Genomic DNA, 144,179 nt, shown 5'->3' on the forward strand with positions numbered 1-144,179 from the left:
TACTTTTAGTCATGGTGGCCATGAAACCGTCATTGATTGTTGTAAATACCCATCTGGTTCACCAACATCCGTTAAAGAAGGAAATCTGCCTACATGTGACTCCAGACCCACAGCAAAGAGGTCGTCTCTTAATGCTCTCTGAAATGGCTGAGTGAGCCATTCAGTTACTGGGCAATTAAGGGGAACAAATACAGGCCTTACCTGAGATGCATACCTCCCACTACTAAGAGTAAAGGGGAGGAAGCCCCTGCCCACACCTCAGAACCTAAACAAGATCACTTCCTGTTGTTCTAAACTGCACACCGTTTCAGTTAATGCTACTACAACCTCACTTGCAGTGCTATCCATTCAGGAAACAAGGCAACAAGCTATGATTGCAATGCCTCTAAAGTAGTCCTATGGGATAGTGACAGAAACTGCAGGCACTGTTCCAAGGGTGGCATCCTGGATGATTCAATGAAGACATCTTCGCTCCTGGGCTCTACCCATCCAGCACTATCCTTGAGTTTCCTGGCCTGAAGGTCAATTTCCATGCTGTGCAACCCTGTCATCCAAACATTAAAAACATTGCTGTTTATCCTTGTTTTTGAACATTTCTCATCTCTGGATCATGACCTTGTGAAAATGGGATAAATAGCCGGTAAAGCATCATCCAGTTGGATAATGAGTCCTTCTGCTTTCTCATTGGTGTAGGAAGACATGTATCACAAAGATGGAGGTGTTGTCCAATGAAATGGCTGGAAGTTGGGAAGGACGAGGCAGCAAATGGAGTCATAAAAGCCTCCAGGAATAGATTTAATCACAGCAGGCAACCCTACTTCCAAAAAAATGACAATATTCTACTTGCTTTTCTGGCAATAGACAATTGAAGAACAATTCACCAGGGCATATCCCTTCTGTTTTTATCTTTTTAGCCATAAGATGATAAGATGCAGGAGCTAAAACAGGCCATTCGGCCCAATGGGTCTGCTCCGCCATTCGATGAGATTGTGGCTGATCTGATATTCCTCATCTCCAATTTTTACTCGCAATTTCCAATGATCTTTGATTCCATTGCTGATTAAAAACCTAACTTATCTGTGAGTATACTTCACAGTGTAACCTCGCAGCCCTCTGTGCTAAAGAATTCCATAGATTCACTCTATTAATGAGCAGACTGCCTTATTAGGAAAGGATAGACAAGCTCCTTGTATCTTTCCGGGGCACATAGTGGCTCAGTGGTTAGCACTGCTGCCTCACAATGCCAAGGACCTAGGTTCAATTCCCTTCACCCCTGGATGACTGGCTCTGTGGAGTTTACATGTTCTCCCCGTGTCTGTGTGGGTTTCTTTTCACAGTCCCAAAGATATGCAGGTAGGGTGGACTGGCCATGCTACATTGTCCTGCAGTATCCACAGATATACAGCCTGGGTGAATAATGTATGGGGATTATGTGGTCCAAGTGGGATGCCCTTCAGAGGAGTTGGTGTGGACTCGACGGGCCAAATGGCCTGCTTCCCATGCTGCAGGGGATTTAGCAGAGTCAGAGATTACTTAATTGGAGTTCCTGAGGGAATTTGAGCAGGTGGATGTGGAAAGGATGTTCCTGCTTGAAGGAGAATCTAGAACAAAGATTCATAGTTTAGAAAAAGGGGAAACCCATTTAAAGCAGAGAATGGGGAAAATAATGTTCTCTCAGAGGGCTGTGAGTCTTTGGAATTCCCTTCCTCAAAAGGCTGGATGTTTAAATATTTTAAAGGCAGAGGTAGATAGATTCCTGATGAGCGAGGTGGGGTGGTGGGGGTAAAAGATTATCAGGACATGCAAGAATATAGAGTTAGGATTAAAATCTGATCAGCGATGATCTTATTGAATGGGAGAGCAGGCTTGAGGGGCCATGTGGCCTCCTCTTGTTCCTTGCTTGTACATTCGTCTTGGTCAGACTGGCCACTTGCTGCATCTAATAAGGTCAGGGTCAATTAAGCACATGCTTATCTTCCTGAGCCTTAGGATAAGCCAAGCCTCTAACTCAAAGTGTAGAGCTGGGCTCTACACCTTGTTATCTCTGATTCTCCAACATCAGCAGTTCCTACTATCTCCAACTCAAAGTTGTGTATTGAGACCATAGCGAATCCCATTCAAGAACATCCTTACTTCTGATATAGCAGTTTGCATTTATTAATTACTTGTGATTTCAAATGACAGCTCAGCGATCCCCTCACAACATCAAAGGGCAATATACGGTCGCACGTTTGCAAGAGGTTAAAAGCATGGTGTAAAACTAAACCCAGCGGTTGTCCCACAGATCCCGAGCAAATGTTCTGCAGTCCTTCACAGGGAAACTGAAGTGAATGCTCAGACGTAGGTTGGTAGGAACAACTCAATTGTTTAAAAAAAAGTTTGCTTTTCAATCATAAATACACATATCTTAGAATGACTTCTCTCATTGACTGACGTGTGGTAATCCTTCCATGGCACATCAACACACTAACAAGAAGCACTTTTTGATAGTTTTAGATTCTTTTCAACACTGACTTAACATTAACATAAGTTAACGAGACGTCTTTACACAGTTGCCAACGTGTGGAGGGTGGCACTCTGACCCACCTTGGCTCACTCCCTACCTGCTGTGCCAACTGCCCAGGCTTGTAAAGTGCTACTCTGAAAACAGACAGCAGCTTTCCGATCATTCCCGCTCTCCGCTCCCCCTTCCCAGCCTTCCCTCACCCCCTTTACAAAAAGACACCGACCACACCGTGCCCCAGACACCACCCCCCACCCCACTCCAACCCCACCCCTCACCCCCACCACCCCTAATCCAAGTCTATGGAGATACAACGACAATCCTTCACCAATTGAATCCTCCTGCGCTTTGATGAAGGCCGGAGGCTGGGGCAGTTGAAGGTGACGGTGACACTGTTGAACTTCTTGGGCTTGCAGAAGGAGCATGAGCGGAAGGGCTCACCGCCATGTTCATGGCTGGGGATGTAGAACGAGTTACACTGGCCGTAGCAGAATCGGTTGATCACTGTGCGACTGATGCAGCCCTCCTCCTTCAGCGTCTGGATGAGCGGGTGGGATTTGCACCAATCCCGGCGCACGTTGCGGCGCTCCGTGACAATCAGCGCTTGGTTGGAATCCAAGATGTCTTCCTTTTCCTTCACCTTGCGTGGTCGGCCCACGTCGCCGCGGTGTCCTTTCCCCGGAGATGGAACTGCACCAGGAGTCCTACCACGTTCCAGGGTCTCTTCAGCGCATGAAAGGCCAGAAATGATTAATAACATCAGAATACTGCAAAACATCCTGCAGGGAGGGAAGAATAAAACAAAAGGAGCATATTAAAAATGCTACAGAGATAGTAGGAACTGCAGATGCTGGAGAATCTGAGATAACAAGGTGTGGAGCTGGACGAACACAGCAGGCCAAGCAGCATCAGAGGGGCAGGAAAGCTGACATTTCAGGCCTAGACCCTTCTTCAGAATATTAAATATGACATGTTACATCCCACAGTTAGTACACAACGTAGCTTTAGAATTCCTACAGTGTGGAAGCAGGCCATTTGGCCCAACTGTTCACACCTACCCTCCAAAAACCATCCCACTCAGAACCACATCCCTATCCTATAATCCTGCATTCCTCATTGTTAACTGACCTAGCCTATACATCCCTGTTAAGCTATGGACAATTTAGCATTGCCATTCATCCTGACCTGCACATCTTTGGACTGTGGGTGGAAACCCACGCAGACATGAGGACAATGTGCAAACTCCACATAGACAGTCGCCTGAGGCTGGAATTGAACCCAGGTCCCTGGTGCTGTGAGGCAGCCGTGCTAACCACTGAGCCACCATTTTCCCCACGGTGGGGGAATCCAAAACTAGAGGGGCATAGGTTTAAAGTGAGAGGAGAAAGATTTAAAAGGGACCTGAGGGGTAACTTTTTCACACAGAGGGTGGTGCATGTAAGGAACGAGCTGCCAGAGGAAGTGGTGGGGGCTGGTACAGTTACAGCATTTAAATTACACCATCTGGATGGGTACATAAACAGAAAGGGTCTGACCAGTCTATAGGACTGCTCTCTCATGAGACAGAAGCAACTGGTGGTAGTTTAACCTGAGGGTCACCATACCTCAGGCAAGGGGAGAGGTTATGTAGGAGAGACTTTTGTGACAGGATCAGACAGTGCAGGAATTGAACCCACATTGCTGGTGTTATTGCTGTACTGCAAACCAGTTATCCAGTGAACTAACCAAGCCCATCAGATGGACTTACTGGTGGATAATCACTTGCATCTTCTGTGGCCATTGAGCGTTGATAGTTGAGTTGAACCCAGAGTTCCATGCATGCTGTGTGACATGACCACCTCTTTCTCTTTATTCACTCTATCAAAATGGATGTGAATTTGCTCGCTGAGCTGGAAGGATCGTTTTCAGACATTTCGTCACCATTCTACGGAACATCATCAGTGAGCCTCCAGTGAAGCGTTGGTGTTATGTCCTGCTTTCTATTTATCTGTTTTGGTTTCCTTGGGTTGGTGACATCACCAACGCAGGAAATGACATCACCAACCCAAGGAAACCGAAACAAATAAATAGAAAGCGGGACAGAACATCAGCGCTTCACCAGAGGCTCACTGATGATGTTACCTGGGATGGTGACGAAACGTCTGAAAACGAACCTTCCAGCGCAGCGATCAAACTCACATCCAGAACCTCAACCTGAGGTCTTCTCAAAACTCGCTAGCACTCTATCAAAATGATTTCGGATTTTCCTCATCTCAGTCAAACCTACTCTTAACTGTATGTTCTGAGGAAAACAAACCCAGGTCTTCAATACCACCATTTAATGTATTCCTACATGCCTGGTCATCTTGTTAACAAATCTCCTTACATTCCCCTCCATGGCCTTGAGATCCTTCTGAATGTGAATTGTATATGGATTGTGTCTCATCCTCTGCAGTCCAAAGCGACTAACTGGAGGCTTCTGGGCCACGTGGGGCAGTGGTAGCGTCCCTTCCTCGGGGTCAGCAGGACTGGGTTTATGTCACACACCTGTCAGGAGGTAGGTCATGATGTCTTTGAGTAGGTTGGTTAAAACTAATGCTTTATCAAGAGAAACGTACTGAAACGGTGCCACAGTGGAATTAGGAGCTCCCTGCTTATAATATTTAACTCTGTAAATAAATATAAGACTGAGTTAAGACCATGCCTAACACCAAAAGGCTTTCTGGAGAATAACAGTGTGCAGTATTGGATATTTTATTCCAGCTGGTGACTAGTAATGCTCAGTGTAATTGCCTTGCTTCTGAAGGAAATGCCTCTGTTTATAAAGACAAGGATCCCACATATGCATTTAACTGACTGCTCAACTTTTCTTACCCCATTCAAACATGTATGCTTACACCTACTGTTGTTTCATGTAATATTTCTGAAAGGGTTAGTGTCGGAGGCTGAGCTGAGCTCCACCCAGTCTGATGCTGCTTTGAGTGGGTTAATGGCAAGATTGGCTCAGTATCTCAAAGGAAGAGAATGTGTCATCTCTGTCTCCCAATAATCTTTGTAACAATTAGCTTGGATATACCTCGTACCTAACCGCTTTTATTCAATAAAGTACACCTTGTTAAGAGAAGAGTGTTAAATTTAGATTTAGATTTTGTCGTCATGTGTATTCAGGTACAGGGTACAGGAGTACGGGTGAAAAGTGTATAATGTCGCAACACATGGCATCATCTTAGGTACAAAGTAGTTTCTGAGATAGTAGGAACTGCAGATGCTGGAGAATCTGAGATAACAAGGCGTAGAGCTGGATGAACACAGCAGGCCAAGCAGCATCTGAGGGACAGGAAAGCTGACGTTTCGGGCCTGGACCTTTCTTCAGAAATGGCCCCATTTCTGAAGAAGGGCCTCGACCCAAAACGTGTCTTCCTGCTCCTCTGATGCTGCTTGGCCTGCTGTGTTCATCCAGCTCTACACCTTGTTATCTTCGGTACAAAGTACCTAGCTACAGAATCTTAGCCACAGAAATGGAAAAATAAATAAATAAGTTGAAAAGCTCAGCACTTCAGGCTTCTTAGCATAAAAGTAGGACTTCTTTTAAAAAAAAATCTGTGTCACACATTACAGTCTTTTCTTGAACCATGGGCCTGCAGATGCTTCAAACTGGGCGTCCCTAAGAAGGCTTGCTCTCTCCCGTGCTGGGCTAAGGCCCACATGGGCATGCCAGGCTTCACTGCCATGCGCAAGGGTTCGGCTCTGACTGCTGCATTCCCACTGACCACCACTGAGGCTGTTCCCTATTATTGTCAGCCAAATAGGCCCTTAGGACCATTCAAGGAAACAGCAGTAAATGGCTGCATCTGTCTCCTCACCTGTAAGTCTCTATTTTGTTGCAAACCCTTTAAAACTGCGGTCCAGTTTACAGTTTACACCTTGTTTATTTTCACCTTCCATTTCTCTGCTTTAAGCTGCAGCCATCTGTTTCCACAGTTTTCTCCTCCTGAGGTCTGTTACTCTCCCCTTCAATGTTAAGTACATTTTGAGTTTCACACCATTTGCAAACTTTAACACTATTTCTTGTCTACTCAAGCCTGAGGTTATTTGTATGAATGGCAGAACCTGCCTGGTAGAAAACAACACCATATTTACGAATGCAAATGGTGAAACGGACATAACGATACTGGAAACAGCTTAAATAATTGGAGACCCACTGAACTGATACAATATTTATTCATGAATTAGGACATTTTTAGGTGTCACCCCTGGTGCTTTTCACTGTACTCTTGCCCCTGCATCCTATAGTGTCATGTCCCACCTTGTATCAAGTTTCCATTTAACACTCCAGGGTATTAGAGACGGAGTTAGTTGTGGAGAGATAGCATCACTGGATCTATAGATGAATCTATTCACCAATGCTGCCTGCTCAGGATCCTGTGAATCTGCTGGGAAGATAGACATACTGACACCAATGTCCTCGGCCAGGCTAATATCCCAGCATCGAGGCACTAACCGCTCTCAATTGGGCTGGGTACATCGTCTGTGTGTCCGATGCAAGACTCCCCGAGCAGCTGCTGTATTCCCAGTTCTGAAACAGCAGGGGAGCCCCAGGCGGACAGAGGAAATGCTTCAGTGACACCCTCAAGGCCTCACTGGGGGAGTGTGGCATTCCCATAGACACCTGGGAATCACTGGCCCTGGCACTGTCCTAAGTGGAGGAGCAGTGCCTAGAGGCTTATCATCGGGAAAATGTGGAAATCGGGCGAAAACAGCGAAAGGAACGCGCTTCCACACACACCTCTTCCCGTGCCCACCTTCTGCCCCAAGTGTAACAGAGCCTGTGATAGCTCCATCAGTTTGTACAGCCTCCTACGGACTCACCCTGAGAGGGGAAGGGAGTCACTCTCGTCTGTGAGGGACCATCAGTGATGATGATAGATCCATAGATCTAAGCCAAAGCACTAGGGATATGGGGTCAAATCCATTTATTTTTGTAAAACCAGACCGAAAGTTAATTTCAGTTGTGATAAAGCATGACAACAATCATCGATCATTGGGAAAACTCTAGTTCACTTTAGGGAGGGCGATCTGCTATCCTTACCCGGTCTGGCCTACATGTGACTCCAGACCCACAGTGACATAGTTGACTCTTAACTGCCCTCTGAAATGACTGAGTGTGGCACTCAGCTCAAGGGCAATGAGAGTTGAACAACAAATGCTGGCCTCTCCCACATCACGTGAAGGAACAAATGATGAAAGACACCACATCAACACCAAAAACTACAAAGCATTAAAAATTGTAATCAAGATCAGAAGCTGCTGGAAGAACTCAGCAGGTTAGGCAGCATCAATGAAGAGAAAGCAGAGTTAGTGCTTTGCGTCCACTGACCCTTCTTCAGAACAAATACAATGCAGATCTTGTCAAAATAAAATTATTTTAAAATCCCTCAAGACATTGGCAAAATATAAAAGGAAAAAACTTTCTTCACTGCTGTCCAAATTTAAATTTTACACTATTTAAAATGAGTGTGAATCATAGAATCCCTACAGTGTGGAAACAGGCCATTTGGCCCATCAAGTCCACATCAATCATCTGAAGAGCATTCCATCTAGACCAACCCCCTACCCTATTCTTGTAACCCTGCATGCCCCATGGCTAACCACCTAACCTGCACATCTCTGAACACTATGGGAAATTTAGCACGACCAATCCACCCTAACCTGCACATCTTTGGACTTTGGGTGAAAACTGGAGCACCTGGAGGAAAACCACACAGACACAGGGAGAATGTGCAAACTCCACACAGATAGTTGCTGGAGGGTGGAATCGAACCCAGGTCCTTGGCGCTGTGAGGTAGCAGTGCTAACTAATCAGCCACCCTTCGTGGTTGTCGGAAATTCATTCTGCTCCAGAACTTGGGGGCAGAGATGGGTTTACTTTGCTGTTGGGGAGGCAAATTGATAGAGAGGCATGAGAGAGAGAAGGAAACTGGGGTGTCACATAACTGCAGTGTAACATGCTTCCCCTTGAAGTTTAATCCATTGATACTCTGACCACACATGTCTCAGACTATACGGTCACGACATCCAAGCTGTCTTTTGTTCTTTTGAAATGAGGTCCCTGGAATTTAATTTGAAAGACCTTCAATGAAACAGATGGTTAGTTCTCTTTGCTTATTTGTAATTTGTCCTACCTCCAGCCATCTTTGGTCTTTGCCATTAATCAGGATAGTTCTAAGTCAAATAAAACATCCTCTTTGATTGTAATTTATGTTGGAATGAAAATAAGGAAACCCATTATTTGTTCAACATGGACACGCTCCGGAGCCACACGACCTTGTACATTTACTTGAATCCTTTCCTCCTGATGGAAGCCAACTAGCAAGTACAGTCCTGACTGCCTCTTGAGACTCCAGCCAACACATTAACATTCCAATTCCTCATTCATTAAACCCTGAACTCATCCACACTTTCGGTCAATGATGCCAAGCTCAAAGTTTCAGATATAATGAGCTGTTAAGTTCAACCAAGCTCAGGACTTCTAAATCAGGTTGATGACTTAGGTTTAGATTTCGGTTTTAATGTCGTGTGTGCTCAAGTATGGGATACAGGAGGACTGTGAAAAGTATACAATGTGGCCGCACACACAGCACCCAGGTGCAAAATCTTAATTATGGAATTAAAGAAATAAGTTAAAAAGTTCCTTGCTACAGTCGTCTTCGCATAAAAGAGGAAAAATAAAGAAATAGAGTTAAGATGTCAAACATTACAGTCCTTTCTTAAGACATAGCCCTACAAAAATGAATTCATGGAGCCACAAACTACAAAGGCAAATAAAATAACCTCAGAGAAGGCAGGAACTGCAGATGCTGGAATTCTGAAGAAGCATTTCTGAAGAAGGGCTTAGACCCAAAAAGTCAGCTTTCCTGCTCCTCTGATGCTGCTTGGACTGCTGTGTTCATCCAGCTTCACACCTTGTTATCTCAAATAAAATAGTCTCATGTCTTTAAAAAAGGTATTCGACTAACCCCAGGCATTCAAGCATACTTCATTTTTCTTAATTCATTCACGTAGGTGACCTGGATAGGGCAGAATTTGTTAAACATCCCCAATTGACTTTCAGGAGGTGGTGGTGAGCTGCTGAAGTCTGTAGGCCTCGAGGACACCTTCAGTGTTCTTAGGGAAAGAGTTCCAGGATTTTGACCCAGTGGCAATGAAGGAATTGCTGATTTAATTACAGGTCAGGGTGGAGGAGATGTACCTTCAAGTGTCTGCTGATGTAATGGTGCTGAATGAGGTAATGATAAAGATTGTGTTTAGCACCCCCCAGCCTGATGCTGACTTTGGTCAGGGATGGCAGAACAGCTTCAGATCTTGAGCAAGACGCAGCATCCACATTTCTTCATACACATAGTAGCAACGTCTAACTTATTAATGTCTAACTTGGACCTGATTGTTATCATACAATAAGAAACATCTTGCTCAGCTTCTCATTAGACTACCATATGTCTCTCCCCCACCATTTTCGACCAAGTTGGCCTTGTAGACCTAGTCAAGAACAGGGATGGTGGCAGCCATCCACCTAATCACTTTGTTGTCAGTGGTTGGCATCACAGAGAACTGGTGTTGAGAGGGGAATTGCCTGAAGATTTGTTGAGCACACTATTGTGACAGGTGATAATGGGAACTTCAGATGCTGGAGAATCCAAGATAACGAAATGTGAGGCTGGATGAAGACAGCAGACGCAGCAGCATCTCAGGAGCACAAAAGCTGACGTTTCGGGCCTAGACCCTTCATCAGAGAGGGGGATGGGGTGAGGGTTCTGGAATAAATAGGGAGAGAGGGGGAGGCAGACTGAAGATGGAGAGAAAAGAAGATAGGTGGAGAGAGTATAGGTGGGGAGGTAGGGAGGGGATAGGTCAGTCCAGGGAAGACGGACAGGTCAAGGAGGTGGGATGAGGTTAGTAGGTAGGAGATGGAGGTGCGGCTTGGGGTGGGAGGAAGGGATGGGCGAGAGGAAGAACAGGTTAGGGAAGTAGAGACAGGTTGGACTGGTTTTGGGATGCACTGGGTGGAGGGGAAGAGCTGGGCTGGTTGTGTGGTGCAGTGGGGGGAGGGGATGAACTGGGCTGGTTTTGGGATGCAGTGGGGGAAGGGGAGATTTTGAAACTGGTGAAGTCCACATTGATACCATTAGGCTGCAGGGTTCCCAGGCGGAATATGAGTTGCTGTTCCTGCAATCTTCGGGTGGCATCATTGTGGCAGTGCAGGAGGCCCACGATGGACATGTCATCTAACGAATGGGAGGGGGAGTGGAAATGGTTTGCGACTGGGAGGTGCAGTTGTTTATTGCGAACCAAGCAGAGGTGTTCTGCAAAGCGGTCCCCAAGCCTCCGCATGGTTTCCCCAATGTAGAGGAAGCCACACCGGGTACAGTGGATGCGGTATACCACATTGGCATCTGTGCAGGTGAACCTCTGCTTAATGTGGACTGTCATCTTGGGGCCTGGGATAGGGGTGAGGGAGGAGGTGTGGGGGCAAGTGTAGCATTTCCTGCGGTTGCAGGGGAAGGTGCTGGGTGTGGTGGGGTTGGAGGGCAGTGTGGAGCAAACAAGGGAGTCACTCCGACACTTCCGCCATCTACAATCCGACCCCACCACCCAAGACATTTTTCCATCCCCACCCCTGTCTGCTTTCCGGATAGACCGCACTCTCCGTGACTCCCTTGTTCGCTCCACACAGCCCTCCAACACCACCACACCCGGCACCTTCCCCTGCAACCGCAGGAAGTGCTACACTTGCCCCCACACCTCCTCCCTCACCCCTATCCCAGGCCCCAAGATGACTTTCCACATTAAGCAGAAGTTCACCTGCACATCTGCCAATGTGGTATACTGCATCCACTGTACCCGGTGTGGCTTCCTCTACATTGGGGAAACCAAGCGGAGGCTTGGGGACCGCTTTGCAGAACACCTCCGCTCGGTTCACAATAAACAACTGCACCTCCCAGTCGCAAACCATTTCCACTCTCCCTCCCATTCTTTAGATGACATGTCCATCATGGGCCTCCTGCAGTGCCACAATGATGCCACCCGAAGGTTGCAGGAACAGCAACTCATATTCAGCTTGGGAACCCTGCAGCCCAATGGTATCAATGTGGACTTCACCAGTTTCAAAATCTCCTCTTCCCCCACTGCATCCCAAAACCAGCCCAGTTCGTCCCCTCCCCCCACTGCACCACACAACCAGCCCAGCTCTTCCCCTCCACCCACTGCATCCCAAAACTAGTCCAACCTGTCTCTGCTTCCCTAACCTGTTCTTCCTCTCACCCATCCCTTCCTCCCACCCCAAGCCGCACCTCCATCTCCTACCTACTAACCTCATCCCACCTCCTTGACCTGTCCGTCTTCCCTGGACTGACCTATCGTCTCCCTATCTCCCCACCTATACACTCCTCTCCACGTATCTTCTTTTCTCTCCGTCTTCAATCTGCCTCCCCCTCTCTCCCTATTTATTCCAGAACCCTCACCCCATCCCCCTCTCTGATGAAGGGTCTAGGCCCGAAACGTCAGCTTTTGTGCTCCTGAGATGCTGCTGGGCCTGCTGTCTTCATCCAGCCTCACATTTTATTATTGCGACAGGTGGTAGAGGTTGTGCATTTAGAAAGTGCTGTTGAAGGAGCCTTGATGAATTTCTCTGGCGCATCTTGTAGATGACACACACTGCTGCTATTGTGCACTGGTGGCAGAGGGAGTAGATGTTGAAGGTGGTGGATGTGGTGCCAATCAAGCGGATGCTGCTTTGCCTTGGATGGTGTCGAGCTTCCTGAGTGTTTTTGGAGCTGCCCCTATCCAGGGCAAGTGGGGAGTATTCCATCACACTCCTGACTTGTGGAAATAGATGATAGCTGAAAATTATTCACTTGCTGACTTGCTCTCAATTACACTATTAATGTGACTGGTCTAGTTAACCTTGCACTAAAGGTAACCCTGAAGATGTTGATAGTGGCGGATTTAGTGTTGGTGTTGACTGTCAAGGGGTGATGGTCAGAATCTCTTTTATTGGAGATGGTCACTGCCTGGTATTTGTGTGGCATGAATATTACTTGCCAATTTTTCCTGAAAGCTCCCATCCAGGTGGATAGAGTTGTTAAGAAGGCGTACTGTGTATTAGCTTTCATTAAAAGAGGGATTGAGTTCAAGAGCTGTGAAGTTATGCTCCAGTTATACAAAAGCCTGGTTCAGCAACACCTGGAGTATTGTGTCCAGTTCTGGTCACCTCATTACAGGAAGGATGTGGATGCATTGGAAAAGGTGCAGAGGAGATTTACCAGGCTGTTGCCTGGAATGGAGGGGAGGTCTTATGAGGAAAGGTTGAGAGAGCTCGGGCTTTTCTTTTTAGAACGACGAAGGATGAGAGGTGACTTGATAGAGGTGTACAAAATGATCCGAGGTATTGATGGAGTGGACAGCCAGAGACTTTTTCCTTGGGTGGAGGCAGCTAATATAAGGAGACATAGTTTTAAAGTGAGTGGAGGTAGATATAGGGGAGACGTCAGAGATAGGTTCTTTACTCAGACAGTGGTAGGGGCGTGGAATGTATTGTCAGAGAGGGTAGTGGGATCGGCCTCATTAGGGGCATTTAAGCGGCTATTAGATAGACATATGGATGATTGTATAAGTTAGGGATGGAGGTTAGATAGACCTGAGGATTAGGGTAAAAGTTTGGCACAATATCGTGGGCCGAAGGGCCTGTACTGTGCTGTACTGTTCCACGTTCTATTTGTTAGCCCAGGCTGATTGCTGTCCCGGTCTTGCTGCGTGCAAACTCTTCCCCATTTTGTGACCTTGTGGTGGAGGGATCATCATTGATAACACAGCTGAAGATGGCTGGGACTGGGCCACTGTATCAAGAAACACTGACAGCAAACAAAGTGTAGGCAAATGGCCCTCTCTCCAATGCATTCACACCTTTCCTATAATGTGGCACAAACAACTGTATGCAATAATCCAGGGGATTATTACTGAGAAAAAGCCACATGAAAGCACTACTGGGCACTCACTACCATTTTGGTTATGGTGAAGAATAGCCTGGTGCCACATTAATTGGCTGGATTAGGTTTGTGGACAGTTCAATAAATGGGAATTTTACATATTTGCCAGGATGTTGCCTGGTCTGGGGGACTTTAGATTAGATTAAATTAGATTCCCTACAGTGTGGAAACAGGCCCTTCGGCCCAACAAGTCCACACCGCCCCTTGCAGCATCCCACGCAGACTTAGCCAGGAACAAACAAGATCTGCAATGACAGGATACTGCACTGTGTGGTAAACCTGTTTTTTCCTAATCAACCCGTTCAGGCATGTTATTACACACCTTCTGAAGGAGATGGGATTTGAACCTAGGTCCCGGGGTAGGGACACTACAGGAGCCCAACAGGAGGCCTTCCCCCAGATGACCAAATATGTAGTTAGAATGGGTTGCCAATGGCTGATTGAGGCCATTTGAATTTCAGCGTGCATAAAGGGTAGGAAAGTGGGGCTGGTGGAGGTAGCAGCGTATTTTTCGCAGTACAATCTGAATGGTCCTTTTCTGTACTGTATCACATTATGATTCTAAGAATGTCGACTCACAAAGTGGGTAGCAACTTATCTGAGTGAAAAGATGTCAACTGCTTAATTCTGGATGTTTGGTACTCCACAGATGTGCAGGTTAGGTGGATTGGCCATGCTAAATTGCCCATTGTGTGCAGGGATGTGCAGGTTAGGTGGGTTAGCCATGGGGAATGCAGGATTACAGGGAGCAGTTAGGGGGTGGGTCTGGGTGGGATGCTCTTCCGTGGGTTGGTGTGGACTCAATGGGCTGAATGGCCTCCTTCCCGACTGTCGGAATTCTATGATTTAATGAAGTGAGAGCATTTGAAGGGCAGAGGTACTGAATGGTCTTTAACATGCATGAGTTATCCAAGAAACTAGAGTTCCTAAGAACCAAGAATTGAAGTTCAAAGGCATTAATTGAATGAGCTGGTGAATTTAATTTTTATTTTCTGTCTCTTCAAACTGGTGCAGCTGTTTAAACTGGAATTAGGGAGGTTTACAAATTGAAACCTAATTAGTTAACTGAAAGAAAATAAAGGAGGCAATTGATGCTTAGCAGCTGTAGTATGTGGGAGCTGCTGTGTAAACCACATCTACAGTAAGAACATGAAGCTTTGAGGAATGTTAGCCCTGAGGTGATGAGCTGGAGTCTGAGCTACAGGCACTGCAGGGTACCAGGGCTGGAGAAAGTTACTGGGCTACATGATTTCAAGACACAATCACACATCTCAGGCTAGGTACATCAGAATTGGCATGTAGTCAAGGACACGGTATGTGACTGGGAGAGAGAATAATGTGGGGATATCCCTATAACCAGTGCTGTTCCACAGGAATTGTTGCTGGCTTCATTTTAGTTTGTCATCTACATTAATGATTTAGATGAGAATATGGCAATGATGGTAAGTAAGTTTGCAATGTCAGCAAGATTGGTAGTATAGCGGACAACGATGAAGGTTATCTAAAATTACAAAGGGATCTTGACTGATTGGGTGATTCGGTTAAGCAGCTAGAAAGCTTGATTAGTAAGTTTATGGATGACACTAAAGTCAGTGGTGTAGTGGACAGTGAAGAAAGTTATCTAAGGGTAAAAAGAGGTTTTGATCAGTTGGGTCAATGGGCTGAAAAGTAGCAGATGGCGTTTAATTTGGATAAATGTGAGGTATTATATTTTGGTAAAACAAAGGACAGATGTAAACAATTCAAAGTAAGGCCTTGGGTAGTGTTGTAAAACAGAGACTTAGGAGTTCAGTTATGTAATTCTTTGAAATTTGCGTCACAGACAGGGTGTTTCAGAAGGTATTTAGCGCACTTGCTTTCAATGCTCAGATCTTTGAGTTTAAGAGTTGGGACGTTATGTTGAGGTTATACGAGACAGTGATGAAGCCTGTTCTGGGGTACTGTGTCCAGTTCTAGTTGCCCTGCTTGAGGAAGGATATTATTAAACTGGAGAGAGTTCAGAAAAGATTTACCAGGATGTTGCCAGGAATGGAGGGTTTGAAATAAAACAGAAAGGTTTGATTGGCTGGGATTGTTTTCACTGGAGCACAGGAGGTTGGGGGATGACCTTATAGAGGTCTATGAAATCATGAGGGGCATAGATAAGGTGAATGGCAGATGTCTTCTCCCTCAGGTGTGGGCTTTCAAGACGGGGGGGTGGCATATTTTTAAGGTGCGAGGAGAGAGATTTTAAAAAGATATGAGGGGTAATTTTTTTTTACACAGTGAGCGGAATGAACTTTCAGAGGAAGTGGTAAATGCAGGTACAGTCTCTAATTTTAACAACATTTAGATAAGTACGTGAAGAGGAAAGGTTTGGAGGGATATGGGCCAAGCCCAGGCAGATGGGACTAGTTTAGTTTGGGATTGTGGTTGGCATGGAATGATTGGACCAAAGCATCTGTTTCTATGCTGTATGACACTAGAATTCCATTGCCTGTCTGATTCCAGGTCATCTCTTTGGGGCTGTGGTGAAACTTGGAATAGGAAGGACAAGGTCCATTTATTGTGATCCATTTGGTACCAAAGATGTAGGTGCAAGACTTAAAGAGGTACTGCTTTGGCAATATGGGCAGCTTGTGGCTAAATTCTAAAGCAGAATTACTCAATACTACCCAAACCACCAGAAAATTACCACTCAGTGGGAAAGTGCTGGATGTGTGACTCAAAGATTGGTACAGGAAAAATGGGTTTCAGTTCACTGGGCATTTGTACATGTATTGAGAAAAGGGGGACCTGTACCAATGGGACAGCCTCCACCTTAACTGTACTCGGCCATTGACTGGTTGAATCATAGTGACAAGGGCTGGACAAAGGCGTTAAACTGAATAGTGGGGGAGCCAGTTCTTGTGAGATTTGGAAAGTTAGCAAGAAAGATCAAAGATGTAGTACAGGATGATGGCCCAGTAACAATTAACAAGACCATGATGTGAGGGGACTGAGCACATGTATGTAGGAATGTAGCAACAAATAAAATCAGCATAGGGAAAAGTCATAACTAGACAGAACCAAAGGATCTGTATCTGACAGCATTCAGGATTTATAATAAACTGGACGGCTCGATATCACAGATAGAAATAACTAAGTGATGTATGAAAACCATTATACAGGCTTGGTTGCAGATTGTCTATGAGTGTAACTTCAATATTCGAGGTTATTTGACATTTTGGAGAAAGGGAAGGGAGGTAGTGTGCATCTGATAATGAAGGAAGATAACAGTATAAGAGTGAGAACTGATCTTGGGTCACTGTAGAAACAGTCAAGATAAGAAATAGTAAAGAGTACTAAATCACAACTGGAAATTATTCATAGGAAGCCTGAGAGTAGAAGTACTTTAAGGCCAATTACACATCGAGAAAGTGTTTGAAATAATTACAATAATGATTTTCATCTTCATATAGTTTGAACAAATCAAATGAGTAAAATTAGCCTGGAGGCTGATTTCAGAGACTACTTTAAGGAGAGTTTCTTAGAACAGTGCATCTGAAACTAACCAGAGAATGGGCTTTCTTACACTTGGTATGCTTGTAAACCTCATAGTAAAGAAATGTCTTGGTGAAATTGGTGATAGAATTTTGCGTTCAATTCGAGGGTGAGAAATGTGGGTCTGAAACTGGAGTTTTTAACATAAAGACAATTGCAGGGGTATGAAAGCAAAGTTGATGGAAATGAAATTACTCAATAGATTAAAAGGAACAATAGTAGCAATATAGTGGCAGGATATGTCATAAATTATAACTAAAGAAATTATCTTGAGAAGGAGTTACAGAGATAGTAGGAACTGCCAATACTGGGGAATCTGAGATAACAAGGTGCAGAGCTGGATGAACACAGCAGGCCAAGCAGCATCAGAGGAGCAGGAAGGTTGACGTTTCAGGTCAAGGCCCTTCCTCAGAAATGTCAGCTTTCCTGCTCCTCTGATGCTGCTTGGCCTGCTGTGTTCATCCAGCTCTACACCTTGTTATCTTGAGAAGGAAATGCCATTTACTAAGGAAAGAAATGTAATGCTGTGAAAATTAATGGTTGCCCAGAAGATTGAGAACATTTGGAAAAACTGGCAAAAGATCATTAGAAACTAATAAAATGGATAAAGTAAAGCTTGAGAGAGAATGAGGAAAAAATGTAAGAGCAGTCAGTTAAAACTTGTATAAAATATAAGGAAAGGGAAAATGAGAGGGTGAGACTCGGAAACATAAAATGGAAACAAGCTTTATAGATCAGACACTTTAAAAAAGTATCTTGCATTAATCTTTATTGGGACAAAAACATTCAAGAATGGTTGAAAATTAACATATAAAGCCGTGACATTACTATGGCTTGAAAAGGTATATTTTGTCCTTTTCTTTACAAAGAGAAGTTTTAAGACAGACGTACTGGGCTATTCATTTGAACCCAATAAAGTGAACTGCTTGTGAGGCCTTGCATTTTTTAGAAGTTGGAACAACAGAAGCAGCTTGAATAGTTGGACAAGCTCCCACAGAACCAGGAATTTTACTTTTATTTTTTTCAGTGGCTGTTGCTGGGGTCTCGAAGCTGGGTTTGAAAAATGCATCCCTCCCTGCTACTCTCTCTCACTCAGAGTTTTCTCTTGATGTTTTTCCTCTGGGACTGGAGAACTGCCTGTGAGAAGTTCTATTTTACTGAATTTGCCTTTGCCAAGGGTGTGTTAATGCGATGTTATTATAATGGAACAGTAACTATTTAGCAGGTAAATAATCTATTATTCTGGTAAGTTTTCCCATGGAGCTAAGTTAGTCCAATTCTTCCTTCTGTTGTATTTTAACTATAGTGTATGAATAAAGGGTATTTTGCTGGTAGTTTGATCAATCCAATTGTATCTGGAATGCAATGCCTGGCACTTGTCTTTTAAATAAGAATATATTAGGGCCTGGCTGATCTTTAAAGTTTTTGAGAAGATTTGTAGTGTGGGTTGTGGATGAGGTTGCTCGCTGAGCGGGTGGGTTTACTACCCTGTGAGGTAATATTGTCAGTGCACCTCTGGTAAAGTGTCAGTGTTCTCTCCTGATTGTTATTTATATGCCTCGGTTTGTTGGGGTGTTTGGTACTACTCTAGTTCTGTTTCTCAGTGGTTTGTACACAGAGGCTAATTGAGAAATCACAGATGTTAGTACCTCTCTTCAAGGACGGACGGTGACAGAAAACCTCGAAAGTGGAGATCATGTCCACTATTGAGAAAAATCCCAGAATCTACTGTTTATCACAGAATTGCTGCAGCACAGCTGGAGGACGTTCATTCCTGCCCCCGTTTAGATAAGAAGGCTTATAAAACAAAAGCAACCTGGTAAAATCAACATGGGTTTATGAAAGGAAGAATCATGTTGACCAATCTATTTTAGTTCTCTGAAGAAATAACAAGCAGTGTAGATACAGGGAAACCTGTAAGTGTAGTTTATTTGGATAATCAAATGGCATTTAAGAAGTTGCTACATAAAAGGCTATTCCACAAGATGAGGTGGTTTGAGGGACAAAACATCAGCATCGATAATGGACAGGCTAACTAACAGGAAGCAGAGAATAAATGATTAATTTTCAGGTTAGCGAACAAGTAGAGCAGCTCAGAGATCACTGCTGGAGCCTCAACTATTGACAATTTATATGAATGACTTGGATGAAGAGATAGTCTGTATTTAGACAAATTTGCTGATGGTAAAAAGATGGCCAGGGAGCATAGGTGTTATAATGGTTAGCACTGCTACCTCATAGCGACGAGGACTCAGTTCAATTCCAACCACGGTGACTCTGTGTGGACTTTGCACATTCTCCCCGTGTCTGCGTGGGTTTCCTCCAGGTGCTCTAGTTTCCTCCTGCAGTTCAAAAATGTGTAGGCTAGGTGGATTGGCCAGGCTAACTTGCCCTGTAGTGCCCAGGGGTTTGTAAGGTAGGTGGATTAGTGATGGAATGTGTGGGCATAAGGTGTTCTTCAGAGGACCAGTCCAAATTTGATGGCAAATGACCTCTAGGAGCACTATTAGCAAATGACCTCTATTAGCAGGGATTCTTTGATTCTAAGCAAATTGTGAGGAGGATACAGGGTATCAGCAAAATGATATGGATGGGTAAACCGGGCTCCCAAAAAATGGCAGATGGAGCATAATGTAGGTAAATGTGAAGTTTTTGACATTTGTGTAAAGAATATAAAAGAAGATTATTATTTAAACGGGGAGAGTCTACAGACTGCTGCAATACAGAGAGATCTGGGTGCCTGGTCCATGAATCATAAAGTATTAATATGTACTTATGGCAAGTAATTAGGAAATCAAATGGAATGTTCCCCTTTACTGCATGGGAAATAGAGTATAAAAGTAGGCAAATCTTATTACAGCTGCACAGGCTTTGGTGAGTCTACATGCTTGGCAGGACCAGATACAGTTTTGGTCTCCTTACGAAAGGAGAGATTTACTTGCATTGGAAGCAATTCAGAGAAGGTTCACTGGATTGATCTCTAGGATGAGGGGGTTGTCTCATGATGAAAGATTGAGGGGGCTGTGCCAATACTCATTGGAATTTAGGAGAATGAGGGGCTAATTCTACTGAAATATATAACATTCTGAGGGGCCTGTCAATGTAGATGTTAGGAAGATACAGTCATTGAGTCATACAGAACAGAAATAGACCCTTTGGTCCAACCAGTCCACACCAACCATGTTCCCAAATTACACCAGTCCCACCTGCCTGCCTTTGGTCCCTGTCCTTCCAAACCTTTCCTGTTCATGAACTTATCCAAATGTTGTTTAAATGTTGTACCTGTACCCACATTGACCACTTCCTCTGGCTGTTCATTTCACACATGAACTACATTCTGTATAAAAAGGTTGCCCTCACATCCTTTTTAAATCCTTGTCCTCTGAACTTAAAAATGTGCCCACTAGTTTTTATCCGCCCATCCTATGCTATTTAACTTCTTTTTGCCCCCGTGCTTTTATAAACCTCTATAAAATCACCACTCAAGCTCCTATGCTCCAGGGAAAGAAGTCCCAGCCTATTTTTATAACTCAAACCCTCCATTCCCAGCAACATGCAGGTAAATCATTTTTTAAACCTGTCCAATTTAATAATATAGTTCCTATAACAGGGAGAGCAGCACTGCACACACTACTCCAGAAGAGGCCTCACCAATGTCCTCTTCAAACTCAACATGACGTCCCAGCTCCTACACTCAAAGATCTGAGCACTGAAGGCAAACGTGCTAAATTCCTTCTTAACCATCCTGTCTGCATGTGACACAAATTTCAAAGAATTATGCGACCGAACCCCAAAGTTACCCTGCTCTCCAACACTATCCAGGGCCCTACCATTAACTGCATCGGTCCCTGCCCTTGTTTCGTTTACCAAAATGCAATATCTCACAATTATTCAATTAAACCCCATTTGCCACTCCTCAACCCATTGACCCAATTGATTAAGAGATAATGGGAACTGCAGATGCTAGAGAATCCAAGATAACAAAGTGTGGAGCTGGATGAACACATCAGGCCAAGCAGCATCTCAGGAGCACAAAAGCTGACGTTTCGGGCCTAGATTCTTCATCAGAGATTAACCCAATTGATTAAGATCTGTTTGTAATCTTAGAGAGCCTTCTTCACTGTCCACTACACTACCAATGTTGGTGTCATCTGCAAACTTACTAACCATGTCTCCTCTATTCTCACCAAATCATTTGGACATCTCATCTCTTGGAAGAGCTGAGAATTAGGAGCTGTTTAAATGAAGTGTCTCCTGCTTAAGACAGAGCTGTGGAGGAATTTATTGTCTCCAAGGATTTTTAGTCTGTTGAATTCTGTTCTATAGAGAACAGTTTGGGTGGATGGCTCATTGAATCATCAAGTCTCAGTTTTACAGGTTTTTGATTGACCGGGTGGTCAATGATGGAAGTTGATAGGATCATGGTCTTATTGATTGGGGGAACAGGCTTCAGAGGACAAATGGCCTACTGCTGCTCTTATTTCTTATATTTTAATGATTTCTTGCCTTTTGCACTCACTATCAGGGCTTCACCATCTTTGAAGATGGGGATGTTCATGGGGCCTAGTCCTGTGGTAATTATCTCATTGTCTGCTGTCACTTACGAGCAAAGTTCTTGCTAAGTTGAAGCAATGTATCATCGTACAGCAGCCTGTAAGATATCGCACAGGTCTGGTTCTGAGATTAGAAGAAAAGCCGCACACAAGATACGCACAGCAAATAATTTTTCGAGGGAACGTTGCTCATGATTGAATGAGGTAAAGCATTGATCTGAACCAGTGGCTCAGTGTTTAGCACTGCTACCTCACAGCATTAGGAACCCAGGTTCGGTTCCAGCCTCAAGGACTGCGTGTGGGTTTCCTCCGGGTGCTCCAGCTTCCTCCTGCAGTCCAAAGATGAAAAGGCCATGCTAAATTGCCCAGGGATGTGCAGGCTAGCCATGGGAAATGCAGGGTTGCAGGGATGGGGGGCTATTTGGAGGGTCACTGTGGACTCGATGGGCTGAATTATGCAAACACTTGCAGGGATTGTATGACTTTGGGATCACTTGGCTCTGTCTCTAGCTTGCTATTTGCACTGTTTAACCTACTTGGCATCCTCTGGTGTAGGTCCTACTGCCTTTGGCTCTCGGTCACGTGTGTAGCCCTTTCTGAGGGTGGTTTAATTTTAAGGTGCCCTCCCACTCACCTCATGGCACGAGCTGCCCCTACTTCTTCCGATGGGGCGGCAAATGTCCAAATGATTGGTCAGGTCTACCTCGGGAACCTGTTGCCAACCTTAAATGGGCATGGAGTATGTTAGACAATGCCCCATGAATAGTTAACCACATCAGTGATCTCTAAAAGAACGAGCCTGGAATAGAAGTGGACAAATGGGACTAATTCAGTTTAGGCAACCTGGTCGGCATGGACGAGTTGGGCCGAAGGACCTATTTCTGTGCTGCATGGCTCCAAGTCAGTGTAAGGGTGTGTTCCCTTCACTGTAAATATGCGGCAACAAAGTTTAAGTGGTGTTGGAGTCTGCAATTTTTGAGCACTATCAAAACCACACTGGTCCATCGACACAACAACATAAGACAGGGCTCCCAAAGGAGCCTCTTATATAGTTCCTCGGAATAATATGCAGATAGGCTGGCTTAAGATGCTGGGGCGGGGTTGACATATATTTTCTAACATGAAAAGTGTCCACTCTCAGCCAACACGTAATTAGGAAATCAAATGGAATGTTTCGCTTTACTGCATGGGGAATGGAGTAGAAAAGTAGGCAAGTCTTATTACAATTGTACAGAGTATTGGTGAATCCACCCTCCTGGGAGTATGTGCAGTTTTGGTCTCTGTACTAAAGGAGAGATACATTTGCAATGGAAGCAATTCAGAAAAGGCCCAAGGCCCACATGGCCTTCTACTCTGCTCCATTATTCTCTGATTCCAAGAGAATAAATGAATCTCATTCATGTTAAATGATAGGGATGATAAAGAATAAATCCTCGACGATATCTTAGTCTCATTCTGTGGGCAAACTAATTAAACTTTCCTGTTGCAGCCGTGATACAATCTGATTCCTTGAACTGGAGCCTGACAATTTTCCAATAAGACCTCATTATCCGTCCTATTCTGGAAGACTGTCATACTCACATAATCATTTCAATGTCCAGATATTAAAATCTGGCACAGTAGAGACCTATGACTATTTACCGTTCATGTTGCTGGTTTTAATTCCAGTGAGCAATTCTTCTGGAGCAGCTTTTTGCCAAATAATAACTTGCATTCCTCTGATTTTTTTTTCATTTTGAATAGCAAATAGACCGTCAGAAGAGCCTTTCATTTTAGGCCAGAGGTGACTCCCTTGTCTGGCACAGTCTGGAGTAATAACTTGTGTGCTAGTAGGTCAATCACATTGTAAAGTGGAGAAAGGCTTTCTTTAATTGCCATCGCAAGATGTCAAGTGTCCTCGTGAAATTCAGTGTGAGATGTGTAATAATCTGCACCAGAGAGCCCTGTCGCTTGCAAATTAGGCATCCCTTGACATATTTGATTGGCACGAGGCGATAAACATTAGTCCACCCTTTCTGAGGGAAACCTTTGAGACCTTTAATCGTACTGCTATCTGTCCAGAGGAATTAATTCAATATTCCAGAGGGCGGCACGGTAGCTCAGTGGTTGGCACTGCAGCCTCACAGCGCCAGGAACTCAGGTTCGATTCTACCCTCAGGTGACTGTCTGTGTGGAGTTTGCACATTCTCCCCGTGTCTGGGTTTAATTTATTACGACGTGCTTCTGAACACCCTGAGAGCACAGAGAGATACAATATAAATGAATTCAAGTTCCTCATCCTATCTGGGAAGGAAGCTTTGAAGAGGACAATGAGGAAACAATGATGGCAAACACATGTTCAGATAGAAGTACTTCCAAATGCATAGACTAAATCAAGTCTTCTCAATTAGACAACATAAACCAGTAGGTTGTCGAATGGATTGATTGGGAAAATGGCTTTTAGAAGCAAATTGGATCGATGGACTCCAAATGATCAGCCATGGTCCATCCAAACGTTAGAACAGACCTGAAGTCTGAATGGCCTCCTTGTGTTCTTATTTTCCTGGAATGATTCCAAGAGGCAATGAGTATGGAAGCAATGGCACTATGGTGAACGTTTATCGCACACTGGTTCAGTCTCAGCTGAGTATTGCACTCAGCTCTGGACACTTCAGGAGGGATGTGAGACAACATAGGGAGGTTCAGGAGAATGATTCCAGAGATGAGGACTTCAGCTAAATGTACAGATTGGAGAAAGCAAGGTTCTTCTGCTTAGAGGAAAAAAAAGCAAGATGGTTAGGATGAGATGTGATTGAGGTGCTCAAAACCTACAAAGTAGATAGAGAGGGTCTGTTCCTGTAGGCAGCTGAGTTGTAAAACAGAAAGAATGCCGATTTAAAATAATTAGCAAAAGGAAAAGCAAGGACCATGTGAGGAATAGCAACAAGTAGTAGGAGCAGGAACCAGGCTATTTGGACCCTCAAGCCTTCTCTGCCATTTGATAAGATCATGACAGATCTGATTAGCTTTATTTCCATCCTGTCTCCCATACTCTTAACTCTCTTATCCATCCATAACCAGTCAGTGATCTAAGATACATGGCTTAACAGCATGCCAGAGGGAGATTCAATCGTGATTTCCAAAAGGGAATTGGATAGACAGTGAATGGAAGAAGTCTGCAGGGCTATGAGGAACTGGTTGGTCAAATGTGATGACTTAAATTCTTCTTGCAAAGAGCTGGAATGGCCTAGATGTACTGCATATAGCCTTCTCTTGGCCTGTAATGATTGTATGATGTTGTGATGAGAGGGCTGGATCTTCATTGGATGAAAGCATGAGATAGCCATGAGGCTGATGTAGTGATAACGTCACTGGGCTAGTAATGCAGAATTAGGAGCTAATATTGTAGGGACATGGGTTCAAATCCCATCCTAGCCGATGGTGGGAGCGGCATCTTTAACAGGTGACCATGGTAGCCACTGCCAATTGTTACGGTATTGTCCTTCAGGGAAGGAAATCTGCCATCCCTACCTGGTAGGGCCTATTTGTGGCTCCAGACCCACAATGATGTGATTGATGTTTAACTGCCCTCTGAAGTGGCCAAGCAAGCGATCCATTCTGGGGTAATTAAGATGGGTAAACCAACAGATGTCTAGCCGGTGATGCTCACAGTCTTTTTTTTTAAGAAATATGGATTGAATAGACTTTCTCATCAGAAAACATGGTTTTGCAGTTTCTCACCTTTGTTATGTGAGTATGCTATTCGACTTGCCTTTATCTGGCCTGAAAACCCAATTAAACTGTTAATGAGACACTTCGTCTATCTTTCCCACTATGTACACATGCACACACGCATACGCACACACAGACACAGACACACACACACACATACACACACACACACACATACTCTCACACACACACACACACACAGACACACACACACACACACAGAAATGTGCGCACGCACACACACACACACACACACACACACACACACACACACACACACACAGAAATGTGCGCGCACACACACACACACACACACACACACACACACAGACACACACATGCACACAGACAGACAGACACAAACACACAATCACTGAAAAATGTGGACACTGTCTCCGGTTGTTAGTGGAAATAGCTAGAATCCATCTCAACCTGTTTTTATTGAAGTTAATCGCTATGTTCTCAACTACTGAAATCATTACATTAAAAAGGTGTCCTGGAGTCAACCTGTTCTGTTCACATTTATGTGCAGATCCAGTCAGCAATTAAAGGGTCTGGGCCTGAAATTTCTAAGCGTCTCAATGGCCTCACCTACTATTTACATTGATAGGTTCCAACAGAAAATGAAGCCTGGACACGTTCCACATGCTCTCTAGCATCTCCCCATCCCATTTGATAAGAATTATAGAATAGAATCCATACAATTCCTGCAGTGTGGAAGCAGGCCATTTGGCCCATCGAGTCCACACCAGCCCTCTGAAGAGCATCCCACCCCCTGACCGTATCCTTGTAACCCCGCATTAGCCTTGTACTAACCACTAAGCCACTGTACCACCCCTGGCAATCCTTTCCTTATGGGTCTCAATGTGTAACAGAAATGATAGCAGCTCCTGGTTGAGAGGTCTACAGTTCATATCCCTTCTATCCCTCTATCGCAAACTCAATGGAGACAACTCATTGACCCCAATACAATGGATTGTGAAGATGGCTATCTAAGATTGCAGAGATCTTCCTCGATTGCATCAATGGGCTGAAGAGTGGCAGATGGAATTTAATTTGGACAAATGTGAGGTATCACATTTTGGTAAAGCAAATAAGGATGGAGCCAATACAATTAAAAGTATGGCCCTGGGTAGTGTTGTAGAGCAGAGAGGCTAAGGGGTTCAGATGCATAATCCTTTGAGGTTAGTGACATGTGTAGATGGGACAGTTAAGAAGGTGTTTAGAACACTTGTCTTCATTGCTCAGACTTTATAGGAGTTGGGAAGGCATGTTGAGATTGTACAGGGTATTGGCCAGGCCTCTTCTGGAATACTGTGTCGAGTTCTGATCATCCTGTTGTAGGAATGATATTTTAAAGTTGGAGAGGGTTCAGAAAAGATTTACCAGGATGTTGCTGGGAATAGAAGGTTTGAGTTATAGGGAGAGCCTGGATAGGCTGGGACATTTCTCACTGGAGATTGAGGGGTAACTTTATAGAGGTTTATAAAATCATGAGGGGCATAGATCTGGTGAATGGCAGGGGGAGGGGATTTCAAGACTTGGGGCCATATTTTTAAGGTGAGAGAGAAAGATTTAAAAAGGACACAAGGGAGTAGTTTTTTCCACAGAGAGTGGTTCATGTGTGGAATGAACATCCTGAGGAAGTGGTGGATTTGGGTACAATTTCAACACTTAAAAGACATTCTGTTAAGCACATGAAAAGGGAAGGTTTGGAGGGATATGGGTAGGCAGGTGGGACTAGTTTAGTTTGGGATTATGTTCGGCATGGATTGGTTGGGCCGAAGGTTCTGCTTCTGTGCTGCATGACTCTATGTCCGACAGGAGACCAAATGCTCCTTGATTCGAACTTGGGAGGGCTTGGCTTAGTGGCTTTGTTTTCCTTTTCCTGTGACTCCTTTTGCATCAGGGGAACGCTGGCAAAGAAAAGGAGTTGGCCGCTTGAGCCAAGTCTTGCCATCAAGCGCAGGGAAGAAGTGATTGCATTTGTTGGCTCTGGATTGAGGTCAGCACACTTGTTTATTTCCAGATGGAATTGACCAGAGGCCATCAATGCACGTTGCGTGCTTGCCTGTTAATGCAAAACATTTCAATTCCTTTCTCCCCAACCAAGTTTCAAAACGCAAGGAGAAAAATAAAATCATCTCCCAGTCGTCCAAGGGTGAAGTAGCCGAGCGGCACAAGCCCGCGTCTAACTTTGAACTGAATGCCTTGGGGATGAACTGGAGTCTGTATTTACACTGGCACCAAGATCTCCCCTTTCTGAACTTTTCACATGTGTGTGCCATTATAGAAATGAAGGACATGTGAAGCAGATAAAACTCAGCACTGATCCTCATCCAGCTTCGCACTGTTATTTACTGTCCAGTAAATAAAAAGGAAAAAAAAACACTGATAGAGAGTTCCTGGTGCCAAACAGTAGACAAGTCTTAATTGATGGAACTCAGTCAATTGTTGAGGCCATTAACCATTTGGCAAAAGAGCCAACAATCCATCATAGCTACTCTAATATTCTTCAGAATACTGACATTTCCACTCCAACTCTTCTCTTCCCCAGTGGAATATGGTCATTTCAATGTTGATTTTTAGGAGTCACTGGGCTTAATTTATGGGTGTCACAGAATATTTTCCCTCCTCCCCCTGTAAAATAATCCCATGACGACCAAAGAGCTGGGAGGCAATCGGTCCCTGAGTGATGGCGGATGGATTGGCCACTGTGTGTCTGCCCACTGTACATCCCACTGAAGGCGTAACTGGATGGTACCCAGTTTAACACTGAGGAACATGGCAGGCAAGCTTGTAGATCTACAGTACATTTAATCAAATTTCTCATCGGAAGATCACATGTTTTCCTGCTTCTGGCTCGAGATACAAACAGAACTGAGGTATGTTTGCTAGTTTAGAATCCAGCGTCTGTTTGAAAATGGCTTGTTGGATTCCAGTGTTCATACTGTACTATTTACACCCTAAAGCTTCTCACACTGTGAGGTTCGGACTCTTAGAGAGCCAACAAAATCTGTGTATTGTGGCATATAATCTTACACAATCATTTTCTTCTTAACACTCCACAATGTAAGAGCAGAAATAGAACTATCAAATCTGCTCTGCCATTCAGGATGATAATCTTCAACTCTGCCTTTTCCCCATTCCCATTGGTTCCCTTGCTGATTGACAATCCATCTCAGCCGTGAATGAATGCAATGATCCAGCCAAGCCCAACCTACTCAAACTCTCCTCCTAAGACATTCTCTCCAAACCTCGCGAACCTTCTGACTGGATTTGATTGTTACAAATACAGCGAAAAGTGCCATCTTAAAACACAGAAAAATAAACCAAAACATACAACGTAAAGGCAGAACAATGGAAAAGTAAAGGAAGTGTCCAACTTTACAGGCCTTCTTGCTAAGTGCTCCGTCATGGGCGATGGGCCTGTAATCAGGCACATGCCCCCTTCACTGTACCACCACCAATAGAAGGCTAGTTGCCCCTCTTTGCTGCTGTCTTGCCTCCTCATCTCTGAAGTACCTCTAGTGCCAGAATATCCTTCCTTAGATAAGGGGTCTAAAACTGTTCTTGGTGTGGTCTAACTAGTGTCTTTTATAGTTTAGTGAGACTACCCTATGTTGCAGTCCATTCCCTTTGAACTAAAACCTAGCATTCCGTTTGCCTTCCCTAATTGTCAAACATGGATGCTAGCATTTTGTGATTCATGCGTGAGGATTCCCAAATCCCACTATGCTGTAGCGTTCAGCAGTCTTTCACCATTTAAATCATATTCAGCTTCTCTTCTCCCTGCCAAGGTGCAGATTTCCCCACTTTATATTCCATCTGCCAAGATTTTACCCACTTGCTTAACTAGTCTATATCCCTCTGCTGACTCCGTGTGACTACTTGAGGACTACCAGGCTAATTTCCCTGAACTATAGTGTCATAGAGCTGTACAGCACAGAAGCAGATCCTTCTGTCCAACTTGTCTATGCTGACCAGATATCCTAAATTAATCTAGTCCCATGTGCCAACATTTGGCCCATATCCCTCTAAACCCTTCTTATTCATGAACCCATCCAGATGCCTTTAAATGTAATTGTACCAGCCTCCACCATTTCCTCTGGCAGCTCATTTCATGCACGCACCACCCACTTGCCCCTTAGATCCATTTTAAATCTTTCCCCATTCACCTTAAACCTATACCCTCTAGTTTGGGCTCCCTGACCCTGGCAAAAAAGATCTTATCTATTTACCCTAACCACAGCACTCATGATTTTACAACCCTCTATAAGTCACCCCTCAGCGTCTGATGCTCCAGGAAAAATAGCCCCAGCCTATTCAGCTTCTTCCTATAGCTCAAACCCTCCCATCCCAGCAGTGTCCTTGCAAATTTATTTTGAACTCCTACAAACTTAACAAAATCTTCTCTGTAGCAGGGAGACCAGAATTGAGTGCAGTATTATAGAAGTGGCCCCACCAATATCCTTTACAGCAGCTCAATGCACTGTCCAATGACAGTCAGCATACCAAATGCCTTCTTCACTACCCTGTCTACCTGTGACTCTACCTTCAGGGACTATGAACTGCACCCGAAGGTCTCTTTGTTTGGAAACACTCCCCAGGACGTTACCATTATTTGTGTAAGAACAAAGAATGAAACAACAACAAATTACACAGCACAGGAACAGGCCATTTGGCCCTCCAAGCCAGCATCGACACATTTTGCCCTTCTGTACTAAAACTATTGTCATGTAAAAGAACAAAGATCAAGCATAATTCTTGCCCTGATTTGCCTTACCAAAATGCAATATCTCACATTTATCTAAATTATGTGCTGCAGATAGACCCACAGTGCCCTTAGGGAGGGAATTCCACAAATCTGATCCAGCAACAGTGAAGGAACAGTGATACATTTCCAAGTCAGGATGGTGAGTGGCTTGGAGGGGAATTTACCAGGTATTTCTATAATATGTCTGCTATCCTTCATCCTTCCATGGAGATAGAGGTTGTCAGTTTTGGAAAGTGCATCAAAGATGTTTTAGTGGCTGTTGATTCGGTCTCATCGTAGGATACACACCACAAATGAGGGGGCCACTCAATCAACTGTGCCTGTGCCAGCTCTCTTTGAGAACTAGTTCCATGCCCCCACCTTTAGCTCATAGCCTTGGCATAGGCTCATTGAGGTCTAGAGCACAGGAAAAGGCCCTTCAGCCTATCAAGTCTGTGCCAGTCAAAAATAGCCCATACCAATCACAACTTGGCCTGTAAGCTTGTGTTTCTTGCCATTACAAGTGTACTTCTAAATACTGAGAATTATAGAATCCCTGTACAGTGCAGACAGAGCCATTCGGCCCATCGAGTCTGCACATCCTTCCACATTTACATGGCCAATCCTTCTAACCTGCACATCTTTGGGAGGAAACCCATGCAGACATGGGTGGAATGTGCAAACTCCATATGGACAGTCACACGAGGGTGGAATCCAACCCAGGTCCCTGGCGCTGTGAGGCAGCAGCGATAACCGCTGAGCTGCCTTAAACGTTATCGGCTTAAGAGCTTCTGAAATCAACACCCCACCACCCAGGGCAGTGGCAAGTTGCTGTCCACTGCCAGGGCCTATATTTGCATCGATCACCATCTCACCCACTGGTTGTGCTTGAGGCCAAGAGCCTGAATCATAGCTGCTGGTCTATCTCCCCAAACAGCAGTCTTAGTGATACAGCCTGGGCACAGGCCTGAAGATGCCAAGCCTTGCTTTGTGTGAACATACTCAGAATGTACTCCCAGGTTGCCAGGGTTGTGAAAAAGGTGTACAGTGTGTTAGGTTTTATTGGCAGCGGGATTGGGTTTCGGAGCCATGAGGTCATGTTGCAGCTGTACAAAACTCTGGAGCGGCCACACTTGGAGTATTGTGTACAGTTCTGGTTGCTGCATTCTAGGAAGAATGTGGAAGCATTGGAAAGGGTACAGAGGAGATTTACCAGGATGTTGCCTGGTATGGAGGGAAGGTCTTATGAGGCAAGGCTGAAGGACTTGAGGCTGTTTTCGTTAGAGAGAAGAAGGTTAAGAGGTGACTTAATAGAGACATACAAGATGATCAGAGGATTAGATAGGGTGGACAGTGAGAGCCTTTTTCCTAGGATGGTGAAGGCTAGCACGAGGGGACACAGCTTTAAATTGAGGGGTGATAGATAAAGGGCAGATGTCAGAGGTAGGTTCTTTACTCAGAGAGTAGTAAGGGCGTGGAATGCCCTGCCTGCAACAGTAGTAGACTCGCCAACTTCAAGAACATTTAAATGGTCATTGGATAAACATATGGATGATAATGGGGTAGTGTAGGTTAGATAGGCTTGAGATCGGTATGACAGGTCAGTACGACATTGAGGGACGAAGGGCCTGTACTGCACTGCAATGTTCTATGTTCGAGAGGAAAGTACCTTCAGTGCTAATGCTGCCTTCATTCCCAGTTGTATTAAGATTTGTGCACATCTTCAGTCAGTAGAAAAGTCAATGAATTTGCCCTGCTTCCCCAACAAGGTTGGAGCAAATTGCTGTTTCCAATCCCATGTCATTCCTCTTCTAAATACCACAGTGAGTGTTTATCTTAAAACGATTTTTATGCCTTGCTTAGACTGTCCCTGTTTTCAATCGTGCGCTGTATATGTTTCAGCAGCTGGAGTCTAGTCATGAAAGTAACACGTTCATTCATCTGGAAAACTCTTGATTGAAAGCCTGAGGATGAAACAGTTTGAAAACATCGGCCTACGGGCAATCGGTGTCACTTTCTGTTTTTCCCTTCAACCTCGTTGCACGCAGACACAATTCGTACTCGGGGGAAAGAACACAGATGAGGGACACTTCCAGAACTAGATGACATTTGCTAATTCCTCAGCCCTCGTCACTCTGAACGGCAACTTTCCTCAATTGTTGCCACAATTCTTGACTCCACAATTAGGGCCTACACTTCAGAATTATTTCATTGGCCGTAAAGCACTTTGGGAATGTTCTCTCTTTTATTCAGTTGTATGACAGGGAGAGGCAATCGCCTAGTGGTGTAATCACTGGACTGTTAATCCGAAAACTGGGCAGCATTCTGGGGATCGGGGTTCAAATCCTACCACAGCAGAGGGTGGAATGTGAATTCAACAAAATATATGGAATTAAGAATCTAATGATGATTGTGAATCTGTTATCAGGGGAAAAGCCCATCTGGTTCACTAATGTCCTTTAGAGAAGGAAACTGCCAGCCTTACCTGGTCTGGCCTACATATAACTCCAGACCCACAGCAATGTGGTTGACTCTGGGCAATCAATTCTGCTTAGACAGGGATTGGAAACAGCAATTTGCTCCATCCTTGTCGGGGAAGCAGGGCAAATTCATTGACTTTTCCACTGACTGAAGATGTGCATAAATCTTAATACAACTGGGAATGAAGGCAGCACTGAAAGTACTCTTCTCTAGGGGTACATGCTGAGTATGTTCACACAAAACAAGGCTGTGCCCAGGCTGTATCACCAAGACTGTGCTGTTTGGGGAGATGGATCAACAGCTATGATTCAGACTTTTGGCCTCAAGCACAACCAGTGTGTGACCCGGCCATCGATGAATAAAGGCAAAATGACAAGGGTCATTTGGATAGGCAGCATTTATTGTCCATCCCTAATTGCCCAGAGGGCAGTTAAGAGTCAGCCACATTGCTGTGTGTTTGGAGTCACATGTAGGCCAGACCAGGTAAGGATGGCAGTTTCCTTCCCTAAAGGATATTATTGATCCTGAACAAAGACAGAAGTTGCTAGAAAAGCTCAGCAGGCCTGGAAGCATCTGTGAAGAGAAAGTCAGAGTTAATGTTTCGGGTCCAGCGACTTTTCCTCAGAATAGGATGGGTCACTGGACCCGAAACATTAACTCTGATTTTTTTCTTCACAGATGCTGCCAGTCCTGCTGAACTTTTCCAGCAACTTCTGTCTTTCTTCCTGATTTACAGCATCTGCTGTTCTTTCGGTTTTTATTGTTGATCCTCAGGTTGTGACAGGTGCTGTACAAGAATAAAAGTTCCATAGCCTGATAATTCTATCCAAGAATTCTCCTCAAAGAAAACCTAAAGGAACAGAGGTTTAATTTTTGCAAAAGAAAGTTTACATTTATAGAATTGTCGTACAGTACAGCACAGAAGAAGCCGTTCAGCCCATTGCATTGGTTGTTGTTTTTTTCATTTGATTTGATTTATTACTGTCACATGTACCGAAGCACAGTGAAAAGTTTTGTTTTGCATGTGGATCATCACAAAGATCATAGAGTGATTGAACAGAGCAAGGAATTCAACGATACGGTTTGCAGACTAGGTGTACAAAAAGCAAGATTGGCATTAGGTTTGAAATTTGAGGGGTCCATTCAGTAGTCTAGTAACAGCAGGGTCTAGGCTGTTTTTGAACCTGTTGGTACATGTATTTAAGCTTTCATATCTACAGTCGGATAGGAGAGGTTGGAAGAGGTTATATGTGGGTTGGGAGGTGCCTTTGATTATATTGGCTGCCTTCCTCCGTGTAGACGGAGTCAATTGCAAAGTGAATCCCAGTCCTGTGCCTCGTATTTTCCCCATATTTTTGCAAGGTTTAATCCTTCAATTATTAATCACATTCCCTTTGGAAAGGTGCTGTTGAATCTGCGCCATCATCCCACCAGCCAGTGCATGCCAGATCTTAACTACCCATTCCCATACCCCTCCCTGGTTCTTCTGCGAATTGCCCTCAGGATACAAACTCATCAGCCATTGGAAAATGTCTCTTTTCATTCTCTTCAGTTTTGCTTTGTGATTTTGGACACTTCTATCAAGTCTTAGCTTTTTCTACCCTAAGGAGGATAGCTCCCAGCTATTCCAATCTCTTCACTTCTCCCTCTAAGCCCTTCTCCCTGAACCACTTGAGTAGATCTCTTCTGTACTCTCTCTAAAGCCTTAATGTCTGTCTGAAAGAGTTGTGTTCCTCTAACTAGGGAATGATATACCGGAATAGGAGGTAATCCAGATAACGTTCACTGGGCTAATCCTAAATACGGAGGGATTTTCTTTTGAGGAGATGTTGAGTAGGTTGGGCCTGTGCTCATTGGAATATAGAACAATGGGAGATAACCTTATTAAATTATGTAAGATTCTTAGGGGACTTGACAGGGGAGATGCTGAGAGGATGCTTCCCCTTGTGGGAGAGTATGGGACCAGAGGGGCATCATCTCAGGGTAAGAGGTCGCCCATTGAGGATGGAGATGAGGAGGAATTTCTTCCATCAGAGGGGAATGAATCTGAGGAATTCTTTACTGCAGGGGGCTCTCGAAGCCAGATCATTAAATACATTCCAAACTGAGATGGATTTTTAATTAACAAGGGAACCACTAGTTATGGTGAAAAGGCAGAGTTCAAGATTATCTCAATGAATGGCAGAACAGACTTGATGGATTACTTCTGCTCTTACATCATATAGTCTCAAAAAAAACAAATTTTTACCAGGAGGCTAATTATTAAATATAATCAAGGCTGAGATATTTAATCAGGAAGGGAGTTGAAGGTTATAGGGAAAAGGCAGGAAAGTGGAGTTGAGGATTATCAGCTCAGTCTTGATCTCATCTACTTACAAAGTGGACTCAATGAGCCAATTAGTCTACTTCTGTTTCTATGCCTTATTGGTGTTTGGTGTGCAGAATTGTGTACAATACTCTATCTGTGGCTCAATTAGTGTCTTGTGTAAGTGTTAGCATGATTTCCTGGCTTATGCAGGCAATGTCTTACAATTTAAATTACAAGGTGATACTCCAAGCATTTGAATAGTCTAGAAACTTCATCACAATGCTGTAACTGCTTCATGTATACTTTTCACTGTACTCCTGTACTAGAGTACACATGACAATAAAGTTAAAATCAAATCAAATAATATGAATATGACTGTCTCACAAGGGAGATATAAAACGAAAGAGTTCAAAACTCAGAACAATGTCAAATCTAAACTTTTTCCTTTTCTTTGGATAAGGACTTTAAGGTCTAGATTTTTTTTCTATTTCTTTCAGATCTGTTCCTTTTATTTCTTCTCATTTAAAAAAAAATTGGCTTCTCATTTTGTATTTTAAGATGGGCACAGACATTGGCTGACTGTGCATTTTTCACTGTACTCCTGCATTCCTGTACTTGTGACAATAAAACTTAATTCTAATTCGAGGCAAGCTGTGCGACAGATCCCATGGTATTTACAGTCTCTGTGACAGTGATTATTCACCCTGTCAAAGATTAACTGCCTTTTAGCATTGGTATTTAAGATTGCCTGAATGGAAATCTCTTCAAGCTCAGTGGTTTCTGGGCCATAACCAGAATGCAAACTCAACCACAAAATGCTATGTTCCGGACAGCCACAAAGTGTCTTCCCTGCCAGGTCTGGTTTTCTCAACTCACATATCCAGCGTTCCAGAAAAACAGAGCACTTCACAGGCACTTCAAATCTCCCCTTTGAATTACAGCATCATTGACATCAATGACCAAAAGAAACTTGCTAGCAAGCATTCAAAACGGCAACAACGCACACAGAGTGCAAACTCCTTACTGATGAATGGCAGCGGAGAAGGAAAGAAAAGGCAGTAAATCCTGCAGTCTGCATCCCACAAGCCATTGGGACGTCCTGCACCATGGATTGGTCACTTCAGTCTCATGATAGAGACTTACGACAATGAGTAGACAATGAGTACTGTTCTGCGGGGACAGTAGGAACTGCAGATGCTGGACAATCTGAGATAACAAGATGTAGAGTTGGGTGAACACAGCAGGCCAGGCAACATCAGAGGAGCAGGAAGGCTGACGTTTCGGGTCTAGACCCTTCTTCAGAAAACCTGTTCTGCGTTGACTTTCTGTTGCCACGTATCCCACTCAGCATCAGCATTTGCAAACAACTTTCTCACCATTTGCTACCTCTCCAGTTTCATACTATCTGTAAGTTTCAAACTTGCGTCTTGTAATCCCAACATCAAAAGATTAAAATCAAAAGTGGCAGCGGTCCTGATAACTGAACTTTGAGCAAAACCATTGTAAACCTCCCTCTGGTCAATAAATTAGCCACAGGCTCACCAGAACTTCCTGCCTTTCAACCCACTCTCTATCCATTTTATTGCTTCCCCTTTCACCATGAGCTTCAGTTTCTCAAATAAGCTAAAATGTGACATTTTATCAAGTGCCTTTTAGAAATTCCTTTGCATAGCATCACCTGCACTTGCCTCACCCACCCTTCTCTGTTGCCTATTCAGCCCAATTCATCAGTTTCCCTTTAAGATCTACTCTGCTTCTCTGAATCCATACTGTTTACACACTGTATGTCAGAAGAAATGAATGGTAACGCGAAATATGAAATGTAACAATCCAGAAGCAACTGATCCCAAGACAAAATCACAAAATTGGAGATTTGGATCGATTGAAACAGCTTTGATCTGGCTTATGTTGCCAATGTAAATATGGTAGCGGTTTCATCTTGGAGAGACATTGCCATCTTAGTAATCACAGATTTATCGACCAGTCACCAATGATGTATGGTTTTCTCTAAAGACTGTCACATTTCTTTCATATCTATATGTTGATTCATAATATAGAAATGATCAGAATTGCATAATTATATGCATGTTATATAGGCATCTGTGAAACAGTGGCACTGTCCCTTTCTCTGAGCCAGAACAACCAGGTTCAGAGGCATATAATATCATCTCTGTACAGGTAGACTAGAAAAATATCTGAGGAAGGGTCACTGAACCTGAAACATTAACTCTGTTTTCTCCTTCACAGGTGTTGCCAGACCTGCTGAGCTTTTTCAGTAACTCTGGTTTTGTTCCTGATTTACAGCATTTGCAGTTCATTTAGTGTTTTTTTTAGAAAAATATCTACCCTGAATGTTGCTTTATTGTTGTTTTGTTATTGTTTGTGTCTGAGGTCATTCTAATTCTCAGCGTTAAAATAGTGCTGTATTGGAAAGTAGTTTGGGAAGTGCTATTCTGGAAATCTTTTATTCTTTCAGAGGATATGGGCATTAATGTCTAGACCAGGATTTATTGCCTGCCCCCAATTGGCTCTTGAGAAAGTGATGGTGAGTTACCTTTTGACCTGCTGCAAATCATATCATGCCTAGAATGTGGCAGTGTAGGAACGGCGCTATATTTCCAAGTCAGGATGGTGAGTGATTTGGAGGGGAATTTGCATGGGCTGGTGTTCCCATGTATCTGCTGCCCTTGTCCTTCCAGGTGCCACAGGTTTGGAAGGTGCTGTCTAAGGAGCCTTGGTGAATTTCTACAGTGTGTCTTGTAGATGGTACACACTGCTGCTACCGAGCGTCGGTGGGAGTGGGGTATTTGTGGATGTGATGCCAATCAAGCGGGGTCTGCTTTGTCCTGGATGAAGTTGAGCTTCCTGAGTATGCTTTCATCGTTGATGTTAAACTCCTGACCTGTAACTGCCAAGATTATTTTTCAGCCTTTGAACAAGGTCGTCACATTTGCAGCCTTTGAGCTCCATGGTGCCACACCTAAACTCAAGGAGGATTGGAAACTAATGGGGAGCAACACTTCAGAGTCAGCCATTCTTCCTCTCAGGAATCTAGGATGCATTGTGTCCAGAGTGGCTCCTTCACTTGCTTTAAATATTGCCACTTTCATTCCTGTTTATTTGCTCTTCAGATGTCAGCAACACTGGCTCAGCGCCCTGGAGAAGGGAAATTATTTATTGATTCGTGAGCTGTGAGGTACCTTGAGGCCCATCTTTAATTGCCCTGGAAAAGGCAGTGGTGAGCATTCTCCATGAGCTGCTGCTGTCTTTGGTGTGTAAGTACACCTACAGTGTTTACAGGGAGGGAGTTCCAGGATTTTGACCCAGCGACAGTGAAGGAAAAGCAATAGAGCTGAGTCAGACTGGTGCATTACTTGGGGACAAATTTGCAATTGTTCCTTTGTATCTGCGTCCTTGTCATTCTAGAAGGTAATGGCCATGGTTTGGAAGGTGCTGTCTAAGAAGCCTTGGTGAGCACCTGCAGTGTATCTTGTAGATGGTACGCACTGCTGCTACTGAGCGTGGGATTGTGGGTGTGGTGCCGATCAAGTGAGCTGCTTTGTCCTGGGTGGTCACAGGGTCAGACAGCAGGGAAACAGATTGTTTGGTCCCACTCATCAATGCCGACCAGGCATCCCCAATCTGACCCAGTCCCCTTTGCCAGCATTTGGCCCATATCCCTTTAAACTTTAGATAACAAAGTGTGGAGCTGGATAAACACAGCAGGCCAAGCAGCATCAGAGGAGCAGGAAGGATGGCGTTTCGAGGGGGTCTAGGCCTGAAATGTCAACCTTCCTGCTCCTCCGATGCTGCTTGGCCTGCTGTGTTCATCCAGCTCCACACCTTGTTACCTCAAATTCTCCAGCATCTGCAGCTCCTGCTATCTCCCTTTAAACCTTTCCTATTCATGTACCCATTAGACATGTTAGGATCTGAAAGCATCAACTGACATCTTGAAATAACAAGGTATGAACACAGCAGGCCAGGCAGCATCAGAGGAGCAGGAAAGCTAATGCAAAGGACCTGGACCCTTCTTTAGGAAATGACTTCAGTAGCTGACATCATGAGTAAGCTCCACCCATCAGGAATATTCCAGTACAGGCATGAGGGGCTGAACAAGCTCCTTCTGCATTACATGAAGGTCTGTGTTTGGGAGGAGCTAACGAGACTTCAGCTCTGCTTATGGTTCTGATTGCTACCAGAGCTCTGCAGGAATATTTTGGTGGCAGCAATGTGCTTCAGCTGAGCCTGATGTCTCACAAGAGACCATCATGTGACTAGCAAGTAACCTGTAATAAACCTATTTGCAGTTCATCGGGATTGAAACTATCCCAAAGCAGCTATCCCTCCCCAACACAACCACTTCAATTAATGCCAGCATTAATGTCCAGCTTCTTAGGTGTTGTTGGAGCTTTATGAATCCAGGGAAAAGGGGAACATTCCCTCATACTCCTGACTTGTGGCTTGTAGACGGTGGATGGGCTTTGGGGGAGGCAGGAGGTGAGTTACTTGCTGCAGTATTCCTACCTCCTGACTCGCTCGTGAAACCCCCAGCTACCTACTAACCTCATCCCACCTCCTTGACCTGTCCGTCTTCCCTGGACTGACCTATCCCCTCCCTACCTCCCCACCTACACCCTCTCCACCTATCTTCTTTACTCTCCATCTTCGGTCCGCCTCCCCCTCTCTCCCTATTTATTCCAGTTCCCTCCCCCCATCCCCCTCTCTGATGAAGGGTCTAGGCCCGAAACGTCAGCTTTTGTGCTCCTGAGATGCTGCTTGGCCTGCTGTGTTCATCCAGCCTCACATTTTATTATCTTGGAATCTCCAGCATCTGCAGTTCCCATTATCTCTGTTTATGTGTGTAGTCCAGTTCAGTTTCTGGTCAATGGTAGCCCCCCCTCCACCCGGCTGCTGATAGCTGGGGATTCAGTGATGGTGATGCTAACTTACCCTCCAGTTTTTGACTCCATTTACCCAAGCCAGATCCTTCCTCACTTCACTGAAATGTAAACAGAAAAGTACAGAGCCTTTGATTCAGACATCAACATATTCTGACAGGACATTTGTGCCTGACTCTCACATTTCTTTCTTTTTAAGATCCTGGCAGTTTGAATTTTCTTTTATCTTAATTGTATTTCTGTGCATATTTTTCAAATCACCATGGACAATCTTGTAAAAGGAGCCACATTGGCACGCTGTCCTTGTTCGATGGTGGCGGAGTTTAAAGGAATGTCCTGATTGGCTGAGGTTTAGTACCAGAGTCTTCTAAAATGTGGACAGCTAATTTTTCCGCAAGTCTTGTCTTTTTTCTTAAAAATTGTTAAATTTAACAGATACCACTTTGTATTTTTTCCCTGAAATACATTACTGTCTGACTGCAGGCTCCCAGAGCTTCACCCATCCAAGTTTATGATCAGTAAATGTTGGCACATTTTCTCTCAGATTTCTTGATAACTGCACAGGAACCCGTTGACATTAATGATACCAAATCGTTGGATAAGCCAATAAACTAAAACTCTAAAGTCAGTCAAAGAATGTGAAATAGCTCCATTAAAGCCAGTATCTCGTCAAGAAGTCACCCTTTGTTTACATGTGGAGAGTCCTTGACACTGACCCAATTCTCTCAGATTCAGCAGAACCTCTAACACTCCTTTTATATCTGTCAGCCAGGGCTCCCTGATTGGACCAGGTTAGCAGCCCCAGTCAGGGAACTCACATTCTATAAGGTCCACCTGGCTGACCTCACTACCATCACCACAGAAAGAAACACAGATCGAGGGGAAAGTTATCAATTATCTTCACTTCCATTCATAGCACTAATCAATTTTTTTTAAAAAAGTCATAGAATCACAGAAAATAGGTGCAGGAGTGGGCCATTCGGCCCTTCAAGCCTGCTCCACCATTCAACATGATCATGGGTGATCATCCAACTCAGTCCCCTCTTCCCACTTTTTCCTCATACTGTTTTATCCCTTCAGCCCTAAGAACTATGTCTGACTTATTCTTTAAAACATTCAATGTTTTGGCCTCAACTGCTTTCTGTGTCAGAGAATTCCACAGCCTCCCCACTCTCTGGGTGGAGACATTTCCCTTCATCTGAGTCCTAAATGGTCGACCTTGTATCCTTAGACTTTGACCCCTAGTTCTGGACTCACCAGTCACTTGGAAAATCCTCCCTGTGTTTACCCCCTGTCCAGTCTTCTTATAATTTTATAGGTTTGTATGTGGGTGATACTGAGGTGTAACCATCCAGAATGGCCCTAAAGTCTTGGGAATCAAATGAGTAATGTCTAAGACACTGCGGGAGGCAAAACGTAATGGGGGAGAAAATAAACCTGCTTCTGATCGTTGCCTTTCAACGTCCTTATCAAACAATAAAACATTGGAGGTAGGAGGACGGGCAGATGATGCCTGATTTTTTGGCCAATCAGATCAGAAGACCAGCCCCGGCCCCAACCCCTTTCTAATCCAATGGGAGCCCTGCAAGGTTTGGCGTGTGAGGTGACCAATGGAAATGGGTGTGGGGGCCAGAGAAGTTGAAAAGAGGGAGGTCAGGTGATCTAACCTCCAGGAGAGACACCAACCACGTTGCCCAATCCAAACGGTGGGGAACAAATTCATCTGACATTCTTGATATGTCATGTTTATTGAAACCACCCGAGGTTGGGTAAGTTCAGTAGCCACCAATTCTTTACAGTGCTAACAGCCTAAATGACTAAGACCATGTCGGGAAGGATGACCACATTACTTCAACAGAAGATGGGCTGAAAGTTGACTTTTTTACATATATATTAAGCCATCACCAAATTGCCAGACAAGTTATTGCCCCCTGGTGGACAACAACCATAAAATTAAGGAAGGGTAAGGCTGGATCCTGATAAACGGAGAAGGCTTATTACATAATATTAAATAGCTACTCATATTGCATCTCAAATACACAACAGTTTTTTTTATGAGTTTACCAAGTTTCTTGCAAGTGGAGCCGTAGGTAGACAGGGCAGTGAAGAAGGTGTCTGGTATGCTGCCTTCATCAATCAGTGCATTGAGTATAGGAGTTGGGACATCATGTTGTGGCTGGAAAGGACACTGGTGAGGCCGCTTTTAGAATACTGCTTTCAATTCTGGTCTCTCTGCCAGAGGGAAGTCGTTAATACCAAAAGAAGTGCGGATGCTGTAAATCAGGAACAAAAACAGAAGTTGTTGGAAAAGCTCAGCAGGTCTGGCAGCATCTGCGAAGGAAAAAATAACAGAGTTAACATTTTGGGTCCGGTGACCCTTCCTCACAGTTCTGAGGTAGGGTCACCAGACCCTAAACGTTAACTCTGATTTTTCCCTTCGCAGACGCTGTCAGACCTGCTGAGCTTTTCCAGCAACTTTGTTTTTGATAGGGAAGACGTGGGTAAATTTAAAAAGCTTAGAAGAGATTTATGAGCATGTTGCTGGGGGTGGAGGGCTTGAGCTACAGGGAGGGGCTGAATAGGCTGGGGCTATTTTCCCTGGAGCGTCGGAGGCTGAGTGGTGACCATATAGAGGTTTCTAAAATCATGACGGGCTTGGATAAGGTGAATAGCCAGGGTCTTTTTCCCAGGGTAGGGGAGTCCAAAATCTGGTTAGCCTTCCTTGCACTCCCTCGATGGTAATAATATCTTCCCTGACAGTAAGAAAACTGTGCACAGTACTCCTGAAGTCGCTCCAAGCTCAGTACAATAAAAGCACGACCTCACTCCTCCTGTACTCAAATCCTCTTCCAATACATTAGCCAACCGAATGGCTTGTTGTTCCCACAGGTTGGACTTCAGTGCCTTATTGACCAGGATACCTCATTCTCTTTGTATATCTACACATCTCTCCTCCTAACAAAATGGATAATCTCACATTTTTCTACATCCCAGCCAGCATGTTTCTGCCATGTCATCAAAACTGTTCAAATGTCCTTAAAGCCTCTTTACATCTTCCTCACCAGGTAAAACACACCACTAGGCAGTGAACATACACAAACCCAAAACAAATAAGGATGTGAGACTGAGATAACAAGGTGTGGAGCTGGAGGAACACAGCAGGCCAAGCAGCATCAGAGGAGCAGGAAGGCTCACGTTTTGGGCCTAGACCCTTCTTCAGAAAGGAAGTGAGAGTGACTTGGTGCTAACCTCTTAATAGCATATTGGGGAGGTGATGGCCTATTGCTCCAAAGACCCAACTAATGCTCTGGCAACAAAGGTTCGAATCCTGCCGTAGAAGAGAGTGAATTTTAGATTCAGGCAGGAAAAGGGCAGTTCGTTTGTCAATAAGAACTGCGGATGCTGTAAATCAGGAACAAAAACAAAGTTGCTGGAAAAGCTCAGCAGGTCTGGCAGTATCTGTGGAGGAAAAAACAGAGTTAACTTCTCAGGTCTGGTGACCCTTCCTCAGAACTGTTATGAAGAACTTTCCAGCAACTTTGTTTTTGTTCCTGTTCTGGGCCCGAAACGTTAACTCTGTTTTATTTCTTCACAGATGCTGCCAGACCTGCCGATCTTTTCCGGCAGCTTCTGTTTTTGTCCATAGTTTGTCAAGCCCGTCCCCACACTCCCAATTGTGAGAATCATCCAGCCGCTATCTTGTTCTCATCATAACTTCCACAGCCTCCATCAGATGCCAAAGGAGAACCAGAAAAACGCAGGAAAGGGAGACGAAAAACAAACATTCTGGAAAATTCCTCCCAGATCCCCTCAGGCAAATCAAAATTGTTCCAGGAGATCAACCTACGATGTAGAATTCTTCATTTCAAATCACTTCAGATTAGAATGCAGAGTGTTCCAGTTCTTTTTACATTGACAACATTTTCCTGCCTCTGTACTCAGGTGAGGAAATCTGAATTTCCAAGGTGAGTCTATAAGGTAGGATGTTATTGTACATTTCATATGCTCTTTGCTACTCTTGCTGCATAGCCATCCCATTCTGCCCCCAAAGCAGGGCTGCTCGGATATAAAGAAGGAAACAAGGGGAGGCCACTCTGCCCTTCAACCCTGCTACCCCTTCAATAACGTTGTGTGCTGACCTGATTTTAACCTCAACTCTACACTCCTGCATTCCCCCCCAGCCCCGTAATCTTTCATCTCTTTGGTCATCAAGAATCTATCTCTATATTAAAAGTATTGGTAAATTACAAAATGTAAAGAAGCATTGTTTAAGATATTTGAAGATTCTGCATCCACTGCCTTTTGAGGAAGAGAATTCCAAAGACTCTCAACCCTCTGAGAGAAAAACAGAGTCATAGTCAAGGAGACTCACAGAGTCACACAGCTCACAAACAGACCCTTTGGTCTATCCAGTCCATGCTGACCATAATCCCAAACTAAACTAGTCCCACCTGCCTGGGCTTGGCCCATACCCCTCCAAACGTTTCTTATTCATGTACTTAACTGTTAAAAATTTGGAAGTTCATCTAGAAATAAGCCTGAATCTCAGGAGTGGCTGCAAGATCCACGCTACTCTCAGTCTACCATTTTAGAATGTTTCCCCATCTCTGTTTTAAACGGGTGCCCTGTATTTTTAAGCAAGACCCTTAGTTCTAGATTCTCCCACAAGAGGAAACATTTTTTCCACACCCACCGGGGTCAAGTCACCTCAGGATCTTATCTGTTTCAATTTAGTCACCTGTGACTCGTCTAAACTCCAGAGGATACATGCCCAGCCTTTCCTCAGAAAACAGTAGACTCATTGCAAAAGTTGGTCTGGAAAACCTTCTCTGAACAGCTTCGAAAGTGTTTCCATCCTTCTGCAACTACAGTGACCAGCATTGTTCTCCATATGTGGTTTCGCCAATAATCTCTATCCCTGAAAATCACACAACATCACTGATGGGTGATCTCAGTAAAATGATTGCCTGGCCCATTCAAATCCTATTCCCTGGAGCGTCGGAGGCTGAGGGGTGGCATACAGTGGTTTATATAAACATGAGGAGCATGGATGGGATGAATAGCCAAGGTCTTTTCCCCAGGGTAGAGGAGTCCAGAACTAGAGGGGAATAGGTTTAAGGTGAGAGGGAAAGATTTAAAAGGGACCCGAGGGGTAAATATTTCACACAGAGGGTGGTGCGTGTATGGAACGAGATGGCAGAGGAAGTGGTGGAGGCTGGTACAATTACAACATTTAAAAGGCACCTGGGTGTATGAATAGGAAGTGTTTAGAGGGATATGGGCCAAATGCTGGCAAATGGGACTAGATTAATTTAGGATAGCTGGTCGGCATGGATGAGTTAGACCATGTTTCCATGATATATGACTCTATGACTTTGCGGGCAGCTTGACTTTCTGTAGACCCAAGACAACTGAAGGTGGGGTTTCATCTCACTAATGTCACTCTATAGACAAACTGACAGAAGGAGCTCTCTTACCAAACTGGCATCTGACGTGGCAAACATCAGATATTTGCCCATTCTGACGTTTACCCTCAGGTCAGCCCTGACTGGGTTTGGGTATGCCACACGAAAGCATGGTTCAAAGAAAGACAGAAAAACGATGAGATCTCCCCAATTAAACAGAGTAATACAATTCAATACAATATGCCACAGGAACAGGCCCTTCGGCCCACCAAGCCTGCGCCGATTCCTAATCCTTTTTGGACCTGCACATATGGTTTCTATCCTTCTGTTCACCTCCTGTTCATATGTCTATTGAGGCATGTCTTAGATGTTGCTAATGTGCCTCTTCCACCCCCACTGGCAGTATGTGTTCCAGGCACCCACCACTCTCTGTGTGAAAGATTTTGTCTGCACTTCTCCCCTAAACCTTCCCTTGCTCCCCTTGCACCTGTGTCCTTATGTAGTTGAGATTTCCACCCTGAGAAGAAGCCTCTGACTATCCACCCTCTCCACGTCTCTCACAATTTTGTAGACCTCTATCAGGTCACCCATCAGCCTCTATTTTTCCAGTGAAAAATATCCAAGTTTATCCAATCTCCCCTCATAACTAAAACCTTGCAGGCCAAGCAACTTCCTGGTAACCTTCTCTGCACCATCTCCAGAGTACTCATGTCCTTCTGCTATTGTTGTGGGCCACAACTGCACACAATATCCCAAATGTGGCCTAAATAAAGTTTTATACACCTGTAATATAATTTGCCAATTTTTATATTCGATGCCCTGGCCAATGAAGGCAAGTGTGCTGTATACCTTCTTGACCACCTTTATCCACCCACTGTTGCCACTTTCAGGGATCTGTGTACCTAGATACACAAGGTCCTCTTATATCTATGCCCATAAGTGTTCTGTCATTTATTGTATAATTCGCACCTGAACTTGAAAAGCCCTTGAGACATAGGAGCAGATATTAGGGCATTCAGCCCATCAAGTCAGCTCTGCCATTCAATCATGGCTGATAAGTTTCTCAACCCATTCTCCTGCTTTCTCACTGTAACCCTTGATCCCCTGGACAATCAAGGACCAATCTATCTCAACCTTAAATGTACTCAATGACCTGGCCTCCACAGCCTCTTGTGGCAGTGAATTCCATAGATTCACCACTCTCTGGCTGAAGAAGTTTCTCCTTATCTCCATCCTAAAAGGTCTTCTCTTTACTCTAAGGCTGTGCCCTCAGATCCTTGACTCTCCTACCAATGGAAGCATCTTCCCAACATCCACCCTGTCCAGGCCATTCAGTGTCCTGTAAGTTTCAATTAGATCCTCCCTCATCCTTCTAAATTCCAATGAGTATAGCCCCAGAGTCCTCAAATGTTCCTCATACTGTAAGCTTTTTATTCCTGGGGCCATTCTCGTAAGCCTCCTGTGAACCCGCCCCAGGGATCTTCCAGAATGAATCACCTTGCATTTGTCTGGATTAAACTCCATCTGCCACTTCTCTGCGCCCATCTGAGACCTATCGATATCCCGCTGTATTCTCTGACAATTCTCCTCACCATCTGCAAACTCTGCCAGTTTTGGTGTCATGAACGTTTCCGCTCCCTCTGCATAAGAAGGAGATGTCTTTCTCTGTTGTGGTGGATTTTTGACTTTGCTAAGTTTCATACCAAGGGAAAGAGGGGTTCCAATAAAGAACGAGTAATGCATGTCTCTATTTCACGGTATAACATTATGTGACATGCAGGAAGCTGTTATATATTCAAAATAATATAGCGCATTATATTTTGTAGACAATGTGTACTTTGTTACATGTTCCCAAGGCACATATTTGGCAAACATCAACCACTTGCTATTAAAACACATTGGCTGCAAAATTGGTTGTGTAACTACCCTTATTTTCAGGGCTCTGGGTATTCTTAATGAGTGCACAGATTTCTGGTGTTGCAGGAGCAGGAGTAGGCCATTCAGCCCTATGAGCCTGCGCCATCATGGCTGGTCATCCAACTCAGTTCCCTGCTCTCAACTTTGTCCCATACTCTTTGGCCCCTTTAGCCCCAAGAATGTCAAAGAGTCATAGAGATCTACAGCAGAGCACAAGATTCCGCAGCCATTTACATCTCAAGCAACCAGCTAACTTTCCTAATCCCATTTTCCAGCACTTGGCCCATAGTCTTGAATGTCTTTGCATCACATGTGTACACCTAAATATATTATCTTTTACATAATCATCCAATTTCAGGGAGGCAACGCCCTACTGGTATTATCACTGCACTATTAATGCAGAGAACCAGGGAATGTTCTGGGTACTCGGGTGTGAATCCCACCATGGCAGATGGTGGAAATTGGATTCAATAAACATCCGGTATTAACAGTCTAATGATGACTGTAAATCCATTGCTGATTGTCAGGAAAACCCATCTGGTTCACTCATGTCCTTTGGGGAAGGAAACTGCCATCCTTACCTGGTCTGGCCTACATGTGACTCCAGGCCCACAGCAATGTGGTTGACTCTTAACTGCCCTCTGGGGCAATTAGAGATGCTGCCTGTCCAGTGACACCCTCATGCAGTGAATGAATCAACAATTTCCATGTTAATGTCTCAGTTGAATGTCTCTCTATTACATTCTTAGCAGTGCATTGCTAAACCCTGAACACTTGTCATTTTAAAATGTGTTCACTGATGTTCCCGTTGCATCTTTAGCTAAGCATTGCTCCTGATCTATTTTGTACAGGTCCCTCATGACTTTGAACATATCTAGCAAGTCTTTTCTCAACTGTCTCTTTTCAGTGGCTTCTCCAGTTCTGTCATTGCAGTTCCCTGTCCCTGGAACTAGGTTTCTAAACGTCTCCTGCACCTCCTCCAACGCCTTTAACATTTTACCTAAAGTGATGCTCAGGATTGGATCCAATACTCCAGTCAAAGCCAGGGTATTGATTGATACAGGTTTAATCTAACATTCTGCTTTTTGTACTCATGCTTCTATTAACCATATTAATTATGTCCTCACCCTCTTCGACTACCTGTAACCCTCCATGAATGTATATACACAGGTCCCTCTGCTCCTGCATCCCTTGCATGCCTTATTTCATATCGTCTCTCCACCTTTCCATCAAGGTGAATCACTTCACAACTCTACATTAAAATTCAGCTGCTAATTTTCCATGCCCCTTTCTTCATGCACAATGCTTTCAAGTTTGCTTTCATTTGCAGTAATTGGATTTATGCCCCCTACTACACAATCTAGGAGAGCAGCTGTACAAGGCATTGGTGAGGACACATTTAGAGTTCTGGTCACCCTTCTATAGAAAGGATATTATTAAACTCAAAAGAGTACAGCAAAGATTTACTAGGATGCTACTCGGACTGGAAGATTTGAGTTATAAGGAGAGGGTGGACAGGCTGGAACTCTTTTCCCTGGAGTGTTGGAGGCTGAGGGGTGACCTCATAGAGCTCCATAAAATTTTGGGAGGCACAGATACAGTAGATGGTCAGTTACTTTTCCCTAGGGTAGGGGAATCTAAAATTAGAGGGGAGGAATACAAAAGGGTCAATTGTTTCACACAGCGGGTGGTGAGTATCTGGAATGAGCTGCCAGAGGGAGTGATGGAAGTGAGTACAATTTTGTCACCTAAGGAACATTTGGACAGGTACATGGATAGGATAGGTATGCGGGGATATGGACCAAATGTAGCAAATGGGACTCGATTAATTGTCAAAGCTGGATAGCATGGACTAATTGGGCTGAAGGGCCTCTTTCCATGCTGTAAACCTCTATGACTCTGTTAGTAAAAGAAACAGAATGTCTCCTAATGCTGATCCTTCCATTACAAACTTTCCTTGAGTCCTAAAAGCAACCACTCACCATGATGTAGTTTCCAACCACTTTGCCAATTTGTACCCTCCACTGGGAGTGCCCTTTTCATTCCATGAGCTCAAATTTTACTCACAATTTGTTCTGTGGCATTTCAGCAAATGCTTTCGGGATGCCCAGGCACATCTCATCCATGGCTCTACCCTCATCGAACACTCTCTGTTAATTATTTTTAATAAACCCAAATTGACAGGGCTGTTAACAGGCATACAGTGTTTTAGCTTTTATTAATAGAGGGATCGAGTTCCGGAAACAAGAGGTTATGCTGCAGCTGTACAAAACTCTGGTGCAGCCGCACTTGGAGTATTGTGTACAGTTCTTGTCACCGCATTATAAGAAGGATGTGGAAGCTTTGGAAAGGGTGCAGAGGAGATTTACTAGGATGTTGCCTGGTATGGAGGGAAGGTCTTACGAGGAAAGGCTGAGGGACTTGAGGCTGTTTTCGTTAGAGAGAAGAAGGTTGAAAGGTGACTTAATTGAAACATATAAAATAATCAGAGGGTTAGATAGGGTGGATAGGGAGAGCCTTTTTCCGGATGGTGACGGTGAGCACGAGGGGGCATAGTTTTAAATTGAGGGGTGAAAGATATAGGACAGATGTCAGAGGTAGTTTCTTTACTCAGAGAGTAGTAAGGGAATGGAACGCTTTGCCTGCAACGGTAGTAGACTCGCCAACTTTAGGTACATTTAAGTCGTCATTGGATGAGCATATGGACATACATGGAATAGTGCAGGTTAGATGGGCTTGAGATCGGTATGACAGGTCGGCACAACATCAAGGGCCGAAGGGCCTGTACTGTGCTGTAATGTTCTATGTTCTAACAGAATTTGTTTTTAACAAATCTATGCTGACTTTTCTTAATTAACCTGCCTTTGCCCAACTGACTGTTAATTTGGTCCCAAATGATCATTTCTGAAAGCTTAAACTGAATGGCCTTGGAGTGTTTTTGCACCTTTTTGTTTTGAACAATTCCATGGCCTCCAGCATCACCTCAAGTCCACAGAAACTGAAACATTATGACAAGTGCCTTCACAATTTCTGCCCTCATTTTCCTCCTGGGAAGTTCCCATCGAGTCAGGGTCCTTGATCAACCTGAATTATAGAAAGCCTATCCAATACTGCCTTTGGATCAACATTACATCCTTCAAGGGTTCGAACCGTACCTTCTTTCACCACAATCTTGCTCAAAAACACACGCAAGGTTTTATCCGGCACGTTATGAACTGTCATTCTCAACCCGCTGGCAAAAGTTATACATCTGAAGTACCTTGAATTTTATTGTATTGTTCTGTCCAATTATTGTAGTGCTTTAAAATTTATCTACTTCAAAAATAAATATACTTGTTGTTCAATTGAATTGCCACATGAAACGATTCAATTTCAATTCAATTTCTCTTCAAATACCATTGAATGGCCACATGAAATATCAACAGGTGATTCAATTTTGAGGCAATTTTCTTTCAAACATCACAATCTATCGCAATGTCCAAGTAGTCAGTTGAGTGTACGAGTGAGAGACTCTTTGCTGGTAAGTTTTATTTAAGGAAAAGTTGCATTATTTATTTAAGTGATTTATTCTGTAAATAAAGTATAGCAGTGATGTGTAAATCCCCTGCATTACATTTGTATTATTTAGTGTATGTTTTTACATTGTTTAAATGGATGTCTGGATGATCAGGAATACTTGAACAATCAGTATATTCCTGGTCTGATAGCTGCCAGTTAATAAATCATTAGTTGCATCAGTTCCAGCCTTGTCCCCTCCATTATAAATACATAAATTATCTTTTTGCTCCTGAATTGATCCTAGTTCAACTTTTACCTCTGTTATTTATATGACTACAGAAACATTTGAGAACCCTCACACGCTTGCTGCCAGACTCTCTCTTTGTCTATCCAATTTGTTTCTTCACTTCCCCTTCGATGGTTCTATTGCCATGACCCACTTGTGCAAGTTCAGATACTTGAGCCTCAGTACCCCCAGTGTAGTTACATGAAAGTTAGAGATTTAATTAAAAGATGCAATGTTCCCAATTTACCTGTCTGATAGACTCACACTCACAAAAAAAATTGGCTGGGTTTCTGTATTGAACAAGATCTATTATCCTTTGAGTTATAGGAGTTGGGACGTTGTGTTGAGGTTGTACAGGATGTCGGTGAGTACTGTTTCCAGTTTTAGTTGCTCTGTTATAGGAAGGATATTACGAAGCTGGAGAGGGTTCGGAAGAGATTTACCAGGATGTTGCCATGTATGGAAGGTTTGTGTCATAAAGTAAGGCTGGATTGGCTGGGACTCTTCTCACTGAAGTGTAGGAGGTTGGGGGTGACTTTATAGAGGTTTATTAAATCATGAGGGGTCTAGGTAGAGTTAATGGTACATGTCTTTTCCCTAGGATGGGAGATTTAAAGGCTCGGGGACACATTTTTAAGGTGAGGGGACAGAGATTCAAAAAAGACATGAGGGGCAAATCTTTTACACAGAGGGTGGTTCACGCGTGGAATGAACTTCCCGAGGGAGTGGTAGATGTGGGTACAGTTACAATATTTTAAAGACATTTGGATAAGTACATAAACAGGAAAGGTTTGGAGGGGAGGAGCAGGCAGGTGGGACTAGTTTAGTTTTTGATTATGTTCTTCATGGGCTGGTTGGACCGAAAGGTCTGTTTCTGCGCTGTAGGACCTTATGGCCCTGTGACTTTATTTGCAAATGAGCAAACCGACGATAACCGATGACCTGTCCTGGACTTCCCACATAAATGTGACAGTCAAGAAGGCACAACAACACCTCTTCCTCCTCAGGCAGCTCAGGAAATTTGGCATGTCAATAATGTCCCTCACCAACTTCTCACACATGCACCTTTGAAAGCATACTGTCTGGCTGCATAACGGCCTGGTACGGCAACTGCTCTGTCCACGACCGTAAGAAACTACAGAAGATGGTGAGCACAGCCTAGACCATCAAGGAAGCCAACCTTCCATCCATGGGCCCCATTACACAGCTCGCTGCCGCGGAAAGACTGCCAACATCATCAAAGACCCATCACACCCTGGTAATGATCTCCTACGACCTCTTTCGTCAGGCAGAAGACGCAGAAGCCGGAATACACACACGAGTAGGTTCAGGAACAGTCTCTTTTACCCGTTATTAGACTGACGAATAGACTCTTGACCCTCAAAAAATGCTGATCTTACTAATGTTGATCTCACCCCCAGTGAACGCCCTGTGCAATGTAACTTGTATACCTCTGTCTAAGTCTTTTTCATTAGTACATGTTGTTTACTTTGATCTGCCTATAAAGCTCATAAACAAAGCTTTTCATTGCACTACGGCACACATTCATTCATTCAATCAATCAAATAATGGAATGTCTCCAGGCTTTAGTCATTTGGCTAAACAGTGATATTGAGGCAGTTACTGTGTTGCTGAATAATTTTTGATTCCAATTCATATAACCCCTACAAGCGTGGAAACAGATCATAGCGACCCTCTGAACAGCATCCCACCAAGACCCAGTCCCCAACAACTCCATATTTCCCATGGCTAATCTATTTAACCTGCACACCATGGGACAATCACCTATGACTAATCCACCCTAACCTACACATCTTTGGGCTGTGGGAGGAAACCCACGCAGACACAGGGTGAATGTGCAAACTCCACACAGGCTGTCACCCGAGGCTGGAATCGAACCAAAGTCCCTGTGAGGCAGTAGTGCTAAGCACTGAGCCACTGCATCATCCCATCTGGACCAGTACCAACCTTACCTCTTTGAATTTGTTTGTTCCCCAGGCAATCACTCTCACTCTGGATTGATCTCTATCTTTCTCTATATCCATGCTAAACCCTGTGATACAATGGTAACTGTTCCCTAAATGTTCTCCCACTGACGCCTGATTCACTAGGTCCATCTCATTCTTGAGAACCAGGCCTGACAGTGCCTCCTTTCCTATTGGGCTGTAGACATTTCTCCTGTACAAACTGTGAGACCTCCTTCTCCTCCTACTGTTTATGTTACTACTGTCCTGTCTATATTCATCACAATTTAATCACTTTGTTGTAACTACCTTACAATTCTTGAACCTCTCTCCAACAGTTGGCAAATGTCTTTCTCTATATGATTCTCACTAGTTGGTAACACTCAGCGTGAGACCTTTTATGTCCAATTATCTAATTTGTTTATTAATACGGTGATTAGTTAAGGCTCATTGCAGATCCTTGTCGGACATCATCAGTCACATCCCGCCGTGGACATTTTCTCTGTTACCTGTCTCCTGCCATTCAGCCAATATTCTAACCATTACAAACACATGTCCTTAATTTATATAATTCAATGCAATATAATCATGTACAATACAATTCAATACAGCACAGGAATAGGTCCTCTGGACCACCAAGCCTGCACCAACTACTCCTTACTTATACCCACTACTTATCACTCATATGCAGTTTCTGTCCCTCTGTTCCCTTCCATGTGTCTATCAAGATACATCATATTCGCTGCTGATGTGCCTGTTTCCATCACCTCCCTTGGCAGTGCGTCCCAGGCACCCACCTCTCTCTCTCAGTAAGTAATTTTCCCTGTCTCCTAAATGTTCCCCTCTCACCTTGAACCTGTGCCCACTTGTAATTGACCTTTCCACCCTGGGAAAAAGACCTTCTGACTATCCACCCTCTCTAAGCCTCTCATAATTTTGTAGGCCTCTATCAGATCGCCCTTCAACCTCCGTCATTCTAGTGCAAACAATCCAGATTTATTCAGCCTCACCTCATCACTAAAGCCCTCCAGACCAGGCAATGTCCCGGCAAACCAATTTGATAAACATCAACTCCAGTTAACAGTCTCTTGAAAATTCCACCAGATTGATGTCTGGATCTTGGAGAATTTCAGTTCTTATGTCTGTGCACATGCAACACCTTACTTGTTATCGTCTTACTTTCCAACCCTGGTACATCGACCTACCTGCATCATTAACGCTCATGTCCACATTGCAGTGAGCTCTATAGACTCTGGAATTGCACAGTCTCACCACTGAGTGGTGCTGCATGGCCTTTCCCCCCAAGTCCCACCAAAATGTTTGGTTTTATGACTTGCCCTCGATTTTCTTAGTACATCTGTCTCTTTTTCACTTAGTAACTGAAATATCTAATCTCCGAAATAGGCGTTTACCGTCAAGTGTAAAATTCAGTTCAGTACATTTTTCACAATGACATAAGAGCTCTTCCTAATCTTTCTCTGGACTTTGTCTCTTTCATTCATGCTTCCGTTTGAAGGCTGTCAACACTTCATGAGTGGACGTGTCACATTTTCCACTGGACCTGTGACAATCAGAGCTAAAGCACCTTCAGGTCTGAGTGCAAAGGCCAAGGATTCAAATCCCTCTGACAGACTCGACAGCACAACATTTATAATCATTAGCATGGCCAAAATGCCATGCCAAGTAATATATCTGACTATGAGCAGCCAAAGTTTCTGATCATAGAAACAATGGTTGACTTTCTTGTTGGAGTTCTGTTCAAGGTGTCCCTAAGTGTTGCCTTCTCTGGTAACCCTTCCAGTGTTGATTAGGCTCCAACTCTCCTGCTTTGACCATGGTTGGTGGTGCAACCATGGTTCTTAGTTTCTATGGGACTCTGTGCATACATATCTCTGCTATACATCCCCCAGTTCCCTAAAGCATTGAGTGCCCACGCTGCACTCTTAGATGCTGCTCTGTCCAGCTAGATTGTTACCATTCTGTGACCTCTGAACCTTGAGCTGGTCCTTAACATCACCCCATAGTATTCAATGGCTGAATCCCCTATTGTCAACATCCTGGGGGATTACCATTGACCAAAAATTGAACTGGAATTGCCATCTAAATACAGTGGCTACAAAGGCAGGTCAGAGGTTGGGACTCCTGCGGTGAGTAACTCGCCTCCTGACTCCCCAAAGCCTCTCTCATTGACAAGGCACAAGTCAGGAGTGTGATGGAATACTCCTCATTTCCCTGGATGGGGGCAGACCCAACAACACGCAAGAAGCTCGCCACCATCCAGGGCAAAGCAGCCCCCGCTTGATTGGCACCACATCCACAAACGTTCCACTTCCTCCACCTCCAACAGTCTGGAACAGCAGCGTGTATTATCTACAAACTGCACAGCAGAAACTTGCCTTAGATAGCACTGTCCAAACCAATCCCCTCAACATGATGGCATCATTTCAGATGTAAAATACTTGATCTTTGTAGCATGAAGCGGTTACATCTGAATGCGGTTTATTAATGAGACCACGTTATAAATCGTCTCAGAAGGTGATGTGATATCATGTATTCTTTCTCTTCCTTGCATCTTCATCATAAGATGAAACCACAGTAAGACTTTTCTTAATGATCCTACAAATTCTTTAGCAGTATAACAAGCAACTCTAATATGCTGGGCAACAGCTTAGGCCAGTTATGGGAGTAAGGGGGAAATATAAGAACATAAGAGATAGGACCATGTGCAAACCTTACATTCCACGTACCTGTTCCAACATTCAATGCAATCACAGATGATCAGGTCCAGCATCTGCTCCATCCATGCATTTTGTGATTCTCGAAGACCTGGAAGTCTGACTTAAATGTACTCAATGAATGACGACACAATTTTCCCTTTTTTTTGAGTTTGGGAGCTGCCACTAACACTCCAACACCAACCCCCTCCCCCCACCTACAGCCCTCCACCCCACAAGAACTAGATAATTCGCCTGATCGCCCATCTTGATCAGATGGTTAAGAGATTTTTAAATCTGGAAAATAAAAAGACTACACTTGGTAATGATGAGCATGAACTGCTAGGTTTTGTGAAAAAAAAATCCCCATTTGGTTCATTCATGTCCTATAGGGAAGAAAATCTTACCTGATCTGGACCACATGTGACTCCAGACTCACAAGTCTGATTGAGTCCTTGCTGCCTCTGAAATTGCCTTGCAAGTCACGGAGTTGTACGAAACTGCTCAAGAGAAGATAAAACATTCACTCCCTACATCACCATTGCCCTTTCTGCAAGCTGTGCAGCAGCAAATCACCAATGATCCTGAGACATCACCTCCCGAACTCATGGTCACGACCATCCAGAAGGACAAGGGAACAGATACATGGGAACACTAACACCCCAAATATCCTCTCCAACCACACACCAAACTCACCAGGAAATATATCGCCGTTCCTTCACTGTGACTGGGTCAGAATCCTGGAATTCCCTCCCTAAGGGCATTGTGGGTCAATGTCAAGCATGTGGACTGCAGAGATTCAAGAAGGCAGCTCACACCCACCCTCTCAAGGGGCAGATAGGCAAGGGCAATATATTCAAATACAACAAATAGCCAGCGAGGCCCACATCCCAAGAAAGAACACAAAACAATTCAGCTCCAAGGTTGCAGCTGGTAAGAATTGACTGACTGATCCTGAACAGAGAATTCAAAGGAGCTGGGTGAGTATGTTGAGTGCCCCAAGATTGGAATGTTGTCGGAGAGGTGTTTCTCTGAGGAGTCTAAGGGTGGCCCTTCTGGGAGTGGGCCCTTCCTACAGGGTCCTACAAATGCAGAACCTGCTCTGTGAGTGATGACAGACAGAAGGAGCACTGCCCCATGATGTGGCTAAACCTGCAAGTGGCCAATGCTCCTCAGACAATGCTTTGGTAATGCAAGCGAGAACTTCCTTAAACTAGGAAGTGGGAGAGTTATGATACCACAATTAGTATCTTCCCCCAGGTACAAACCACATTATACAGTCCTAGTCATAGAGTCAAACAGCTCAGAAACAGGCCCTTCAGCCCATCCAGTCCATGCCAAACATAATCCTAAACTAAACAAGTCCCACTTGCATGATAACAAAGTGTAGGGCTGGATGAACACAGCAGGCCAAGCAGCATCTCAGGAGCACAAAAGCTGACGTTTCGGGCCTAGACCCCCTCTCTGATGAAGGGTCTAGGCCCGAAACGTCAGCTTTTGTTGTCCTGAGATGCTGCTTGGCCTGCTGTGTTCATCCAGCCCCACACTTTGTTATCTTGGATTCTGCAGCATCTGCAGTTCCCATTATCTCTCCCACTGGCATGATCCTGGTCCATATCCCTCCAAAGTTTTCCTAGTCATGTACTTATTGTCTTTTAAAAAATTGTAATTGTACTCACATCCACCACTCGTTCCTTGCACTAAAATGCAATGCATTGCATTTATTGGACTCCATCTGCCATTTTTCAGCCTATTGGCCTATTTGATCAAGTTCCCTTTGTAATCCAAGAAAACCTTCTTCACTGACTACAATGCCACCAATTTTGGCGTCATCTGCAAACTTACTAATCATTGTCTTCTATATTCTCATCCAAATCACTTATATAAATGACAAACAAAAGAGGACGCAGAACCAATCCCTGTGGATCGCTGCTGGTCACAGGCCCCCAGTCCGAAAAGCAACCCACCTGTCTCCTGCCATTAAGCCAATTATGTATCCATTGGCAAGCTCACCCTGAATCCCATGAGACCAAACTTCACTAATTAGTCTACCATGTGGAACCTTGTCAAAGGCTTTACTGAAATCCAAATAAACAACTTCTGCTGCTCTGCCATAATCAACCTTTTTGGTAGCTTCCTCAAAAACTCCATCAGGTTTGAGAGACACAAATTTCCTCGCACAAAACTATGCTGACTATCCCCGATCAATTTTTGCCTCTCTAAATGTCCATAAATCCTATCTTTTATAATCACCTTCAACAATTTATATACAACCAAAGTCAAACTTGGGTCTACAGTTCCGTAGTTTTTCCTTACTGTCCAGTCATCAGGCACCTCACCCATGGTTATAGATGTTACAGATATTTCTATAAGGTACCTCGTAATTTCCTCCCTTACTTCCCACAGCATTCTGGGATACATTAGAACAGGTCCCATAGATTTATCTACCTTTATATTCTCTAAGACCTCCCGAACATCCTCTTCTGTTATATGAACTGTTATAAAGAAATCAAAGTTTATTTCTTTAGACTGCATTTCTTTCTCCCCAATAAAACTGACAGGAAATATTCATTTAGCATCTCTCCTATCTCCTGGGGTCCAAAACATGAAGCCCATAAACAAACTCCACAATCTGCCCACACATTGCATCCTGGCTTATTCATAAACATGTGCGCATTGGTTATTGTTTTATTGATATTTTTGGGACCTTGCTATATATAAACTGCTGTGCAATGGCAAGCACTCTTCGAAATCACTTCAGGAGCCTGCCTGAGGGTCTTGGTGCTGTGTGCTGGGAATAAATATCTTTCCTTCTAGGATCACCAGGCATCTGTGCCTTTACCAAACAACGTTGTGGGATTTGATACCCTACACCCTGTCCGTCTCAGAAAGCCGTTTGCTGATCCTGCTGGCTCTCCTTCACTACGTTGTAACGGCAGTGATGGTGTGATGCTAATGTCACTGAACAAACTGCTCCTAGGCCCAATTTGAACCCATGATCGCTGGACAACATTAAACATAGGGCAGTGTGACTTTACAGCTGTCTATTTAGCTATAGTAGCCACTGAGTGTCGCTAAAGCAGAGTTAGATAGAGCCTTGCTCAGGTTGAGATTCACGTTTATTGTAAGGATTGATGGGAATGTGGAGCTTGGAAAACAAATAGGTCAACCTGATTTTATCGAACAACAGGAGGAGGCCTAAAGGACCAAATGGCCTATTTCTGCTCCTAACTCATAGGAATTGGATTGGCACAGTGGCTCAGTGGCTAGCACTGCTGCCTCACAGTACCAGAATCCTGGGTTCAATCCCAGACTTGGGTGGCTGTCTGTGTGGAGTTTGCATGTTCTCCCTACATGGGTTTGCTCCTGTTTCATCCTAGAGTCCAAACCTATGCAGGTTAGGTGAATTGGTCATGTTAAATTACACATTTTCTCCAGGAATATGCGGGCTGGGTGGGTTAACCAAGTGAAAATACAGGGATAGGGTAGAGGGTGGGTACGTGGGAGATGTTGTTCAGAGGATCACTGTGGCCTTGATGGGCCAAATGGCCAGCTTCACACTGCAGGGATTCTATATGTAAAGCTTCTGGATAACAAGGACTTGGAAAGCAGGAAAAATTCAATTTGCTCTCTCTAAAATAGACCGTAAAGAGGCTTGATGGTGCAGTCAGTAGCGTCTGAGACAGAAACTCCGAGCTGAGGTCCCAGTCCAGGACTTATTGGTCAAGTACGTTTCACTCATAACAAGTTGAGTGTTAATCAGTAAATCCTTCTGACACATACACATACCAATGTTAGGCGGCGAGAGCAGGAGAGATTCCCAGTCAGCCCCATGATGGAGACTGTTGAATCTGGCATGAAGGGTTATCTAATAGGAGATAGGCTCCAGAGATCAGCATTGATCATGAAAAGATCTAAATGTATATTTGGGTGCTATAGTTGTTGTTCTGGGTGTGTATTTACTCTTAACCTGAGCCTTATAATCTCACAAGAGACTCCTGACTATCTCAGACGCAATGTAAACAGCTATTAAGTACTATGTAATCAACCCAGGCTGTTTTGTAAGACTGAGCTTCTCTCCTGCTGAAGACCTTGGGAGAACATCTGTCCCCACACAGTAATAGGGACTCAGGCTAACACCAATGTTAGGATTGGTGTCAGTAAATCTACCCAAGGCATCTCAGCTGCTTTCAGTAGGCCCAAACATAACAGATATCATGCCTAAAGTGGGGCAGGTCATGCATAACCAATGTAAGTCTCGGCTGTCACTATCCATGTTTGCCACACGCATGGGAAAGTGCATGACGGCATGGCAAATCAGGGTTAGCTGGTTGGCCGGGGGTGAATCAGATTGGCCCTCCCCAGCAGTGGATCCAGGACCTGTCACCTTGCCTGGTCCTGCATGAGGCTATAGCTCAGACCCACCTTCAGGCAAAGAGTTGGTGATGAACGCATAAAGCTTTCATCCTCACTCCTCTCTTTTGGTATGTCATAGCATCATTCAGCACGGAAACAAGCCCTTCGGTCCATCCAGTCCATACCGACCATGTTCCCAAACTAAACTTGTCCCACCTGCCTACGTTTGGGCCATATCCCTCCAAACAGTTCTTACTCATGAACTTATCCAAATGTCTCTTAAACATTGTAACTGTACCCACATGCACCACTTCCTCTGGAAGCTCATCTTACACATGAACCACTCTGTGTAAAAAAGTTGCCTTTGTGACCTTTTTAAATTGTTCTCCCCCCACCTTAAAAATGTGACCCCGAGTTTCAAACTCTCCTATCCTGGGGAAAAGACCCTTGTCACCCCCTCATGAACTTATAAACGTCTACAAAGTCACCACCAGCCTCATACACTTCTTATAAGTCAAACACCTCATTCCCAGCAAAATTCAGGTAAATCTTTTTGGGACACTCTCCAGCTTAATAATATCCTTGCTGCAGCAGATGCTGGATTGGCTGATCGGAACAGGGCAAACCTATTTGATAGAACAGCGGTGCAGAGCAGGGGTCAGACAGATCTGACTTAATTGTCCAATCAGAGGTGGCACTGCTCTCCTGGTATTGCCTGTGATCCTTTACTGAACATTATACAATAAACATGCGGCTGTTTTCTCAGTTTCAAGATGCCACAAGAGTTGGAACTCCCTGCTATTACTTCTGGGTGTAAGCAGTTTCTGACATTACAAAGGTTAAATTTGAGGTTAACCTCTTGGCATTTCCCAGATCTAAGCCTCCCAATGCTTAGAATGGCAAGGGCAGGAGGCAGATACGCGATCTCATCTCATGCGAGTCACAGTACATCCTTCATTATCACTGGGACAAAACCCTGGGTGATCCATGCTGCATCCATTCACTAATTGATGGCAGAAGAACATTCACTGCCAGCTTCTGAACAGGCGGGCAATAGATCCTCACTTTGCCAGCCATGTCCACAACACAAGGGACAGAAAACAAAGAATGTGCCAAGTCTCGGGTCAAAGGGCAGAGCCTCAGAATGAGGGGAACCCATTTGTGACAGAGATGAGGAGGAATTTCTTCCCCCAGAGGGTAATGAATCTGTCAAATTCTATACCACAGAGAGTTGAGAGGCTGGGTCTTTAGGTATATTGAAGGCTGAGGCAGATTTTTAAGGGAATCACGAGAGAAGGCAGGCAAGTGGAGTTCAGGACTGTCAAATCAGCAACAATCTTATTGAATGGTGGAGCACACTCAGAAGGATGAATAGCCTATTCCTGTGACTTAGAGCTTTATGGTCACACATGCTCTTAGAACCAGCGTTTAGGTCATTTAAGTTACCTGTATTTTTTCACTTGCATCAAAGAGAAATCATTGACCCTCAGTGCTTTGCAAATGAAGATATTCCACTTCACATTTACTGGTTGAGTCATAGAGTCGTGCAGTACAGAAACAAACTCTTCGATCCAACTCATCTATGCTGACCAGATATCTTAAACTGAGCTAGTCCCATTTCCCAGCATTTGGCCATATCCCTCTAAACCCTTCCTATTCATGTACCCATCCAGATGCCTTTTAAATGTTGTCATTGTACCAGCCTCCACCACTTCCTCTGGCAGCTCATTCCATACACACACCACCCTCTGTGTGAAAAAGTTGCCCCTTAGGTCCCTTTTAAATCTTTCCCCTCTCACCTTAAATCTACGCCCTTCTAGTTTTGGACTCCCCCACCCTGGGGAAAGACCTTGTCTACTCACCCTATCCATGCCCCCCATGATTTTATGAACCTCTATAAGGTCACCCCTCAGCCTATGACACTCCAAGGAAAATAGCCCCAGTCTAAAATTCCTTTTAGGTCAAAGTCTCCAACCCTGGCAACATCCTAGTAAATCTTTTCTGAACACTTTCAAGTTTAACAACATCCTTCCTCCAGCAGGATTGAGATCTGTTGATTAAGACAAAACACACGTAAATGGGGAAGGTATAACTGTTTATATTGCTATCACATTATATACCCAGAGCCTGTGTAGTTCAGTGATCAGATCTCAACAAACACCATTCAGGGGGTAGACTGAACCAGGGTGGGTTCTACACAATGCCAGGTTCTTTCTTACAATGCCAAGAGGCTTCGATCTATGCCCCAAAGCTGAGGCCCAGTTCCATTCTTGTTCCAACGGTAAGAGTAAATTTGGGTGGTACTGATTGTCCCATCATTTGAATTTCTGCTTTTTTTATTCCTGCACAGGATTAGGGTATCACTGGCTAGACCAGCATTTATCGCCCATCCCTAATTGCCCATCGGGCAGTTCAGAGTCAACCACATCGCTGTGGATCTGGAGCCACATGAGGGCCAGACCAGGTAAGGATGGCAGAGATAATGGGAACTGCGGATGCTGGAGAATCCGAGATAACAAAGTGTGAAGTTGGATGAACACAACAGGCCAAGCAGCATCTCAGGAGCACAAAAGCTGACAGTTCGGGCCTACACCCTTCATCAGAGAGGGGGATGGGGAGAGGATTCTGGAAGAAATAGGGAGAGAGGGGGAGGCGGACCGAAGATGGAGAGAAAAGAAAATAGGTGATATACCCCTTCCTCCCACCTCAAGCTGCACCTCCATTTCCTACCTACTAACCTCATCCCGCCTCCTTGACCTGTCCGTCTTCCCTGGACTGCCCCATTCCCTCTCTACCTCCCCACCTATACTCTCCTCTCCACCTATCTTCTTTTCTCTCCATCTTCGGTCCGCCTCCCCCTCTCTCCCTATTTATTCCAGTTCCCTCTCCCCATCCCCCTCTCTGATGAAGGGACTCGGCCCGAAGCGTCAGCTTTTGTGCTCCTGAGATGCTGCTTGGCCTGCTGTGTTCATCTAGCTTCACACTTTGTTATCTTAGGTAAGGATGGCAGTTTCTTTCCCTAAAGTGAACCAGATGGGTTTTCCTGACAATTGGCAATGGTATCATGGTCATCATTAGACTCTTAATTACAGATTTTTTAAAAATTGAATTCAAATTCCACCACCTGCCAAGGCAGGATTGATACCAGGCCCCCCCAGGTCTCTGAATTATACAGTCCAGTGATAATACCATCAGGCTTTAACCTCCACTTTGATTGGTGTCCATCATTCCTGTTGGAAATTCTGCAGCCTTCTCAAGGGGGATTTGGTGAAATTGATCAATGTTAGATTAATCAGCAGAATCCAAGTACAGGCCATGAACATCTGTATATTATAACGTAGCTCTGATTGCATGAAAGTTCACATTATTGCCGTTCTTTCAGCTGTGTGAGATAGTAGACCCACATTCATCAGCGAGAACTACACCTTGCTTGAATTTAAACATCCTTGATGACTCATCAGTGGAGTTAGTTTCTTTGCCTGTGTCCAAAGGAATTCTCTCGGAGGGTAGCCTCATCAAGGTTTATAAAATCATGAGAAGCATTGATAAGGCAAATAGCAAAAGTTTTTTCTCTGGGGTGGGACAGTTCAAAACTGGAGGGTCAAAAATCACACAAGACCAGCTCATAGTCCAACAGATTTAATTGAAGACACAAGCTTTTCGAGTCTCGCTCTTTCTTCAGTTGTCAGTGAGAGACAGGGCATCAGACACAGAATTTGTAAGCAAAAGATCAAAGGGTTATAGAACTGATGCGAATGTATTGAGCAAGCCTAAGATGGCTGTTAAATCTTTAATCAGTTAGAAAGGATTGAAATGTCAATCCCAGAATTTCTTTCAAGTCACTGTTCCAAGATAACTAAAGGTCTTATCAATTCTGTCAGTGTACCAGAGGTGCCATCCCAGGTCAGACAATGCATTTTAGGTGCGAGGACTTATTTAGAACCTGGCTGTTTTATCATTGGAGTCAGACTAGTTTTATTTCCAATACAAGAATTTATAAAATGCAACATTGACTGTCGACAAATTGTGTGCTTTTGAACAAAATAGAATGTATCTGCAATTATAAATCTTCAAATGAAAATTCACCGTGTGTGTGTGTGTGTGTGTGTGTCTGTGTGTCTGTGTGAGAGTGTGTATGTGAGGGAGAGAGAGTGAGACAACGTGTGCGTGCATGAGGGAGAGAGAGAATGTGTGTGTGTGTGTGTGTGTGTGTGTGTGTGTGTGTGTGAGAGAGAGAGTGCACAGTGCGATGGGGCAACCTATAGTGTGACACGAACCCAAGGTCCTGGTTGGGGCCGTCCTCATGGTTACTGAACCTGGATATCAGCCTCTACTCGTTAACTATGAGTTGCCGTGTATCCCGAAGTCTGCATTGCGGGACATTTACCCGTTGAGGCCAAATGCACTCTATTTTGTTCAAAAGCACATAATTTGTAGGCAGTCAGTATGGCATTTTATAAATTCCTGTATTGGAAATAAAACCAGTCTGACTCCAATGATACACAACCAGGTTCTAAACAAGGCCTCACACCTAAAATGCAGTGTGTGACCTGGGATGGCACTTCTGGTACACTGAGGGAACTAATAAGACTTGCAGTTGTCTCGGGGCAGCGACTTAAAAGAAATTCCGAGATTTGTATATTAATCCTTTCTAACTGATTAAAGATTTAACAGCCATCTTAGGCTTGTTCAATATATTTTCATCAGTTCTATGACCCTTTGATCTTTTGCTTATAAATTTTGTGTCCGATGCCACCTCTCTCACTGACACCTGAAGAAGGAGCGAGGCTCCGAAAGCTTGTGTTTTCAAATAAACCTGTTGGACTATGAGCTGGTATCGTGAGACGTCTGACCTTGTCCAACCCGGCCCAACACTGGCACCTCCACTTTGAAACCAGAGGGCATAGGTATATAAGGTGAGAGAGGGAAGGTTTAAGAGGGACCTGAAGGATAACTTTTTCACACAGAGGGTGGTACATATGCGGAATGAACTGCCACAGGAAGTGTACAGGCCAGTACAGTTGCAACATTTAAAAGACATTTGGGCAGGTCCATGAATAGGAAAGGTTGAGAGGGATATGGGCCAAATATAGACAAATGGGACTAGTTTAGCTTGGGAAACCCTGGTCAGCATGGAAGAGTTGGGTCTGTTTCCATGTTGAATGACTCTATGATCTCACTTAACACTCAAGGGAATACAAGCCAAGCTTGTGCGACTTGTTCTCACAATGTAACCCTTTAGCCCCGATTATTCCAGGGAATCTGTATTGCCTGTTCTCTGAAGCTGTTACATCGTCTCTGCGGCCTGGATCCTAAACATAGCGACAGTAATACCTGGTGTCTGACCAAAAGTAATAAAACCAAAAGCCTAACTTTCCATGGAATCAACCCCATGGAGAGAAAGGCAAATATCGCATTGTTCTTTTCTATCTGGTTACCTACTCCTGACCTTATAAAATAGGAAAAGTCATTGATGAAGCTACGAACAATGGCTGTGCCTAGGACAGTGCCCAGAGGAGGTTTTGGGATTGAGATGATTGGCAAAGACAGGCTTTTGCGTTCAGTGTGATTGCAGCCAGTGGAAAACATTCCCTCGGTTCCCACGGAGTGCAGTACGGCTGGATTATTTGACCCAGCCCTCAGTCAAATGCAGCCTTGCGGGCAAGACAAGACACCATCATCCTGACCTCTGGAAACAATTGTTTTGTCCATGTTTGGACCAAGGTAACAATGAGGCCTGGAGCCAAGAGGTTCAGGAGGAAACTGAACTGAGCACCAGCAAGCAGAATGAAGGGTCTTCTTGAATGCAACCTTAACTGAAGTGATTATAGTTAAGTCCAAACTGAACTGCAGTTCAGTAACTATTCCACATCTCCAAGGAACTTCCTAGAAATTAGTTACATCATGCTACCAGAGAGACAGCAAAATCAAAATTCCGTTCAGATAACAAATTTCATGATCCACAGACTTCCCAAAGTATGTTTTTCTGTGATGTGTAGTCACCGTACAGGAAAATGTAGCAAACTTCAAAAAGCAGAATGTGATCATGACCATAGCAGGGATGATTTAGCATCTTATTGGAAAGACACAACACCTCCAATGGTGTAGCTTTCTCTCAGTACATGAACTGTTGGCCTAGATTGTGTCTGCAGATTTACGTGGACTTTAGTTAAAGCCTTTGTCAAGGTTCTGCATGGCAGGCTATTTAGTAAACTTAGATCACATGGAATTTAGGGGGAGCTTGCCAATTGGATACAAAATTAGCTTAACAGCAGGAGAATGAGGGTGGAGGTTGAGTGTTGTTTTTTGGACTGGAGGCCTCTGACCGGTGGCGTTCCGCAGGGATCAGTGCTGGGTCCTCTTTTGTTTGTTATTGATATAAATTTGTTTCTTAAGTCTTGATCAATTGTTATCATGTTAAGGTTCTACAGAATGTTGGTAAGGCCTCTTCTGGTCACCCTGCTATAGGAAGGATTTTATTAAGCTGGAGATGGTTCAGAAAAGATTAACCAGGATGTTGTCAGAAGTGGAGGGTTTGAGATATAAAAGTAGGCTGGATAGGCTGAGACTTATTTCACTGGAGCATAGGAGGCTGAGGAGTGATCTTATTGAGGTTTTTAAAATCATGAAGGGCATAGATAAGGTGAGCATCAAGGGTCTTTTTCCTAGGGTGGGAGAGTTCAAAACTTAAGGTGAGAGGGGAAAGATTTAGAAAGGACATGAGGGGCAACCTTTTATACAGAGAGTGGTTGGTGTGTGGAATGAGCTCCCAGAGGAAAGTGGTGGATACTGGGACAGTTATACTGTTTAAAAGACATTTAGATAAGTTCATGAATTGGAAAGCTTTGGAGGGATATGAGCTAAATACAGGTAAGTGGGACTAGTTTAGTTTGGGGACATGATCGGTGTGGACTCTTTGGACCAAAGGGTCTGTTTCCATGCTGTATGACTCTATGGTTCTACAAGTCACGAAAGTCAGGCTTGAAATTCTCTGGCAGGATTGACAGCATCATCCACTGACTCTGGTTGACTGTTCTATTCTGTATCATGCTGTTACAGTTTGCTCTGAGTTTCCTTTCTAACTCACGCTGTACATGAGCAATTTCATGATTTATGTCCAAATGGCCAACTTCCAAACCTAGTAGCATCTGCAATCACAGACTAGACCTTCACCTTTATTGGTGATGTACTGGACTGTGGATGTGCCCAATATGTGGCAAAGTACAATGGCATATACTACTATCCCTTACAGTCTGCTGAGAAAACCAAGTAAATAGCTAAGGCCCACAGTGCCAGGCAGCAACTTAAATCTGAAAGTGGCTGATGGTAGAAGGAGTGCATAGGTTAACCTGTCATCTTGAGATCCAAAAAAAGGAAGAATTATGGTAGGAGGTTGTGCAGCAAATCTTGTCATTAGATCACAATATTTGAAACAAAGTAACTGAGCTTGAAGTTCAGAGGGGTTGAGAAACTTATCAGCCATGATTGAATGGTGGAGCGACTGAAAGGGCCGAATGGCCTAATTCTGCTGCTATATCTCATGGTCTTAAGATGAATGAGCTGCAGAACTCATTTTGTACAGGGCTGGAGAATCTGTCTGATGGTAATCACAGATTGCAACAAAGGTCCTGCACCCTGTTCGTCAAATAATAGCGGAATACAGAAATACAGGATGGGCGTCCAAAATCCTGCACCCATCCTCCCAACCCCTCCCAAAGCCTATAATATTAAACATAACAAAAACAGAAGTTGCTGGAGAAGCTCAGCTGCTCTGGCAGCATCTGTGAACAGAAATCAGTGTTAATGTTTTGGGGCTGGTGACCTTTCCTTAGAATTTTGTTTCTGATTTACAGTATCTGCAATTCTTTTGGTTCCAATAGCCTTAAATTCTGCCCCAAGTCACACATTTTTCGCCTTCTCTCACAAATCCACTTGTGTCTTAATTTCAAAACCTTCTCCAGGAGTGACACGGTGGCTCACTGGTTAGTGCTGCTGCCCCAAAGCGCCAGGGACCCAGGTTAAATTTCACCCTCAGGTGACTGTTTGTGTGCCATTTGCACATTCTCCCTATGTCTCTATGGGTTTCCTGCCACAGTCCAAAAATATGCCGGCTAGGTGGATTGGCCATGCTAAATTGCCCATAGTACCTATGGGTGTTTGGGTTAGACATAGGAAATGCAGGGGTAGGGGAACGGCTCTGCGTGGGATGCTCTTCAGAGGGGCAGTGTGGACTTTTTGGGCTGAATGGCCTGTTTCCACATTGTAGTAATTCTGATTCTTTATTTGTATGTACTCACTGCAGAGGCAGCTTAAGTATCTAGAAAATAGGGAGGACCAAGAGAGGAAGCGCTTTAAAAGATTACACTGGATTCAGCTCTGAGCTTCCACACTTGAACATCACACATTGCCAAGGAGAAAGGATACAAGATTTTGGTGCATGCATTTCAGAACCTATTATTGTGCATGTTGAGAGAGTTGTTTCTTGTACAGCCAGGCGTAAAGTACTATACTCTGTGATGCCAATGGACATGAACAGTGAAGGTAGGAAGAATTGAAAGAAGGTAGGACACCAGATAGAGCAATGCATAGCAGAATGAGGAAGTAAAGGATGATTCACGTTAACAAAGTGTGGAGGGTCCAGGCCCGAAGCGTCAGCTTTTGTGATCCTAAGATGCTGCTTGGCCTGCTGTGTTCATCCAGCTCCACACTTTGTTATCTCGGATTCTCCAGCATCTGCAGTTCCCATTATCTTTGATATCAACGATTCACAAGATGTTTTCCAGCTCACACGTCTGCACATCTCCTTGACTTGAGTTTCAGATGTGGGTTTTTATGCTATCACTGGGGAGCAGGATATACGTAGGACAGAGCTGACCATTTGCCTGCAGATTGCATTGAAAAGTGTGAGCCAAGAACAAGGCATGCTGGTTATACAGGCATCCACAGTTCATGAGATTGGAGAACCAGGGAACAAGCAGTGAAGTGTTCAACTGGAAAGCTCAGAGCGGGACCCTGGCAGAGACGTGGCAATGGGTTGGAAAGCCAGGAGTGGGGCTCTTGCAGAAATGTGGTGAGGGTTGGAAGGCCCGGAGTGGGACTGTGGTAGACACATAGCGAGGGTTGGAAAGCCCAGAGTGGGATTCTGGCAGAGACATGGAGAGGATTGGAAAGCCTGGAGTGGGATTCTGGCAGAGACGTGGAGAGGGTTGGAGAGCCCGGAGTGGGACTCTGGTAGAGACATAGAGAGGGTTGGAGAGCCCGGAATGGGACTCTCGTAGAGACATGGAGAGGATTGGAAAGCCTGGAGTGGGACTCTGGTAGAGACATGGCGGGGGATGGAAAGCCCGGAATGGGACTCTGGTAGAAACATGGAGAGGATTGGAAAGCCTGGAGTGGGACTCTGGTAGAGACATGGCGGGGGATGGAAAGCCCGGAATGGGACTCTAGTAGAAACATGGAGAGGATTGGAAAGCCTGGAGTGGGACTCTGGCAGAGACATGGTGAGGGTTGGAAAGCCCGGAATGGGACTCTGGTGGAGACATGCAGAGGATTGGAAAGCCTGAAGTGGGACTCTGGTAGAGATATGGAGAGGGTTGGAAAGCCCGGAGTGGGACTCTGGTAGAGACATAGAGAGGGTTGGAAAGCACGGAATGGGGCTCCGGTAGAGACATGGCGAGGGATGGAAAGCCCGGAGTGGGACTCTGGCAGAGACATGGCGAGGGATGGAAAGCCCGGAATGGGACTCTGGCAGAGACATGGCGAGGGATGGAAAGCCCAGAGTGGGACTCTGGCAGAGACATGAAGAGGATTGGAAAGCCTGGAGTGGGACTCTGGCAGAGGAATGGAAAGTTAGATTCTCTTAATTTTTTTTGTCTTATCTTTTTCTAAGTTAATGTGAATGGCGCTATATATGTATAGTGAAGATACTCACTTTTCACTGCATTTTTACATTGAATACATGTGACAATAAATGATTCAATTCAGTTCAAAATAAAAGACTGGGTAACGAGCAGAACCATCCTACAAGGTCTTTCATTGATCTAATCATGGCAACACAGCCAACACCATAATCCACAAGAGCTACACTTGAGATGAAATTATTGGCATGAACCCATTCTCTGATACCAGGTTCTCCATGTAAATGCAGCTTGACTTTCGTTGCAATTAAACTTTTAAACATCCTAGAGTTTAACTGCTCTCTCTGAAGGGGTGACCTTATCGAGGTTTATAAAACCACGAGGGGCATGGATAGGGTGATTGATTGCCAAGGTCTTTTTCTCCAGGATGCAATGAATCCAAAACTAGAGGGGCATGGGTTTAAGGTGAGAGGGGAGAGATTTAAAAGGGACCTGAGGGCTAACTTTTTCACACAGAGGATTGTGCGTGTATAGAATGAGCTGCCAGAGGAAGTGGTGGAGACTGGTACAATTACGTTTAAAAGGCATCTGGATGGGTACATGAATAGGAAGGGTTCAGAGGGATATTGGCCAAATGCTGGCAAATGGGCTTAAGCCAGATTGGGATGTCTGGGTGGGACAATTTGAACCAAAGAGTCTGTTTCCGCACTGTATGACACTATGGCTGACAGTGACATTTTACTCAGACGCCTTCCCCTGAAGCACCCTGGTGTTGTTTTATTCAATTAAGGAATAACGTAAAAATAAGGTATGGGTCCACTGATTTGTGTCTGAGCTAGATGGTTACAGGGTAAAGTCCCACAATAGAGCCAAGGCTACCATATAGAGATGAGGGAGCGGTGAAATTTTCCCATAGCTCCATTGTTGGGAGCACTTCCCATTCTGAAGGACTCAATGAGGCTCAGAGCCTGTCTTCGCACACAGGTGGGCTTAGAACCTTTGCTATTTCACGAACAGCAGCAAATTCTCCTAGTTTCTGGGCCAACCTGCCTCACAACATCAGCACAAACCCTTGGTGAGTGTAACTGGTGCAGCCAGGTGGACATCATAGAAGAGGAGTTCCTTGATTGGGGCTGCTAACCTGAGGCCAATCAGGGACCCCTGGCTGACAGATATAAACAGAAATGTCAGAGGTTCTGCTCACTCTGAGAGCTGGCTTTGAGGGAGCTGGATCAGTGTCAAGGCCTCTCGCTGTGTAAATAAAGGGTGACTCAGTGACAGGATGCCAGCCTCTGAGGAGTGATTTCAGCAAGGGGTGTGACAATAACTTATTATCTACTCCCAGAGCTGTTTGTTTACACTCGAATCACCATTCTATTTGTCACATCTGAATGGCTCTCAAAGAGTGTCATTTTTTCTGTGAATGTGTTTCTCCTGTTGGCTTTAATTCACTGAGTGTTCACTTCTATGTATTTTCTCATAAGCTGCCCTCATGTAACTGGAACTCTATTTGTGCTTTGGGTAGATAAGATTCCCAGAAGCGTAGCATAAGCGATTCTAAATAAACTCTGATTTTCAGTTTTTCTAGGAAGCTTAGGTGCTAGCGTTGTCTCTTATCTAAATGAAGCCATTTGTGGTTTAGAGCTAAGGCCTTGAACTTGATGCAAGTGTCAGTCCTTCGGGAGTTTGAAGGCTTGTACTGTGACCCTCCTGTCTGTATATGACCCACCTCTTGGTCGTCGACCCATTGAGTGATACAGCACAGAAACAGACCTTTCAGTCCAACCAGCTAATACTATATATAATCGCAAATTAAAATAGTCCCACCTGCATGATCCTGGTCCATATCCCTCTAAACCTTTCATATTCATCTACTTGGCTAAATGTCTTTTAAACTTTGTAACTGTGCCCACATCCACCACATCCTCAGGAAGTTCATTCCACACACGAACCACTCTCTGCGTAAAGAAATTTGTCCCTTTTTTAAAACTCTCTCCTCTCATCCTAAAAGATTTCCCCCTAGGCTTGAAATCTCCCATCCTAGGGGACAGAAAATTACCATCAAATCTAAAAAGTCCCAGCTTATCCAGTCTTCCTTTCTAACTCAAACCTTCCATATCCAGCAACATCCTGGTAAATCTCTCCTGAACCCGCTCCAGCTTGTAATATCCCTCTCACAGCTGGGTGACCAGAACGGGACACAGCCTTGAATATTCTGAACGACTGAGCTCCCTGGATCTTCTGGGTCAGTGAATTCCTAAGATTCCAGTTGTTCTTCATTTCAGTCCTAAATGATTGAGATGTCTCCTAACGAGCATAACAGTAAAACTGTTACCACCCAAAATATGAACTAGTGTCACCTTTTTCTAATAACATGGAGGGCAGAATTGGTTTGTGACAACGCAGGAGGGGAATTCCAAGTATAATTGTCATTCAACAATTTGTACACATTCAGGAGAGCTGAGAGCTCAGATTCAGGGCTGTCTTGAAGTGCTAAGAATCCTTACGATACATGAGGAAGCGGTGCCAACATGGACAGTATATTGCATATGTCCAAGAAACCCCCAATCGGTCTAATGGTAAGATTGGTACATTGTAAATTTGGAGTCAAATCCACCTCTGAGCGCTCAACACCATCACATGAATACCCTAAAGTGCATCTATCTCAAAATTAATTCCCTTTAATAAGACATAAATCCGCCTCCTCTTTCTAAAAATACTTCAACTTATCACTCCTTCCCAGATGAGGACCTTATAAAAACATAAGCTCGTCAGAATTAAGAGCAGGATTCAGAATACTCCCCACTTGCCTGGATGAGTACAGCCCCAACAACACCGAAGAAGCTCGACACCATCCAGGACAAAGCAGCCCCCACTTGACTGGCACCACATCCACAAACATCCCACTCCCTCCCCCACCGACGCTCAGTAGCAGTGGTGTGTACCATCTACAAGATGCCCTGCAGAAATTCACCAAAGATCCTCAGGCAGCACCTTCCAAACCCACGACCACTTCCATTTAGAAGATTAAGGTCAGTAGATACACGGGAACACCACGCCCTGCATGTTCCCCTCCGAGCCACTCACCATCCCGACTTGGAACTATATCGCCATTCCTTCAGTGTTGCTGGGTCCAAATCCTGGAATTCCCTCCCTGAGGGCATTGTGGGTCAACCTATAGCACATGGACTGCAGTGGTTCAAGAAGACAGCTCACCCCCACTTCCCAAGGGGGCAACTAGGGATGAGCAATGAAATCTGGGCCCAGCCAGCGACACCCATGTCCCACAAATAAATGGAAGAAAAAGGAGCCTATCCACCTTTCAATAAGATCATAGTCCGACTCAAAACATTAACTCTGTTTCTCTCTCCAGACACTGCCAGACCTGCTGAGTTTCTCGAGCACTTTCTGTTTTTAGTTTACTCTCCATTTGATTGCAGCTTTAACCGCATTCCTACTTGCTCCTAGCTCCTTTTGTCTCCTGTGACAGGACCACCTTGTCAATGAATATAGGCCCAATCTGCGTCTCCTTTATTCATAAGACAAGCCCTTTCATCTCAGGAATCAGGTATACAGATCTTCACTGAACTGTTTCTCAGACTCATACATTCTTTTAAAATTAGGTGTCAAAACTGTACTCAGGTGTGAGCTCCTGAATGCCCTGTACAGTTACTGCAAGATTTCCCTACTTTTATATTCCATTCTAGTTGGAAAAAAGACCAACATAAAATTTCCTTTCCTGACAATTTGTGCGGATTTTGTATGATTCCTCTATAAGTATAATCAAATCCCACTGTATTACTGTACTCTCTACCCTTCTCCATTTAAATACTGTCTTGCTTTTCTGTTCTTCCTGTCAAAATTGACTCTATACTTTCTTACATTAGACGTCACCTGCCAAATTTGATTCCATATAATTTGTTATACTTGCAGATTCCCTGCAACATTTCTGCAAACTTGATCCAACCTACTTTTGTAACATTCCTCCGTTTGGCTACAGTAGTTGGGTCCCTTCATTGAAGACATCTTTTCAGGAATAAAACTTTAATATGACGGAGAGAAAGCGTTAGGGCACACTTTGAAGTGCAAATAGTTGTATTTTCTGTATAAATAGAGATGTATTTCTCTACAAAGCATGGAAATTCTTCCACCCAGTTCGTGCTAAATGGCACCAAGCTGAAATATTGACTCTGTCTTTCCTCTCTCCACAATTGCTTTTTGCCAGAATGTTCCATTTTTCCTCTGGGAGGGAACCATCCCTTTTCGTTGGGCATCTTGCCCCTTGATCACCTCATCTCACTCTTCACAGGAAAACCTAATGTCTCTTCCTCTGGATCAGGCAGTTCGGACATCACTGGTGGGTCTTTCTCTGAAATTAGCACCCACCCTCCTTCCCCGTGGAGAGGAGATGGTGGGTGGGCGAGCACAGGGAGGCAGAATTTCTGCCCCATGAGAATGGGCAACCAATCAGAGGCTTGCAATTCACACTCTGGGTAGCTCCCCCGAGAAGGCTGGTGGATGTCACCATGGGACTATAAAGAAAATGTCTTGAGAACCCAAGTGTCAGGTAGGTGCCTTGTGGGTTGGGGGCGGGTAGAAATTCCTAAGGTTGGGGCTTGGGTTTACAGTTGGATTGGAATTAAACAGATGGTAGTGCCCTGTGGTTAACCCCTGCCCTCTGTCCTGTCTTTCAATTGTCCTGTCCCAAATTGGCATGGATCGAGTTCTCCCCTCCGAGGTCAACAACTGGCAAAAACTGTGCATGTTAGCATGCCAGTCAGATGGGCGACCCGTCCCCCTTTCTTTCTACCTGGGGGCTAGGATCATTACATTCCAGGCAGGAATTGGAATTGGGGTGGGAAGGAAGCTCAGGATCTTCCTGTCCAGCAACTAATTTGGGTGGTATCTGGTTGGTGCTAGGCTTCTATGATGCCACTGCTTTGCGATGCCACCTACTGGCTGCCTTCCCACCTCCAGGCCCACTTCCTACGGGTCCAGAAGATTCTGTGTTGTTTGTTGTCAATGCTACCTTTCTCTCAGCCAATGTCCCTCCCTCCCTGTATGTCAACCTGGAAGTAACCCTGGAAATATTTCATCACCTGACCTCTGACCTTGAATTGGTGAACCACGTTGACTGGTGGACACCAGAAAGCCTTCTGCTTCCAGGCGCCTCCATCAGCAATGGTGGTCATCAGAGGTATGCTGGGCCCAATTCTCCCTGCATTCATTCAGGGCCAATCATATAACCCATAATATCTCGCTGAGATTCACCAACACAGCTCAGTCACATGACAGAGCTTGTCCACTCTTGCTACTGATTTTGGGATAACCACTGAAAGGGTCATCATTATTGAATGGCCAATTAAATTCAAACGTATTCCCAATGAGGTGGGATTGGGGGGTTATCTATTGCTGGATGTTTGGGCAGTTTGGGCCTATACCCATTGGAGTTCAGAAGAATGAGAGGTGGTCTGATCAAATTTAAGATCGTGTAGCAATTTGGGAGCATGGATACCAGAAGGGCATTTGCCATTTGCAGGAGAGACTAGCGGTAGAGGGCAAATTTAATAAATAAGGGCTCCCTCACAGAAGAAAGAGATGAAGAAGTTTGTTTTTCATTTAGGGCATCATGAATCTTCGAAGCTTTCTTCCCCAGAGAATGGTGGAAGTGTGGGGTTGTAGAATATTTTCAAAGCACATTCAGGGAGGTTCTTGACTAATGAGGGAGTCAGTAGCTAGCATCGGAAACTGGATATGAGCTTAATGGAGGGGCTGAGTAGCCTACTCCTTTTCCAATTTTGTATGGATTCATATGTTTGATGCAAATCCAGTCAGTTTTCCCACAACGGAACTAAAGCCCACTTTGACAGGCCTTTGTTTTGCTTGCTGTGCTTTTATTTACTAGCTGGTTAGGAGGCCACATTAACTCCAGCACCATTTCCTCATCACTATTTCTTTCATTGTCTACATATCCCAGGGCAGGGTGCTTTCAAACTCAGTTTGTGGAGATAAGATTGCTTCTCAGAAATAAGAGATTCCAGGACCACCTTGTTTTCCAGCCTTTTTTCCAAGTAGCGCCTACCGTCCTATTGCCACTTATCTGCCAACAGCCAGCTCCTGTGCTGATGATATGAGCACATGGGGCTTGACCTCAACTGTGACTTATTAGTAAACCCGCTCTCAGACATCAGGCTGATGAACCCAACCGTCCGCACTCGCCCATGGGTTTCTCAAGGAGACACATCAGGAGGTCAGAGCCCTACAGTCATACAGCACAGAAACAGACCGTAGGTGTTGCTGTGATCGCCAAGCTGGGAAGTTTGATAGCGGATGTTTTGCGCCTCACCCCCCCCCCCCCCCCCCCCCCCCCCCCCCCCCCCCCCACTTACTGGGTGACATCCTCAGTGCCGTGGAGCCTCCTGTGAATTGCTGCTGTCCAGTGCCATATAAAACAACACTGCCTCACAGGAGGCTCCACAGCACTGAGGATTTCACCTAGTAAGGGGATGAAACGTCTGCTATCAAACCTCACAGCTCCGCCAACACATCGACACCTACAACCAGCACCTGAGCTACTAATTTTTACTCAAACCCTTCAGGAACAGACCTTTCAGTGCAACCAGTCCATGTCACCCATAATCCCAAACTAAACCAGTCCCACCTGCCTGCTCCAGGGCCGTATCCCTTCAAACCTTCCCTATTCATGTACTTATCCAAATGTCTTCCACACATTATAACTGTGTCCACATCCACCGCTTCCTCTGGAAATGCATTCCCCGCACGAACCAATCTCTGTGTAAAAATAGTTGCGCCTCATGACTTTTTAAAATCTTTCTGCTCTCACCTTAAAAATATGCTCTCTAGTTTTGAACTGCCAAACCTTAGGGAAAAGATCCTTGAAATTCACCCTATCCGTGCCCCTCATGATTTTACAAACATCTATAAGATCACCCCTCAGACTCCTACGCTCCAGGGAAAAAAGTTCCAACCTATCTAATCTCTCCTTCTAACACAAACTCTCCAATCCCAGCAATGCCTTGGTAAATCTTTTCTGAACTCTCTCCAGTTTAATAATATCCTTCCGATAGCAGGTTGATGTGTGTGTCCTGCATTATTGCATGTGGGATCTTGCTGTGCACAATGAGGCCAAATCCTTTGGCGATGTTTCGACAATAACTCGGCTTTGAAATTAGTTCATTGACGATGACGCTCATTGGGAAGTCCCCAAGGTTCTAAAGCTTCAAACCACCCAGCCCTTCCTCACCATCCCCTAAATGTAGCAGCCTTATCCCCTTTAACCGCTCCCACCTCTCCTGCCAAGCTCATCCTCAACCCCTCACCCCCACACACTCTCTATGCCCCTTCACCCCAGTCCCTCACTCAACACCAACTTTCCCCATACTCCCTCAACCCCCTACCTCACCGCCTCCTTACCCTCTTGCCCTCAAATCCCCTCAACCTCTAGCACACACCCCCAAGCCCCTCAACCTCCCATTCAACCCTCAACATCTCCCTCACCCTCACAGACCCCTCACTTCATACCAACCCCCTCCGTCAATAACATCCTTCACCCACCCTTCCCTCCCAAAGTGTTCCCAAGGATACTTCACCCAGTGCCCTGAGTTGCTTTTTAACTGCGGCATTGCTAATTTCCCTTCTTCAAATAATTACCAAACTCTCCTTTTGAAGTCTTGGTTATGTCTGACTCTGCCACACTCTCTGGCAGTGTATTCCAGTCCTAACTATTCACTGCATCAGACAGCATGGCGCCTCATGCTGCAAACATTTCATCAATATCCATCACTTTTATTTTCTTCCACTATTAAAAACCGTTCTCTCTCACTCCTAATATTGGAGCCCACATTTTAACACAAATAACGGGTTTGACCAGCACACTTCAAATCCACTCCCTCCACCACCAATGCTCAGCCACAACAATGTGTGCCCTCTACAAGATCCACTGCTGCAACTTATCAAGGCATCTAACACAGCACCTGCCAAACCCATGATCTCTACCATCTTGAAGGACAAGGGCAGCAGAGACATGAGATTATGATCCAGCAAGTTCCCCTCTGAGCCACTCACCATCCTGGTTTGGAAATATCTCACCGTTCTTTCACTACCTCAAACTCCCAGAGTTTCCTCCCTAACAGCATTGTAGTTGTCCCCTACAGTCACACAAACTGTCAAAGCTGCCTTCTTCACACTGGGCATCTGGGAATGGACAGCAAGAAAGGGCGTAGCTGGGTGGTAGCACGGCAACAGGGTGCCCAATTGAAGGTACTGTCCATGTGTAGGGATAAGATCCTGTGGCTATTAATGAGCCCTCCCAGAGAGCTACCTGTGTAAATGTAGGGGAGTGTGACACCATAAGTGGCACTTGCAGAGATACAGTGTGCACACGATGGGCTGACTGGCCTCCTTTGACATTGGAGACCCCACTCTATGATTAATTTACTCAGGCTACCAGCAGAACTGGGGCACAGTGGTAATGTAATGTTACTCTGAATGGGTTCATCTGCCCCAGTGTTGGAACCATTGAATTGTACAGCACGGAAAGAGACCCTTCGGCTCAACTTGTCCATAATCCCAAACTGGACTAGTCCCATTTTCCTGTGCTTGGTCCATATCCCTCTTCACGTGCCTGTCCAAATATATTTTACATTTTGTAACTGTACCTGTATCCACCATTTCTTCTGGTAGATCGTTCCATACACGTACCACCCTCTGCATAAAATCTTTCCCCTCTCACCTTAAACCTTAACTCTCTGGTTTTGAACTCCCCTATCCTGGGGAAAAGACCTTGGCTATTCACCCTATCCATGCCCTTCATCATTTTATGAACCTTTACAAGGTCAACCTTCAGCCTCCTACGGTCCAGTAAAAAACAACGTCCCAGACTATCCAGCCTCTCCTTATAACTGAAACCCTCCAGCCCCAGCAACATCTTCTCTGCACTCTTTCGGACTTAGTATTATCCTTCCTTTAGCAGGACAACCAGGGGCATACACAGTACTTCAAAGTGACCTCACCAATGCCCTGCACAGCCATAACACGACGCTCCAATTCCTGTACTCAATATGTCGACTAATGAAGGCAAGTGTACCAAACGTCTTTTTCACCACGCTGTCTACCTGTGTCATCACTTTCAAGGAACTATGTACATGCATGCCTGGGTCCCTCTGTTAGACAACACTTGCCAGGGCCCTACCATTAACTATGTATAAGTCCTGCCTTTGTTTGTTTTAACAAACTGCAACACCTCACATTCATCCAAATGAAACTCCATCTGCCACTCGTTGAGCCCAGTGGCCCCTCTGAACAAAATTCCGTTGTACTGTTAGACAATCATCTTCACTGTAATTCTACCACCAATTTTGGTGTCATCTGCAAAGTTGCTAACTATTCTTCATAAACTCTCATCCAAATCCTTTGTATAAGTGATTTTAAAAAAGTGGACATTGTACTGATCCCTAAGGAACACCACTGGCCACAGGCCTCCAGTCTGAGCACAACACTCTACCACCACCCTCCGTCTCTACTGTCAAGCCAATTTTACATCTAATTGATTAACTGTTCCTGTATCCTTTGTGATCTAACCTTACTAACCAGTCTACCATGCAGAATTTTGTTGAAGGCCTGGCTAAAGTCTTGGAAGCTGTTTTTATGAGGTTAACTTTGAGAAACTCTATGCACTGTCTGTCATCGATATAGGGATAGTCAATGGAAATGTATCAATGGGGATGGTCAAGTATTTTGCAGGAGGGTCCACTCTCTGAGTGTCAGACCCTCTCGACCACAGCTACCCCGCCCCCGTTCTCCATGATCACGACACCTTTAAGTTGAGCGCAGCCCCAGCTGGTACTAGGAAGTGTGAGAGCTGAGCAAATTCATTGGTTAGGATGACAAATAACTTTCCATCATCCAAACAGAAAAACACATCTGATTCACTAATGACCTTTAGGGAAGGAAATCTGCCATCCTTACCCAGTATGGTCTACAAGTAACTCCAGACCCACAGGAATGTTGTTGAATCTTGACTGCCCTCTGCAACTGTCTAGCATCTTTCTCAATTCAATGACATCTATGGATGGACAACAAAATGCTGGTCATGCCAACAATTCCCACATCTCATAAAAGAGTAAAGAGAAAAGAAAACAGCAATGTACATTATAAATATATTAATTGTGAAATGCTATAATCATCATGATTCCCCAAATATTCAAAATATTTGAATATTTACCAAAGGATTTGGGCTAATGATATTGGAAGAAAACTTTTATACAACACATATTTTCACTTTATATCAATCATTTTCTCAATAAAATATGTCTTCAAGTCAACGCTCCCCTTCAAATTTGGCTACAAGAGCAGGTCAGAGGCTAGGAAAACTGTGGAATAACACACCCCCTACCTCCCCACAAAGCCTGCCCACCATCTTCAAGGCACAAGTCAGGAGGGTGAGGGAATACTCCCCATTGCCTGGGTGAGTGCAGCCCCAACAACACTCAAGAAGCTCGACACCATCCAGGACAAAGCAGCCCCCGCTCGATTGACACCACATCCACAAACATCCCACTCCCTCCCCCACCGACACTCAGTAGCAGCAGTGTGTACTATCTACAAGATGCCCCGCAGAAATTCACCAAAGACCCTCAGGCAGCACCTTCCAAACCCACAGCCACTTCCATCTAGAAGGACAAGGGGCAGCAGATACATGGGAACACCACCACCTTCAAGTTTCCCTCAAAGCCACTCAACATTCCGACTTGGAAAGTTACCACAACCACTGTTGCTGGGTCCAAATCCTGGAATTCCCTCCCTGAGGGCATTGTGGGTCAACTATAGCACATGGACTGCAGCGGTTCAAGAGGCAACTAAGGATGGGCAGTAAATGCAGGGCCCAGCCAGCTATGCCCACATCTGTCAAAAGAATAAAAAAAATTCAAATGCTTTGCTTTGTAAATTGAATCAGTAACTGAATTACAATGCAGCAACAATGAGGCGGATTAGCCATGTTAAGTTGCCTATAGTGTCCAGGGATGTGCAGGTTGGGAGGATTAACCATGGGAAATGCAGGGTTACAGGGATAGGGTTAGAGGGTGGGTCTGTGTGGGATGCTCTTTGGAGGGTCAGTGCTGACCCGAAGGGCCAAATGGCCTGCTTCCACACTGTAGGGATTCCATGCATCTATAATTCTAGTTCGGAAACAGCCTAATGGTCTGTACCAGTGCTTATAGACCACCCAAATTCCTCATCTCAGCCTAACCTTTCCCCTTCATCCACCTATCTAGCTTTATCTTAAAGACATCAATGTTGCATGGTTCAACTCCTACTTGTGGGAACAAGTTTTGCAAAATCTAAGCAAAAAGATTTACCCTTACCACTTCTCATCGACTTTGTGAAACCAGTGGAAGTCCAAAGACTCGACTGCTTGGAGGTTGAACATATTTCCTTCTTGTGTTAAACTCAGGCAGTTTTCTCAATAAAATGCTGAAATTTGGATCTGTGGGCTTTGAGTTATTATCTCAGAGGATGATGTTTCAAGGCAGATTGAGGCCAGTGTCCTTAAAACCCAGAGGCTGTTCCCAATTCTCCAAACTGCTCCTTCCAGCATTTAATGGAGAAGCTATCTTATTACAGGAAACCTGGCATCTTCCTTTGTCTGCACTGTATTACCCAGAAATCCGCGGAGAAAACTTTTTTTTAGTAATCTGCCAGAAGTCTTGTCTTCTTGCCAGTTCCAAGTTCTGAGTGAGGAACTGAAAATACGGCTCCTGAGAGATCCAGTAGACCAACATGCTGTTGAAGTCCTGATGGTTTTTCCCCAACATCAGAGACAATCTGAGACAGACTGGTGCATTTGGAAATGCAGCACTGCACTGCATTTGGACTTTGGACCAACTGGATTTGTCTGAAGCTGGCATGGGCATCGCAATCCCTGGGTACAGTAGAGTGGTGGTTGCTGGGAGGTGCCCATTGCTCTTTTGGCCAACCTTTGTTGGCCATCCCTAATTGCCTTTGGGTTGAGTGCTTGCTCAGTCAATACACAAAGTAGTTCAGAGTCAACACACTGCTCTGGATCCGATGTCATGCATTGTCCAGGCCATTTAAGGGCTCAATGCAGATTTATAAAATCATGAGGGGTATGGATAGGGTGAGTTGCTGAGGTCTTTTCCCCAGGGTACTGGAGTCTGAAACAAAAGGGCGTAGGTTTAAGGTGAGAGGGGCAAGATTTAAGAGGGACCTGAGGGGCAACTTTTTCACACAGAGGGTGGTGCATGTATAGAGCTGCCAGAGGAAGTGGTGGAGACTGGTACAATCCCAACATTTAAAAGGCATCTGGATGGGGACATGAATGAGGGATATGGGCCACACGCTGGCAAATGGGGCTTGATCAGTTTAGGATGTCTGGTTGGCATAGGCGAGTTATACTGAAGGCTTGTTTCCATGCTGCACACCTCTGTGACTCTATGACTGTGTGACTCTGTGACTGCTAATAGTTAAGTTCCTGCGAAACAGGGATTTCAAATCTCACATCATGGTGGAATTCTGGGATTAGAAAGCTAGTCCAGTAACCAAGCAGCCCTTGTTACAAAGGCCCACCTGGTTCATTAATGTCCTTTAGGAGTCAAACAATCTTTCTGCATTGTAAAAGTCATAAGGTATGTGACTGAAAAATACATGATCAAAGAGGAGGCACCAGTGAAATCTCAAAGTTCATAAAACCGTCTCCATTTATGTCCAAAGGCTGTGTGCAACTGACTCACCACAAAGAGCTGGGAGGACATGTTGTCAGGTTCAAGGTCAAAGGAGTTGGTTTTTTTCTTGTGACAGTCCTCAAGAGAATGAGAGACAGAATCAAATTGGCTTTTTCTGATCTTTTGTGTTTGCACATATACTTTAATGGTTCCTTTCGGGTTGCCGCTCTCTCAACAGAAACACTTTGCATTTCACTAAATTGCTGACAGCCTAAAACTGATTGTAAAAGTTACAAGACCAAGGGTTAAAAGTTATAAGCAAATTTACTGAATTGATGGAGCTTCACTGAGAGGTGTTTGGTCAATCATTATATGTCGCATGTACTACACACACATGCGAACATAGAAACATAGAAGATAAGAGCAGGAGTAGGCCATTCGGCCCCTCAAGCCTGCTCTGCCATTTGATCATTGAGCTCAGTTCCCTAATCCACCCTCCCCATCCCATATCCCATCATCCCATTAGCCGCAATGGTTATATCTATCTCCTTTTTGAAAACTCAAAGCTTTGACCTGCTACACTTCCTGTGGTAGTGAATCCCACATGCTCCCCGCTCTTTGGGTGAAGATAATTTTCCTTATCTCAGTCTGAAAAGATTTACCCCTGTCCTTAAACTATTACCCCCAGGTTCTGGACTCCCCCACTATGGGGAACATCCCTCCTGTTTCTAACCTGTCTAGTCCTGTTAGAATTTTATAGGTTTCTGTGAGACCCCTCCTCATTCCTCTAACCTCCAGAGAATACAATCCTAACTGATTCAGTCTCTCCTCATACGTCAGTCCTGCCTTCCCAGGAATCAGTCTGGTAAACCTTCCCTGCACTCCCTCTGTAGCAGGAACATCCTTCCTCAGGTACAGAGGCCAGAACTGCACACAATACTCCATGTGCGATCTCACCAAAGCCCTGTATTACCGCAGCGAGATGGCCCTGCTCCTGTACTCAAACCCTCTCGCTATGAAGGTCAATGTACATTCTGCCGTCTCTACTGCCTGCTGTACCTGCATGCTCACTTTCAGCGACTGGTGCACAAGGAGTCTCGGATCTCATCGAATGTTCCTCTCTCTCCATTTACAGCCATTCCAATAGTAATCTGCCTTCCTATGTCTGCCACCAAAAGTGGATAACTTCACTCCTACAACGCATATGAAATGGGGTTATGGCCTGCAATACCATTTCCCCCAGTGATCCACATGGCACTGAATTACTGTCATGATGAAAGCCATCTCGTCTTTTTCATCAGAACAGGGGCAGACATCTGATAGACAACGTCATCTGGATGTAATGTATGAAACAGAATAAAGCTAGCTTGCATTGACATAGCATCTGCAACAGGTTTAATTGCCTCACCTTCACAACTTTGGACATGGGGCCAAGGAAGGTGGTGATCGAATGGCTGATGAAGAGGGAGGTTTACAAGAGGCTTAAGGAGTAAATTTGCGAGGCCAGATTGGAGCAACTTTGATTTCTCAAAGACTATTGCTTATTTCTCCCAGCATTGGTGATACAAATTATTGGGTTACTGGGGCTGATTTACAGTGAGTGAGGGGCAGGTGTATTCAGTTGTAACTGATTCCTTGTCCCCGTTGGAGAAATTTCGCCAGATTGAGCTACAAGCAGGTACCGGGAGCTGACCAGTGAAATTCTCGATGAATCGCAAGCCTCGATGGTAAAGTGTCACCTTGCCAGAAGCTGCTGGACAATTAGAGGCCACCAACTTCTGGGTCCTGGTGGAATGTCCTGGATCAGAGCTGAGCTGGCCACATCCTTGCCCCACATTCTTGCCTCCAACTGTTCCTAGATTGGACAAATAGAACACCCTCTCCCATTCCCAATATGGTAGGTTGCTTACCTTAGCTTCCCAGACAAGAAACTAACTGCTTTTGCATCACGCTCTGGAATCCAAACTATATGAGGGATGTGACTGCACTGGAGAGGGTATTGCCTGAGCTGGAGAGTTTCAGTTATGAAGGAGAGAATGGACAGCCTGGGGTTGTTTTCCTTAGAGCAGAGGAAATTGAGAGGGGTCATGATGGAGATGTAGGAGCATAGACAGGGTAATGAAGTTTTTATTTTAGATTAGATTACCTACATTGTGGAAACAGGCCCTTCGGCCCAGCAAGTCCACACCGCCCCTTGAAGCATCCCACCCAAACCCATCCTTCTATAACCCACACACCCCTGAACACTACGGGCAATTTTAGCATGGCCAATCCACCTAACCTGCACATCTTTGGACTGTGGGAGGAAGCCGGATCACCTGGAGGAAACCCATGCAGACACGGGGAGAATGTGCAAACTCCACACGGACAGTTGCCCGAAGTTGGAATCGAACCCAGGTCACTGGCGCTGTGAGGCTGCAGTGCTAACCACTGAGCCACCGTGCCGTCCCAATAGATCTGGGTGAACACAGCAGGCCAGCATCAGAGCATCAGAGCACAGCATCAGAGGAGCAGGAAGGCTAATGCTTTGGGCCTGGACCCTTCTTCCCCTTGATGGAAGGATCAATGACTAGGGTGGGGTGGCAGAGATTTAAGGGAAGGGGCAGGAGGTTTACAGGAGATGTGGGAAAAAACTTTATCCCCCCAGAGGGTGGTGGGAATCTGGAATTCACTTCCTGTATGGATGGCAGAGGCAGAAACGCTTGTAAGATGGAAAAAATATTGAGACGTGTTCTTTTACTTCCAAGTGCTAGGAAATGGAATTAGAATAGGTGGGCATTTATTTTTGATTTGATGGGCTGAAGGGTCTTTTTCTGTATTCTAGGTCTCTACGATTCTGTGACTTCTCCCATCTATTGGGAAGGTAGGTATTCAGGCCATTCGGGAGTTGAGGCCTTGAAATGACCTTTTATTGAATGGCCAGAATTGATGGTGAGTCAAAAAGGCCCTTAGCTGCTGAGGGGGTAAGAAAAGTGGTAAGTATCTCTCCAGGTCAAACTCACCCCATCATTCATTGTGCTTGCCATTTTACACTTGTGTTCCAGTGAGGAAAATGCTACATATGGAGCATCAAGAAGCCATCACTATAACTCCATCCCTCTGATTGGCAAAGCCAGGGAGATTCTGTGGCACAGCAGGCAATGACCCTACCTCTGGACCAGAAGCTCTAAGTTCAAGCCCCACTCCAGGACTTGGTGATGAGGGAAAGTATGTCATAAGGTGGCCAAACAAGTTAATTATCAATCTGTTAGTCCTTCTGTTACATCTGGTAAGAGTAGGAATGGTTTCTGGTCAGCCAGACTGTATGGTATCTGCAGTTCTACAGCCTTCCCATGTTAAAGGCACTACATACAGCTCCTTTCTACAGGCCACACTCCATGGTAAGATTTCCCCTTGATTCAAAGGTCTCACAGCAGAAGAGGTATTAGGTGGAGCCCTGGGCTACTCTGTGAAAACACCTCGTGATCATAATTACACTGCCCCACAAGATATTCATAAGGAGCTGCTAGTTGCTAGAGATGTCTGTCCCATAACATTAACCACTTAGCAGCTAATCACTGTCAAGAAGAGTCTACCATAGAATCCCTACAGCTTGGAAGCAAGCCATTCAGCCCATCAAGTCCATACTGACCCTCCAAAGGGAATCCCACCCCATCTCTGTATTTCTCATGGCTAACCCACCCTAGCCTGCACATCCCCAGACACTATGGACAATCTCCCATGGCCAATCCACCTAACCTGTACAGCTTTGGACTGTGGGAGGAAACCGGAGCACCCGGAGGAAACAAACATTGACACAGGGAGAATATGCAAACTCCACACGGCTTGAGGATGGAATCAAACCCTGGCTCTGTGAGGCATCAGTGCTAACCATTGAGCCATGAGACTTGCTCATAGTAATGTCACCTTATCATGACCCAACGGTATAAAGGCCTCAGTCCCCATCTTACTGGGGCCATTTGCAGCATGGCATTCGAAGGGAAGTATCAGGATTATCAGATTATTTGAACCCAAGTCCCTGGCACTGTGAGGCAGCAGAGTTTGCCACTAAGCCAATGTGCCATTCCTGGGCTGAGGGTAGACGTTAGCTTTGGTGTTATACTGGCACTCATAAAAGAACTGATAGCAATAGGCATTTGACACCAAACCTCATGGTAAACACAATGGTACAATTGCTAATCCCTGCATGGTCTGCCATTGTTTGTGATGGTGCAGATAGTCCCGGATTAGGGAGGTGGAGGGTCTCTAAGAGATGATTCCTGGCTGGGTAAGCAGTGGAAACTCATCAGAACGCTGGGTTTACGGTACATTGTTCAGATTGTTAAAGTCTAACAAGCACCTGTGTGCATTTGGTTAGCCCTTTTCTGTCGTCAACCTGTCTCTATTCTACACCAATTTAGATTGGTGGTAATTATATTGGGAAGCAAAAACCCTGCCTGTTTAGATCCCTCTACACTTTAGGAAACTCTTAAGGTTAAAGTGAGATAAAACTAGATAACCACATGAAGGAAAATTAAATAGATGCAGCTGTATTGAGATGGGAAGGAAATGGTTGAGCATAGACCAGCTGAGCCAACTACTCTGTTGCTATACTTAAAAGTAGTTGCACATTTTCTGAAGATATCATCATAACTGTTATAAATCAGTTTTCACTTAAGTTCACATTCAATACATAATCCTCACTTTCATATAAAACTTTTAGAAGTTTACTCATAATTACAAACATCTTACTGATAACAGATGCCCGACATGGGAGGTTTAGTGCTCACAAACATCAATAACAAAATAAAGAATGCCCCTTGTTACTTTGTTGAAAGTAAAAGCACAATTTTTAAAAACAGGATATCTGAAAAGGCTTTCATTTATATTGCCACAAAGGGAGAACATCGAAGTATTTGCACCTTCATCCATCATAATGATGTTTCCATGCTTGTTTGACACATGGTGAGTCAAACATGAAATATGACATTGTTATTCCTTTGAATGGTCTTAGCAACTCAATGGAAGTCATTCCCATTGGAGATGCCCTTCAGTGTGTTATCATCCTTATAGAGTCTGCTGTAGAGCTGCTAACTGCTTACTGAATGGTTATGAGTTTTTCCTGTGCAACTTTCATCTTTTTGTCTCTGTATTGTTCAATGGTCTTAATGTTCCCATGTTTGGTGTCTGGCTACCCAACACCGACTGTGCATTGTATGTGGACTTTGGAGACTAACGTAATCAAACACAGATCAGTTAGACTATTGAACACTGCAGCCTCACCCAGTAACAGCTATGACTTCAGATCCTACTTTTGCCAATTCTTTTCCTAAACTGTCTTCTCCTTTACACAATTATCGAATTTATTAAAATCCATCTCATTGACTAGGCTTTTGTTAATCTCTCCTTTCACAGCTGTATCTGTGGTGAAACACCTCTGCACATCTCTCACCACTAAAGATGCTTCACAAATGCAAGTAGCTGCCATCCTCTCTGAAATGGAGGAACAGCAAATAGCAAACAAAAGCACAGGGATCAAAACCAGCACTACAAACAGTTAGTAATCTGCAGCGCAAACTTGAATATACAGGAATTATTGAAGGACACACAGGGAGCGGAGACAAGCTTTCTGCCCCTGGATGCTGTTCCCCAGTTTGATGAGAACATGCTGACCTGAATCTTAACTCCATCTATCCACATGCCACAGTCTCTCAGTCCCCTTGTCTCATTTTGTATTTACAATGCTCAAAGATATGAAAAGTCCTAAGGTAATCCTATAGGAAAAATGCTGTTAAACTTGAAAGGGCACAGGAAAGATTTACAAGGATGTTGCCAGGGTTGGAGGGTTTGAGCTACAGGGAGAGGCTGAATAGGCTGGGGCTATTTTCCCTGGAGAGTCAGAGGCTGAGAGGTGACCTTATAGAGGTTTATAAAACCATGAGGGGCATAGATAAGCTGGATAGACAAGGTCTTTTTCCCAGGGTAGGGGAGTGCAAAACTAGAGGGGCATAGGTTTAAGGTGAGAGGGGTAAGATTTAAAAGGGATCTAAGGGGCAACTCTTTCACACAGAGGGTGGTGCGTATATGGAATGAGCTGCCAGAGGAAGTGGTGGAGATAGGTACAGTTACAACATTTAAAAGGCATCTGGATTGATATATGAATAGGAAGAATTTAGGGGGATATGGGCCAAATGCTGGCAAATGGGACTAGATTAGTGTAGAATATTTGGTCAGCATGGATGAGTTGGGCCAAGAGGTCTGTTTCCATGCTGTATAGCTCCTTGACTCTATAATTACTGGATTTCTACTGGTAACCTTGTACTGAATTAGGGCAATTTAATGCATTAATGTAATATTAATATCTTTATTTCTATAACATATTAGAAGACATGCAACATTGTGTACTTGTTATTCACAGTACCATGCCTGTGTGACAACAATGCTCTCTTGTCAAGAATTGTAATGTTAAACTCGGGGGAGAGAACATTTTCATGGAGATCTTCCAATTATCTATCTCACATTGGCAGGCGATTCACAGAGTCATGGGGAAATCAGAAGATTGTGGTCAGTGGTGTTCTCTGTAGTCTCCACAAACAAGAGCACATCACCCACCTCTTAATCCTCTATCAGTATTGAAACTGCATGTAAACATCTTGTTTGTCACACCATCGATGCAGGTTTTTGACCATTAGGGGTCGCTGTGCCATGGGATGCCTTATTGCCGAGGAAATTTGTTTTTCCAGCTCAATTTACTCATTTCAACCAAAAGATATTCATGTTAATTTACAACTGAAATGTAATTCTGACTTTATCCCCACCTTGGCTCTCCTTCCCCACTCTATTTGTGCACTCCATTCTTCATTATGATCAATTTTTCACTATCTCCCAGTTTCAGGTAAAGCTGCACAAAGATGACCCTTCTTCAACCTGTGTCTTCTAGTTCTGCTTTCAGCTCAAATCAGCAGCTTTAATCTAAACGGCGCCGCCTCTTGCTCCCCAGAGGAGCTCGAACAGTTCATCCACTTCACCAACACCTTCCACCCTATCCTTCAGTTCACCTGGGCCATCTCCAGCACATCCCTCACCTTCCTGGACCTCTCAGTCTCCATCTCAGGCAACCAGCTAGAAACTGATGTCCATTTCAAGCCCACTGACTTCCACAGCTACCTAGAATACACCTCCTCCCACCCACCCTCCTGCAAAAACTCCATCCCCTATTCCCAATTCCTCCGCCTCCGCCGCATCTGCTCCCATGATGAGGCATTCCACTCCCGCACATCCCAGATGTCCAAGTTCTTCAAGGACCGCAACTTTCCCCCCACAGTGGTCGAGAACGCCCTTGACCGCGTCTCCCGCATTTCCCGCAACACATCCCTCACACCTCACCCCCGTCACAACCGCCCAAAGAGGATCCCCCTCGTTCTCACACACCACCCCACCAACCTCCGGATACAACGCATCATCCTCCGACACTTCCGCCATCTACAATCCGACCCCACCACCCAAGACCTTTTTCCATCCCCACCCCTGTCTGCTTTCCGGAGAGACCACTCTCTCTGTGACTCTCTTGTTCGCTCCACACTGCCCTCCAACCCCACCACACCCGGCACCTTCCCCTGCAACCGCAGGAAATGCTACACTTGCTCCCACACCTCCTCCCTCACCCCTATCCCAGGCCCCAAGATGACTTTCCACATTAAGCAGAGGTTCACCTGCACATCTGCCAATGTGGTATACTGCATCCACTGTACCCAGTGTGGCTTCTTCTACATTGGGGAAACCAAGCGGAGGCTTGGGGACCGCTTTGCAGAACACCTCCGCTCGGTTCGCAATAAACAACTGCACCTCCCAGTCGCAAACCATTTCCACTCCCCCTCCCATTCTTTAGATGACATGTCCATCATGGGCCTCCTGCAGTGCCACAATGATGCCACTCGAAGGTTGCAGGAAAGCAACTCATATTCCGCTTGGGAACCCTGCAGCCCAATGGTATCAATGTGGACTTCAGCAGCTTCAAAATCTCCCTTTCCCCCACTGCATCCCAAAACCAGCCCAGTTCGTCCCCTCCCCCCACTGCACCACACAACCAGCCCAGCTCTTCCCCTCCACCCAGTGCATCCCAAAACCAGTCCAACCTGTCTCTGCCTCCCTAACCTGTTCTTCCTCTCACCCATCCCTTCCTCCCACCTCAAGCCGCACCTCCATCTCCTACCTACTAACCTCATCCCACCTCCTTGACCTGTTCGTCTTCCCTGGACTGACCTATCCCCTCCCTACCTCCCCACCTATACTCTCCTCTCCACCTATCTTCTTTTCTCTCCATCTTCGGTCCGCCTCCCCCTCTCTCCCTATTTATTCCAGAACCCTCACCCCATCCCCCTCTCTGATGAAGGGTCTAGGCCCAAAACGTCAGCTTTTGTGCTCCTGAGATGCTGCTTGGCCTGCTGTGTTCATCCAGCCTCACATTTCATTATCTTAATCTAAACCGCATTTTCTTTTCTACCCTTTCTCTAATCTTCTGGCCCTTCCTTAATCTTACACCCCACACCCTGCTCTTAACTATTTCCCAACCACTCCCTGCAAAGTTTTTGCTTTTGAGCTCTTGTTAAAGATTTCATTTGCTCTGAGACTTCTGTCCTTCTCTCAAATTCCTCCAGCATTGTTTATTTTTCTGCACAGTGCATCCCTTTGAAATTTCTCAGTTAATAGAATCTTATGTTTTATTCCAAAATTTAATGCAAGAGTGGGGAGGTCACTCTTCAGTTATAGAGGGCACTGGTGAGATGGCATCTGCATCCTACAGAAGGATGTTAATGCATTGGAAGCATTTCAGAGAAGATTTACCAGACCAGTCCCTGGAATGAGTGGATTGCCTTGTGAGGAAAAGCTAAACAGGCTGTGCCTGTATCCTCTGGGGTTTAGAAGAATCAGAGGTGATTGAATTGAAACAGACAGGATCCTGAGAGGAATTGACCAGTGGTTGTGGAAAGGATGTTCCCTCTTGCGGGACAGTCTAGAACTAGGGGGGCACCCATTTAAAGTGAAGATGAGTCCTAAGGTCATACAGCGCATAAACAGACTCTTTGGCCCAATCAGTCCATGCTGAGCATAATCCCAAACTAAACTAGTCCCACCTGCCTATGCTTGGCCCATATCCCTCCAAACCTTTCTTATTCATGTACTTATCCAAATATCTTTTAAACATTGTAACTGTGCCCACATCCACCACTTCTTTTGACAGTTCATTCCACACACAAACCACTGTCTGTGTAAAAACAAGTTGCTCCTGATTTGTTTTTTAAACCTTTCTCCTCTAACCTGAGAAATATGCCCCCCAATCTTGAAATCCCCCACCCTAGGGAAAAGACCCCTGTCGTTCACCTTAACTATACGCCTTGTGATCTTATAAACCTTTACATGGTCACTCCTTAACTTCCTAAGCTGCAGTGAGAAAAGTCCCAGCCTATCCAGCCTCTCCTTATAACTCAAACCTTCCATTCCCAGCGACATCCTGGAAAATCTTTTCCAAACCCTCTCCAGCTTACCAATATCCTTCCTATAACAGGGTGACTAGAGCTACACACGGTGTTCCAGAAGAGGCCTCACTAACGTCTGTACAGCCTCAACGTGACGTCCCAAGTTCAATACTCAAAGGTCTGAGCAATGAAGGCAAGCATGCTCAATGCCTTTTTAAACACCATTCCACAAAAGGCAGTGGATGCAGGATCTTTAAATAGGCCGAGGTAGATAGATTCCTTGTGAGTGGGGAGGGAGGGCGGGTGCAAGATTACCAGAGGATAGGCAGGAATGTCGAGTTGAGGTTAAAATCAGATCAACCACAGTCTTATTGAATGGTGGAGCAGGTGCCGAAGGCTGAGTGGCCTAGTCTTGTTCCTTGTTCACATGCTGCGTCAAGCAACATCTGAGGCCTAAAAAGCAGGATTGCATTTTGGACACAGACCACTGGGCCATGGCCTGGGACAGAGGAATTGGAGAATGCATTACGACCCAATAACCACGTCCCAAGTGCTCTTGGAGGCCTGTCACGCTCAAGTTGAGGCCTAGGGCCTCAGGCTCAGCAGAGCACCGAGGCCCATGAATTCTGTCCCTTTCTTGAACGCAAGGAAGCCTGGGCGGTAGGGTGGGGTGGGTGGGTGAGCGGCTGGATATTTGAACATTTTTCTTTTCTCCAGCTGTTGAGAGATTATGTTGTAACTCTGAAATAACGTACTGCCGTCTGTTCTCATTTATGAATTGGACTTCATGTTTCATGGCGGCCAAAGACACAGTTTGTGGAGATTTTAAGTGTGTCTCCCTTACCATTGCTAACTGATTTGCACACACTGAAGGTGTTAAAAGAGTCAGAAAAGGTCAAAACAACTTGTGCCCCCCTTTCTGATTAATAGCCAGTGGCTATTCTTGGTAAGCGCATGGAGTTGATTATTTGGTGAGAACAGGGCTCAAGGCAGAAAGATTTGTGATTTGCACAGAGCCAAAAAAAAATCCCATGTCCTTTCAAATCAGCAAAGTGTCATCCGTGTTATAATGTAAGAAAACTGTGCACAGCAAGACCCTGCAAACAGCAATGGAATCATGATGAGTTGCTGTTGGCACCAAATGAGAAGTCGATACCACAATTAGCTGTGAACTCACTGAGTGCCGGAACAAGCTGAAAGGGCCGAACGGCCTTGCCCTGTTTTTAACTTGCATGCAGCATTTGCATCAACTTAATGATTATTTCAAAGTTGAGAAAGGGATGTAACGCCTTTATCTGTAAACACACACTGACAAGAAGAAAAATCTCAAACATGATGTATGCTTCCGATAAAGCAAAGGAAAAGTATTTTAAAAAAACATACCAGACAGAGCATAGAGTGAGAGTTGTACAGCATGGAAACTGAATCTTTAGTCCAACACGTCCAAGCTGACCAGATATCCCAAATCAATCTAGTCCCATTTGCCACCATTTGGCCCATATCCCTCTAAACCCTTCCTATCCATGTACCCATCCAGATGCCTTTTAAATGTTGTAACTGTACCAGCCCCCACAACTTCCTCTGGCAGCTCATTCCATACACGCACCACCCTCTGTGTGAAAAAGTTACCCCTCAGGTCCCAAGGGTGCAATTAACCATCGGGCAAAGAAAACGTATGAGCGTACGAAAGTGGAACAAGAGGAGGCCATTCAGCACCTCGAGCCTGCTCCCCCATTCAATAAGATTGTGGCTGATCTGATTTTATCTTCAACTGTGCACTCCTGCACATCCCTTGATCATCTTTCATCTCCTCAGTTGTCAGGAATCTATCTGCCTCTGCTTTCAAAATATTTAAAGACCCTGCATCCGTGAGGAAGGGAATTCTAAAGGCTCACAACCCTCTGGGCGAAAAAAATGTTTCCCTGTCTCTGTTTTAAATAGGTGCCCCATATTTTTAACCCCTGAGCCTTTGTTCTAGACTCGCCCAAAGGAGGGAATATCCTTTCCACACTCATCTGATCAACTCCCCTCAGGATCTTATCTTATCAGCCTTTCCTCATAATCTGCTGATTCCAAGGATTGGTCTGGAAAACCTTCTTTGAACTTCATCCAACACATTAACTTCCTTCCGAGATCAGCGGCACACACAGCACGGCAGAAGCGATCTTGCCAGTGTTGTGTGTAACTGGAGTATAACCTTGTTTTTAATTTCCGTCCTGGTAAATCAGAACATTCTATTAGTTTTCCTGATTGCTTGCTGTGCCTGCAAATTAACATTGCACTATTCATGCGCTAGGACACTTTGGGGGAGATGGTCTTCTCATTGACTAGTAACCTAGTCCAATGCCTTGAGGCCCACAGGTTCAAATCCCAACCTTGCTGCCATTATAGCTGTTGGAATTTCAATTCACTTGAAGAAAATCTGAAACTGTCCTGGTTATTAGAGATAATGGGAATTGCAGATGCTGGAGAATCCAAGATAACAAAGTGTGGGACTGGATGAACACAGTGGGCCAAGCAGCATCTTAGGAGCACAAAAGCTGACGTTTCGTGTCTCAGCCCTTCATCAGAGAGGGGTCTAGGCCCGAAACATCAGCTTTTTTGCTGTCCTGGTTATATTGGCCATGACCAATTGTTCTAAAGATGCCTCAGGCTCACTGCATTTCACAAGTTGCATGAATAAATCTGACTTATTTACCTCAAACACGTCCTGAATTGTCATGTGATGTCTCCCCACTAGTGCCACCCATCCCTGTGATTTCTTCAGTACTGCCGGCAAACAGTCTTCAACTTTTCCACAAATGCAAACCCTTACACGTTGTGGAATTTTTCACATTTTGGTTAATTTATTTTGAGCAATGCCTGTACAATTGCGGCATTGAGCTGGTGTTTTGACTGCCTCTGGTCATCAGCTGATGCTGCTAACTCCGAGCCTGAAGTTGAACACACAAGTTAATTTGATACATTGGTACAGTACCCTAGAAGTGCCTCATTGTCAGAGACACCTCCAATACAGGTAAAATGTTGTAAATGAGGCACTGCCCACGCCTGACTAGACATTTGCTATGGATAGCTGGTTGCACCATTTAAGGAAGAGTATCTGGTGGAGTTCTGTGGTTCAACACTGCTATCTCAATTAACCAACCTCCAAAAGCAAAGCCATTACTGTCTGTAGGATCTTGCTGTGTGTAAATTGGTTGCAATTTTTTAAAAAATCCCATGAACAGATCAAACAAAGCAAATCAAAGAGCTGAGGCAGGAATATGGCTTCTAAAGCCCTTCTGGTTTTCACATTTTACGAAAACAATACTGGAGCATTGGAGCTCCATCCTTTGCTGTGGACTTGCTGTCTGTCAAATTAAGCTCAAATGATACGCCAGCTCAGACCCGGATAGTGCTGGAGTAGGCAGAAGGAACTCCATATTGTTCATGAAGTTCATTGGTAACTCACACAGTGAGCTCCTACTCTCAAGTAGACCATCACTGGGAGCAAATAGAAAGAAAACAGGAAGAAAGGGTGACTAAAGAAGGAGGAAAACAAATTATCTAATTAAACTGCCCTGGGCAGTTGAGAATACACTCCAAGAGGAAAATGTGATGCTGCCCTTTATATCAAGTGGACTAGAGTACAAGGAGTTAGGATTTATGACGTAACTGTACTGAACTGATAGTATTGTGTTCTAGGCGCTACACTAAACAGGATTTTAGAGTATTAGAGCTGTACAGCATGGAAACAGACCTCTTGGTCCAACGCGTCCATGTTGACCAGACATCGTAAATTAATCTAGTCCCATTTGCCAGTATTTTGCCCAAATCATTTTAAACTCTTCCTATCTATGTGCCCATCCAGATGTCTTTTAAATGTTGTAACTGTACCAGCCCCCACCACTTCCTCTGGCAGCTCATTCCACACACACTCCACCCTCTGTGTGAAAAAGTTGCCCCTTAGGTCCCTTTTAAATCTTTCCCCTCTCAGCTTAAACCTCTGGTACCCTCTGGTTTTGATGTGCTTACCCTGGGGAAAAAAAAAGCCTTGGTTATTCACCCTATGCATGTCCCTCATGATTTCATAAACCTCTATAAGGTCATCCCTCAACTCCAGGGAAAATAGCCCCAGCCTATTCAGCCTCTCCCTGTAGCTCAAACCCTCCAACCCTGGAAACATCCTCGGAAATCTTTCTGAACCCTTTCAAGTTTCACAAGATCCTTCCTACAGCAGGGAGACCAGAATTGAATGCAGTATTCCGAAGCTGTTAATTAGCGAAGAATCACACAAACTAATGTTACATCTCTTAGGATCATCCTTTTAACATAGACGTCACTGCTGGGCCAGAAGTTATCACCCATTTCTAACTGCTGCTTGAGAAGAAGGCCATGAGGCGCATTGTGGAAAACCACAGGGCCGTTCAGGAGGGAATTCCAGGATTTTGACCCAGCGACACTGAAGGAATGGTAATATATTTCCAAGTCAGGATGGTGTGTGATTTGGAGGGGATATTGCCAGGGGTAGGCAGATGGTGTATCTGCTGCTCTTTGTCATTCTCAGGGAATCGTGGTCATGGTCTTTAGTAATTGTTGCAGGGTTTTTTACAGACTGTACACACCACTGCCACTGGGTATTGGTAGTGGTGCCAACGTGTAAGGGGTGGTGGGTGGGTTTTAAGGTGATAGGTAAGGGAAAATTTGGTGGAAGCTTTCAAGATTGAAGTGGACCGATCAGGCAAACTGAGAGTAACAATCAGTTGGGAGGTCAAGGATGAAGGTGAAAAAGAAAATCAAGTCAGGGTTTTGTTTTCAGGGCAAAAGTTAGGAATCATTTCGGTACACAGAGTGTTTGGAACTCACTTCATTTAACAGCAACTGATGCCTGGTCAACTGTTGAAGTTAAATGTGACATTAATCAATTTTGGTGTAATATTGGTTTTAAGAAGGAGGTAGGCATGAGGACTTGGACCACAGATCTACCATGATCTTATTGAATCTCAGCCCTTGATGGGCTGAATGGCCTATTCCTGTTCCAGTCTCAGAAACAAATGGACAAGTGAATTGAACTGAATTGAATGGAATGAGCTTTATATTGTCACTTGTATTGAAATGAATACAGTGAAAAGTTTATAAGTCACTGCTTACAGCATCATCTTAGGTACAAAGGTTACCTGGGTACAGATTCCTTAGTAACAGATTAGTTATGGTATAGTGGTTATGGTCCTGGTGATATTATCGCTGGACTGTTAATCCAGAGACCCAGATAACCTTCTGGGGACTCAGGTTTGAATCCTGTGATGGCAGATGGTGGAATTTCAATTCAATAAAAATCTGGAATTAAGAATCTAATGATGACTGTGATTCCATTGCTGATTGTTGGAAAAACTGATCTGAATCAGTAATGTCCTTCAGGGAAGGAAACTGCCATCCTTACCTGCTCTGGCCTACATGTGACTCCAGACCCACAGCAATGTTGTTGATTCTTACCTGCCCTCTGGGCAATTAGGGATGGGCAATAAATGCTGCCTAGACAGTGATGCCCTCGTCCCATGAATGAATGAAAAATGAAAACTTACAACACCACCAACACATGGTACATTTGGTATAGAGTACCTAGGTACAATCCTTAGTTACAACATAGAGAAATAAAGGAAGGTGAAAGTTACTTTACAGCTGTACATAGTATAAAAATGGGGCGGAAAAAACCAAAAGCAAAGTGCCATCATGTCTGTGCGAAGTTAAAATACAAGAAAACTGTTAAAAGAGGGGAGTGGGAGGGAAAATGTCACTGAACAAGGTCGTAATGGAGTCAACTTTCAGAGTGTACAAATTATTTCTTCCATGGCAGTTCAAACAAGAAACTCCTATATTTTGAATGATAAACATTTCTGAAAGGGGCAACTGTGAGGAACAAATATAAGAAGAATGTTTTCAATTCACCTACACAGTATTCACTGAATCATGTTTGCCTGTTGTGCGTTTCTGTATTTTGCACCAACCATTCGAGTGAGAACAGGGATTATCTGCTGCAATCTGAAGATCACAGTATTGTCCAAACACCACAGTCAGAATTATTTCCAAATGCTCTGTTTCACAACATAACCTTCTTAAGGCAGTCGGGAAGGAAGCAGATAACCGCCACTGTGTGCCTTACATGTCTATAAATTCAATAAGCAGCAGACGATCAATCTAATTAGCTTAACAAATTGACAGTGACTACAAATAAAATAATCCTGGTAAGTTGCTGTACTGTCAACTCTTAAAACATGCTGATGGGTCCACATAAAGGGGGTTAAGAAAGCATTGAGCATGCTTGCCTTCATTGCTCAAACCTTTGAGTATTGGGGTTGGGATGTCACGTTGAGCTTGTACAAAACAATGGCGAGACCTTTTCTTGAATACTGTGTGCAGTTCTGGTCGCCCTGCTGCAGAAAGGATATTACTAAATTGGAAAGTGTTCGGAAAAGATTCACCAGGATGTTGCTGGGAATGGAGAGTCTGAGTGACAAAGATAGGCTGGGACTTTCTCACTGGAACATAGCAGGTTGAGGACCATATAGAGGCTTATAAAATCATTAGGGGAATACATAAGGTGAATAGCGAGGGTCTTTTCCCTAGGGTAGGGGAGTTCAAAACTAGGGTGTATCTTTTTAAGGTGAGAGGAGAAAGATTTAAAAAGGACATGAGGGGCAACGTTTTTACACAGAGAGTGGTTTGTACATGGAATGAACTCCCAGAGGAAAGTGGATGCAGGTACAATTACAATATTTAAAAGACATTTGGATAAGTATATGCGTAGGAAAGTTTTGGAGGGATATGGGCCAGGAGCAGGCAGGTGGGGCTAGTTTAGTCTGGCTTGGGAAACTTGATTGGCATGGACTGGTTGGACCGAAGGGTCTGTTTCCACGCTGTATGACTCTATAAAATGAATCTGATCCCTTGACTCAAATGTAAAGGAATCTGTTTTGCATTCCCAGCATTTTTTGTACTTACATCAAATTCCTGGGAATTCATGATTCAATTTTTCTTTTGTTTTATTTTAAGAAGCAATTGACCTGGAATAGAATCAGCTCACCCACATTTTTTAATCAGGAGCTGTCTGGCCTGTGTAATGGGGGCCTGGTGTTGTAGAGGGATAAACTCTGCAGTGGTAATCTAACCCCTGTCCTAGGTACAAGGGTTCAAGCCCCACCATCGCAAACTGAAATTTGAATTTCATGAAGGAAATCTGGAGTTGAAAGCTCACCTAATCGTGACTGTGTTTCAAGTATCATCGTTTCACAAAAAAAGGGAACTCCATTGGTTCACTGTAGCCCTTCAGGGAAGGAAATCTGCCATTTTTTCTGAAGAAGGGTCTCGGCTCGAAACGTCAGCCTTCTTGCTCCTCTGATGCTGCTTGGCCTGCTGTGTCCATCCAGCTCTACACCTTGTTATCTCAGATTCTCCAGCATCTGCCCTTCCTACTATCTCTAATCTGCCATCCTCGGCCAGTCTGGCTTATATGTGACTCCAGGCCCACAACAGTTAACTGGGAATGAGGAGTTATTGGGTAGGTGAGAATGTGGAATTCAGAATGCGAACAGATCAGCCACGATCTTATTGAATGGCAGAGCAGGCCTCAGGGGCTGAATGGCCTACTACTGCACTAATTCATATGAAACATAGAACAGAATAAAAAACAATGCTTTTCTGTCTCTTATTAGCATATAAGCTATGATTCACCTTAATGGACATTGCTTATGAAGCTCAGGGTAAGCTATGAGTTATCATAGGCCCTTTGGGGGCATTTGTGAGAGTTAGGAGGCATTGCCTGTTTAAGATGGAGGGTGTGAATGGCATTGTCATTGAGTGCAACATTCAAATTTCAAATTCTATTTGCCTTTCCACAAAATCCTCCCAGCTCCATCAGCCTGCACAGTGAGATTAGCTCTCAGTTTAAAATGTCTGCCTCAGAACTCTGAGAATGCAGCCCTTCCCTTTTAATTCATCCTTGCATAGGATGTAGGCATCACTGAAAAGGCCGGTATTCATTATCCATTCCTAATTGCCCCTTAACTGCATGACTAATGACACCAGAATGACTGAGAGCAGTTAGGAGTCAGCCACAGCACTGTAGGTCGGAAGGCATGGTGTAGGCCCGAACGGGATACGGATGGCAGATTTCCTTCCCTAAAGAACATTAGTGACCCAGATAGGTGTTTACAACAATCAATGTTAGCTCCAAGGTCTCATCCTAGAAACTGGCCTCCAATTCCAGATTCTATTGATTAATTTAATTTGAATCCTGCCAATTGCCCTGGTAGGTTTTGAAACCAGATCCCCAGAGCATTCGCGTGACCCTCTCTGGAATGTGTCTTTGCAGAGGAAGTCTGGGCAGGGATGCAGTGGTTTCTGTCGAGGTTCGTCCCAAGCAGCTCCATGACACAGGGCTCTGTGCTCTGTTCCCCAGGATGCACACTGAGACAAACATGGCCTGGAGGACCATCAACTCGGCGAAAGACATTTATTGCTCAGCCCAAAACTTGTTGGTCTTCCATAACAAGGAGTTGACCCTGACCCAGTGTTGCAGGCTGGCACATTCCAAGCTCCAGGACGACATGCACCAAAGCTTGGAGCAGTTGCTGCCAAGGTGCAGTGAGGAAAGACCACTGTCTGAGGTCCTTCTGCCAAAGTACAATGGGGGTCCGTTCAGTTAAAGGGCACCTCAGCACCTCAAATGCATGTAAATAAAATCCTGTATATTTAAGAAATGCCTCTGGGCTTTTGTTTGTTCTGCGGGGAAAGATTGTACAGAATTGAACCACTTTAGTGATTATGTATGTATACAAAGGCTTTTTTTCAGAAATAAAGTAGATATTTGAAATAAAAAATATGAGCCAGGCCTTCTCTTCTAGTGGTATCTCCCCTTGAATGATCCCGGAAGTGGACTGGAGAATTAGTCATCTTAGAGGGCAGCAATAGAGCATTCCCCTTTTAATTAGTCATTGGCTCACAGTTTTTCTGCTCTGGGGAAATTAAACACTGTTTCTACCTGATGTGATGTACAGAGGGTTTAAAACATTCACGCTGTTCCCTTTTCCACTCACAAGAAACGAGCTCTTTCTCAGCTTTTTAACCATCTCCATCGCTGCTGTTCTGGTGATGAGAGAATTTACAAACAGCATTGGAAATTGTTTAAACAAATGCAAGATAGTCCTACAGTGGGAACACTGGGGTATAAACATGGATCCTTTCACTTTCAATCAATAAAACTCATGAGTTAAGTTTGGATTAAGATTCTTATAGAGTCATACAGCAATATGACTTAGGTCCCACCAGTCCATACTGAACATTATTCCAAACTAAATAAAAAGCGAAAGAACTGCGGATGCTGCAAATTAGGAACAAAAAAAGAAGTTGCTGGAAAAGCTCAGCAGGTCTGGCAGCATCTGTGAAGAAAAAAATCAGAGTTAACGTTTCAGTCCAGTGACCCTTCCTCAGAACTATGAAGACAGAACACTCCATTCTGAGGAAGGGTCACCAGACCCGAAATGTTAACTCTGATTTTTTTTTCTTCACAGATGCTGCCAGATCTGCTGAGCTTTTCCAGCAACTTTGTTTGTGTTCCATTATTCCAAGCTAAACTAGTCCCACCTAGCCATATCCCTCCAAACCTTTCATGCACTTATCCAAATATCTTATAAACATTGCAATTGTATCCACATTCACCACTTCCTCAGGATGTTCATTCCAAAGGTGAACCATCCTCTGTGTAAAACATTTGCCTTCATGGCTTTATTAGATCTCTCTCCTCTCACCTTGAAGATATGCCCCATAGTCTTGAAATCTCCCACCCTGGGGGAAAGACACCCACCACTAACATATCTATACCCCTCATGATTTTATAAACCTCTGTAAGGTCACGTCTCAACCTCCCAAGCTCCAGTGGAGAAAGTCCCAGCCTATTCAGCCTTTCTTTATAACTCAAACCTTCCATACCCAGCAACATCCTGGTAAATTTCTGTTGAAGCCTCTCCAGCTTCATAATATCCTTCCTATAGCAGGGTGACCAGAACTGGACAGCGAGCTCCAGAAGAGGCCTCATCACCGTGCTGTACAACCTCAACATTCCAACTCCTATACTCAAAGGTCTGTGCAATGCAGGCGAGTGAACACATTCTTAATGACCCTGTGACACTTATGTACTTACTGCTCTCCAACTTTCGGTTTTCAAAACTCTGATCTGAGTCTACTTTAACACAGTGGTCAGGGTAACAATGATATGAACATATGACCGAGGAGTGAGAGGAGGTTATTCAGCCCCTCAGCAGATCATGAAATCCCCACACAATGGGAACAGGTCATTCTGCCTGTTGAGTTGACCCTGACCGTCTGAAGAACATCCCACCCAGACCTGCCCTGACCCCACAATTCCTACGGCTATTCCACCTAACATCCCTGTACACTTTGGACAATTTCCCACAGCCAATCCACCTAACCTGCACATTTTTGGACTGTGAGAGGAAACCGGAGCAAACCCGCACACTCACAGGGAGAATGCCCAAACTCCACAAGGACAGTCGCCTGAGGGTGGGATTGAACCCAGGTCTCTGGCGCCATCAGGCAGCAGTGCCAACCACTGAGCCACCATAATGCTCCATTTTTCAAGCACGTTGATCTGATTGTCACCTCAAACCCATATTGCCTCCTCAATAACCTTTCAATCCCCTTTCGCTGAACAAGAACCTGCCTTAAAAATACTCGAAGACTCCACTCCCCACTGCCTTTTCTGGAAATGGATTCCAAAAGTTCATGACCATTCGCAAGAATTTTGTGAGCCTTCCCTCTTTTTTTAACTGATAGCCCTTTATTCTTAAACTGCAACTGACTCTCTAGTTCTCACTTCACCCAGAAGAAGAAGCATGCTCTCCGCATTGGCCCTGTCAAGATCTTGCAGGAAGTCAAGCTCTCACAGGATCTTACATATCACCTTTACAGTTCATAGTATATTCTTCCATGCAATTACTTTGTCCAGTGCTCTGCGCTTCCCCTTTCCCACCACCTCCATTCTCATGTCATGTGCTGAATATCATTAATTCCTGCCTATATTTACATGTGCTGGTTTCAGTTTCTTGAATGTAAGGCTGAACGGCCAAGTCATTTTCTTTATTTAAGCTGCTTTATTCCACAGAAAAACAACATCATCTTAACCATCATCTCAAACAGCCTCTTGAGCAGCAAACGTAAACCTCTCCCAAATGCACCATTCAAAGCTTCTCCTGTGACAAGACTGCCCAACAGTGTTCAGCAGTCCGATGTTCAAATGCAACAAGATCTAGACAATACCCAGGCTTGGGCTAACAATTTGCAAGTGACATCCATGCCACACAAATGCCAGGCTATGACCATCTCCAGTAAGAGACAATCAAATTTCAAAACAAATCACATCAAATCTAACCCCTTGACATTCAATGGCATTACCATCACTGAATACCACACACTTAACATCCTGGGGGTTATCATTGACCAGAAGGTCAACTGGACTCGCCACTAGAACACAGTGGCTGCAAAAGCAGGCCACAGGCTGGGAATCCTGCAGCAAGTAACTCACCTCCTGACTTCCTACAGTCTGTCCACAACGCACAAGTCAGGAGGGTGATGGAATACTCCCCACTTGCCCTGGATGGGGGCAGCTCCAACAACACTCAAGAAGCTCAACACCATCCAGGGCTAAGCTGCCTGCACTCGATTGGCACCACATCCACAAATATCCCACTCCCTCCACCACCAATGCTCAGTAGCATCAGTGTGTACCATCTACAAGGTGAACTGCAGCAACTCTCCAGAGATACTTCCAAATCCTCGACCACTTCCATCCTGGACAAGGGCAGCAGATGCACGGTAACACCACCCCCTGCAAGTTCCCCTCCAAACCACTCACCACCTTGACTTGGAAATAAAGCACCGTTCCTTCAGTGTTGCTGGGTCAAAATCCTGGAATTCCCTCCCTCAGGGCGGTATAGTGGCTCAGTGGTTAGCACTGCAGCCTCACAGCACCAGAGACGGGTTCGATTCCACCCTCAGGTGACTGTCTGTGTGGAGTTTGCACATTCTCACTGTGTCTGTGTGGGTTTTCTCCGGGTGCTCCGGTTTCCTCCCACTGTCCAAAGACGTGTAGGTTAGGGTGGATTGGCCGTGCTAAATTGTCCGCAGTGTTTGGGGATGTGTAGATTAGGTGGGTTATAGGGGGATGGGTCTGGGATGCTCTGAGGGCCAGTGTGAATTTGTTGGGCAGAAGGGCCTGTTTCCACACTGTTGGGATTCTATGAGAACGTGAACTGCAGACGTTCAAGAAGGCAGCTCACCCCCTTCTTCTCAAGGGGTAACTAGGGAGGGGCAAAAAATGTTGGTCAGCCAGCGACGCACACATTGCATGAGTGAATTTTAAAAAAGGTACCAATTAGTATCAGAACGTCTTTGGATGACTGAAGTGTGCATTCAGAATTGGTGGAGACGGAGTTAGAGGCAATGGGTTTTGCAACGTTCTGGTTTGGGAGGTGCAGAGAGTGAACATTTTTGCTGTTTATCATACATTCATAGAAATACAGAAAATTGAAGTAGGCCATTCAGCCCTTCAAACCTGCTCCAACATTCAATTGGATCATGGCTGATCAACCAAGGCAGTCCCCATTTTTTCCCCATACTCTTTGGTCCCTTTATACCTAAAAGACTACATCTGTCTTGAAAAAAATCAATGTTTAGGCAGTTTTTTTGTGGCAGGGAATACCACAGGCTCACTTTTCTTGGGTGAAGATATTTTTTCTGTATCTCAGTCCTAAACACCTACCCTATATCCTTAGACTGTGACCCCCTGGTTCTGGGCTTCCTGGTCATTGCAAACATCCTTCCTGCATTTACTTTGTCCAGTTTTGTTAGAAGTGTAGAGGTTTCTATAAGAATCCCTCCTCATTCATGGTATATAAGGCATTAGCTCTGCACTTAGTCTCAGGTTGGAGATCCTGATCCACTCAATGCAAGGGAAATTGAACTTGGGGACCAGGATCTCAAACCTGAGACTGTTTATTTTGGGGGGGTAGCAGTAATCTCCATGTGCCTAAAGCATTGCAGACATGGACAACAGGAAACTTCAGGCACTGGAGAAGCACATCAATTGGTGATCATGAGATCCTCCAAAGCTGGGAGCCAGAAAGGTGAGCCGACTGCAGTGGCCTCATCCAGGATCAGGGCTCTAGTCACGCTGAGTGTGTCTTGCCATTCCTACTTCTCACCTCTACTGCTCCACCCAGATCCTGGTCGCAACAACAGACACAACAAGGGTATGGGTAAGAGTTTCGGAAGGCCCTCAACTCAACACCCTTCACCGACCCTGGACCCCTCACGAGAGATCCTGGCTTGTGCCTGAGCCGAATGGAGAAAGTCATGGGGTCATGAAAAAGGTTCTTCATCCCATCCAGTCTACACCAGCTAAAAACAAGCAGCTGACAAATGCCAGGCAATAACCCTCTCCAATAAGGGACAAGCAAATTTCAAACCAGCTCCATCCCCCACCCCTTGACATTCAATGGCGTGCATAACCATTCTACTCCCATCTCCCAGCACTTGGCCCATAGCCTTTCAGGCCTTGGTATTGCAAGTGCATATTCAATACATGTTAAACGTTATGAAAGTTTCTGTCTTCCCCACTCTTACAGTGAGTTCCAGATACTTTCCTCACATCTCCTCTAAATCTTCTACCCATATTTTAAATCAATGATCCCCCCACCCGCAGTGCCAGTCATGGGCACCCTCTAATGAGAGAAGTCTTCTTTCCCGTTTACCCTGTCTATGCCCCTCAGGAAGGTCATTGAGCACGTCGAGGGAGTCGAGTCAATAAGCGGGAGAGCATAGCACCCCCTCCTACATCCCCCACCCACCCAACCTTTCTAATGACACTTGCCCAGGCGAGTCAGAGCTGGCATGGGGTGAGGAGGTGATGGGGAGGGGGGGGGGCAGAAAACTGATCACTGATGTATTTTTACTCATTCGTGGGAAGTAGATATTGCTGCCTGGGACATCATTCATTGCTCATCGCTAGTTACAGAGTCACAGAGCTGTACAGCATAGAAACAGACCTTCAGCCCAACTCGTCTGTGCTGACCAGATATCCCAAATTAATCTAGAACCATTTGCCAGCATTCCCTCTAAATCTTTTCTATTCATATCCCCATCCAGATGCCTTTTAATTGTTGTAACTGTACCAGCCTCCACCACTTCCTCTGGCAGCTCATTCCACACACACACCACCCTCTGTGTGAAAAAGTTGCCCCTTGGGTCCCTTTTAAATCTTTCCCCTCTCACCTTAAACCTATACCCTCTAGTTTTAGACCCGCCCCCCACCCTGGGGAAAAGACCTTGTCTATTCACCCTATCCAAGCCCCTCATGATTTTATGAATCTCTATAAGGTCACCCCTCAGCCTCCGACGCTCCGGGGAAAATAGCCCCAGTCCATTCAGCCTCTCCCTACACTTTCATCCCTCTACCCCGGCATCATCCTTGTCAATCTTTTCTGCACCCTTTCAAGTTTAACAGCATCATTCCTATGGCAGGGAGACCAGAATTGAACAAGAGAATTCCAAAAGAGACTCCACCATTGTCCTGTACAGCAGCAACATGACCCTCCCAACTCCTATACTCAATGCACTGACCAATAAAGGCAAGTGTACCAAACACCTTCTTCACTATCCTGTCTACCTGGGACTCCATTTTCAAAGAATTATGAACCTGCACTCCAACATCTGTTTGTCTGGCAACACTCCCCAAGACGTTACCATTAAGTGTACAAGTCCTGCTCTGATTTGCCTTTCCAAAATGCGACATCTCGTATTTACCCACATTAAACTCCATCTGCTACTCCTCAGCCCATTGGCCCATCTGATCAAGATCCTCTTGCACTCTGAGGTAACCTTCTTCACTGCCCACTCTGCCACCAATTTGTAACATCATCTGCAAACTTACTAACCATATCCCCTACATTCCTATCCAAATCATTTATAGAAATGGCAAAATGCAGTGGATCTGGCTCCAATCCTTGCGGCACACCTTTAGTCACAGTCCAAAAAGCAACCCTGGACCATCAGCTATCTTTGAGCCAGTTTTGTATGTAAGTGGTTAGTTCTCCCAGTATTCCACACGGTCCAACCTGACTAACTGCACTACCATGTGGAAGCTTTCCGAACGCCTTACCAAAGCCCATATAGACAATGTCTACCTGCAACTCCACCTTCAAGGTACTATGAACCTGCGCCTGGAGAGCCCATCATTCCAGAAACTATCCACCTGGATCCTGTGGGACTGCCTAAGACATATACAGTGTGGAGAGGGCAGGGGGGAAAGGAGAGGAGGTAGGGAGGAGGAGGCGATCAGACTGTTTAAAATTGGGACAAGTAAGCGTCTGTGAAAGTCAAGGAGTGAGAGAGAAATGGAAAGCGAGAAAGACAGGAGTCAGTTGAGACAGAGAGAGAGGGAGGGAGGACCGACCGAACGATCTCGGGACACGGAGGTCAGAGCACAAACCCGTGCTTCAACTGTAAATCTCTAGCCAGCTCTACCTGGGGAACTGCTCGGGGGGGTCGGCGATGGGCTGTCTGTACAAACTGTCACAAACTCTGTCTCTGAAGAAGGTGCACGATAACTGCAGATTTTTCGGGTTGGGGGGATGGAGGGGATGGGTGGTCGCACACTTGCTCATCCTTAAACAGGAGCTGAGAGAGGATTTCGGCGAGAAAGGAAAACGCAACGGGAACGGCCAAAAAGAAACGGACTCAAGATATCCTGTTCCGTGTTCCTTCGAGGAGCGGAGGAGGAAAAAAGTTTGAGGAAGACACACGAACCAAAAAGTAACGTCTTTGACAAGCCCAGCATTAAATACAACTCATTTGGAAAATATATACTGCTGCGATGAAAAGAAAATTCGTGTGGCGTTATAACAGATTTGGCAGCTGCTCACAAAAAGCAAGATGTTTTATTTTTATAAGATATTTGCAGTAAACAGTGAAATTATGATTAGCAAAGTAAATATTTTGATAAAAACACGTTACTATTTTGAGCTGGCGTCCAGCATTTGCTACGTTCCTTAAAACCAAAAGGAGCGTTAATTATAGGAGAGGAGGGAACGTTTATTTTTTCCAGTTAAAACAAGACATTATTTTCAGATCTCACCTGTAATTCACCGGGACACTGCCCCACAGATGTGTGCCTGTAATTCCAGGTGGGAATGCCAGAGTTGTGTGGATCCCGTACTGAGAGAGAGAGTGTGTATGTGTCTTCTGTGTGAATCAACAATCCTTGAAGCCAACCAGTCTCTCTCCCTCCCCTTCTCAGTGTCCGGTTTCACCTCCCGCTTCCCAGACAGTGCTGAGCTCCTGCCTTTCACCTGTGACTCTCTGAAGCTCGCCAGCACTCAGGGCTCACCTATTCCCACTATCCGCCACCACCACCGCCCCCCAACACCCTCCAAAATTAAAATTAACTCGGGCAAAGGCCAGGAGGCTGCTCAGATCCGCCTGCAGCTTTTTCTCCCCCAGCCCCCGCTCGTCTCGATTCAATGACGAGGTCCCTCCTGTTGGAACTCAGTTTCCCCCAGTGAAGTCTAAAGATTGCAACGTGACCGTCTCATTCAGGAGAGATTTTAAACAGCAGCTCACAATGCCCAGCAGATATGTACAGGTCGCACAAACACAGGACCATTCAGCCCCTCTGGTCTGTGCTAACCCGTATGATCCACGCCAGCTACCTCCACCCCCATCTAACCATATCAGAATAAACTGCTCACCCTTCCACTGCTTGGGAAGTTTAGAACTTGGGCCAAAATTTCATATGGGGGGGGGAGGGTGTCACTTTAGGTAGAAATGAGAAGTTTCTTTGCGCTGAGAGGAATTCTCCAGCTATGATTTTGGGGTTATTGATGTGGATAGTGTAAGTAAAAGGCATCGAAGAGTTCGATCAGTCATGATGGTATCAAATGGTGGAGAAGACTTCATGGCCTCCATCATATGTCTACCCATTGAATTCCTACAGTGTGGAAGCAGGACATTCAGTCTACACTGACCCTCAGACAGCATCCCACTGTGGCCCACTCCCCTTCCCCAGCACCCTCCATTTCCTGTGGCTGACCCACCAAGCCTGCTCACTACAGAACACTTTAGCAATGGCCAGTGCACCTAATGCATGTATCTTTGGTCAGTGGCAGGAAACTAGAGCACCCAGAGGGAACCTATGCAGACACAGGGTGAATGTGCAAGCTCCTCACATACAGTCACCTAAGGGTGGAATTGAACCTTGGTACCTGGCACTGGGAGGCAACAGTGCTAACCACTGAGCCACCATGCTGCCCCCGTCCTGTTTTAAAGCTATATCAGTCTGTGGGCCATGACCTACAAACACAGAATGTTGGAGTAGCTCTGAAGAGATAAACAGAGTTGATGCTTTGAGTCCAGTCTGACTGTTTTTCAGAACTGAGGTGGATTAGGAAATTGTTATTGTATGAAAAGGGTGAAGAAGTAAGTGGAACAGTTGGGAAAGGCCAGCACAAATAGCAGAAAATTTGTCAGTGCTATTGAGTATAATCCTATCCCAGCAGAACACTGGGGGATGTGGATGTACAAATCCAAATTGAGGACAGAGTTCTCTCAGTGTCATTATTAATAGTAACAGCTTCCGACACACTTATGTCAAGTAGAAAGGCAGAAATGTCTCATTGTCAGTGAGGTATAATGTGGAATGGGACCCCTCAGGCTACAAGCTCTTGTGACAGGTTAGTGACATGTTCCATAACACACACACACACACTCACACACACACACATGCACACACACTCACACACACACTCTCTCTCTCTCACACACACATTCTCACTCTCTCACACACACAGACTCTCACACACTCACTCTCACACACACACACTCACACACTCACACACACACACATACACACACACACACACACACTCTCTCTCACACACACATTCTCACTCTCTCTCACACACACACACACACACAGACTCTCACTCACTCACTCTCACACACACAGACTCTCACTCACTCTCTCTCACACACACACACTCACACACACACACACACACACACTCTCTCTCTCACACACACACACAGACTCTCACTCACTCACTCTCACACACACAGACTCTCACTCACTCTCTCACACACACACACACACACACACAGAGACTCTCACTCACTCACTCTCACACACACAGACTCTCACTCACTCTCTCTCACACACACACACATACACACACAGACACACACACTCACACACACACACTCTCTCTCTCTCACACACACACACACACAGATTCTCACGCTCACACACACACAGACTCTCACTCACTCACTCTCACACACACAGACTCTCACTCACTCTCACAAACACACACACACACACAGACTCTCACTCACTCACTCTCACACACACAGACTCTCACTCACTCTCTCACACACACACACACACATACACACACACACACACATACACACATAAAATAATCACAAAGTGCAGGTGCAAATGTTTGTCTATCATTCTCTCACATAGAATCCCTACAGTGTGGAAGCAGGCTATTTGGCCCATCTAGTCTACACTGACCTCCCAAAAAGCATCCCACCCAGACCCAGTCCCCTGGTCCTATAACTCTGTGTTTCCACGGCTACCCCAATTAACTTACGCACCCCTGAACACTGCGGGCAATTTAGCAGAGCCAATCCACCTAGCCGGCACATCATTGGACTGTAGGAGGAATCCGGAGCAAACCTGCATAGGCACAGGGAGAACATGCAAACTCTGCACAGTCAGTCGCCCAAGAGTGAAATTGAACATGGGTCCCTGGTGCTGTGAGGTGGCAGTGCCAACTACTGAGGTACCTTTCCTCCTTATCTCAAAAGGAACCCTTTAAAGATTTGATGGAATTGAGCTTAACCTGCCTGGTGTGGCTGATAGTAGTGTGACGCAGAAGAAAAGACTAGGGTGAAAATGCCAGTAATGCTAATGTACTTCAGAGCAATGGAATGTTTCTCTAAGAGATGAGTTTCAAGTGAAAGTTTTGATTTCAAAACTTGAAAGCAGCTTAAAAGAAACACAATCATCTACAGAAAGGTTGCAAATGATTTTTAATTCTTGGTCAAGATAGATGCTGCAGAAAATCAATTGTGTAAAGGTGCAAAATCTGAGACAAAATATTACACTGATAGAGTCATACAGTCATAGAGTATGGAAACCCTTTCAGGTTTCACAACATCCTTCCTATAGCAGGGAGACCAGAACTGAGTGCAGTATTCCAAAAGTGGCCCTAGCCAATGTCCTGTACAACCGCAACATGACCTCCCAAATCCTGTACTCAGTGCGCTGACCAATAAAGGCAAGCATACCAAACACCTTCTTCACCGCCCTGTCTACCTGAAACTCCAGTTTCAAGAAACTATGAGCCTGCACTCCAGACTCTCTTTGTTCACTCCTCAAGACCTTAACATTAAATGTATATGTCCCTGCCCTGGTTTGCCTTATCAAAATGCAACACCTCACATTTATCCAGATTAAACTCCATCTGTGCCTCCTTGGCCCTTTGACCCATCTAATAACCTTCGTTATTGTCCACTGTACCATCAATTTTGGTGTCATCTGCAAACTTACTAGACTCACATCCAAATCATTTGATAGGAAAATTAAAGTATCTCCGAGCATATATCTTTTGTAATTTTCTAATATATTTATTCAGAGGATTTGGGCATTGCTGGCTAGGCCAGCATTCATCACTCGTTCATAATTGCTCAGAAGGCATTGGAGAGTCAACAATGTTACTGTGGGTCTTGACCCACATGTAGGCCTGACTGGGGAGGAATGGCAGATTAAAAGCCAAAAGAACTTCAGATGCTGTAAATCAGAAACAAAAATAGGAATTATTTGAAAAGCTCAGTGGGTCTGCCAGCACCTGTGGAGAGAAAGCAGAGTTTATGCTATGGGTTGTGTAACCCTTCCTGGGAACTTCAGATCCTTCAGAACCTCAGACCCTTCCTTCCTGAGTTCTGAGAAAGGGGCACTCGACTTAAAATGTTAACCCTGATTTCTCTCCACAGATGCTACCAGCCATGCTGAGCTTTTGCTGTAATTTCTGCTTTTGTTTCTGATTTACAGCCTCTGCAGTACTTCCAGTTTTTCTTTGAGTATAGGAGGTAGGACGTCATGTTGAGGTTGTACAGCATATTGGTGAAACCTCTTCTGGAGTACTGTGTGCAGCTCTGGTCGCACTGATATAGAAAGGATACTATTAAATTGGAGAGGGTTCAGAAAAGATTTACCAGGATGTTGCCAAGAATAGTGGTTTGAGATATAGAAATATTCTGGAAAGGTTGAGACTTTTTCATTGGAGCTAAGGAGGTTGAAGGATGACCTTATAGAGGTTCATAAAATCACAAGGGACATAGATAAAGGTCTTCTCCCTAGGGCGGGGAATTTCAAAACAAAGGGGAAAAGTTTTAAGATGAGAGGAGAAAGATTTAAAAAGAACATGAGGGGGAACTTTTATCATGGAGTGGTTTATGTGTGGAATGAGCTTCTAGAGGGAGTGGTGGATATGGGACAGTTACAACATTTAAAAGACATTTAGATAAGTACATGAATAAGAAATGTTTGGAGGGATATGGGCCAGGAGCAGGCAGGTGGATCTAGTTTAGTTTGAGAACATGGTTGGCGTGGGCTAGTTGGACCGAAGGGTCTGTTTCCATGCCATATGAGCCTGTGACTCTTTGAAATAATGGCAAGGATCACAGAGCGAAACAAAAAGCTGAGGATGTCGTAAACCTCAAATGGAAAAGACCATAAAATGCTGGAAATTTTGGGCTGAGTTGGACAGCAACTGGAGCGAGACAAGCTCAGTTCACATTGCAATTCGCTGACGCTTTCTCAGAACTGAGAAAACAGTTAACCTGCCACAGGCTTATATTAAAACTCCTTTTTCTGCTTTCTTTGTTTTTGTGTTTGGGGCCTTTTTTTTGACGGTACGCAATGGAAACTGAGTCACAGATTGCACTGGGTTCCAAGTTCCTGGCATGGGGTGGGTAACCCTCCATTTGCACCATACCCATCCAGACAGGATGAACTCCTGTTTTAATTCTACTCATGTGACCTACAACTTGCTCACTGAACTTCCTTTTTTTCAAACAGGAAGCTTCCTCATTCAAAACGCAACGATAAAAAGGTGGTCACCAGAATGAACAGTGGGAGAATCATAGAGTCACACGCCATGGAAACAGACCCTTCCCTCCGACCAGTTCCTGCCTTCTCATGTAGTGCTAAAGTTTCAGGATTAGTCAGCGACAGGATACTACTTTGGAGAAATGTGTTCGAAGCACACCATAGCAAGTAGTGGATTTTCATTTCGGTTCGCAGAATTGCAATTGAAAACTAGTCTTAGTAATTGTGATATCACTATAAATATTCAACTGAAGAAAGGGAAATCTGCTGCCCTTACCTTGTCAGGCCTACATGTGACTCCAGACATGCATTAACTCAATGCAAAACTGGAAAACAACCTTGAAACTGATGGCAACTGAGCTGTTTATTCGCACCCAGTCCCATTCCACTCAATCAAATGAGTTAACATCCCAAGTTAGGCAGCTATTTCAGAAGAAGCTTGTTGGTATTGTCACTAGAACTAATAATCCAGGGTCCACAGTTCAAATCCTGCAGTGGCAGATGGTGGAATTTGAATTCAATTTTTTTTAAAAAGTCTGGAATTAAGAGTCTAATTGTGGCCATTGCCAATTGTTGGGGGGAGAAAAGCATCTCATTCATTAATGACCTTCAGGGGAAACTGCCATCTTTGCCTGGTTTGGCGTCTTTGTGACTCCAGGCCCACAGCAATGTGGTTGACTGGTAAACTGCCCTCCGGGCAATAAACACTGGCCCAGCCAGTAATGACCTCAATGAAGACTTACTCATTTTTTTACAAAAAAGTTCAGTCATTATTTTGCCATGATTATCAGACCGAATTTTACGATTTTTGTCCTGCTGTTCCACTTTGATGGAAACTATTGACTCTTCACTGCGCTGTGAAATGGCCAAGAAAGTTACCCACTTTAAGGGCAATCACAGATGGGCAGCAAATATTATCCCGAGCAGCCACATCCCAAGAATGAATTAGGAGGAAAACTGACACAGGCAGAAAGAGCACATTACAAGGACACTTTTAACAATATTCAGAACCTAGATGTGGGGTCCACAAGAATGTAAGGAGGGAGCTTAAAACAAAGACTTGGACATTTCACAACTTCAGAAATTCTGAGAAACTTCATAACTATTGAAATGCCTTCGAAAGGATGGGATAATAAGAAAGGCAACTAGGGGCCAGTTAGATTAACATCAGTCATTGGGAAAAGGTTGCAATCAATCATAGAGGATGCATAGCAGAGGATTTAGAAATAGATGACATGGTCAGACAGATTCAGTATGACTTCATGAATGGGAAATCATGCCTGAGAAATGTATTTGAAATCTTTGGGGCCATTACAAGCAGGACAGATAAAGGGGAACCAGTAGTTGTCATATACTTGGATTTTCAAAAGGCATTCAATGACTTACCAAACATGAGGGTACTTAATAAGATATGAGCCCGGGTGTTGGATAACATTCCCTCTAAGATGTGTGGCTGTGTAATCGTTATTGGCACTCCAGTTGTGGAATACTGATTTCCAATTCCAGGCGTTGCTGCTGTACATAAGCCTTAGAGGACCAAGGAAGCAGTAAGAAAATTAGAGGGAATGCCGATGTCGGAGTTAGTATAGATACGGTTAGACAGCCAGCAGAAGACAGAGAGTTACAATACAGGGGTTACTTTCAGGGTGGTAATCTACAACGATTGGAGTGCCACAAGGATCAGTGTAGGGCCACAATCACTTATAACATATACCAATAACCATAGGAAGAAACAAATGTACTATCGCTAGGGTGACACAAAAGTGGGTGCGAAGGCAAGTGTTAAGGATGACACATAGGGTCTGCAGAGAGTCATAGACAGGTTGAGTGCATGAGCAAAAGCTTGGAAAATGGGGTATAACGTGGGAAAATGTGAGGCTATGCTCTTCAGCAGGAAGAATGGAAGAGCCGAATATAACTTAAATGGAGAAAGACTGTGGAAAGCTGCAGAACAGGGAGAAATCACGAACATTCAAGCTCAGCAGGTAATAGGGAAGGCAAATTGATTGATGGTCATTATTTCAAAAGGAATGAAATCTAAAAATAAGGAGTTAAAACTATGTCCAAGTGCATAGTTAGGCCATACCTAGAACACTGTGAAGCTTTGATCCCTTCAGTAAGGAAAGATTGATTGGCATTGGAGGCAGTCCAGAGAAGGTTCTTATATCAGGTGTGGAGGGACTGTCTTATGAGGGGCACTTTGGACCTGCACTTAATGGAATTTAAAAGAATGAGAGGAGACTTTAAAGAAATATACAAGATTCTTAAAAGACTTGACGGGATGCAGGCTGAGAGGGTCCAAACAAAGGTCACTGGACTCGAAACATTAGCTCTGTTTCCTTCTCTCCACGGATGCTGCTGGACCTGCTGATAATCTCCAACAATTACTGTCTCTGTTTGTTTCAGATCTCCAGGACCTTTGCTTTGTTTTTTAGAAGCTGGGAGGTTGTTTCCTTTCGCTACAGAGTCTAAAACAATGGGGCATAGTCTCCGAGTTAGGAGTTACAAATTTAAGACAGAGATGAGGAGGAATTTCTTCTCTCAGAGGGGAGCGAATCTGTGGGATTCATTACTGCAGAGGGCTGTTGAGGTTGGGTCTTTAGCTAGATTCAAGGCTGAGATAGAGAGATTTTTAATCACTTAGGGAATCAATGGTTAATGGGCAAAGGTATGAAAGTGGAGTTGAGGATTATAAAATCAGCCATGATTGCATTGAATGGCAAGGCAGACTTGATGGGCTGAGCGGCCTCATTCTATATCTAAAGTGTAATCACTGGAGTAGAAAACACAGCAGATGGCTCAGGATGTAAGGACAGATCTCTGTGGGGCACCAAAGATAACAGAATGTGAATTCAATGGAAAATCAGTGATTGCAAGAGATTGTATGATGGCAAATTGATAGATCAGAATGGAGCCAGGTAAGGAGGTGAGAGTGGACCCTATGTCCTGAACAGGAGGATGGTGCAGACAAGTACCTTAAACCGTGTTTCGAGAAGAGACAGGCTTGAATTTAAATATTGTCTTTCAGAACCTCAGGAAGACCTTGAGTGCTTAACAAAACCTGGAGAAGTTTTTCCGAAAAGTATGACTGGACTCAAAGTATTAACTCTACTTTTGTCTCCACAGATGCTGCCTGGCCTGCTGAGTTTCTCCAATAATTTCTATTTTTATTTCAGGTCTTCAGCATCAAACGCTTTATTTAATGACTGAACAGACTAAAGAATTATTTTGAAATGCAGTCACTGTGGTAATATCGGAAAAAGGCAGATAACTTCCAGAGAAAACAATAACAGGTTAATGTTTTTCAGAAATAATAGGAACTGCCAATGCTGAAGAATCTGAGATAACAAGGTGTAGAGCTGGATGAACACAGCAGGCCAAGCAGCATCAGAGGCTCTCGACTCAAAACATCAGACAATGTTTTTCAGTGATGTTGGTTGAGGCTCATGTATTAGACAGGATCTCAGGGAGAACTTCCCAGTCTTCTTCAAATTGTATCTTTTGTATTTTCCCAACCAGCTGAGAAAGGAGAGCGGCCTTTCACCTAATCAGGTGGCACAGTGGCCCAATGGTTAGCACTGCTACCTCACGGCGCCAGGGACCTGGGTTCAATTCAACTCTCAGGCAGCTGTTTGTATGGATTTCCTGCAGGTGCTCTTGCTTTCTCCCACAGTCCAAAGATGTGCACGTTAGATCGAATGGCCATGTTAAATTAGAGGTGGCACGATGGCTCAGTGGTTAGCACTGCAGCCTCACAGCACCAGGGACCCAGGTTTGATTCCACCCTCGTGCAGCTGTCTGTGTGGAGTTTGCACGTTCTCCCCGTGTCTGCGTGGGTTTCCTTTGGGTGCTCTGGTTTGCTCTCCCAGTCCAAAGGTGCGCAGGCTAGGATGGATTGGCCATGGGAAATTGCCCATAGTGTTCAGGGATGGGTAGCTTAGGGGGATGGGTTTGGGTAAGATGCTCTAAGGGCCGGTGTGGACTTGTTGGGCAAAGGGCCTGTTTCCACACTGTGATAAATAGCCCATAGTGCCTGAGAACATGGAGGTTAGATGGGTTAGCTACAGGAAATGCAGGGTTACAGGGAAATGGTGTGTTTGAGTTGAATGGCCTTCCTAGGGTCAGAGTGGGCTTGATGGGCCAAATGGTCTGCTTCCACACTGTAGGATTCTAATGTCTCATTCGTAAGAAGGTGCAGCTAAAAGGCAGATAATTTAAACTAACATTTTGCATGAGCCTTCACAGTGGAGACGACTATAAACATCTGAAAGGTAGCAGATTAGCAGGTACCAGTGGAATGAAAGGTCTTGAAATAGCCCTTAAAACATGGTACAAAGTATCTGACACACTAATGGGACTGAAGACAGACTAGTCACCACAACCTGAAAGCCCCATCACAGGGTTTTAGAGGAAATGGCTGTGGAGGTCACGGCTATTGCTTGAAATATTCCAGAGCTGACTGTATTCCAGGATTGGAAAACCATTAGTGTGACATGCCTGTACAATAAAGGAGGAGATAGAAAGCAAACACTGTGGACCAGTTCACCTTACACCTTTCACTGGGAAAATGTCAGACTACTTTATTAAGGAAGATGTACAAGATCATTTACAAAAGCTTAACATACTCAAACAAAGTCAACATGGCTTGTGAGAAGGAAATCACGCATAATAAATTTGCTGACCTAACAAGCAGAGTTGATAAAAAGTTTTAAGGACCAGACCAGACTCACTCAAAATATATTCAGAAGATAGCTTAGACCCTAACTTTTTCTTATTTGAAAGGCAAGTGCCAGGCATTGTGTTCTGGATACAATTCAATTGGTCAAACTACCACATTTGAAGTAAAACACCCTTTAACCATAGGTAAAACACAATAAGAAAGTCCTGAGATGCTGCTTGGCCTGCTGTGTTCATCCAGCTCCACACTTTGTTATCTAAGAAAGAAATAAATTGGGATAACAACTCAATTGGAAAACTTAACAGAATAATAGATTATTTAACCACTAAACAGTAACTTCCAATACAGTGCCATCCCAAAAACACAGCCTTGGCAAAGGCAAATTCAGTAAAATTGATTGTCTCACAGGCAATCCTCCAGCCCAGGATGAAAAACATCAAAAGAAAACTCTGAGAGAGAGAGATCATAGCAGGGAGAATGTACTGCAGCTTCTGAGTCCTTCTGAGACCCCAGCAAATGCTAAGATCTAAAATGTTCTGTAGGAACTTGACCCATTCAGGCTGTTTCTATTTTCCAACTTTGAAAAACAAACCCACGCCTCACAAGCTGTCTGCTTCACAAGCTTTCAATAGACATCTTGGCACATCTGCCTTAAAATCTCTGTATAAATAAACCCAGGACAAAATAGACCTCTAAAATCTACAGTATCGTCTCAAAGGGAACCAGTAGATGCAATGTATTTGCATTTTCAGAAGATATTTGATAAGATACCACGTAAAAGATTATTGAATAAGATAGGAACTCAGAGTATTAGAAGCAATTCATTAGCATGGTTTAAGGGTTGGTTAACATACAGAGGACAGACAGCCAGGATTCTGTTACAGAGATAGCAGGAACTGCCGATGCTGGAGAATCTGAGATAACGCGGTGTGAAGCCGGATGAACACAGCACACCAAGCAGCATCAGAGGAGCAGGAAAGTTAACGTTTTGGGTCGAGACCCAGTCAGGATTCTGGGTCTTTTTCAATTTGGCAATATGTAACTCGCGGGGAGACACAAGAATCAGTTCTAGAGTTTCAAATATTTACAATTAACATTTTGGAGGAGGCTACCATGTGTAATGTTCCAAATTTGCTGGTTATACTAAAATAGATGAGAGGGCACAGTGTGATGAGGAAGCTGTGAGGGGACAGGGATGGGTTGAGTGAGGGGCTAACATTTAGCAGATGGAGTTTAATGCAGGAAAGTGTGAGGTCATACACTTTAATGGGAAGAATCAGAAGGCAGACTATTATTTAAATGGAAGAAGATTCCAAAAAAGCAAAACACAAGGGGAATTTAGGGATGCAATGTCCTAATAGCTTTATTGGTGGACCAGAAGCTCAGTTTTTGTTCCGGGGGCCTGGGTTCAAATTCTTTCATGACGGTTTAAATTTGACAAAGAATTTGGAATTAAGGATATAATGATAACTGAAACCATTGTCAATTGTCAGGAAAAAACCCATCTGGTTCACCAATGTCCTTTAGGGAGGCAAATCTGTTGTCCTTACCTGATCTGGCCTCTATGTGACTCCAGATCCTCATCAATGTGGTTGACTCTTAACTTAAAGCCAGCATTTATTGGCCAATCCTAATTGACCAGAGGTCAGTTAAGAATTAACCACTAAAATAAAACAAAGAACTGCAGATAATGGAGATCTGAAACACACAAAAACAGAAAGTACTGGGTCTGGCAGCGTCTGTGGACAGAGGCACGGAATTAACATTTCAAGTCCTGTGTCCTTCATCAGAATGTCACTGTGGGTCTGGCCTAGGTAAGATTTCCCTTCCTCAAGCTCATTAGTGAAACCAATTGGATTCTTATCAACAATTGAAAAGTAGGCTTGCTTTTCACTCCAGACTTTAGTTGGAATTAAGTTTCACCATTCACTATAGTGGGATTTGAAACCAGCTTCCAGAAGATTGTAGGGGACTTCTGGGATACAAGCCAATGATGTTGCTACTGTGCTACCATCTCTTCCCAATTGCAGGACAAAATCATGGAGGGTGTATAAGATGCCAGGATTGGAGGAATGTAGAAAGCTCAGGGGAAGAAGGAGGAAGCTGAGTAGGGATATAGCCTGGACTACAGGTTGCCAGGTGGACAAGGCTTTAGTTCGGAGTAAATCTGATATTAGATATAGGAAAGTCATCACAGTCTCAGAGGACTATGGTTTTGTCGAAATGTGGCCACAGGGCTGCTCTCTCAGTAGAGAGAGAGTGAAAACTGCTGGTGGCTCAACATGAGGGTAACCATACCTGAGGCGAGGGGAGAGTTTGAGAAGGAAACTCCTGCATGGTAACCTCAACCAGTGATGGGAATTGAACCTATGCTGTTGCCGTGACTCTGCTTTGCAAACCAGCCATCCAGCCAACCGAGCAAAACCAACACATACTAAGCAGATGCTAACTTAATAAGTGTATATCTCTGTAAATCCTTTGGCGGGTTTTGAACTTCACTTGCAAATGTCTTTGGAGCACATGCTCATCGGACACAATTAAGCCAATCATGTATTTCATTTTAATCTTTCCACAATAACCCAGCACATATCAATCAAAGAAATTCCCTTCACTTTAGGAATCAGTTAGATCTTACAAATGAACAATTTCAATTCATTTCCTGGCACAAACATTCAGATTAACAGTGGCTACAAGCATCAAGGTGTTATGGATGTCTTCAGATGAGTAATCCTGACCACTTTGCATTCAACTAAACCTTGTTGGGTTTCCTTTTAATTTGAGTGGTGGTTTTATCAGTAACCATTTTATAGATTTGTTTTATAGTTTTTAAAAATATTTCATGGAATCTGGGCACCACTAGCAACGCTAGCGTTTCTTGTCCATTCCCTAGTTATCATTGAACCACTCAGTTCTTGGGCCATTTCAGAGTACTGTGGCCCCAAAGGCCAGACTGGTTCAGTATTTGTGAGCCAGACGGTGTTTTATATCAATGATAGTTTCATGGTCACCATTACCAAGGTGAGGTCTCAATTTCAGAATTTTTTATTCATTGAATTTAAGTTCCAGCAGCTGCCGTGATGGGATTTGAACCCATGTCTCCTGAACAACAGCCTCTGTCAATAAAGGCCATTCCACTTCCTCATTGCTAGCTCCACCTACGCCAGTACTTAAATACTCGCTTGCAGTACCATAACCTTTATGGCTTTGAGCCAAAAGCTGGAAAATAGTTCAGTCAGATCTTTGATGACTAGCACTAACATAATGGGCCAAATGGCTTCCTTCTGTTCGAAACCATCCACAAGTTATGGTAGACAATGGCTAGTCTCCTGGAACTATGGTTTTCCAATGGATTTCGCAAATAATTCTTTTTATTCACTCACGAGATGTGGCTGAGCCACCATTTATTGACCGTTCCTAATTGCCCCCTCATGATGTGGTGATGAGCTACTTTCTTGAACCCCTGCAGTCCATGTAGCATGGATATACCCACAATACTCTGAAGGAATTTGGGATTTTGTCCCAACATCATTGAAGGAACCTGAATCAGGAATTGAAGAATATATATCCCTTAGTCAATGTAGTAAAATCAGTTTATCTGGTGGATTTTCATGTTTGTGGACACGTTTCCGACCTTGCTGTGTCTACGCTACAAAATACTCCAATGGCTGTAAAATGCCCTGAGATATCCTGTGCCTGCACAAGGTGCTACAGAAATGAACATCTCCATTCCCCTTTCAAACAAATACTGTGCTTTTACATGAAGGGGTCATAACGCATTATTGGGGAACTAGAGTGGAATGAAGGTGTAAAAGAGGAAAGTAGTTTCGCAAAGGAAATACATCTGAGGTGAGAAAGGAATATTTCCACCAGAGTGTTGTTCAGGACTGGACTGCACAGCCTCAAAATGAGATAGAGACAGGTTTAACTGAAGCACTCAACAGGGACATTGGCTGGTTACTTGGGGAGGTGGTGGCCTGGTGGTAATGTCACAAAACTATCCATCCAGACTCCTCCAGACTTGGATTCACATCTGACCGCGGCACAGGGTGAAATTTGAATACAATTAAAAAAACCTGGAAGTTATAAAAAACTGTCCAATCACACATCACCCCACAAAACTCCACATCCAACGTATCATTCTCCGTCACTTCTGCCAGCTATAATCCGATCCCACAACCAAAGATATATTTCCTTCCCCACCCCTCCCTGCCTTTTGTAGGGACCACTGTCTCCGTGACTCCCTCGTCCGCTCCACACTCCCCACTAAACCCACAACCCCAGCACCTTCCCCTGCAACTACAGGAAGTGCTACATCTGCCCCGACACCTCTCCACCCCCTCATCTCCATTCAAGGCACAAAACAGACCTTCCTCATCAGACAGGGGTTCATCTGCACATCCGTCAACTTGATCTACTGTATTTGCTGCTCCTGATGTGGCCTCTTCTACATCGGTGAAACCAAACATGGGCTCGAAGACCGTTTTGTAGAGCATCTGCACTCTGTAAGTGACAAATGACAACACCTTCTGGTTGCCAACCATTTTAACTCCGCCCACACTCCCTGGGTGACAAGTCTGTCCTGGGCTGCCTCCAGTGTCACGATGACGCCAGCCGCAAACTGGAGGAGCAATATCTCATATTCTGCCTCGGAAGTCTACAGCCCGATGGCTTAAATGTGGATTTTACCAGTTTCAAACTCTCCCCACCCCCAACCTCATCCCATGTCCAACCCTCTCATCCCTGCCTCCTTGACCTGACGCAACCTGCCCATCTTCTCTCCCACCTCATTGACCAATCCGGCCCTGCACTCACCTATCACCATCCCACCTACCTTCCCCAGCCCCACCCCTCCTCTCTCTATTTATTTCATAGCTCCCTTCCCCTTCCCACATTCCTGAAGAAGGGTCCGACCCGAAACGTCAGCTTTCCTGCTCCTTTGATGCTGTTTGGCCTGCTGTGTTCATCCAGCTCTACACATTGTTATCTCTGACTCTAGCATCTGCAGTTCTTGCTACCCTCACTTAATAATGGTCATATCACCACACTCAATTGTAATGAAAACCCACCCGGTTCAGTAGTGCACTTTAGGGAAGAAAAATCTGCTGCCCTTATCCAGTCTGGCCTACTGCTAATTCCAGACCCACAGCCAATGTGGATGATGGCTAAATCCCCTTGGCCTTGGGATGGGATTTAAATACTGGCCTGGCCAGAAATGTACAGACATTAAAACACATGTACGAACAGATTCAAGAACAGCTTCTTCCCCACTGTTATCAGGCTTGTGACCAGGCCTCTCAAATGTTAATTTGGATCTCTCTCTCTCTCTCTGCACCTTCTCTGCAGCTGTAACACTATCCTGCACTTTGCTCTGCTAACCTGACGTACTTTGTATGGTACGATCTGCCTGTAAAGTGCACAAAACAGCACTTTTCACTGTATCTTGATGTATATAACAACAATAAATTAATCAACCTTGAAAAAAATAACTGAACAACAAGAATATGGGGCAAGACCAGGAGAATGGCACCAAGACAGGTTACTTATTTAGTGAGCTGGGGAGATGTGATGGGCTGAATGGCCTTCCGTGCTGTAACACCTCAATGATTCTGTAATTGAATGGTACTGTAGGCTTTTGGGGCTGAATGGCATACTCCCAGTTTTTTTTAAAATTCAGTTGCGGGATATGGGCGTCACTGGCTGGGTCCAGCATTTACCGCTCGTCCCTAGTTGCCCTTGAGAAAGTGGTGGCGAGCTGCCCTCTAGAACTGCTGCAGTCCACCTGCTGTGGGTTGACCCACAATGCAATTAGGGGTTTTATTCCAGGATGTTAACCCGGTGACAGTGAGGGAACAGCAATATATTTCCAAGTCAGGATGGTGAGTGGTTTGGAGGGGAACTTGCAGGGGGTGATGTTCCTATGTATCTGCTGCCCTTGTCCTTCTAGATGGAAGTGGTCGTGGGTTTGGAAGGTGCTGCCTGAGGAGCTTTGATGAATTTCTGCAGCAGATATAACACTCTACTGCAAATGAATATTGGTGGTGAAGGAAGAGGATGTTTGTGGATGTAGTACCAATTGAATAGATTTCTTTGTCCTGAATGGTGTCAAGTTTCTGGCGTGTTACGGAGCTGCCCCCATCCAGGGCAAGCGGGGAGTATTCCATCACTCTCCCGACTTGTGCCTTGTAGGTGGTGGGACAGGCTGTGCGGAGTCAGGAGGGGAGTTACTCGCTGCAGCATTCCCAGCCTCTGACCCACTATTGTAGCCACTGTGTTAAAGTGATGTGTACAGTTGAGTTTCTGGTCAATGTAGCTCTCAGGATGTTGATAGTGGGGGACTCGGTGATAGTAACACCATTGAATGTCAAGGGCCAGTGATTAGATTCTCTTTTATTGGTGATGGTCATAGCCTGGCATCTGTGTGGTGCAAATGACACTTGCCACTTGTCAGCCCAGTTTTTGTATTCTTTCAGATATAGGGATAAAACAGGTTCCATCTCGAGCAAATGCAGATGTGCCTCCACCTTGTAATCCTTTTAACCACTTACAGAAAAATCCCCACATAAACAGCAAAGTCCAAAGCATGATATTGTGCAAAAATTAATCTCCAAGCTCTCGGTTTTAATGCTTAAAATCGAGAGTTCCAGTTAGGACCACTTGACAATGAGAGTGTTGAGAGGTATACATAAGGAAACAATTCCAGGGGATCCTGCACAAAATACTGCACTGTCTCACTCATTGCAGCCAAGATTCACAAAAAATAATTCTGACGGCTTTGAAATCTAAGAATGGATTGTGAAAATAGGAAGCTCTTACTAAAACCAAGCAGGGCACCAAACAAGACCACACCTAGAATACTGTGAACAGTTTTGGTCTCCTTATCTAGGGCAAGATATACTGGCATTGGAGGCAGTCCAGAGAAGGTTCACTAAGCTGATACCGAGTATTAAGGGACTGTCTTACGGGGGAAGAGGTTGTGTGTATTGGGCCTGTACTCATTAGAAAGATGAGGGACAATGTTAATGAAACATATGAAATTCTTCAGAGACTTGACAGGGTAGATGTGGAGAGGTTGTTTCCCCATGTGGTAGAGAATAGGACCAGACAGCATCATTTCAGAATAAGGGGACACCTATTTAAGCAGAGATGAGGAGGAATTTCTTCTCTGAGAGGGGAGTGAATCTGTGGAATCTGTGGAACAGACAGCCCTTGAGGTGGGTGCATTCAAGGTTGAGATAAATTTTTAACCTATAAGGGAATCAGGAACTGTGGGGGAAAGGTGGGAGAGTGAAGTTCACGATTATTAGATCAACCACCATCTCATTGAATAGCACGGCAAACTCAATGGGCTGAATAGCCTGCTTCTGCACCATCTCGATTTTAAATTTTGCATTCTCACTCTCAGTTAGCTCCACAAACTTATCTTTCTCCAACAACCTTCCTTCCACACGCCACTGCCCCTTAGCCCACCCCTCCCATTCAACACAACTTCAGGGTATTTCCTTAATCTACCTGCTCAGAGACATTATTGCAGAACTCCAGAGAAGGTGGGGCTTGAGCACAGGCCTCCTGCTTCAGAGATAGGGATACTCCCACCACACTCTAAGGTCCCTCACAGGATTTCCCCAATGACTAACCTCCAGTCTGACAGCCGTCAGGCTTCCCTGTACATTCCCAGTTTGCATTGCTCCTTTATTGGTGACCTTTGCCTTCAGCTGCCGAAAGTTCTGAATTCCAGAATTCTCTTTGTTCAAAACCTTTCCTCCTCGAACATCACCCTCTTTGACTGGGAATTTGCTTAGTTGTGCTAATAATGTCTGGGATTTGGTAGCACTGTGCTGGGAATATTTCACACCAGAGACTTTGGTGTTGCAAACTATCATTGCATTCCTGGCTAATCATAGGGTGGCTCAGTGGTTAGCACTGTAGCCTCACAGTGCCAGGGACCCAAGTTCGATTCCACCCTCAGGTAACTGTCTGTGTGGAGTTTGTACATTCTCCCCGTGTCTGCATGGGTTTCCTCCGGGTGCTCCAGTTTCCTCCCACAGTCCAAAGATGTGTAGGTCAGGATGGATTGGCCATGCTAAATTGCCCCATAGTGTCCAGGGATGTGCAGGTCAGGGTGGATTGGCTGTGCTAAATTGCCCATTGTGTTCAGGGGTGTGTAGGTTAGGGTGGATTGGCTGTGCTAAATTGCCCATAGTGTCCAGGGGCGTGTGGGTCCTGGTGGATTGGCCATGCTAAATTGCCCCATAGTGTCCAGGGATGTACAGTTCAGGGTGGATTGGCCATGCTAAATTGCCCCATAGTGTCCAAGGATGTACAGGTCAGGGTGGATTATCATAGGAAATGACAAATTATGGGAGCAGTGTGGGGACCTGTGTCTGGGTGGGACACTTTTTGGAGGTTTGGTGCTGACATGATGGCCTGAATGGCCTCTATCTGCACTGTAGGGACTCCATGACACACCTCTAGGGCTGGTGGAAGTTAAACCTAGATGCTCTGGTCTAGAGAGAGAGGGCTTAGTTTTATAATGATAGTTGTTGAGAAGATCATGTTGGGCAAAACGCAGCTCTCAAAGTAGCTCCACTTTTAGCAATAATAATTCCCACCCTGCCTTGGCCTATTATTACTGCTGGCAATTTAGCTCCCTCTGCCACCCTCACCCCCTTTCAGAACTTGCTCTGTGATTAAACAAACCTGGAACAGTTAATCTGATGAATTAATTTACATCCCATTAAAGAGGCGCCATAACAAGAGAGCAAATCTTTAAAGAAACTTCTTAAATTTAATTTAAAATATCAGGCATCGTGAAGGAGTTACAACATCCGCAGATGTTTTGCTTTCCTCTTCAGTCATCATGAAAAGGCCTCAACTGTGCAAGGATTTGCTGCAGTTTTAAAGTGAGAGTCTGCTAACACCAAGCATTCAATGATAGTTTCTGACATCATTTAATAGTTTTTTTCTTTTTGACAATTTTAAAAAATTTCTATTTCCTATTTCTAGGGCTTGTTAGGCTTTTATCCGCTTTTTAAAAATGCTGCAGTTTTCACTGCTGCTTTGTGTGTTTCTGGGTGCCAGTGAATACAGCCTGTTAAAAGCAAGTTGCTGCACCTCATTGTGAGTTATGTTTACGCTGTTGTTTTCTTCAAGCGTTGGTTCTGGTGGGGGAGGGGTTAGAGAGAACCTAACTTGCCAAGTCACAGAGGCAGGGTCAGGGTCAGGGTGCCAGTTTGTCCCAAAGGCAGGACTGACCAAGCAGAGATGGCAGCACGGTGGTTAATTCTCAGGAGGGTGTTGTTCTGGGCATCATCAATATTGACTCCAAACCCTCATGGCTTCAGGTTAAACATGGGCGAGGAATCCTCCTGCTAATTATCACGTATTGTCTTCCCTCAGCTGATGAATCAGTACACGTCAATTTTGAACAATATTTGGAGGAAGCACTGAGGATGATAAGTGCACAAAATGTACTCTGGGTGGGGGATTTGAGTGTCAACCACCAAGAGTGGGTCGGCATCGGTACTACTGATCGAGCTGATTAGGTCCTAAAGGACATGGCTGCTGGACTGGGTCTACAGCAGGTGGTGAAGGAAGCAACAAGGGGGAGAAACAAACTTGACCTCATCCTTACCAATCTTCAGCTGCATCTGTCCATGACAGTATGGGTAAGAGTGACTATCACACAGTCCTTTTGGAGAGGAAGTCCTGCTTTCACATTGAGAACAACTTCCATCGTGTTGTGTGACACTATCACCGTGCTAAATGGGACAGATTTTAACCTCAAGGCCCAACATATTCCCCCACTCAACCATTGCCATCAAGCCAGGGGATTGAATCCTGGTTCAATGGAGACTGCAGGAGGGCATGCCAGGGGCAGCACCAGGCATACCTGAAGATGAGGTGCCAACCTGGTGAAGCTACCAAACAGGACTAGTTGCACACCAAACAGCAAAAGCAGCAAGTGTTAGAGCTAAGCAATCCCACAACCAATGGATCAGATCTAAGTTCTGCCATCCTACCACATCCAGTCATTAATTAACAACTCACTGGAGGAGGAGGCTCCACAAATATCCCCAACCTCAATGATGGAAGAGCCCAGCACATCAGTGCAAAAGATAGGGCTGAAGCATTCACAGCAACCTGCAGCCAGAAGTGCCGAGTGGATGATCCATCTCAGCCTCCTCCAGGGTTCCCCAGCATTACAGATACCAGTCTTCAGCCAATTTGATTCTGACAGACCCTTGTGGGACACCAGTAGGTCACATCCCACAGTATAAGTACCTGCCCATTATCCTTACTCTGTCACCTGTCACTCAACCAATCTTCCATGTCAGTAATTGGCCCTCAATTCTACCATCATTAACAGTCTCTTTGTCAAATGTATTCTGCAGGCCCACATAAACAACATCCCTTGGCATTCCCCCATGAACTATCTTAATCACCTCTCATTCGATATCACATGATATTGAGAACAGTTGGAGACGCCGGATGCTTGTCAGACTATGCGCTCTTCCAACGTTTTGGCAATAGTACTGAAAACTTGTGCTCCAGAGCCTTGCTGCTCCCTGACCAAAACTCTTCCAAGTGTTCAGTGATGCTCATTTGGGGTTTTGCCAGAGCCATGCAGCTCCTGACCTCATTACAGCCGTGGTTCAAACATGGACAAGAGAGCTGAATTCCAGAGGTGAGGTGAGAACGACATCCCTTGGCATCAATACCGCATTTGACTAAGAGTGGCATAAAAGATCCCGAGTCAAACTGCATTCAATGGGTATCAGGAGGAAAATGTTCCACTGGTTGGAGTCAAACCTGACACATAGGAAGATGATTGTGGTTGTTGTAGGTCAGTCATCTCAGCTCCAGGATGTCTCGGCGGCGCAGTGTCCTCAGTCCAACCATCTTCAGCTGCTTCATCAATGACCTTCCCTCCATCATAAGATCAGAAGTGGGGACGTTCACTGATGATTGCACATTGTTCAGCACCATTTGTGACTCCTCAGATACTGAAGCAATCTGGACAATATTCAGGCTTGGGTCAATAAGTGTAAAATAATACTCATACCAAACAAAAGAAAATCTAACCATCATTTGTTGATATTCAATGGCATTACCAATTGATGAACCCACCTGGAGATTTCAATCGGCCAGAAACTGATGAACTAGCCATATCATTACAGCAGCTACACGAGCAGGTCAGAGGTTAGGAATGCTTGAAACTCACTTTCTGACTCCCCAAAGTCTGTCCACCATCTACAAGGCACAAGTCAGGAGTGTGATGGAATACTCCCCACTTGCCCTGGATGGGGGCAGCTCCAGCAACACTCAAGAAGCTCAACACCATCCAGGGCAAAGCAGCCCCCGCTTGATCGGCCCCACATCCACAAACATCCCACTCCCTCCCCCACCGACACCCAGTAGCAGCAGTGTGTACCATCTACAAGATGCCCTGCAGAAATTCTCCAGAGATCCTCAGGCAGCACCTTCCAAACCCACAAGCACTTCCAGTTAGAAGGACAGGGGCAGCAGATACCTGAGGACACCACCCCCTGCAAGTTTCCCTCCAACCCACTCACCAACCCACTTGGAAACACGTCCCCGTTCCTTCAGTGTCACTAGGTCAAAATCCTGGAATTCTTTCCCTAAGGGCATTGTGGGTCAACCTACAGCACATGGACTGCAGCAGTTCAGGAAGGCAGCTCACCCCCACCTTCCCCAGGGCAACTAGGGACAGGCAGGAAACGCTGGCCGGTCAGCAATGTCTACAAATGGATGAAAATTCCTCAAATTGCTTGATAAGATAGATATGGATTGTTTCCATTGGTTGAGGAGTGGATGTTCGTGGATGTGGGGCCAATCAAGTGGCATGTTTTGTCCTGACTGGAGTTGAGATTGGAGCTGCATCCATCCAGGCTCATTTGAAGACCCATCACCATTGTGATACAGCCACTCTGGGAAGATCGCAGAAAGAGGAATATAATAATTACCCAATAAATCAGCTGTTGATGGCTTGCAGAGCGATAAATACAGCCAGAACATGACACAAAATTTCCCTATTTTTCATCTTTTACGTTCACAGGCATAGAGTTAATATCCTATCTGAAAGATGGCACCTGCAACAGAGCAGCACTCCCTTAATACTGCACTGGAGTGTCTATGCAGATTTTGTGCTGAACACCCGAGAATGGGATTTGAACCATAACTACCTGAGTCAGAGGCATGAGCTCTGTCCTCTGAGCCACAGCAGAAACCTAAACTTTACACAACTCTGCACTGTTTCCCGTTGCCCTGACTGCCCTGGTACACCTAGAATGAATAATCCCTGCCCAAGTTGGTTATAATCAGGTGAAGTTCCAACAATGCTGTGTTCAAATGTCGCATACCAGTAGCCAATGGGTCACTGTTATCTGTCAAAGGGTTGAAGGGACATCCGTTTCAGCCAATTGTGATCCATCCAGACTTCCAGTCAGGGTCAGGGTTGGCAATTCTCATGTTTTTAGAAGTCATATTGAAAAGAAGGTTGAATTTCTGGGGAAGCAAAAGGTTAAGATAAAATAATCCATTCCACAAGAAATATAGCATTTCAGGCTTGTGTGTGCGGTTGGGGTCTAATTCTCCTTAAGGTCCAATCCATGGAACGTTCAGCTGAAGTCTTTCTCACAGCTTGGTCTGTGCACATATTCCCTCCACACATGGGAGAGTTCCTGCTCTCTCTATTTAATCATGGGAGTGTTCCTATCAAAGTCATTATATCATTGTGTATGCTTCTAAGTCAGAGAATTTTACATCACAGAAAGAGGGCATTCGGCCCATTGTTCCTGTGCCAGTCATCAAACAACCATCTCTTCTAATCCTATTTTCTAGCATTTGGCTTTCAGCCTTGTATGCTACAGCATTTCCAAGTGATCATCTTAATATTTCCTCAGTGTTATGAGGGCTTCTGCCTCTACCTCTCACTCACACATTGAGTGCTAGGTTCACACCATCCTCTGGGTAAAACTATTTTTCTCAAATCCCCTCTGAGCTTCATGATCCTTAGCATAAAACGGAGCCCCCCTGATAATTGACCCTTCGACAAAGACAAAATGTTTCTCCCAATCTACCCTGTCTATGGCCCTCAGGACTGTGTACACCTCAAACAAGTCATAGTCACACAGTCATAGAGATGTACAGCACAGAAACGCACCCTTCAATCCAAAACGTCCATACTGACCAGACATCCTAAATCAACCTAGCCCCATTTGCCAGCATCTGGCCCAAATCACTCTAAACCCTTCCTAATCATACACCCATCCAGATGTAAATGTTGTAATTGTACCAGCCTTCATCGCTTCCTCTGACAGCTCGTTCCATACGAGCTTGAAGAAATTGTCCCTTAGGTCCTTTCTAAATCTTTCCCCTCTCACCTTAAACCTATGCCCTCTAGTTTTGGACTCCCCACTCTGGGGAAAAGACTTTGGCTATTTATCCTATCCATGTCCTTCATGATTTTATAAACTTCTATAAAGCCACCCCTCAGCCTCCGACACTCCAGGGAAATTAGTCCCAGCCTATTCAGCCTCTCCCTGTAGCTCAAACCCTCCAACCCTCGTAACATCCTCGTAAACCTCTTCTGAACCCTTTCAAGTTTAGTAAAATCTTTCCTACAGCCAGAAGATCAGAACTGACACAATATTCCAAAAGTGGCCTAACCAATGTCCTGCACAGCTGCAACATGACCTCCCAACTCCTGTACTCAATGCACTGACCAATAAAGACGGGTGTGCCAAATGCCTTCTACACCACACTGTCTACCTGTGACCTCACTTTGTAGGAACAATGAACCTGTATGCCAAGGTCTCTTTGTTTGGCAACACTCCTTGAGTCCCTACAATTTTGCCTTTACAAAATGCAAACCCTCAGATTTGTCTAAATTAAATTCCATCTGCCGCTTGTCCTCCCTCAGCTTTCTCTGCTCTATGGAGAACAACCGCAATCTGCCCAAACACTATTCCTCGCTGATTTGCTCCAGCCCAGGCAATTCCTGGTGAATCCTCTCTGCACCCTCTCTTGTGCAATCACCAGAACTACACACAGTACTCCAGCTGTGAACTAACCACATACCCAGACCCTTCTAAACTTGCATTCAATGCCTTAGCTAATCAAGGCAAGGATCCTAGATGCCTTAACCAGCTTGTCCACCTGTCCTACTACCTTCAAGTCTCCTCCCAAAATACATCACCTTCTGTTCATCCCATTGCTCTCAAATTCAACGCTCAAGACAAGTCTTCATCCGCAACACTTTTCTTTATTCTTTTATGAGAAATTGTTATCATTGGCAAGACCAACATTTGTCAACAGCCCCCAACCTTGCGAGGCTATTTCAAAGGGCAACTGAGTCAACCCCATCGCTGTGGGTCTGGACCATGTGAGGATGGCAGATGTCCTTCTCTGAAGCATGTTAGTGACCCAGATTGCTTTTTACAGCAATTGAGGATAATCATATTGCAAAGCTGGGTAGAACACTTGTGGATTGGATGGCAGGATGTTAGAATTTGGTGTTTGTAAAATATCAATGCTTCTAAAATGATAGTGGGGAAAGCAGTGTGCGGTCCCTTTAAAAGATGACACGCTTTTTCTAGGTTTGGAGATTAAAAAGAAACATCTGTGGTCTGCTTGTGGGTTTGTAAGTGCACAGTGCACCTGAATTAGAACATTTGTATCAAACCAGGCATTTAGATGCTAAAAACCAATTAAATTTAAATCTGATAGTTTTGACAACATAGGACCAATCCTATTATAAGAAATCATGATGGCATTGAGGGTATAAAAGATAGGGACAGATGAAAAATTAGCAGAGAGTGAACTACTATCTGCTAAGAGATCAGTTCTCAGCTCTCACAGAAAGCATAGTCTAAATTAAGGTACCGCAGCAATCTTAATTAATATTCCTGATAATAGAACTCAACAGAGAAGGCATTCCTGTCATGAGATCAACAGAGAAGACACAGAACATTCCAGAAGATGTAACCTGGCTACAATTTCTAGAGACTAACTTCTTTTTTTGTTGTTTTGGTTTATACAGGTGGGACTTGTATTTATTGGAATATCATACCATTAGAATTTTGTTCCATTCCAGAATAGTTAGTAGTTAGAGGGGAATTGTTTGGTTTGTTACTAGTTCGGTTAATTTGTTCACTGCTAGAGTTAGATAAATCAGTTGTTACTTGTTGCTTACAGAGTGAGTGTCAGGAGTTTATTTCATTTAACCACTCCTTTAAAACAGATTGGGGGGTGAGAGGCAGGTTATGCCACTTTCCACACTGCCTTTTACAGAATTGTGAGGTGATGCAAGCCTGTCTGGGTATTTCGGTTTTAGTTACCAGAGGGGGTGGGGTCGACCCCCACTTTATAATAGATTGGTGGCTCAGGTCCAGGATTTGGACAGGTTGGGACAGATTGGGTCTGGGATTTGGGCAGATTTGGACAGATCTGGAGGGATCTGGACAGATTTGAACAGATTTAGGGAATGAAAAGTCCCAGCTGATTTCAGGCACTTGGGGACTACTGTCCCAGATCTTTACATAAAGGTTAGTTGAGAAGTGGAAAATCTTTTTAATTTTAGTTGCCTGTTGTTGGTCCAATGAAAAGTCGTTCTTTAAGTGTTTTCAGGGGAGTGGAAGAAGTGACTTTTGGGGTTTTATAAAAGCTGTTAGAATTGGTAGACAACCTGGAGTTGGGGTAGACTTTGTCTGTGAGAAAAGAAGAGATAATTATAGCAAAAGCTTAACATTTAAATCTGGTGGAAAAGCCATCAGGATCTTTGGAAATGGTGAGAATTCAGTTGCAATTGAAGCAACTTGAACAGGAAAGGGAACTGTTTGCATTATGGCTACAAGCAGAGAAAAAACCAAAAAGAAAACAATAGCAAAGAAAGGGAAAACAGAGAGTTTAAACTTTAGAAATTGCAAGTTAGACAGGATAGCCGACTTAAAATGATGGAGATGAAGGTAGAACATCGGCTTACTGAGGAGGAGAGTGATGATGAGCAAACCCAATGTGGCCAAAGGCCTGGTAGGGATATATACAAATCTGTCAAAACCTTACCAAAATTTAATGAAAAAGATGTAACAGCCTTGACTAAACAGATGAACTGGCCAGAAACTGTGTGGGTGATGTTAATTCAGATGAAACTGGTAGGCAGGGCTCGTGTGGCATTTGCAGCGCTGTCAAAGGAGCTGTCAGTGGAATATGAAGTGGTAAAAACATGGTATTTTGAGTGTCTATGAATTGGTACCAGAAGCAAATAGATAACGGTTCAGAAATATAAGAAAGGAACCAGGTCAGATTCGGTTTGAAAGAACTAAACAGAGCAACTTCGATAGAAGGATGAGAGCATTAAAGATTGAAAAGACATATGAGGAGCTTAGAGATGTTATTCTGCTGGAGGAGTTTAAAAACTCACTTCCAGAAGTGATAAGAATTCATGTTGAGGAACAGAAAGTTAAAACAGCAATTTCATTCTGGGAGGGTTAGAAATTGGGAAAAAGGGAGATCCTTCAAAGAAAAACAAAAAGTAGATTGCACTGGGAACAGTTTACCACATGTGAAAAAAGAAACCCAGGAGGGTGGTGAAGAGGCGAAAGACGTCAGGTATTTTCACTAATACACAGAGTCACAGTGCTGGTGGTTTAAGAGAGGCACTGGGGAAAAGGGGATGGTAACGCAAGATAAACCAGTGAGATTAGTTGAGCTACTGAAGGGAATCCCAAGAGAGATCAAGGAGCTGCAGGATAGTGCACTGCCTTGTCATGGGCTAGAAAGTAAGATAGTGCCTGATCTTTTTGAAAGACTTCATCTGTATGTGTGGAGCACCTGAAGAAGGAGTGAGGCTCCAAAAGTTTGTATTTTCAAACAAACCTGTTTGGCCATAACCTGATGTCGTGTGATTTCTGACCTTATTCTCCTGTGTGGGTAATGTTTACTCCAGTAGAGCGGGGGTGTAGGTAAAGAAGTTCACATATTTCGAGATAAGAGAGCTGGTCAGCCTCTAACAGTAAGAGACAAAAATATTTGCACTTCTTCTGGAATGTTGCACAACAGAGTCATAATCTGTGGAATAAATTGAGAGAGAATTAATGTTCCCTTAGGTAAGATAAGGCTAGAAAGTCCAATCAAGACTGGGAAGATGATAGTGGGAGTGATGGAAAGAGGGGCTACTCCAGGAATATAGTTTGTTCCTGGAAATGAAACAGCCAGATCAATGGCGGGGATGATGCCCATTGCAGTGCAGACGCCGAAAGAAAACCAGGGAACCAGGGAGGAGTTAAAAGAAAAGTACCCTGGACTGTGGTGTCAAGATCCCACGGCCAAAAGCTAAAACAAGACGGGAAAGCAATAGAGGAAGATGAAGGAGCTGAGGTCCAGTGAGCTGACACTCTGTTTGATGAGATGGTAAACGTAAAACCTAAGCAGGAAGAAGATCAGGCAGAGCTGATTAGTTCTGAAATATGAATGCGATTACAACAAAAAGATAAGACAATAAAGGATTCATATCATAAAGCCTACTTGGGAAAAGAATCAGAATGTATTCCAGAATGCTATTCTCCTTACGGGCAAAATCTTGAGGTTTGAAATGGAGACCTCGGCAGGTTAGTACATACGAGAAATGGATGGACGTTCACCAGGTTGTGTCTCCAGTAGCATACAGACAGGAAGTATTGTGGGTAGCACACACATTACCTGTAGGAGGTCACCCAGGAGCGAGGGAGATTCAGGTTAAGATACAGAGGTATTACATAAAGATGTGATTGAATTTTGCCAAACCTGTCAGACACGTGAGATGATAGGAAAGCCACTGACAGTAATAAAACCAACATACTTGATTCCAATTCCCACAGTGAAGTCAGCAGGCAGGGCAAGTGAGGTATTTGTAACCTTATACACAGGTTTTAATTGATTGTGTAGATCCCATCCCTAAAACCTAAAGTGAGAACCAATTTTGCTAATCCTAATGGATGTGTCTATCAGGTTTCCAGAGGCAATTCCGTTATGGAATGTCAAGGCAAAAAAAAAGGTTATGGAAGAGTTGTTTGCTTTCTTTACCAGTTATTGACTATTCATGGAGATTCAGTCAGACCAAGGGTCCAATTTTACTGCCAAATTATTCAAGGAGGTCATGCATAGTTTAGGCATCAAATGCTAAATCAAGTGTGTGCCATTCTGAATCTCAGGCAGCATTGGAAACATGACATCAGACCCTAAAGACAATGCTGAGGGCTTATTGCCAGGATTACTAAATGATTGGGATAAAGGTATCCCATTTATTACTTTCGGATCCGGTGACCCTTCCTCAAACCCAGTTCTGAGGAAGGGTCACTGGGCCCGAAACGTTAACTTTGTTTTCCCCTCCACAATTGCTGCCAGACCTGCTAAGCTTTTCCAGCAACTTTGTTTTTGCTCCTGATTTACAGCATCCACAGTTCTTTTGGTTTTTATCCCATTTATTTTATTTGCTCTTAGAGATGTTCCAACTGAATGGACTTAGTTTACTCCATTTGAATTGATATTTGAACAGGACGTAAGATGGCTTTTAAAATTGACCAAGGAAAAGTTGACAGGCCTGAAGTCAGAGATCTCACAGTTAGATTATGTATCTGTGGTGACAGAAAGATTAAACAGTAGATAAATTAACTAGACAACATTTGAAGGTGCACAGCATCTAATGAAGCAAGATGCAGATAAAAAACCAAAACTTTGTATGTTTGGCTGTGAGAATAAAGTGTTTGCGCTGTTATCAGTGGTAGGCAATCCCTTCAAAGCAAGGTTTACTTGTTCCTATCAGATTGAGAAGAAGTTTAGTCAGGTGAATTATCTGATAACGATGCCAGACAGGAAACAAAAATTAGTGAATATGTCATGTGAACATGCTGAAACAACACTATGATGGTAAAAGGGCATGGAGAAACAGGTATTAGGTACTGCCACTCAGAGTGAGTAATCAAATACAGATGATTTTCATTTTGATGTGCCTTAGAATAGGTTGAATAATGAGGAAGCCCTTAAAGAATGGGATAGGGTAGTGAGCTATCTGTCCCAGGAGCAGGCAACTGAATTGAAACATTTGTTACTGCATTAGGAAGACATTTTGGTATAAATAGAATGGGGAGGACTAATAACATATTGTGTGAGGTTGACATAGGGAATGCAGATAAAACAACTCCCCACAGGTTTAATCTTCTCAAAGCAGCATAGGTTGAGAAGGAAGTGGAAGCAATGCTCCAAAAAGACATCTCAGAGCCGAGTCAAAGTGAGTGGAATTTGTTGATCATGTTGGTTCCCAAACCCGACGGTACTCAACAATTCTGCGTAGATTATCAGAAAATCAATGCTACGACCAAAATCAGACTCACAGCCAATCCCAAGGCTGGAGGACTGTGTGGAAAACGTACTTACATCACAAAGTTGGGTTTAGTTCACAGTTACTGGTAAGTACCTTTGTCAGAGAGAGCAATAGACGTTTCAGTCTTTGTAACCCCGAGTGAGCTGTATCAATTTAAATGACCGCTGTTTGGAATGAAAAACACCCCAACCACTTTTCAAAGGCTTATGAACAGAGTTATTGCAGGGTTTACTAATTGTGCCATCTACACAGGTGACTTAGTGACCTTTAGCCATGTGTGGGAGGATCACTTGGAGCATTTGACAGAGCTCTTTGAGTGACTACAAAATGCAAGGTTGGTCATAAACTTGGCAAAAACAGAATTTGTGAAGGTGTAAGTGGCATTCTTAGGCGCACACATTGGACCACACCTAGAATATTGTGTGCAGTTTTGGTCTCCTTTTCTGAGGAAGGATACCCTTGCTCTTGAGGGAGGGCAGCGAAAGTTTACCAGGCTGATTCTGGGGATGGCGGGTCTGACATATGAGGAGAGATTGATGAGGTTAGAATTGTCAGATGAATGAGGAGCGGATTTCACAGAGACTTATATCATTCTAACAGTGCTGGACAAGGTAGGTGCAGGGAGGATGTTCCCGATGGTGGGTGTGTCCAGAACCAGGGGTCACAGTATGAGGATTCGAGGTAGACAATTTAGGATGGAGATCAGGAGACATTTTTTTCACCCAAAGAGTGGTGAACCTGTGGAATTCATTACCATAGGAAGTAGTTGATGCCAAAACATTGAATGTATTCAAGAGGCGACTAGATATAGAACTTGGAGTGAATGGTTATGGGGAGAAAGCAGGATTGGGCTATTGTGTTGGACGATCAACCATGGCCATGAAGAATGGTAGAGCAGCTCGAAGGGCTGAATGGCCACCTCCGGCTCCTAACTGCAATGTTTCTATGTTTCTAAGAAGCTGAGGAATATGACGATGAATGTCATTGAGGAATTTCCAAGGCAATCCTTGAAGAAAGAAGTTCAATGGTTTTTAGGACTGAGCAGATCCTACAGGAAATGTGTACCAAACTTCAGTAGCATGGTGACTGATGGATTTTTAAAAAAAAACACCACTGAAAAAGAGTTATTGAGTTTGGTAATGACCTTTCAACATTTTAATGTTAACATCGCAAACAATGCATCAGAGACAGTTCTGTACACTGATCACAATCCTTTGACATTATTGGAAAGATTTAAGGACAAGAGCACCAGATTATTTCATTGGAGTTTTATGTTACAAGCATTTAATTTACAGATTGTGCATGTTGTGGGTTGTGAAAATGTTATTGCTTAAGCGTCATTGCGGGTTTGAATGAAAAATGTTCATATAAGATAGAGGCAGTAGGGTTCAATGTAATACATATATAGAATTAGTATGAAATACGTAACTCTAGATTAATGAACTTTGGATCCAGTAATATAATGGCAAAAGGTTTAGAATAAAAAATGAAACTATCTTTTAATAATGATGGTGTATATTTATTTTTAAGCAGGGAAGTGTTACTAAGTTGGATAGAGTACTTGTGGATTGGAAGGCAGGATGTTAGAATTTTGTGTTTGTAAAATATTGATGTTCATAAAATGACAGGGAGGAAAGCGCTGTGTGGTCCCTTAAAAGATGATGTGCTTTTTCTAGCCTTGGAAATTAAAAGAAAAGTCTATATGATTTTGCAGGTACACACCGCACCTGAATTATAACATTTGCATCAAAAGGCTGGATGGGTAGCAGGCCAAGCCAAGTTCTGATTTTAGTCAATTAATGTAAACCAGGAATTTAGATACTACAAACCAATTAAATTTAAATCTGATGATTTTGAAATCAGACGACTAATCCTATTGTAAGAAATTGATATGTCATTGATGATAAAGAAGATGGGGACAGTGGCAAAATCAGCAAAGAGCAAACTGCCACCAATTCTTAGGGAAAGCATCATCTAAGTAAAGATACTGTGGCACTCTTAATTAATATTCCTGACGAAAGATCAATGGAGAAAATATGGAACATTCTGGAATACGTAACTTGGCTGTAATTCTGAGAGATTAAGTTTTTTTTGTTTTGGTATATAGAGTGGGTCTTGGATTTATTGGAACAGCATGCTATTAGAATTTTGTTTCTTTCAGAAATAGTAAGTAGTTAGAGGGGAATTGTTTGCTTTGTTAATAGTTCAGTTAATTTGTTCACTTAGATTTTGATAAATCAATTGTTACTTGTTGCTTACAGAGTGAGTGTCAGGAGTTTATTTCATTTAATAATTCATTCATAACAGATCGGGGGGGGTGAGAGGCAGGTTATACCACTTTACACGCTTCTTTTAACAGATTATAGTGCAAAGTGAGCTTCCCTGGGTGTTTTGGTTATCAGGGGTGTGGTGTGTGGAGGGGTGGGTGGGGTTTGACCTCTGCTTTATAATAATTACTGTCACTGGCTACATATTCCAGAATTAACGCATGAATTTAAATTCCACCAGATGCTGAGAGAGGCTTTGAACATGTCACCATAGCATTAACCTGGATATCTGCATGACCAATCCCGTCATGTTATCACAATGACACAATCTTCCCATAATGTGAATACAAGGAACTTCAGTAATATCTCATGGCATTTTCCTTGATATCCAAATAATTCTATATTTGTGCATGTGCTCTTTGGTGTGTGAGTGTGAGCTCAAGTGTGTGCGTGTACATGTGTGAGAATGCGTGTGAATGTGTATGTGAGTGTGTGCAGGTGTGTGTGTGCGTGCACATGTGTGTGCGCATGTGTGCATGTGTGTGTGCGTGTGTATGTGTGTGTATGTGTACATGTGTGTATGTGTCACTGTGTGTGTGTGTCTGTGTCTGTGTGTCTGTGTCTGTGTGCCTGTGTGTGTGCCTATATGGGGGGGGGGGAGACGAGGAGGGGGGTGGAATGTTCTGCATCTCCTCTTTTCTACACAGCCTCAATATTAAACACACCCAGGGAGCATACAGCAGGGGCCAGACATAACACAGTGAGCTCGGGTGGAGCCATCCTATCTCAGAGCGCAGGTGGAGCCCTGCAGTTCTGGATACTCTGTGCAGTACACTGTTTGTAGCTGAGTAAAAGGTCAGGCAGCATTTGCTGAGCTGGCAATCTCTATATTACCAAGGAACAAACACAAAACACCAGAACCTCATTGCCATTCTTGCAGGAAAATCTCTCAACTCTCCAGCTCCATCTCACTAAGACTTAACTCCTGTGAAGGAAATGCTGAACGACTTGGCACTTCCTTTGGCCCCTGATTTGTCAAATGGTTCCGGCAAAGTGATGAGGGCAAGACTGCTTTACAAATAGAGAGAAAATGTACAAAGGCAAGGCATGGGTTTGGGGTGAGAGTGAAGAGGGTGGGTGGGAAATGACACTGGATATTGGGAGCTAAAAGGAGAGGGGGAAAGTGTGTAGCAGGAGACATAGCATGGCTTTGTGGCAGGTGCGGAGAAGTGGGGTCTAACACAAGAGTTCATTCAAAGATCCAACACAAGCAAGATGGACTGAATGGTCTCCTCCGGGTGCTGTATAGCTCTAAATAGCTTTGCCCTGCTTGAAATCTGGGTGGCTAGGGTACTTTGCAAACCTTGAGAGTTGCTGGCATTTGGCGTGGCATTGTGGCACAGTGGTTAGTGTTGCTGACTCATAACACCAGGGTCCCAGGTTCGATCCCACCCTCACGCAACTGTCGGTGTGGAGTATGCACATTCTCCCTGTGTCTGCGTGGGCTTTCTACCACAGTCCAAAGATGTGCGGGTTAGGGTGGTTTGGCCATGCTAAATTACCCATAGTGTCACAGGCTGTGTTGGCTAGGTGGGTTAGCCATGGGAAATGCACGGCTAGAGGGCAGGGAGGTGCGATGCTCTTCAGAGTGGTGGTATGGCCTTGATGAGCAGGACGGCCTGCTTCCACACTGTAGGGACCCTATGATCACTATGCACTAACGTGCTCCAGCAATGAGTCAGGCTCAATGATGTAACCCCAGGGGATATGCTAGTTAAATCATTCTATGATCCAATAGAATCAATGAAAATAATCTAGGCAATGCATTAATGCTTAAACTTTCCACAGGAATTCTTCAATGTGTTATTGGTATGACCACCATTTTTTGTCCATCTCTAACTGCTCCTTTCAACTGAGTTGCTTGCTGGGGTCATTTCAGAGTCACCCACAGTGCTGTGGGTCTGGAACCACTTGTAGACTGGAGTGGATAAAGACTGCAGATTTCCATGAGAAACCCAGATGGGATTGCATGACAATTGGTCACATGGTCATCAATAGACTAAACATTTTACTCCCAGCTTTTTATTTAATTCAAATTTCACTAACTGCTGCAGTGAGATTCGAATTTAGGGCCATTACCACCATGCCATCACCTCCCCAAATATTCTTGACGGCGAATCTGGGTCTTTAAGGAAGAGTTTCAAAGCAACAATCAATGCAGCATGTTGTGTAAGCAAAGAGTTCAGCCCACCCTAGCCCTTTCACAGATTCAACTTGAGTTTTGCTGGAACTAAAAGCTGCCCGAGCTTTTCATTTTGCATTCACCAGGACCAATGCAAGAGCACCAAATTTACAAAAGGGAGAAACCAAGCTCTTGAGTCAGTCCTGATGAGTACAAGCAGATATTCCTCATGTGTTGTCTTCTGCTGTCCAGGAGAAAGGAAGACCAACAGAAGCAACCTGGCAGCAGCAGAGAGAACGCAACCTCTTTGTTGCAGCACAGAGAGAGCTGTATCTATCAGCTTCAACAGTCAGCTCCAAACCCCCAACTCAAAGCAAAACTAAAACCCTGGGTCTGACCAGGGTGAGCCTGACCCCGCATACACATGCTGCTTTGGTCTGATTTTGAAAACAAAGATACACAGGGAGCTCTAAGATTTTACTGACTGCTTTTGAAGCAGATGGTACAGTACCACTGTCCTCCCCAGGGAGAGAAACAGCACAGAACACATCCCTTTTAAAAGCACGGTACCATCACTGTGGGAAGGAGAAATTTAGCTACAAGGTTAACTTGGAGGAGCCAGGCTTGTTCTACACATAGCAAAAGAGAGTGAGGGGAGATTTAGTTGGGGTGTACATATTTATGACAGGTTTAGAAAAAGTTAACAAATAAACATTGTCCCCATTAGATAACGGACACACAGATTGTGGGCAAGAATTGAAAGGGAGTGTTGAGAGCAAGAACTGACCTATGCAACAAGTTGCAATGAGTTGGGACTCACCGTTGAGAGGGCTGGAGGCACAAACCTTTTCTTATTCCTTCACAGGGCGTGGGGGAATGACATATGGGCCAGGCTTCATAAGGATGGCAGATTTCCCTCCTCAAAGGATGTTAATGAAACTTCTGACAATCAAAGATGGTTTGACGGTTCATCATTGGATTATTAATCGCAGCTTGTAATGGAACTTGAATTCAGGGCGGGATTTGAACCGATGTTCCCCAGAACATTCCTGGATCTTTGGATGAATAGTCTAGAAAGAATTCTGCTAGGCCATCGTCACCCCATCGAGATCACGAATGATTTGGAGAGGTAATTGGACATGCACTTGCAGATGTAGAGGAATAGAGCAGGAGCAGAGTTGACTGGATTGCTCTACAGAGAGGCTGCATGGACCCAAAGGGCTGAATGGGCACTTAGACAGTCTGCTCAGGGGCACAGCAGCAAAATGTACCATAAGTGCAGGAGGGGAGGAAAGATCAAAGCAGTAAAGCAACAGCTCCAATTTCTCCTTTGGCAGACTCGCTTCTAATACTCTCTCTTTTGGACAACTGCTCAGTGACACTTTATCATGAACTAAGCAGCTCAATGAGGTCAACAGTCATTACCTGTCCTCATTGATGCCGAACAGGAATATGTGAACATTAGGGACAGTACCACGGAGAAGGGGAAAGCATTAAACCTTAACAAAAAGTAAAAACACGGGAGAATTGCAACCTGCAAGGAGGACAGTGTGGAAGAACGAAAGAACATTGAGAAGTGGGTTGTTGGACGGAAGATAAGGTACACTGCAGGGAAATGCAAGGTGATACTGACTGAGCCAGAAACACTCACATCCTCTGAACAAATAAATGAAACTTGCATCTATGCAGCGTCATTAAACATAACAAAATTACACCAAACTGCTTCATGGAAAACATTATCAAGTGACTTTTGATCCTGATTCACATAAGGACAGGTGACGAAAGATTTAGTCTCAGGCGTTTTTTGTTGAAATAGGCGCGTCTTTAGGGAAGGAGATATGGAGAGGTGGAGAGGTGTAGGAAAGGAACTACAGTATTAGGGACTGAGATACATCATTAACAAGGAGCCGATAAAAGGCGGGGATGCATCAGGAGGACAAATCAGAGTAGGATTTATACTCTTCATGGTAGGCTTTTAATGGTAGAGACCTTAGGGTGCAAGTATATAGTTCCTTGAAAGCAGAGTCACAAATAGTTAGGGTAGTGAAGAAGGCATTTGGTACACTTTATTTTATTGGTCAGAGACTTGAGCATAGGAGTTGGGAGGTCATGTAGCATCTGTCCAGGATATTAGTGAAGCCACTTTTGGAATACTGTGTTCAATTCTGGTCTCCCTGCTATGGGAAGGATGTTGTCAAACTTGAAAGAGTTCAGAAAAGATTTACAAGGATGTTGTCAGGGTTAGACAGTTTGAGCTACAGGGGGCGGTCTTTTCTCTGGAGCAGAGGCTGAGGGCTGACCTTATAGAGGTTTACAAATCATGAGGAGCATGGATAAGGTGAATAGACAAGGCCTTTTCCCTAGGGTAAGGGAATCTAAAACTAGAGGAGCACAGGTTTAAGGTGGGAGGCGAAAGCTATAAAAAGTACATGAGGGGTAACCTCTTCCTGCAGGAGGTGGTGCATGTTTGGAATGAGATGCCCAGAGGAAGTGGCAGAGGCTGGTACATTTATAACATGTAAAAGGCATTTGGCTGAGTGCA

The 144,179-nt window shown here is 44.4% G+C and overlaps 1 protein-coding gene across 2 annotated transcripts; it reads right to left on the minus strand.

Moving 5' to 3' along the window:
• Positions 1-2,792: 2,792 nt before the first annotated feature.
• LOC125447632 (gremlin-1-like) lies at positions 2,793-108,361 on the minus strand. Of its 2 annotated transcripts, XM_059640945.1 has the most exons (3): positions 108,093-108,361; positions 39,809-39,857; positions 2,793-3,282 (listed from the first exon to the last, which is right to left on the minus strand). In XM_059640945.1, exons 2-3 carry the CDS (start codon positions 39,826-39,828, stop codon positions 2,793-2,795), a joined length of 510 nt encoding a protein of 169 aa, XP_059496928.1. In that variant the 5' UTR covers positions 39,829-39,857; positions 108,093-108,361. The 2 variants fall into 2 exon arrangements, with proteins under 2 accessions (XP_059496928.1, XP_048378161.1); XM_048522204.1 differs by lacking the exon at positions 39,809-39,857.
• Positions 108,362-144,179: the final 35,818 nt, after the last annotated feature.

The sequence above is a fragment of the Stegostoma tigrinum genome, chromosome 39 (assembly GCF_030684315.1).
Source record: "Stegostoma tigrinum isolate sSteTig4 chromosome 39, sSteTig4.hap1, whole genome shotgun sequence".
Taxonomy (NCBI): domain Eukaryota; kingdom Metazoa; phylum Chordata; class Chondrichthyes; order Orectolobiformes; family Stegostomatidae; genus Stegostoma; species Stegostoma tigrinum.

Excerpts from the sequence above, each read along its gene's own strand:
- LOC125447632 (XM_059640945.1), bottom strand. The coding sequence starts at position 39,828 with ATGGAGTCAAAAACTGGAGG. Across the intron at positions 3,283-39,808 it reads ATGGAGTCAAAAACTGGAGG|GATGTTTTGCAGTATTCTGA; the intron begins GTAAGTTAGCAT and ends CCCTCCCTGCAG.